Source organism: Elaeis guineensis, chromosome 4 (genome assembly GCF_000442705.2).
Source record: "Elaeis guineensis isolate ETL-2024a chromosome 4, EG11, whole genome shotgun sequence".
In the NCBI taxonomy this organism is placed as follows: Eukaryota; Viridiplantae; Streptophyta; class Magnoliopsida; order Arecales; family Arecaceae; genus Elaeis; species Elaeis guineensis.
In genome coordinates, this window is record NC_025996.2 from 53510544 (window position 1) to 53654722 (window position 144179).

At 37.4% G+C, this 144179-nt stretch overlaps 4 protein-coding genes and 1 pseudogene across 8 annotated transcripts; 3 read left to right on the plus strand and 2 right to left on the minus strand.

Moving 5' to 3' along the window:
* Nucleotides 1–17844: 17844 nt before the first annotated feature.
* LOC105042829 (katanin p80 WD40 repeat-containing subunit B1 homolog KTN80.3) lies at nucleotides 17845–72711 on the plus strand. Of its 5 annotated transcripts, XM_073256561.1 has the most exons (18): nucleotides 17845–18404; nucleotides 18710–18840; nucleotides 18958–19075; nucleotides 19185–19411; nucleotides 19700–19802; nucleotides 35232–35302; nucleotides 45484–45558; nucleotides 45638–45808; nucleotides 45906–46122; nucleotides 47377–47970; nucleotides 49130–49186; nucleotides 49263–49381; nucleotides 51476–51601; nucleotides 70747–70821; nucleotides 70894–71006; nucleotides 71639–71755; nucleotides 71841–71909; nucleotides 72087–72711. In XM_073256561.1, exons 1-18 carry the CDS (start codon nucleotides 18374–18376, stop codon nucleotides 72148–72150), a joined length of 2478 nt encoding a protein of 825 aa, XP_073112662.1. In that variant the 5' UTR covers nucleotides 17845–18373; the 3' UTR covers nucleotides 72151–72711. The 5 variants fall into 5 exon arrangements, with proteins under 5 accessions (XP_073112662.1, XP_073112659.1, XP_073112658.1 ...); XM_073256558.1 differs by lacking the exons at nucleotides 45484–45558; nucleotides 45638–45808 and having other exon boundaries at nucleotides 17845–17988; nucleotides 18151–18404; nucleotides 45903–46122; XM_073256557.1 differs by lacking the exons at nucleotides 45484–45558; nucleotides 45638–45808 and having other exon boundaries at nucleotides 45903–46122.
* On the plus strand, nucleotides 25201–27658 carry LOC140857529 (uncharacterized). The gene has a single exon (XM_073256562.1). It carries the CDS (start codon nucleotides 25412–25414, stop codon nucleotides 26117–26119), a length of 708 nt encoding a protein of 235 aa, XP_073112663.1. The 5' UTR covers nucleotides 25201–25411; the 3' UTR covers nucleotides 26120–27658.
* LOC140856927 (uncharacterized) lies at nucleotides 27559–31038 on the plus strand (the record flags this gene model as incomplete). The annotated part of the gene is made up of 2 exons (XM_073255139.1): nucleotides 27559–28026; nucleotides 28174–31038. Coding segments are annotated over 2 exons (1152 nt in total), but the record flags the coding sequence as incomplete, so codon positions are not given.
* Nucleotides 72712–85681: 12970 nt separating the features above from the next.
* Nucleotides 85682–89711, minus strand: LOC114913724 (uncharacterized; annotated as a pseudogene).
* A 2358-nt stretch (nucleotides 89712–92069) lies between these two features.
* LOC105042830 (E3 ubiquitin-protein ligase HAKAI homolog) lies at nucleotides 92070–116907 on the minus strand. The gene is given in 5 exon segments (XM_010920169.3): nucleotides 92070–92428; nucleotides 92546–93228; nucleotides 93230–93373; nucleotides 108423–108481; nucleotides 116583–116907. Coding segments are annotated over 5 exon segments (1368 nt in total). The 5' UTR covers nucleotides 116850–116907; the 3' UTR covers nucleotides 92070–92213.
* Between the last annotated feature and the right edge of the window lie 27272 nt (nucleotides 116908–144179).

Consider the following 144179-nt stretch of genomic DNA (forward strand, 5'->3'; position numbering starts at 1 on the left):
CACATTCCAACATCAGATCTCATTCTCGTTGTGTGATTTCTTCATAGACTGCTGTTTGATTCGCAGGTTGGTTCTTCTTACGATCACCATCCGTCATCTGACTGTAGAAAAGAATTAGCACTTACGGATCTGAAGGACTCTGATACTAACTGACGCAGCCTATAGCACAGCGATCATTAGAGAAGAAGGATGGAAGACATATGAAACAATGAAAAATAGAGAAAAAAGAAGAAAAAACTCTCTTCTCATGAGTTTTAATTCAATAATGTCTAAAAAAACTGATTATAATGATAGCCAGAGATGCTATTTATAGTGTAAAAATTTTAAGTCAACTAAAAGAAAGAATTTGAAAGAAAATAAAATACTAAATAAATCAAAAAATAGATTTCATGACATACTAGGACTCTTGCGCGCTCCCGTAGGACTGTCAAACGATTGAATTAAGCTTCAAAATTTATAGTGACGGTGAAGTAGCCAGCCTCATAGAGCTTAAAAGAGCTTTTCGAAATGAGGTCAACTTAAGGATTCTGATATCGGATAGCAAAGTTATGGTCATTTTACTGTGACAGTGCCAGAACTTTGCAGGAATCGGTAGAACTTCGGATACCTCAGTAAATATACCTCGGATACCTCAACAGATATCTCAAATACCTCAGTAGATACCTCAGTAGATATCTCGACGGCACCATGGATACCTTGAATCAGTCAGTATCCTAGTACATGCAATAGTTGTCAAGTCGAATCGAATCGCATCCTTTTGAATTTGATCCCTCAATTCCATGTATCTGTGAGCTATGACGTCTGCATCATGGTTGCATGGCATAGTGCTAGATTTATCATAAGAGACAAATTTGGTCACATCTTGTATGTCAATTCTTGAGTGTTTCAAGCATCCTCTATCCCATTATTTGAGCTCTGAGTTACTTAGAATGAACTAAAGTTTGCCATCTAACACCTAAATACTTGTTAGGTTTGGCCTAAAAGGGACTCCTTAATTCTTATTGGATTGTCAATGAGCCTTGTCATAGCTCTTCTTCTAGGCATTTGGGAGATGAAAGTATTCTTCAAGCTCTTTCATGTCTATCTTGTTTACCATCGAGCTAACCGGACTACGAATTGGCTTGTATGTCTTAGATCCCATCTTGATCTCCAATTAGGATTTTTTCCTTTTGATAGAGTGGCTACATTATACATCCATTAGAGTACAATAGATCACAAATTTGAGAGATGGAGTTCCAAAGAACCGAGTCACATGATTTGCTACATATGAGGCTACCAACTTGCAACATAATTAGCTTCTAGAGGGCGGCTTCAAAGATTGTAAGGGAGTGCTCTTGAATCTTCTAGTAAGAGAAAGTGCGATGAGTGAGCAAGGAAAAATAAAGGTTTGGTTTCCTTGGAAACCCTCTTTGGGAGGGAAAGAGGGAGCTGTAGGAGCTCAGATGGAGGTTGAGAGGTAGTATTTTATAGGGGGTTCTTCTTCATGAGCTTCCCTGAGGCCAGATCTAGAGGGTGAGAATGGGTCTCGAGCTCCTCTAGGTGGTTTGACAAGCAAAGGAGGACCAATGTCAAAAGTTGGTAGATCATGGACTCAAGTCATCCAGGGCTCTCGCCAGTTCTGATGGGAGTCATTGAGGGCGATAGTGGATGACATTATGTAATTTAGGAATGGTTCACACATGTCATTGTCTTCTCTAAGGAGGACATAAGCTAGGCTTGCTTACGATTATAGTCAGCACACTTGGATAAGTTTTTGGGGAAAGGTTTTTCCTTTAATTTTGTTCAGAAAGAGCTCAAGCTCCATTGAAATATGAGTAAGCTTCGGGTTTCACATATGTCTGAAGATATTTTATACTCATATTACGTACAAAGGTGGAGAAGGACAAAATACTTGCATGGGAACCTTAGTCCTTAGTTGGCCAACTCTTGGCTCTTGAGAATTGGATACCAAATTTCAAACTTGGTTGGGATGGTATTCCACAAGCTAGGGTTTGGGTTAGATTGCCCGATTTATCTTTGGAGCTCTAGGAGAAAGATAAGATCTTGAGGATGTGGTTGTAGTTGAAAAACCATTGTTCTTGGCTGAGTGTATAGAGTTTTTCATGAGGATGAGTTTCGCTAGAGCCTGCATGCTTGATGCTTCTCAAATCATCTACCCAGGTGTCAACATGATGGTCAATGATGAAATAATATAGCAAGAGTTCATATATGAGGATTTATCTAATATATGCTATATATGTGAACAACTTGTCTATGAAACTAAGACCTGTGGGTGTTCAAATCTACCAAAGGCACTAGTAGGCTAAGCCGGTGTATGGTTTATAGATTTGAGCTTTCAGGATGCTGGTGGCAAGTTAGACACTAAGAGGTTTTAGGAGGTCTCCAACTCTACCACAATCGAAGGGGTAGACTTCTAGATCTTGGATGCAATAAAAGAGGCAATCCAAGCGATCATAACTGGCTCAACCCAAATCTCCTTAACAAGTCCTTGGATAAGAAATGGGTTCTTGTTTTGCACCACTGATGCATTATGAAGAGAAATCCATTGTGCAACTAATGAATTTGGGTTCTTCATCATCAGTGAAGGTAGAGTCATCAACAGCGTGAACTATGTAGGAAAAGTGCAATGAGATCTCCAACTAAGGTCCTGTCAAAAGCAAGCTCGCCAAGATCAGAGTCTCCCCCATAAACCAATAAGGTTCTGGTGAGATAGGAGAGCTCGATCATCAATGAACCAAGGAGGCAATTGGTCCTCTACTGATCAATGCAATCTCATAACAAGAATTCACATCTTGTTAGGAAAGTATGGAGACTAGTAATTGAAAAATTTATCAGTTCAAGAGTGGTACAACCAGAGGCATAACAACAAGTAGGTGGTCAAATAAGGACCGCTTTAGTTCGGGATCAACATTCTACTAATGGTCAACTAGGTACTCATGATGCTTATGTTTCTACATTAAAATTTGCCCTAGAAAATTCTGGGAGCAAAGAACATTGTTCACAACTACATCATAAGGGTGGTGATCAATCCTCTGTATTCATGGTTATTCTTCCTAACACCCGCTTGTTCATGGGTCTAATGCCTCGAGGATGGCTATTCAATCATTTAATTTTTAACACAAATATTGGCTTGAAATTGTAGGAGAGCCGCTAAGAGCCCCTTTGTCAATTACTCCAAAAATACGATGAGATAGTATAACCTGGACATTTGTTGTTTTCTTGAGACTTGCTTGTCTAACGAGGTATTAGGCCAAATCCAAATGATGATGGATCCTCGATGGGATGTATATATGATTCCTTTTAGGAGACTATCTGGAGGGATTGTGATTGCTTGGAAGCTTGGGTTGGGGCAAGTTAATTTTCTCCAAGTCAACCGACAAATTGCTTTTCGTATTATTACTCCGACCTCTAGGCCACAATGGATGTTAGCGGTAGTATATTTCAGTATTTGTAAAGTGGAGCGTAGGCAGTTGGTAGGATCATATTTTATCAATCAGGACCTTAGGTTTGCCCTTGATTATTATTGGTGATTTTAACTGCATATTAAATGTTGAAAACAAAAAAGATGGCAAGCCTTTCCATGTGGATAGAGAGATTAAGGAGTTTTGCTCCTTCTTCTGATAACCAGATCTTATGGATATCAGCTATCAGGGACCAGCATTTACTTGGTGCAATAATTGTCTAAGAGCAACTAGAGGCTGGGAAAGGTTAGACTGAGCCTTTGCTTCAGACAGTTGGATAAACTTATTTTTAAAGTTTAAAATTCAACACTTGACCAAATTTGCTTCAGATTGTTATCCCTTGTTGCTTACAATATCAGCTAACTGGCGAAGGAAACAAGTCGCATTCTATTTTGCAAAAAATGTGGCTTTATTGTGATGCTATACAGGATAAGATCCATCGAGCTTGAAAATGTCAAGGACACCATTCTCTTAGAATTAGATTATTTAAGCTCGTTCAATAGACTAATGAAGCTCTTTGAAGGTGGAAGCAATTCTTTGGCAACATTTGTAATAGAAGGTAGGATGAATTAATTTTGAAGCTTTAAGAATGGAGGAACAACTGAAGGACCTTACCCATAGGAGCACATGTACTTGTTAGCACTGGTAAGGCAATATCATAAGAATTTATACATTCAAGAAGTTTTTGGAGATAAAAATTAAGGCTTTCTTAGCTCAAAGATGGCGATACAAATATCATGTTCTTTCACTACTCAATAATTCTAAAAAGAAGGCACAATCGAATTATACAAATCACTGATTCTTAAGGGACATAGCTCATGGGGGAGGAAAGCACGAGGAGACCATTTTTTACTCAGTTCCAGCAACTTTGGCAAGCCCAAGCTGATGTAGATGAAATCAAATTTTCATCTACTTTAGATATTGTAATGGTGGAGTAGAATGAAGCTTTAATTAAAGCCATCACAGAGGATGAGATTAAAGAAGTTATTAGGAAAATACATTCAGATAAAGCATTAGGGCCTGATGATTTTCAAGCCTTTTTCTTTCAGCATTTTTATCATATTGTTTGTCTTGATGTGATAAATACTATCAAGTATGTCTTCTAATATGCTTGCATGCCACAATCCTAGAAGAGGACCTTCATTGCATTGAATCCCAAGAAAAATAATCTGATAGGAGTTAATAATTATAGGCCAATCAACCTATGTAGTATAATTTAAAAGCTGATAGCCAAGATATTGTTCAATAGAATGAAGCTTATACTCTCATCACTAGTGTCTATTAAGCAGGGGGTATTTGTGCTAGATTAGAGCATTATCAAAATTATTTTAATAGGCCAGGAAGTTATGCACTCCTTGATGCAAGCCTTGACGACTCGGAGTCTTATGGCCTTAAAAATTAATATGGAAAAAATCTATGATAGAATGCATTGATCCTTCTTAATTCGGGTGTTGAAGCATTTTGGTTTTCATGATTGACTTATTAGTTGGATCCTCTCTTGCATCACAGAAGTTCTATTTGCTATCCTTGTTAATGATTCTCCTATGAAGTGAATCTACCCAACTAGAGGATTGAGGTAAGGGTGTCCAATATCTTCCTATTTATATATTCTTTGTTTGAATTTCTCCTCCAAACTATTTAAACAAGTAGTGGATTTGCACTTGCTGAGAGCTTATAGCTAGGTAGGGGTGGGCCTTATATGTCACATGCGCTTTATGCCAATGCCAATGATATATTAGTGGTGTCTAGATCCATACTATAAGGGATAGTATTTATATTAAAGCAATTCTGGATGCATATTGCTCCATGTCAGGTCAAGCAATGGATGCAACAAAGTCATATCTATCATTTAGTTCCTTTACATTAATAAGGATCGAGTGCAGTATTTGTGAAGCTCTGCACATGCTAGAAAAGAGAGAGAGTTGAGATATTTGGGAGTGCCTTTATTAGGAAATCAACTGGTTGCATTGGATTTCAATTATCTGAGGGAAGCTATAACAAACAAAATAGATACTTGGAAATGGAATGCCCTTTACTTTGCTGGAAAAATGATGTTTCTTCAATCAGTTTTGACATATCAATCTATCTATTGTATGTCTTCAATATATATACCAGTTGTTGCCCTACAGAATATGGAGAAAAATTGTAGAGCATTCCTCTAGGGAGATCCTTTGGAATGTAGAGGCTTTCATCTAGTTTCTTGGCAACAAGCTTGTTCTCTCAAACATAGTGGTGGCCTTGGTCAACATCCTTGCTAAAGAGAAAAGAATTGTTCCTTTGCAAGGTGGCACACAACTAATTCTAAAATCTCAATCTTTATGGCCCAAGTGGTTGCTACTAAGTATAAATTCATAGGATCCTTGTATAATTACAAGAAGTTGGCTCGATGCTATGCATCTAGGCCAAGATCTTGGCTCGGGGATCAAAAGATTAGTTTAATTCCTTTGGTCAATTGGCTCTGGAGACTCCATTAGATTGTTGTAGGATCCTTGACTTACCTCTATTCTTTTACTCATGAGACCAACCTTTATCAACATGGATTTGGACTACGATGAGTGGAGAGTCCATAATCTTATCACTTTGGACAGGCAATGGGATGGGAATACTATGGCCTCATTGTTTTCAATTGATATGATGACCTAAATATGTGCCACTCCAATTGCTTGTGACAGTTGGCCAATCAACTTTGCAGGGGCAATATTAGAATACAAAGTATCAGGCTCAAACAATATGCTTTATTTGTCATAAAAATTATAGGCCTACAATGAATTGCTCAAGGGAGTCTAAAAATTAGAGGTACTAATGAGAGTGAGTTTTTTGATGGAGGTTACTGTGGAGAAGACTCTCCTGCAAGAAGCTGTTGTGCTAGTCAAATATTCTCCTTATCATCCAATAATATTGTGATTTATGTCTCTACAATGGAGGATTGTCATCATGCATTGGTAGGCTGCTCATTTACAAAAGATTGCTAGTTGGTTTGTACTGACATGTTAGGGGTGTGCTTTCAACCTCAAATTTTTTGCCAAAATTGGAGCAATGGATATTCAGTTCCTAGGTATAGAATAGGTTGAGGTACCTTATGGCTTATACTACTTGGTCAATTTGGATGCATGCAATGGGAGGATATTTCAGCATAAATATATTACTTCTCCACAACTGATTAGGAGAGCAATGTATACAACACCTTCTAGTACTTGGTCTAACACTTCACTATAGCTTAAGAATTGCCCATTGAAATAGGGAGCATTGAGTTCTAATCAATTAAAATCTAGAGAACTCAAGTTGGTTGTTGGCTTCCCTTTCCAATGGGAGTTCTTAAAGTAAATTTTGATGCTTCGGTGACATCCAGTGAAGTTGCTGTTGCTTTCATCATTAGGGATCATCAGGGAATCTTATTCAGAGCTAGAGGCAAGGCTTTACCATCCTCTTTAGTCCTTTTGTTAAATTGGTAGCCACTTGGATGGGGATTAGAGTGGCTATCTATGAGTTGCATGTAATAAAACTTTGGATGGAGGGTGATTCTCTTATGGTAATTCAATGGCTCTTAAAATAATTAGAGAATATTAGGTCATCCTAGCCTCTGTTGTGGGACTTGCACTCATAGAAGCATATATTCCAGACCTTTCAAATCCCTCATGTCTTTCATACGAGTAATCGAGCTGATGATTAAATCTAGCTAATAAAGCAAAAGAAGCTAATTTCGATATTGGGCAAAATAACTCGCTGATCCTCACTTGGCCGATATCTTTTAGATAAGCTCTAGGGGGATTTACTTAGAACAATGATGATGCTAATACAAAGTAGATCTTGTCCCTTAATACTTCTTCTAGTACAAATGTGATTCTTTCTCCAGATCAAAATTTATAGTTTAGTCATAGGCTAAAATGTTGGGAGATTGGTTAATTGCACTATGTCCGTATTTTTTACCAATTCTTTTTATTATTTTTGTAGTGGTAGCTATTTGGCTTTTACTCTGCCAGCTAATAGTCGGTATGCTAATATACCTCCAAAATTGTTACCCGATAATGGAGATTAGGCAACTAGGCTATAGCTGAAGATCCTTTTGGCACAATTAACATTTTTCTTGATCGATAATGGACAAGATGTTGTAGAAAGGGGATGAGTTTTGGGGTAACTTCCCTAACAAGATGTTGTTTCTTTTTGGTTTCATGGCCAATGAGTTATTAGGTATCTTGGATTTGGGTGTCTTTTCAATATTTGTTTATATCACAATCGAAGATTAAATCAAATGGGACTATGATCAATTGGTTCACCCTTAAGGAAGATTTAGTTGTTTTCTGTCATGGGTTCACTCTTGGAAGGAAGTTTCAAGCGGCTGCTAAGTTAAGCATAGTCAGGGGGGTCTATTTTTCACTTGGGTTCTTATCTCATATTGTAAATAGCCATCTGGAGGGTGCTCCTTTATTATTTTGTCTATCTCCTTAGGCGGTTGTATTCTTTAGATATTGTATCTTTTTTATGTTTCTACTTTTAAGGAAGTTGTTGTTCCATTTTTTATCCCACCAAAAAAAAAAGATTGCATGCGATAAAGAAATCCTCTAGTAGTCCAAAAGAAGTGGATGAGTGTAATCACTGTAGGTTGCCAAATTGGATACCAATTGATCATAGTTTTTGAGCCCCTTTTTAATACCACATTGGTTGCCTTAATAATAGTGCTTTCATAGATTAACCCTTCCATGCTTCTCTTAATTCTATGATTAGAACAACAATATTATAGAGATGACATCCACTCACTGCCATTGAAATTGATTCTAAGATGTATGGGCTCCCAAGTTATGTGAATCACATGAGAATGCACGAGGATTACAAGGATGGAGTCCCAATTTTCTTCGGCTATCAAGGACCATTAGAAAGCATTTGGGTGGATGAATTTTGATGCTAGCAATGGGCTCTTATCAGTCACTAGAAGGGTTTTGAATAATATTCTTGAATATATGACTATTTCTAGCCAACCAAATTTAGTAAGCAATATAGCTAATCACAATCATATTGTGAACCCACTTACCTCTTCTTTTTTTATTCTTTTAAGTGGTCGAGAAATATTTGCAATGAAAGAAGGATGAAATTGATTTAGGTGGTCCTATCTTACAACTGCAACATATGATGAATGATGAGACAAAGATATGAATTAAAGTTCTAAACTCTTTTCCCTTCACAACTATTTTGTGTTTGGTATTTATTCCTCTTTAAATTAGATTTTACTGGAGTTTTATTTATTGTGGAGGTTGAATTTTCTTTTCGTCCTATACTTCCACACTCACTTTGCTATACAATCGGATATATGTCAGTTGATTACTAGATTATGAATTATGATATCCATCAAAGCCACTTAGCTCTTCACATCATATTTTTTTTAAATTTTTTTTATTTTTTATGTGACTTTCCATCGAACAAAAATCATATGGGGCGGGCATGATAGTGGAACATGTGGGATGGGGCTCTTTTTATGCCACATTTCCTCTTTCTCCCATTTTAAAGAGGAAACTTAAAGTCAAATAGGGATAAAACCCTTACTAATAGAGTCTATCAATCTTGTAAGTTAAAAAAAAAAAAATTCATGCGTCAAGAAAGAATGTCTATAAACATAAACTATCCATATCTTTTCTTCTTCCTTAAGTCTTTCTCATCCGTTGTCCCTTTCTCCTCCTACGAATATGAAAGCATCCATCTCTTTTCTAATAATAAATTGATCAATTCATACTTATAAACTTATATATATCAAAGAAGCTTATAGTATATATCAATAAGCCATTTACTATGCATTATTTGGCCATGTACCATTATTGGTGACTGTTATATTTTACAAACTGTGTATTAATTTATCTAGAGATGTGTAGTAGGACGTTGGATGAATATTTTACTAAGTATATATTAATTAGTCATATATTGTATATTAGTTAACACCATATTTGAAAAATTATATACTGATCGTTATATAGATATGTATTGTATCATTACTGAGTATATATTGAAAAGCTTATAGTATATATCAGTAAGGATCAAATGTGTATTATTTTGCTATATACTGTGTACTAGTGAACGTCATGTTCTAAAACTTGTATATTGATTTATCTAAAGGTATGTATTGAGATGTCAGATGGATATTTTGCTAGACGTATATCAACTAGTCATATATTGTATACTAGTGAACATCATATTTGAAAAACTATATATCGACTTATTTATAGGTATGTATTGGGTGTGTATAAAAAAACTTATAGTATATATCAGTAAGCTATCAAGTATGTATCATTTGGTTATATATTATATACTAATGAGTACTATATTCTAAAAATTATATATCGATTTATCTAGAGATATGTATTGAGATGTTAGATAAATATTTTTTTATGTATATTCAACTAGTCATATACTATGTACGGATGAACATCATATTCAAGAAACAATATATCGCTTTATCTATAGGTATGTATTGGATTATTGTTGAGTGTGCTTTTAAAAAGCTTATAGTATATAACAATAAGCCATCAAATGTGCATCATTTGGTCATATATTATATACTGATGAGTACTATATATTAGAAATAGTGTATCGATTTATCTACAAATATGTATTGAGACATTATATGAATATTTTGCTAGATGTATATTAACTGACTATATACTGTATATTGAAGAACATCATATTCGAAAAACTATATATTGCCTTTAGATATTTATTGGATCCAATTATTAGAAAATGGATCGATGGTTTTACATTCGTAGAAGGAGAAATGGATCTAGGGACAAGAAAGACTCCAAGAAGAAAATGATATGAATGATCTCTCTTCCAAAATGTTATTTTTTAGTGCATAAAGTTTTTTCTTTTTTCTTTTATAATTTATGAGATTAGTGGGCCCTATTAGTAGGAAGACTTCAATCTCTATTTGTTTTTTAAAGTTTCTCTAAGTTGAGAGAGAGAATGTGGCATAAAAAGAGTCCTGCCCTATATGATATTTGTTTCTTCCTATCACACAAGAAATCCTTTCGGGTTCACTTAAAACAAGAACAGACAAGCACAAACTGTAGATAAATATGCAGTACAATGAAGGATGGAATTGAGTCCTTTCCGTACTAATGCAATTTAAATTTTTTTTACCAATTTAACATAGGTTCCAACTTATTTACAAGAGTAATGCAAAAGTTAAAAAACATCATTTAAAATAAAATTTTTCTTAGAAAAGTCATTCCAAATGACGTTTCTTTGATCCAGTCACCACACCCCCCATCTATGTGGAATCCCGCCAAAAAAAAAAAATCTAAAAAGCCATTGTGAATGATGCTTTTAAAAGCACCATTCTGAATGACCTTTCGAAAGTGCCATTCCACATGACGTTTCTAAAAACGCCATTCAACCTAGCATTTCTAAGTTGGTTTATTTTTTTCACCTTAACCTTTGATGCATGATATGTTTTATTTATATTTTTTAAACCAATTTTTTTGGATGCATGATATATTTTCTCATTATTATTTATACTTTTTTGGTGCGTGATATTATATTTTAAACTAATTTAGATAGTTCTTGTAACATGATATTTTCTTCCTAACTTTTTTTGAGATACATCTGAAGATCATGACAAACCATATAGCATCCTAACACTTAAAATTAAATAAGTAAAATATTTAAAACTTTGATAAAAATATAATTAAAAATATAAGATAGAACAAAAATATTCAGTTTACAAAAAAAATCCTATAGTGCTATAAATTAAAAAATAATAAGTCCCATAAGGCGTCGTGCTGCCCGTGACCGTTGGACCTTCTCAGAAGGTCTTCAACGGTGCTCTTACTCCTGTATCACCTGTGATGGCCCTCTCCTGCATCAGTGATGTCTCCTAGCATGCATATCAAGAATAACAGATGCTGCTGGAGCATCTATGAGCTAAGTGACCCCATACCCTCTCATCTAGATCTAATGATGGGCCTGTAACAAAAAGATCAGACTACTCAGATAAAGAGTCATGATGCCAACTCGGATCCAGTGTTGTATTTGGGGCATGTAAGAAGATGAAGGCCTGGCATCTGTGGATCAAAAAGTGATGGCATATGTCTAAATGATGTTTCTAAGGTAATTTTTTTCTTCACCTTAACCTTCGGTGTGTGATATATTTTATTTATATTTTTTAAATCAATTTTTTTGAATATGTGATATATTTTATCATTATTATTTATAATTTTTTGGTGCATGATATTATTTTTTAAACTAATTTAGATAGCTCTTTTAACATGATATTTTCTTTTCTAATTTTTTTGAGACACATTTGAAGATTATGACAAACCATATAGCATCCTAACACTTGAAATTAAATAAACAAAATATTTAAAACTCTCATAGAAATAATAATTAATAATATAAGATAGAATAAAAATATAAAGTTTAAAAAAAAATTCACAGTACTATAAATCTAAAAAATACTAAGTCCCACAAGGATGTCGTGGTGCCCATGGCCGCTTGGACTTTTCACGAAAGTCCTCAACGGTCGCTCCTACTTTTGTATCACCTATGATGGCCTCTCTCCTATATCAGTGGACGTCTCTTGAGCATGCATATCAGGAATAATAGATGCTGCTGGAGCATCTACGAGCTGAATGACCCCTTCAACCCCCTCATATGGATCCAATGATGGTTTGCAACAAAAAAATCAGACCACTCAGATGAAGAGTCATGATGCCAACTCAGACCTGGTGTTGTCATCTAGGGCATTAGAAAAATGAAGGCTCTGGCATCTATGGATCAAAAAGTAGGGCATATGTACAGCATGTGGCGATGACATCTGCAGAATACATGGTACTAGCATATCTAAATATGTGATGATAGTGTATATCTCATATCTGACGTATAGGATGCTCCAATCACCGTCAATGTCCCTAAATATGATCTCTCCATCTCTCGCAGTATCTGGATCCGCTCATCCTCATCAATTGTAGATAGAGCACATGAGTGTCCAACATAAGACCCGACAAACAATCAGTCTACATAACTAAAAAAATTAAAAATACATTATAGATCATAAAATAAAGATATAATGTAATTATATAAAATATTTTACATTAACGATAAGAAGTAAAATAAAGACTTAATGAATTGAAATTGAATATGAGATTGACATAAAACATAATTTTCGAGGCTTTACCAACATATATATAATAGAACTCTCATCTCATATCCTGAAACTGCATACTGAGGCTGCCCAATGACCAATACTGTAATGCTAAGCAACCAAACCATGTAGTACTCAATATATGGATGACCTCCCAATATGTCATCACCATGAACTATATGATCTCGTCGTGCATTCCAAATGGTGATACACTATGTATATCTGATATGCTGTCAATATAAGCTCTCCCTCATCGATCAATACGATGAAGTCGCTGGCGATATCAAATTGCTCTGGGATGCTCTGAATCCGGCCAAACTACCGTAGCATATGATCTCGAAGGTACCACTCCACCACATCAAAATAAATAAATGGTACCCTAGCAGTCCATATATCATGTCCATCTGTACAAATCTATGACAATATGGATAATATCTGATCTGTATATAGCTCCCACAAAAATTGATAGAGTTAAAAATAAAGTTGGATTAGTAAGCTCATTTTTTAATAGATTATGAATACTATAAAATAATATTTGTACATAAATTAAAATTATCCATCTACGTGTATCAATCAATGTATCCAACTGATATTTATAAACTCATGCCACCTTTGTCGACACATGGTGAATGTTGAATGCAACGTTCCATCTGCTTGATAGTATGTTTACATTAATTGAATTTCATCGGATTAAAAATAGTAGTAAGTTGCAAGTAATAAAATTAATATTTGTATACCTATATCTCTAAAATGCGTCTAATCTGAATGGAACATCGGGGTCGTACTGCTCTGATGGTATTTCAAGCAACTATCTCCGTAATGGACTAATAGTCGGCATCCTCTCCCATGCCCACATCTGCCAATTCTAAAAAAATCATATATGATATGCCTAATCAGAGCTATAAGAGAATGTAGAAAATTAAAATTTGTATATCACATATCTGCAATAATATAAGATAACCTATGATCTCTGACTGGTCTGCCGCAGAACCCTGACACATAACCCTATACAGGCAAGCTAGTACTGTACTGTCTTAACTGAGCCTACGAATAAAATCTAAATCATCTAATAATGGTAAAAACATCAACTTCATCTTGTTAGATGAAGTATTAGGCAAAAGGACACCCCTTAGTAATTGCAGTACATAGCCCCTGACATACTATCGCACCATCTTCTCTGATGCATCATCTCTAATGTGCAAATATCAATAATGATCATCTAAACACTCTATCCTCAATCATGAATGATCAAAAAATTGCATCTCGAGCTGAAATTCTAGTAATCGGTAGCATATATCCTGGCATTCTGAAATACTAAGAGTGGGATTAGCTCCTATAACTGCCTTACCATCAACTGATAGTCCGATAAGGACACTAACATCCTGTAATGTGATGGTCACCTCACCGAATGAAATATGAAATGTGTGTCTCTTGATGCTATCTCTCAAGTAAGGTAGTAATAAGACCAACTATTACAGGACGGTAAAATATCATTTGAACACAAACTATAATTAGCACATTTCTAGCTCTTCGTAAGATACTGTTAAAAAACCTCTGACAAATTTATAGTTAAAACACCATAGCGCATGCTGGCATCATGTGCCACTGTCCACTTCTTTGATTCTAACTTAGATAGCCAACTCCAAGCCTCTACATTTACTATTTTAATCCTATCAATAATAAAGTCAAGTTTGCGAACTTGATGAGTGCTCTCTACTTTCCATATTGCTCTTTTGAGCTGTGCATTTTTAAAGTGAGTATTAAAATTACTGCAGATATGTCTTAAGCAGTATCGGTGATGGGTCCATGGCGGACTACATCCAATAGACTCATCTGTAATGGCATTTAATATATCTGGATGTCTATCAAAAGTTAGACATATTCCATTTCTATCTTGTGCGATATGTGTCCGGAGTCAGAAATAAAACTAACTCCAACTAGCAGTCGTCTCCTCATCTACAATTGCATATGCTAAGAAATAACTACATTAACTCCTGTTGCAATTAGTATCTTACCTTTAAACTTTCTATACAAGTGCATGCTATTGATGCTGATCACATGACGGCAGTGTCTCCAACCCTAGATAGATAGTTGGAAAGCTCAGAAAATATAATTTAAAATCCGCACATCAAAATTTTTAGTTGGAAAGAAATCCCATGAAACAACAGTGCCAGGGTTTGCATTTTGGAGTGCAGCCATATAATAGGATAATTTTATATAAGATGACTCTCATTCTCCATAAATATCAATTAATATTTTTGTTTTCCATACTATACTTTCTTGTATAACACTGTGTATTAAAATTGCTCATTAACTACTGCCACAATAGCTTCAACTTTAACACCTAAATCTTTTTCAATCAAATGTCAGACTGGTGTGTCAATCACCCTTCCATTGACATGTTTGTAGTCTCGACTCAATCCCGTAAATAAACAAGTGTGAGAACTTTCATATCTTGTGATGTAAAAATATCCGTGCTTTTTAAAAATTACAGTACGAAGCCTTCATTTCCATTCTTGTTCAGTATATGATGATGCACATCGTATGGACCATAACTTTGAATGTGACTGAACTATATTGTATCTCAATGCTTCGAATATGATAAAGATCAATAGTTCTCTTTAGCTCATTTTTACTTTGAAACATCAGATTGATAGAAAATTCAGTCATCGAGGAGTTTCAAAATGAAGAGTTAGAGTTCAATCTTCGACCAGCACTAACACCACCATCATGATCTAAATTTAAGTTGCTAAAAAATTATAGAGGTTCATGCAAACAAAGTTCAGATTCTCTACATTATCATCTTCATACCAACGAGGTTCAAGTTCTCCTACAATATCGGACTGATTATCTTCATCACCATCATTTTCATTATTGTTACTGTCCTCATCAAGCCATGCTTCATCAGTCTCATTCTCATCTGATTCAAAACCTCGGTTATTAGAATTTATTCCAGTGCTGACCTAATCATCGTCTCCTATTTGAGTGTCGTATCCCACACTTATTGCTACTTCCAATATAGGAGAAGTCATCATAGGCAAAATCACCATAGGAGAAGTCACATAGGACTTTGAATAATTGGATAATTAGGGCCAATAATATTAGAATACTGTTCTACAAACATGACCTTAATACTAATAGTTCGCACCATTGGACTTACGAAAGGTGAAGAAGGTCTAGGAGTATTGTTCCCTTGGGTTAAAAGCCTACTAAAGTACCCAAACCTCGGTACCATCATTTGAGTAGTATTTTTAGCAGAGGATATATTTTTTTTAATATATAATTAAATATATCAGTATTTTGAAAATTTCAAAGAAATATCAGTATTTCTTGGACATCTTTATCATCATCAATTGGAACTAAAATATACTTGCTCTGCATTAACTATCTCGATAAATTAGAAGATCTCCACCTCAATTTGATTTCATATTTTTCTTTGTCTATAGAAATACCACTATATAGATGGTCCAATACTTTTTGACGTGATAATGATGAAAACAGTCTAACCATCTGACTTGCAGGTTGACTGTACTGCACGCCATCTTCACTATTTTCTATTGTACCATCATAATATAATAGTAGACGAATCCGAGCATTGGCCATTTTCTCAAAAAATTCTGACAATACTAAAATCAAAATATTTAATATTAATAATTATTTTAATAAAATAGTTTACATAATAAATACATCCTATCATCAACTAATAAATAAAGATAAATCCTATCCCATTTAGAAATTACATTAATTTTATAGGTAATTACAGTAATCAAACGATACGTAATAGGATTCGAGAAAAATTTTGACAGTATTTCTCCTTAGTTCTCTCCATACGACTAAAGATATTGAGGAGAACTAAAGAAAAATGCTATCCAAAATTTTTTTCGAATATTCTATGTATCGTTTGATTACTATAATTACCTATAGAATTAATTGCAATTCCCAAACTGTCTAAACTGGACAGTCAATTAACTAATATACATAATTCTTCCATCCGTATAAAAATATATAAATGTATAGATGGCATAGAATATGTATGTTAATCAAAAGATGGATCTACGGTTCTATACAATGCAATATATTTAAATTTTTAATCAGATTTTAGAAAAAATCATATTCAGATCTATTTTCAATAATATAACAAACAACATTAATATATTAATAGATACATTAAATTAACGAATACATTAACAAAAAAAAATAAAATGACTGAAAGAGTTCGGAAGGAGAGAGAGAAGGAAGAGGAAGGGGGATAAGGTGTGGGTGGGGAGGGGCTGTCAATGGGGGAAGGAGGGGGCGTCGGGCAGCCGGACAAAGGGAGAGAGAAGTTGGATGGGGCGTCGGACAGGTGGCCAGGCAAAGGGAGAGAAAAGAGAGGGCTGACAAGGAGGGGGGAGGGGCAGTCGGTGGGATCGGGGGGGGGGGATGTCAGATGGGGGGAGGAGGGGGCAACCAGCGGGGGTGTGTCGGATGGGGGGAGGAGGGGGCACTTGGTTGGGGGGAGGGGGCAACCGACGGGGGGCTTGGATGGGGGGAGAAGGGGGTAGCCAATCGGGGGGGGGGGGGGTCGGATGGAGGGAGAAGGGGCAGCCGACAGGGGCAGGGGGTGTCGGATGGGGGGAGGAGGGAGCAGCTGGTGAGGGGGGGTGGTCGGGGGGGTGTCGGATGGGGGGAGGAGGGGGCCAGGGGAGGAAGAGGGAGAGAGAAGAAAGAGGAGAAGAGGGAGAGAGAAGGAAGAGGGGCGGGGGGAAGAAAGAGGGGGAGGGGGTGGTGGCTTATCGGAAGGGATCGGGGAGGGGCATCATCGGAGAAGAATGAGGCGACGTGGGATGTCATCGGAGAAGAAGGAGGCGTGTGTGAATGATGTTTAATTTTTTTTTTATAGAAATATATAAATGTCATTGTGAATGGCGTTTTTATAAACACCATTTACAATGGCGTTTTTCTTTGGTCTTTATCATCTCCTTTGGCTGGCGGTTAGATTGATTGGATCAAATAAATGTCATTTGGAATGATATTTTATTATAAAAAATATCATTCTAAATATTTTTTTTTTATTTTACATTACTCTGATAAATAAATTTGAATATATATTAAATTATTAATTTTTTTTTTATTTATATTAATACAGTAAGGACTCGGATGGAATTAGTTAAAACATAGTAAAAGATAACGGACGGAATTAGTTAAAAAAAATTAAAAAAAACGGAGGGCGAAATTATATTACAAGGCGGCGGCAAGTCCGCTCGTGTTCGCACGGTTAAACCCCACTCCCGTCAAAGATACAGGAGGGAAAGGAAGGAACCACGCGGAGAAGAAAGGAAGAGAAGATAGGGAAATTTCAGAAGACAAGAATCTTCCTTGGAAAAAGCAAAGAAGCGGAGAAAGGTCCGGCCTTTTCAAGCCCAAGTAATACTCGATAAAGAACATTAACTCGACCCCTGATTGCAATTTGGAACTCTTCGTTTCCTTGCGGCTTCTTTTTCTCTCTGATATCTTGAATAAAGAAGGGCAGAAGCCCACAAATCTTTGCTCTTCTACCGAAGATTCGACCCTTGTGCCTTTGGTTAGGAGTTTAGGCGGGCTGGAGCTGTGGACGGAGAGCAGCTGGTGGAGCGGCGCTGCAATGGAATCGGGGAGTTGAGAGAGAAATAGATATGCGCGGTTTGGCTTCTTGAGATCCGTCATGAGCTGAGGAAGCGGAATTTGAGATCAAATTTGGACCTTTTGGCTATATTTTTGGGAGAAAGGAGAAGAAGAGGAGGCTCTGCTTTGTTTGTTCCCTGCCAGCTTCATGATGACCACCAAGCGTGCCTATAAGCTACGTATCCTATTCTTCCGCCCCCCCCCAATTTTTTCTTAAATCTGGGTTTGTCTGAAGTCAATCACAAAGCCTCTTTTTGTGTTTGAGATGGAGATTTATGATTGTTTGACGGATCTATTTGTCTTTGCTCACACGTTTTTAAGAAAAGCAAGTTCTTGAATTATTTGTGGCTCATTAGATGATTTTTGATTTTTACAAAAGTTCTTTAATTTTGTATGAATTGTCATTGATATTTAAGAGTATCTGTGGTTTCGCTCATTCGGGAATTCTGGTTCGACTTGGGTATCTTAACTTCATTAAATCCAGAGGAGTTTGTAGCACATGCTTCCAATGTGAATTGCCTCAAGATTGGGAGGAAGACTTCAAGGGTTCTTGTCACCGGTGGAGAAGATCGCAAGGTCAATCTCTGGGCTATCGGCAAACCCAATGCCATACTGGTAGGATACGCTTTGTTTGCTGCACCAGATTCCCTACTTTCTTTGCAACTATATCTGCTTACTTAGCTGGGCAATATGGTTTTGCCTATGTTAAATGATTCAGCTGACAATGTGCAGAGACTGTCAGGCCATACAAGTGCAGTCGAGTCGGTAAATTTTGATTCATCAGAAGCTTTAGTGGCTGCTGGGGCTGCCAATGGCACGATAAAGTTGTGGGATTTAGTGGAGGCAAAAGGTAAGAAGCAGAATTGATCCCCGTAGTGTGTACAGGTTGTTATTTATGATATACAAAGTAAAACATGGGGAATTACTTTTTCACAGTCGGTCGTTTTCTTGGTCTGCAGTTGTTTGCACTCTAACAGGGCACAGGTCCAACTGCATATCTGTTGATTTTCATCCATTTGGAGAATTCATTGCATCTGGGTCTTTGGATACAAACCTAAAGATATGGGATGTCCGAAGGAAGGGATGCATCGACACATACAAAGGGCACAGTGGAGGAATCAATGCAATTAGATTCACCCCAGATGGCCGATGGGTTGTTTCAGGTGGAGAAGATAACATTGTGAAGGTATTGCTTTCGATCTCACGTTTTGGTCAATCTCTTATCTGTGAAGTTTCAAAACCAAGAGTGGGACTTTTTGGCATTTTTATGTTATTATATATTTTTCTTTTCTCCCACTCTTTTTTTTTTTAATAAGGTGAATACCATAAAAAATGATTTGGTAAGAATTGCGGGCCATGTTTAGTAATTATGTTTCTTTTTTCTTTCAATAAACCCTTGATGTCATTATGAAAATTCTATAAATAAGCCTTCATTTGATCTACCACATTTTTGTTCTGAAATCTGTCTGAACAGCTCTGGGATCTGACAGCTGGGAAGCTCTTGCATGATTTTAAATGTCATGAAGGTCAAATTCAGTGCGTAGATTTCCATCCTCATGAGTTTCTTCTGGCAACAGGTTAGATTTATACTACTTTTATACAATATTTTTTTTCATTCTTTTTTGGTTTCATTTTCTTGTTTTAAGTTCATAATACTGTTCAAATGATAGCCAGAAGCAACAAACATGTCAGTAGCTTTGCTTTTACAATTTGCATTGTAGCTTGTCTTTTACAATTTGCAGTTATGTCAGTGATTAGGAAGACTTAGAAAGTAAATGAAACCAAATGGAAAGCAAATCTGACATGTGATGAGAATTTCTGATCTACATTTAATTGAATTGCCATTTGGAGTTGGCATTGGAAATGATTTTAGTGCCATGATATGGATGGAGAGAATGGCTAGAGCAATATCACACCTAAAGGCATTTGTGTAGTTGAGACTTTGACCTGATGGATCTTCCTTTATAAATTTCTTGTATCCTGACTTCCAAGACCATCCTCTTATTTTCTTATTATCTAGAATTCTAGGTTTTTTCATATTGATCTCTCAGGCTTGGGCAATTTGCTTGCTTGGTTCTATTTTCTTTCTTGGATTACTTTGGACCATGTTCATATTCTCGATTATTTAGTGATGACGAGGGGTTCAAGATAGTTAAAATCAGTAAATATCAGATGTTCCAGAAAAAATAATTGCATTTGTCCATTCCCTGCAGGTGGTTGGAATGTGAAGGGTGAATAATAAGGGAAATTAAGATAACCTCAAAAAAATATTGTGCAGGGATAAATTCATCAGTGGAGTGGAAGAAAAGCAACACTTAGTTGGACAACAAGATAACTCAAAGTCAATGATCATAAGAAGGTTGATAAAGAATCATAAAAACATATCCATATTGGTATGCTGGCTATGCATAGACATGATGATTTCTAAAATCTCATGAAAAATAATACTTGTAGGATGTTGGGCATTATTTAAGACTAAAAGTTTAATAAAGTTTGGTTGTATGGTGAAGAGGATATGCAAAATTTCAAAAAGGATCATCAATGAAAATCTACACCAAGGAATCCCTACTATTTTGATTTATTAAATGCAAAAATAGAAGGTGGCAAATGAACAGCTTATTTTTAATTTATCTACCCTATTTGTTCCAAATTTGAGGGATATATTGAATACAAGACTGTAAATTCACATTTTTCTGATTTTTTATAAGTAAATAGAACTATTAAAAATCTCATTTCTGTATGTGTTTTAGAACACAATGTCTTCAAATTTGGCAATTCTATGAAACACAATGTGGTCATGCATATTCACGTATTGAATTATTTCATGGAAGCATGTGAGATAAGAAAATATGTAATTTTTATCATTTTATGCTAATTTATGCCCCCTAAGCATGGGGATTTTGTGAAAACTGATATATAATAATCTCATAAATTTTGAACAAAAATGTAGTAGTTGGTTGCGAAAGTATATATTTACTAAGTAAAGTTGCATATTGGAGTTTCGATTTATAATTTGAAGACCTAAGTAGACTTTTTTTTTTTTTTTTTTGAGAATAGTTAAATCGTCAAGGTCCAATTAAAATTTATTAAAGAAAGTTAGATACAAAATGAGAGCAATATTATTCTCGTTATTGGTTAAATGTGACTTGAGTGAAGTACTATTGATGGCAAGCTGATTGAAATAGGATAGCTATTTAAGTAGATTTTGGGATGGAACATTATTATGTTAGGAGAAACTTTTGAGGAAGGGTCGAGACTTGAGAAAGAATTGGATGGGCAAGTAGTGAAAGAGTGTATTTCAACTTATTCTCATATGGTTCTTAGCAAAGGCCTGGCTATGGATTTAGGGTCTTATGTTCAAAAGACCCTATTGTAAGGAAAAACCTGAGACATTCAATCACTTTCTCATGTTGGATGTGGGTAACATTTTGCTTGAAAATAGAGGTGGAAAAGGCAGTAAGTGCTGTTGTTTATTTCTAGTAAAATAGAGATACCTTCATAATGATGAATTTAGAAAGTCGACATCTTTTCATGTTGTTTTCAGGTTTCATTTGGTTAGGAAATTTGGAGATACTAAAAATTAGTGTGGAAAAGATTATGATCGCCAGCTTGCTCTAATTGCTAATGCCGAGTATTACAAGAGAATGTAGATCTTGATATCTACAGATATCAAGATTCAAGCCTTCAGATGGCTAACATGATTAACTATTTATGAGGGTGGGAGTCATAGGTTTGAAACATGGAAACAACATATTCACACTAGGAGTAAGCTGCATATATTCGACCCTTCCTAGATACTGCAGTGGCAGGAGCCTCATGTACTAAGACACACTTTTAGAGGGTGAGCATCGGTGTAATAATAAGGTTTCTCCATTATGACCTGAAGGTCATTGGTTCAAAACAAGGAAAATAGCCTCTCTGCATGCAGGGGTAAGGCTGTGAACTTCTAACCCTTTATAGACCTTGCAATTGTAGGAGCCTCATGCATTGGGCTGCCCTTCTAGTTGCTGCCAAAGGGATCAATGTTGACAAGAAATGACTCGTCTTGTTGATGAAGTAACCTCTGGGCCTTTGCTACTCCAATATGACTTCATTTGGTCAGTTTTTAAGCACTGTTTTGCTAGAGCTAATTTTGTACCTAGGTAACTAGTGATGTGGAAGCTTGGCTTTTAATGTATATTTGACATTAAAAGCATGGTGCCTTTTTCGTGAAACGATTTGGTGGGAAGTATGGTAATAGAGGCAAGAGTTTAGGCAAAGATTGTGTATTGATGGTGCTTGCAAAATGTATTTGAACAATCCATTACTTGGAAGAACTTTTCCAAACTTGAAATTGATGCCTTAAGATGAACCTTTTTCTTATATGATATTTACATTGTTCTTCTTTGGTATTCCATGTCCTTGATGAAGTTGGTCTGTTTCTTTTTTTGAATATTGTAATTCATAAGATGATTTTAGTACTTAATACATGGTTGCTCTAATAAGGATGATCGTACCACTTAAGTTAATATTTAGCTATGATAATGTAGAGATAATTGGTGAATGTTTACATATGTAAATGAATAAGATCTTAATATTTAGCTACTATAATGTCTACATATGTAAGTAGAAAATGCAAAAGAAAATGGAGATATGCAAGCCAAATCCATTTGAGCCCCCAAACACGGGAAATCTGAGAGATCAAGAGCCCCATTTCCTTAAATGCGGAACTAGAAGTTCTAATGATTTAACATTCATTTAAAATTTTGTTGCCACAATGATGTAATGGTTTTCCCCTTTTCCCTATAGCAAACTTTAATCTAGATAGTTCAGTCATTCTAACAAGAATTAATTTAGGGTACATTTGGTTACATTTTTTGATTTTTGATTTTTAAAAAATATTTTTTATTTTTTTTGATTTTTGTTTTTGAGTAAAAGCAAAAGAGCAAAAAGTATGTTTGGTAACTATGTTGCCATAAAGCAAAAAGCAACGTTGGGGGATGGCAAGTGAAGAGCTCGACAAGGGAGAAGAGTTCGAGAAGGGAGGAAGAAGGGGTGGGGAGGTGAAGAGCTCGACGAGGGAGAAATGTTCGGGCTCTTTACTTTTTGGTTTGGCGTTTTAGACGTGGGGAAGCAAAAAAAGCAGAAAAGCAAGTTTTGGAAAGCAAAAAATTTTTGCTTTGCATATAAAGCAATTATTTTGATTTTTGATTTTTTGCTTTTCATGGTGTTACCAAACATTGCTTTTTAAAAATCAAAAAGCACTTTTTTAATGGTTAACCAAACGCACCCTTAATGTTTATTTGTGGATATTGATAGCTCAATGTTTATTGTTTAATGTGGTTTTTGAGCGAAATGGTGGGAAGCCACTTCGCATTTCTTCAATGATCTTGTATTGTGAAACTCCATGACATGAGTTGCTGTCGGAGGGAGAAAGCTGCCATCTCTATATTGCCTATGCTTGGCTTCATCACCATTTCCTTTCAACTCTATATATCACCTAGCCATTCTCCCCAGTCTCTTTCACCACAACATCACCAGCATCATGAAATGCTGGATCTCCCCTCACTTCAGCTCCAGACCTCCTAGCCCATTTGGCTCAAGTTTTAACTGCCACTATCCACATTGTGTCTCATTAAGTGTTTCAATTACACCCAACCAAGTTTGAAATTTCCATCGTACTAGATGCAATGGTTTCTAAAAGAAGCTTAGAGTTGTTTTCATTCTTGAGGGTCTATCTTCACATGATGGGTTTAAGCCAAGGTCCACTTCAAGGGGCCCCAAGCCTGGCCAGACTGCAAAATATCCAAACTCTCGTTGAAGTCAAAGTTCAAAATCTGTTGGAGGTTTGTGGTCTGGTTGTCCCACTATCTCGATAGTCTGAGCCCACAATTCCTAGCTACCAGGGTTCGCCGTATCGGGCCGAACCGCTCGGTACGAGGCGTATCGAGCCGGACCGGTAGTTTACCGGTCCGGTTCGGACCTTTTTTTCGAAATATTCCTCGAACCGCTCGGTTTGGTCCGGTTCGTATCCATACCGTCCAAAATCGGACGGTATGAATCGGTTCGGTCCGATTCGGCGTGAACCGAACCGTACCGACATGCCCACATAAATAAAGTGGGGACGGGGGAGGGGGGTGGGGTCGGAGACTTTTTAAATCATTGTGGCTGTTAAGAGTTCTCTGAGAAGTCTCAGAGAACTCCCGAGGACCCGAAGCTTATGAAGGTCTCAATGAAACCGTTGAGATCTCCAAAAAATTAGAAAAAAAGAAAAAAACTCCGTCAAATTGTAGGAGTGGTTCGAGGAGAGGCTAATATTTGGTTGGAGGTAAGATAATATGTTATTTTCGTAGTAAATATTTATTTTTATTTTTGTTGTTAAAAATAGGATAAGAATGAGAAAGAATAAAAATAAGAGAAAATCATGTCAAAATCTTATGATTTTGATATGATTTAATTATATGTGATAGATCTTTGGAAGATCTACATGATGACACCAAAATTATTAATTTTTATTAATTATATATATTTTAAATATTTTTAAATATTTATTTATTTAAAAATTTAAAAAAAATTAAATTTTAAGGAAAAAAATCAGAGTTTGGGAATCATGTTTAGAATGATTCAAGCTACTTAAATCTAATTTCAAATTTTTTTTAAATATTTGAAATAAAAAAATTATTTTTTTAATTATTTAAATTAAAAAATTTAATTATAAAATAAAAAATATATAAAAATAGTGTTATATTTTAGTTAATTAAAAAATATTTTTTGAAGTATATAACATATTTATTTTGAATTTATAAGTTTTAAAATAATTATTAAAATTATTTTAAAATTATATATAATTATTTTAATTATCGTTAAACTATCGTGCTTTATTGTACTTGCATATATTTATAAGAAAAAAATTTAGAGCATGACGTTCGTTTACTTTAATTAATCAGCTATTTTATAGTATATACTTATTTATATAAAAATTATTAAAAAATTAAAAAAATAAAAAATCAGTGTTAGTTTTGAAATTGAGAATAATATTTAGAATGATTCAAAATAATTGAAATATTTGAATCTAACTTGAGATTTTTTTGAAATTCTTTTTGTAAATATTTAAATAGTAAAAAATATTATCAAATAAAAAATATATGTAATTAGTGTTATATTACAGGTAATTCAAAATAATTAGTATTTTGTTATACCTGCAGAAATGAGTAAGAAGAAAGATCCAGAGCGTGACATCGGTTGGGATCATGGCGAGATGCTCTCGGTTCGGCATCATTGGAGATGCAAATGGTGCAACATAGAGTTCAAGGGAGGAGGGATGACTAGGTTGAAGCAGCATCTGGCTCGTGGTTATCCTGATGTGTCCATGTGTCGGAAATGTCCGCAAGAGGTCCGACAATTGATGAAAAAGCACTTTGCTGATTCAAAAGCAGCGAAAGAAAGGGCAAAGCAGAAAAAGACCGAAATAGACCGTCGAGCTGCAGAGCTACTTTCTTATCACTCTAGAGAGTCAGAGGAGGCTTCTGCTCCAGATGATGAGGCACAGATTGAGGCTGCCATTCAGACGAGCTTGGCGGATCAGTACCAGCAGGAGGAGATGGCCCGATACAGAGAGCGATTCGGACCATCATACTACGAATCAAGATCTGGATCAGCGACTAGTAGGGGAGAATTCGAGTTAAGAAGGACTACCTCAGTCAGAGAGCCTGGTGGTAGAGGGAGTAGACGCAGCATGTTTTCTTTGTTGGGAGCTTTTGGCAGGAGGAGGTCCTCCAGAGATATTCCAGCAGGAGCCAGCATTCAGGATTTGGATCCACATGCTTTGTCTTGCAAGGATTCAAAGCAGCAAAGAATTGACAGTATGCTGAAAAAAGATAAGAAGAAGGATATGTGGCGAGCTATTGGATCATGATTTCATTTCAGCCATATTCCAGCAAATGCAGCAGCCAATCCTTACTACCGATCTGCTATTTCAGCCATAGAGATTGCCGGCCAGGGTGTAGATCCTCCAGGACCTAAGGACATCTATGGTCAGCTTCTTGACAGCAATAAGGAAGATCTGCAGAGATGGATTGCTTCTTACAAAAATAAATGGCCTACATACAGTCTGACAGTGATGTGTGATGGTTGGACAGGTTCTACTAGGCGGAGCATCATTAATTTTTTGACATACTGTGATGAAAAAATATTTTTTCACAAATCAATCGATGCTTCAGATAAGATGCACGATGCCACATATATCCTTGGTTTGATGGAGGAGGTGATTGATTCAGTGGGTGAGCAGCATGTCGTGCAGGTCATCACAGATAACGGACCACAATATAAGACTGTCGGAGAGTTGCTGATGGAGCAGCGACTGCAGATATACTGGATCCCATGTGCTGCACATTGCATTGATCTTATATTGATGGATATCGGAAAGATTCGCAGGGTGCAGCAGGTAGTGGAGATTGCCCAGATCATTACTAGATTCATCTACAACCACACATGGGTTCTTTCATTGATGCGGACGTATATTGGAGGGAGATCTTACGATCGGGTATCACACGGTTTGCTACCAACTACATAGCACTTGATAGTCTTCTTCAGAAGAAAACAGTCCTACGTCAGATGTTTGTCAGTGTCGAGTGGCGGGAGAGCAGATATGCGAGGGCCGGCACTGATGGAAGTCATGTGGAGAACTTGATGACAAGTCAGTCATTTTGATAGCAGACTGAAAAGATAGTGAAGGCTATCAAGCCTTTATATGAGGTGCTTTACGTCGTGGACAGCGAGAGATACCCCCAGATGGACTTCCTATATTACATGATGGAGAGGGCAAAGAAACATATTAGTGAGAATGATCCCAAGCATTCTCAAAAATTCATTAACATTATTGAGCGCCGTTGGGACTATCAGATGGGTAGAGATTTGCATCTAGCTGGTAAGTTTGGATTTAAGAATGTTTTAAAATATTTTTTCGAAGCATGAAAATAAAATTGTGCTTAATCAATCTTAAAATTTATCTGCAGCTTATTACTTGAATTCGAAATTTCAGTATACTATTCCGGAGATAGATATGGATAGCGAGCTTCTTGCTCTCTTCGCAATGTCATATATAAGATGGTGTCCGATCCAGAAATCGCGTCGTTGTGTCTGCAAGAGGTATGCTAGTTTAAAATAGATGTAATTATTCAACTGAATTCGATCTGATATATTTATAAATAATAAATATATTTTATTTCAGACGAAATAGTTTAGAGAGGGATCAGATAGTTTTGGAGTCCCATCAGCTGTCGTAAGCAAAAAACAGATGAATCCAGGTAAATTACATATCAATAATGAGCAATGTAGATTGATATGTAATTTTGCTTAATAATATCATCAAATTTGATATATAATTTTGCTTTTGTAGCTGAATGGTGGATTCATTTTGGAACGTCAGTAAAAAATTTGAGACATATGGCTGTCCGTATTCTTTCTCAGACGGTCTCTGCTAGTAGCTGTGAGCGTAATTGGTCCACTTTTGCCCTTATCCATAGCAAACAGAAAAATCGTCTGACACAAAAATGCCTCGACGATCTTGTATATGTTCACTACAATCTGAGGTTGAGGCTAAAATGTATTCAGGAGGAAGTTCAGTTGAAGTACACTGATCCGACGCTGGATGATTATGCCGACGAGGATGACGATCCGATCATCGGATGGCTTACAGGTCAGCAGCAGGAGCCAGAGCTTGATGAGCCAGGATCCCCTCCACGACCAGCCAGTGTGGTGGCGAGGGAGATCAGGGTGGATCCAGGGCAATGGGCAGAAAAAAATATTCCACATAGGCTTTCAGCTGATTAGCCATAGTCTGAGAGGATACAAGGGACTCATTCATCACATGACTCACTATCCGATACATCTTTCCAGAGATTCGAGCGAGAGATGTATAGACGATCCTCCCGGCAGTCAGCAAGAAGGCATCCATCCTCTCAATCATAGGAAACTCAGTCACAGAGGGGCACAAGGGGAGAAAAGAAAAGACAGTTGTACGTGCACCACTCTCGAGAGTACAGGAGCTATCTGGTTCAGATACGGACATCAGAGAGAGTGATGATGATACTGGTAGTAGTAGCTATGGATCTGATGATCAGGGAGAAACTGAAGGATAGGAGTCCACCATTTATGAGACAGTCACAGGGTGATATTCGATTCACCGATGAGTCTCAGTTTACGCATGTCACACAGGATAGGGATCATGGTGGACGAGTCGGTAGAGATCGTGGGGAACCGATTTTATATAGACGACGGGCTCCTAAAGGTCGTCCAGCACATGATGCAGCTGCGGACGATCTTGCACGTGGAGTAGGATCCATGGATGTATCTGGATCATCCTCACATTATGGATCCTATTATCTACAGCCACCTTATGATCCATATGCATATGGTGCATCCGAGGTATCATCTTTTAGTGGTTACTACCCTATGCAGCCTGGAGCATCTTACGGATCAGATTTTGCTACTGGCATATTTGGATGGACTCCTTCACAACTGTACCATCATCTCGAGGATACTTCTCAGAGTCAGAATTTTAGCGAGAGGTCTGAGATGTCTTACAATCCAGAGAGGATGTCTTATGGGATGATGAATATTCGAGAGTACGGTGCAGCTTGGCTAGAAGGTTAGACTGATGTCCCTTCAGACTATGTTGATGATCCAGACATCTACGAGCGTCACAGACACTCGATAAGAAATTAAATGTAGAGTACATCTTAAGATTCGTATATCAGTTATTGCGCTTTGTACTTAAATATTTAGAGACATTTTAATGCGTATTTTATATATATTTTTTTTAGTTTTAAGATGACATAGTTGAAATATAATGGAAATAAATATATGTTTGAAATTTGGATCAAGAGTCTTTGTACCGCAACCTAACTCCAAATTGAACCCAAATATGTCAATAATATGCAATATAATGCCATATTGAGGTTGTATTTATCAATTATTAACTTTAAAAATCCAAAAAAAAATTTAAAAATTGAAAAAAATTGTGTACTGGTACCAGACCGGTACGTCTGGGCATACCATGTGTCGGTATGGTACGGTACCGGTACCATACCGTACCAGTCCGGCACCGGCACGCCGTCCGGTACCGGTACAGCGAACCTTGCTGGCTACTGCCTGCTAGTTTTGTTAACTAATAATCACTTCCTAACAACATTGAAAGGAGGTGAGGTAGGTTCGGGTGGGGTGGGAAGAGAGTGTTAGGATATATTTAGTATTGCATATTTCTTTCCATATACAGTGAAAGTTCTTATGATATTATTGCTGTATTATTAGTGGAGGTTCTTATGGTATCATTGCTGTATTATTAATGGCATATGTTGCCATAAAACACTGGCATATGTTGCCATATATGAAAATCCTGTACTCTATATATTTTGGTCAATGAAATCCTAGAGGGTAGGCTCTTTTGCCTCTCTTTCATGATATCAGAGCAGGAACCCTAACTAGGGATGTTGATCCATAGCCACCAACCACCAAAACTCTCTTGTTGTTCACCTTCCTCCCATCTTTATTGCCGTTCAGTCTTCCCTGGTGCTGCAGGCCTTCTCCTGCTGCCGCTCGGTTCTCTTGCTACTGTTTGGTTTTTCCTGTTCTTCCCTGGTTCTACTTGGCCGACCTTGCTGCTGCTTGGTCTCTCCTTGAGTCGTTGATTTTTCTTGATCTTCCCTGGTTCCGCCTAGCCTTCCCTGCTGCTGCTTGGTTCTCTTGCTGCTGCTCTGTTTTTCCTATTCTTCCCTAGTTCCACTTGGCCATCCCTGCTGCTGCCTGGTTTCTCCTTGAGCCGCTAGTGCTGCTGGCCTTCTCCTAGTGCTGCTCAGGGTTTCTTAGGAAGTGATCTTTGTTGGTAACTTCTGTTCTCATCTCCTTTTCTTTTGGTGGTGATTTCTTTTAGTCGCAAACATGTCTTCTTTTACCGCAACTCTATCTATTGTTAACATCAAAACTCTCGTACCATTAGAACTCATTGATTCTATATATTTGATGTAGAAACAAATTTTTCTAAATGTCTTAGAGAGTTTTGGTGTTACTTTGCATGTGAATAGAATCAGTATTATCCCTCTTTAGATTATTGAAACAGCAGATAAGAAGACAATTGTGAATCCAGAGTATTTATTATGGAAGAAGGTAGATACCACCATACTTTTCTGGATTAATGCTACTCTGTCTCTTAGCATACTACAGATGGTCATATCTGGTTCACCCAAAATAGCTCATGATGCATGAAAAATTATTGAGGCATACTTTCTTGACAAGATTGCCTCTACGGCTTTTTCTCTGAAATCTGAGTTACGAAGCATCAAGAAAGGATCAATGAGTATGAGTGAATATATGCAAAAGGTTAAATCCATAGGGGATGCCCTCTAGGTGATTGATGAAGCTGAGTCGGATCATAATTTGGTCATGATTGTTCTTCTGGGACTATCGGAGGAATATAGAGGATTTGTTAATGCATTAAATATATATAGAATGAAACCTACTTTTGAGCAACTTCGACCACTTCCAATGCAAGAAGAAACTGAAGTTCAGCACCGTGCCGGATTGACGACACCACCTGCTCCTTTCACTACTAAAGGAGGAGCCCTTTATGCAAATCGTGGTCGAGGTCATCGTGGTGGACGCAGGGTTAGTTTTCACAGAGGTCGAGGACAGTGTGGTAGACATAATTCAAATCTCGGTCATGGATTCAGTAAAGCATACACATCCTTAACCCTTTCCTTATCCTAATCAACCTAACAAATAACCCCATGTTCCACGATCTAGCACACAATGCTAGATATGTGGAAAATTTAATCATTCTGCTCTTTAGTGCAGGCAACATTTCAACCATGCTTTCATCGCTGCTATGAGCCTTCAGGAGTCTGATGAGGAAGTTTGGTATCCAGATACTGGAGCTTCTAATCATATGACTGCTAATTCTGGTATTCTCTCTTTCTCTAAACCTTATAATGGGCATGAAAAAATTTTAGTTGGTAATGAAAATTTACTTAATATTACTCAGATTGATGAAACACAGTTGAATACTCCTTCCAACTCCTTTGCTTTCAAAAATGTTCTCGTTGTTCCTTTTATTAAACGAAATTTACTTTCTGTTCATCAATTTTACCATGATAATAATTCTCGTTTTGAATTTGACTCTTTTGGTTTTTCTATAAAGGATTTGGAAATGGGGAAGGAGCTTCTCCGATGCCGTAGTTCGGAAACTTCACTCTATCCAATTTCTTTTAGAGTTGCAAGTATATGGAATAAGCAGTGGTCGGTCTTTGTTGCATTTAGATTTAGTGAAGATATTTGACATAGATGGTTAGGTCATCCCAGTCTTACAGTTCTTTCTAAATTTATTACAAAAAATAAAGTTGTTTTTGATAGTCATTCTGAACTCAAATTATCTGTTTGCAATGCATGCAATATGGAAAAACATGTCAAACTTTTTTTTCTTGATTCTGAATTAAAATCTATTTTTCCTTTTCAACTTATGCATTCTGATGTATGGCAGGCACCTGTTTCCTCTATTTTTTGATATAAATATTGTGTCATATTTGTGGATGATTACTCCCGTTATTTTTGGATTTACCTCTTAAAATTTAAACACGAGGTTTTTAGAAAATTTTTAGAGTTTAAAGCAATGATTGAAAATATTTATCATCGCAACATTAAAATTTTTCAATCTGACAACGATAAGGAGTATGTAAATGAAAAATTCTCTATTCTGTGTTCACAGAGTGGGATTATTCAGAGATTCTCGTGTCCTCATACACCACAACAAAATGATGTTGCTAAGAGGAAACATAGTCATTTATCCAATGTTATTCGGAGTCTTCTTTTTCAAGCTTGCATATCTTCTCGCTTTTGGGCAGAGGACCTACAAACTGTCGTTTTTCTTGTAAATCGTACTCCTTCGCTTGTTGTTTTGAATGAAAAATTGCCATATAATGCTTTGCATGATTGTCCCTTCTGACTTACAACTAGTAAAAGTTTTTGGATGCTTGTGTTATCCTGATCTACAGGATATTGTCAAATATAAGCTCTCTCCCTGATCACTCCCTTGTGTATTCTTGGGACTCTCAGATAAGTATAAAGGGTTTCGTTGCCATATCCAAGCACTGGAAAATTCTCATTTCTAGTCATGTTACCTTTGTTGAAATAGTTTTTCCATATCCTTCTCTCCAAATTTTCTATATCTTCCGCAACTGATTCTACTATTTCAGATTTTTCACATGTTTCAAAATTTTCTTTCTAATCTTTCTTTATTGGGTGAGAGTCCTACTATTGATGCACTTTCTCATATCAATTTTATCTATATTTTTACTATTGATGATCCTAGCACTTCTTGTACCAATTGGTCCACTTTGTTTGTTTCACCAACCTCTGAGTCGTTAACTTAGTTTACGACCAACTTGAATCATGATGCCATATAGGTTAGAGATGAGAACCATACCATTGCAGCTGGTCAGAAAGAGCTCCGAATCTATACTAGACGAACAACCTCTAGGGCTGTTGCACCCACCACTACAACCAACCTTGCTCCTACACCTTCTGAACCTCTCCTTTCCACTCCACCTACTGTAGACCTATCAGTTTCAGCATCTTTTTTATTTATCTCACCTATTGTTTCCCCTCCACCTTCTCATACACACTCTATGCTCACCTAGTCCATGACAAAAGATATGACTGAGTCTACCTCCTTCCTCACTTCTAAGAGTTCTTCTCTTCCCATCGAGCCTAATTCTTTTGCCGAGGCTTTTCAAGATGCAGGTTGGCATGTAGCTATGACCGAGGAATTTGATGCCATATTGACTAACTCTACTTGGGATCTTGTTCCTCTATCATCAATCTCATTGGCTGCAAATGGGTGTACAAGGTTAAATAGAAGGTAGATGGTTCTCTTGAGCTTCTCAAGGCTTCGCTTGTGGCTCAGGGCTACAAACAGCAATAGGATATTGATTTTGCAAAAATTTTTTCATCGATCGTCAAGCCGACTACTATTCACATTGTTATTTCTATAGCTTTCTCTTCTAGGTGGCCGCTTCGGCAACTTGATGTGAAGAATGCCTTTCTTCATGGTGTTCTTTCTAAAGAAGTCTATATGAAACAACCACCTGATTTTGTGGACTCTTCTCTTCCTCATCATGTTGCCACCTATGGAAAGCCATCTATGGACTCAAGCAGGCACCTTGGGCTTGATTTCAGTACTTTACTTCCTTTCTTTCTGAGATTGGTTTTATTGGAAGTATTGCAGATCCCTCCATGTTTATTTGTTACTCCTCTTCTGGCACTCTCATTCTTCTTCTGTATGTCGATAATATCATTATTACTGGAAGCTCCTTATCTCTTTTAGAAGCTTTTACAGACATTTTACAATGAGAGTTTGCGATGAAGGACTTGGGGTCTCTACATTATTTTTTAGGCATTGAAGTCACTAGCTCACCATCTGATCTTCATCTGACTCAACAGAAATACATGCGTCAACTACTTGAACATCATGGTTTTCTCACAAGTAAGCCGGTTGCTACTCTCTCTCTCTCCCAGTGTTCGTCTCTCGACTCATGAAGGGCATCTTCTTGAAGATCCCTTTACCTATCGTCAAATAGTTGGTGCTTTGCAATATCTTACTTTCACAAGACCTAATATCTCATATGCTATTAATACGGTTGCTCAATATCTCCATGCTCCTCGCGAGACACATATACAAGCTATTAAACTTCTTCTCCGGTACATTCGTGGGACACTATCCTATGGCATTTTCATCTCCCGTTGTCTGAATCCATCACTCATTGCTTTTTCAGATGCTGATTGGGCTAATTGTCTAGATACACAATGGTCCACTTCGAGTATTGCATATTTTTTGGACCTAATTTTATCTCGTGGTCGTTAAGAAGCAGCCTACTATTTCTCACTCTAGTTCTGAAGTGGAGTATTGATTTGAAGCCGACACACTAGCCAAGACTGTTTGGATTCGTCGTCTACTTCGTGATCTTTGCATCTCCTTATGGCACTCTATTCGCATCTATTATGATAATCTTAGCACAACATACCTTACTGCAAATCCTGTTTTACATGCCTGTATGAAGCACATTGAACTTGATCATCACTTCTTGCAGGAGAAAGTTCAATCGGGTCATTTGGATGTGGTCCATATTTTTTTTTGACAAACAACTTGCTGACATCTTCACCAAACCTTTGTCTACTTCTTGGTTTTCAATTTTGCGCACCAATCTTCGCCTCCATGCCAAGGATGCTCAGCTTGCGGGGGGATGTTAGGATATATTTAGTATTGCATATTTCTTTCTATATATAGTGGAAGTTCTTATGGTATTATTGCTGTATTATTAGTGGAGGTTCTTATGGTATTATTGCTATATTATTAGTGGCATATGTTGCCATAAAACATTGGCCTATGTTGCCATATGTGTACATCTTGTACTCTATACATTTTGGTCAATGAAATCCTAGAGGGTAGGCTCTTTTGCCTCTCTTTCAGAGAGGAGAGAGGGGGAAGGGGGAGATATTAGAAAAGGAAGGCAGGAGGGAGAGAGGAGGGTGTTGCGTGTTTTGTTTACTAATTTCTTAGCATAATAACATTAATCTTTATTTGCTTAGTTGGATTTGTTGGGTAGTTTAGTATGTTTATTCATTACTGCCCAAATTTGACTTGTGAAATCACCATTGCTATATAGTTGATACTCTGCATGCACTGTTGTTTGGCATTATATACTTGTAATCTTATATACAGAGCATTATTCGTATCATCGTTTGTCAGATGCATACCCACTGCACTTTGAGTTGGTCTTTTGGTGTGTTTTTTCAGTACAAGAGCTGTAGTTTGTTCACAAATCAAACTTCCAATGATACACTAAAGTCGTTACAAAACTAGGTCTTATTATACTCAAGAATAAAATTCTTACCTATAGATATTCGTTTCTCAGATTATTTATGCTTTTACTTTTGCAACTAATAATTTTTTCTATTATGTATTTTGAAAAACTTTACAGGTTCAGCTGACAAAACTGTTAAATTTTGGGATCTTGAAACTTTTGAGATGATTGGGTCATCAGGACCTGAGGTAGCACTTATCTTTAAAGCAGAATTTTGTGCATCAATTTTTGAAAATTTCTGTTTGGACTCTGAGTGAAGATTATTGTTCTTTAGTGTTTTATTCTTGTTGTTATCTTATCATCAATTTCAGCAACCATAAAGTTGCTTTGTCTACCATCAAACTGATTTCTACAGATTGTGGTTTGCTTCATGGGTTTTACTTTATTGTAATATCATTATTTATTAATATTTTAATTGTATATCAAAGTACAAAGTCCTTATAAAATACAATGTTATCATATTGCTATAATACTACACAAATATTATGATAGTGTGCTATTATAATGTTATATAAATCAATGTGATATATCTTTTTTTATTTTATGTTGCTACAGGTTATTAGTGAAAAAGGCTATACCTAGTTATGGTCCAACAGTCCAGGGTCCTGGAGGGATGGGATAGACTGGGGACAGATCTAACCTTTGGCATTTTTTTGCACAAAAAGGCTGCCCTAGGACTTGAACCTGCACCATTGCACTTGTCAACCCAAGTCTTTTTCTATGGCACCAAGCAATGGCCTCTTTTATAAGTTATTAATAATGCCAAATATTATCATAACATATTTAAACTGTTATTAATGTAGGTGTTATATTGATAACATCATAATTGTATTATCACAGTATTAAATTATTAATTAGCTTAATAATATCAATGTACTGTACAAGTACCACATTTCATAATTGTATACTACAATATTATCATAGCATTGTCCTATTTTAATTCAGGATATAATTTTATTAAATAAATAATATAAGAATTTAATTATAATATAGGTGTAAAGTTATGTATTATGACTTGTATGTCATTTCATAATATCATATTACAATATGAAGCTTACTCTCAATGCTCTGATGCACACCCATATTACAATAAGTCATTCTTGAAAGTTCTTCGACCATGAAAGTAAAATTTACCAATACTTTAATTAGGACTTGGATAATTTGAATAATATGAAATGAAAGCTACAAGCTGATACCATTTCCTTCATCAAAATAATTAATATCTATTATCACAACTATAGGCAATATTATGGAAAAATAAGTGAAATGTTTGATTCTATTCTTTTTCCACCTTGATATGAATGGGTTTCTAAAAAAAAAAATGATAACACAATCCTAAAAATTGGATATAAGTACCAACATTTGCTGCTTTTTAATTCCTGAGATATCCCTAGCTAACCTCTTCCTACACCCATGGCCCCAATGCTCCGAAACTCGACCAGGACACTGACCCATTTTATTGTCCAATCCTTGGGGCAGCAATTCAACTGCACTCATGTGAATTTAGATTCTTATGTTATTTTTTATTTTAATTTCAAGTGACCCAAGAAGTTTTAATTAAAACATGCTACAACATGATGGTTCTAAATGAGAAAAAAAATATGTTGGTTCTTGAAAGCAATTGCTAAACATATGACCTTAAACAAGAGAACTCCATAACAAAAATAACAATAGCTACTTGGAGTTACTACATCTAAATCAAATTTTCACATCCACATGTCTTAAATGTAAGCTTGTAGACTCTCAATCAACAACAATAACAAATAAAGTCACAGTTATAGTAATCCAGCTTTTGTATTTGACCTGTCTTTAAATATACACTTTGAGATCTTAAATCTTAAATGTCTGTTTCTTTATAGCTAGCAATTAATGGAAACTAGTTATTAATTTATACAGCCATTTTTTTACGTAATTGAATTCGTACAGCCCAAGGATTGCCGACTTAGAATTGGACCCTATGTCAATCGGCTGACGGTACAATCGGTATGCCCCTATATCAGACCATACTAGATCCGAATCGACATGGAAATGAAGGATGAACCGGGGAGGAAAATAGAGAGAAAGAGAGAGGGAGGGAAGGAAAGAGAGGTTGGCAGAGATGCAGGCAGTGGCTAGTAGAGGGCCATAGAGGCCGCGGAGGCCTATTGAGCTTTGCAGTCCTCTTGAGAGAAAATGAGAGCAAAGAGAGATAGAGAGAGCGGAAGGGAGGGAAGAGGAGGGAGGGGATGGCGGCAAGGAGGTAGCCGTGGATGCCGGACCACTAAAATCTTCTCGTGGTTGCCACGAGTTCGAAACAGGAGCAATGCCCCTATTTCATCGACTTTTTTAAAAGTCGATAAATCGTGAAGCTGACAATGGGTTTGCCAGCTTCACTTAGCTCTTGTTTCATCAGCTTTTTTTAAAAAGACTGATAAATAGTGAAGGCAAACCGCGATGAAAAGGGGCGTCGCCCCCTGTTTCGAACCTGCGCGACCATGGGGAGTTTTTGGGCCATTTGGTGGCCATGGCGGCCACCTGGCAGCTCTTCGATGGTCTCTCGCCACCCTTTGGTGGCCGTCCTGCTGCCTTCCCTTCCCTTCTCTCCCTCCCTTCCCCTCTCTCTCTTTTCGCATCTTGCGCAGGATTGCGGAGCCCCTTGGGCCTTGATGGCCCTCTGATAGCCTCGTGGGCACTGCTGGCCACCTTTGGCCTTTTCTCTTCTTCCCTCCTCCCTCCCTCTCTTTTCCTCTCTTTCCTTCTCGCTCACTTCGTTTTTGCCGGTGTTCTAAATCGAATGTCCGAACTACATGGTTAGCTGTTACTATGGTTCGGCATGCCCCAAACCGCCTTGTTTGGATTGATTCGGCAAACCTTGGTACAGCTGTTGTTCGCATGTATCTTAGAACTTATTTCGGATATTCATGGCATGATGTTTATGAACTCATGCATATAAGAACTAGTGGTATTTGCGGTGGTGTCACTAGCATCCAGTTACATGGTTCTTAGGATTGACAAAAATTCAGGTTCACTAACATGAACTCATTTAGTGCAACTAATCTTTGATAAATCTGTTGACTGGAATTATTTAGTACCTTATATTTTACTTAGCCATTCTATGAAACATCCCTTGCTGTTAGATTGATGCACCAGTAGTCCAAGATTATCCAAACCAACAATTTATCCAACAGAAGATTTGCTCCCATTGCTGTGTTACATTCAGACCCAAATATTTGTGAGGGCTGTTTGTTGATTTAAGACTACTCTATTATACGAGTAGACAGAGGGAGGAATTTGATCGTCAGATGTCCATCGCTGGAGCAAACTCATGACTGAAAGAGGGGGTGGAGAAAGAGAGAGAGAAAGTAACCAGACTCTTCTTTTTTTTTTTGGTACAACCAGACTCTTCTTTAGTGGTGCCTTAAATACTCTATCCTGAACTCACTAAGCAGTTGCAGAAATCCCAGTGTAAGTTTTTTGTATTTGGAAGACTCCACCAAGGCTAGAAGTGAAAAAAACCCTCACAAATGCACGAACCTATCTGTAAATCGAGCTTGTAAAGTGATAAGGTTTCCAAAGTTGGTGTTGGAGGAGGGTTGCAACACTTGTTGATGGGGGCTATGCTATTGTATTCATTCAAGGACCGAGAGGTGGTAGGACACGCAAGAGGTTCCCAAAGATGGTGTTAGAAGAAGGTTCCAACACCGGTTTGCAGGGCCATGCTATTATTGACCTCCAGCTGTTGGGAGGTGAAGGGCATAGGGAGTCATCGTGATTGTTGGTGTTGACTCTGAGCATATCTTAAGGATGCAATAAGGCACTCAATAATGAGACCGACTATGATTAGTTTATGGAGTTAATGGTCACAGTGTTTTGAGATTAGGATAGGATGAACATGTCATGATGTTTGGAGCTAAATTTAAGGGCTGTGGTTGCCTCTTGGCAGAAATTATTGGCACTTTATATTTTATGTATGCATAGATATATGCATCTACCATACCATAGCCCCATACCAGGCGGTACAGCAAACACTACGTCTATATATGTGCATATATGTGTGTATATATGTGTATGCATATTTAGTGGCACATCTATGAGTTTGCAAGTCATTTAATTGATTCACTAGATTTACTTAGAGTTACTTAAGATGTATTTAGATACTTTGATAACTAACCTTGAGACTAAATTAAGCACAATGACATTTCGCTTAAAGTCTACATATAACCATGATGCCTTCATATCAAAAACATAATGATACTTGAAGTGTCCATATACTTGATAACTTTATATTAAAAAAATATAAGGGGCCTCCATTGAACTTTCATGATGCTCCATTGAAAGTGTCCAACACACAAAATTAAGAGTCCCTTGCATGATAGTCAAGAAAATAGTGCCAAGTGTCAAAGGTTCACTAGATCAGTACCGAGGTCCATATGGATGTGCTACCACTTCAGTGCAGTACCAGTATATACCATGCTGAGTCGAGGTTTGCTAGAGAGGAATGATTGGGAGAGGAGGGGTGAGAGGGAGAAAACCTAACCCCAACCCTAGGAGAACCAGGGGACAGAGAACACAAAGGGGAGAAAGAGGGAGAGAGGCGTACTGATTCGAATGCTTGAAGGAGGATGACATCATTGTCGGCATTGGCATTGCTCGAGGGTAAGAACATTGGCTGGGGTTCGAAGAAGAGGGAGAGAGATCCGAACGCAGTTGGAGGGTCGAGGTTGGGTGGATTTTAATTTATAATGGGTTGAACCATTTTGATTGGCCAAACCATTCCTATTCTTTGCTGATTCGGTTCGGTACATCCTAAACCAGCAGGTTTGGAATGGTTTGGCACAAGGTTTCAGAAATCGTATTGAGATCCATACGATTTCTGATCGATATGGTATGGTATCGGGTATCATACCGTATCGAGTGTCGATATGGTGTGGTGTATCGATTTTATATCGATACACCATAATTTTTTTTTAAATTTTTTTAGTTGATTTTGATTTCAAATAATTTTAATTAATTTTTAAATAATTTTATATCCAAAGTAATGTTTATTTATGTTATATAACAATTTTATCATCAAAAAAATAAAAGAAGTCTAAAATAACGCATTAAATACATCTAAAGTATAAATTATAAGGAATAATATACTAACCTCAAGATCTCTATTGATTAATCTCTCATCGAGTGTCTATGACGCTCGTAGATATCATGATCATCCGCATACTCCGAAAGAACATCAGTCCATCCCTCTAATCAAGTAGCATCATACTCCTGAATATTCATCTCATAAGGTATCCTCTCTGATTGTAAGACATCTCAGATCTCTCGCTTAAATTCTGACTCAAAGAGGTATCTTCGGGATGATGATATAGCTGTGGAGGGTCCATCCAAATATGTCAATAGCAAAATTCGATCCGTAAGATGTTTGGACTGCATAGGATAGTAGCCACTGGAAGACGATATTTCGGATACACCATATCCATATGGATCATAAGCTGTCTGCGGGTGATAGGATCTATAATGCAAGGATGATCCAGATACATCTATAGATCCTACTCCATGTGCAAGATCATCTGCAGTTGTATCATGTGCTGGATGACCTCTGGAAGACCGTCACCTATATAAATCGTATCCTTGCAAGGTCTATTAACTTGTGCACCGTGGTCCCTATCTTGTGTGGCATGGATAAATTGGGACTTATCGGTGAATCGAATACTAGCCTGCAGCAGCATCTTATGAATAGTAGTCTCGTGTCCTTCAGTTCTTCCTTATCATCAGATCCATAACTACTATCATCGCTCTCACTGTCGTTGGTCTTCGAATCTGAGTCAGCTGACTCCTGCACTTTCGAAGATACTGCAACTATCTTTTCGAGCTCCCACAGTGTCCCTTATGACTGATTTTGCTGTATCTGGGATGTCTTCCTGCTTGAGATGACCGATCTCGTTTCAATATTTCTCACTCAAACAGCTGGGAGGATGTCTCGACATGGAGTCACGTGATAAATGACTCTCCTGTGATCCCTCAGACTATGGCTGATCAGCAGGAATCTATATGGAATATTTGTATCTGCCCATTGCCCTGGATCCATCCTTATCTCTCGAGCTATCACACTGGTTGGTCATGGAGGGGATCCGGCTCATCAAGTTCTAGCTCTTGCTACTGGCCTGCAAGCCATCCAATCATTAGATTCTTGTTATCAATGGCATAATCATTTATCATCAGATCCATGTACTTCAGCTGTACTTCATCTTGGATGCATTTTAGTCTCAATCTCAAATTATAGTGTGCATATACAAGATTATTGAGGTGCTTCTGTGTCAGACGGTTTCTCTATTTGCTGTAGATAAGGATGATAGTCGATCAATTGCGCTCACACCTACTAGAGAAGACTGTTTAAAAGAATGCGAATGGCCACACTTTTCAAATTTTGTGCGGATTGTCCAAAATGAATCCATCATTTAACTGCAAAAATATTAAAAAAAATTACATATTAGATTTCATGAAATTGTAGGCATGTAATGTCAATAAATCCTCAGTATTGATATATAATTTATCTGATTTATCTTTATTTTTTGCTTATGAAGTAGATGAGACTTTAAAGCTATCTATCCCCTCTCTAAACTATTTCATCTATAAAAATATATTTATTAAATTAATAAATATATTATTGATTACAAACTGAATTAAGTTAAATGCTCGCATTTTAATTGGCCTAACATATCTCTTGCAAACATATAGATGCAATTTTTGGATCGGCACCATCTTATATATCATATTATGGAGAGTAGTGAGAAGCTCATTATCCATATCTATCTCAGATATGGTGTACTGAAATCTCGAATTCAAATAGTAAGTTGAAAATAAATTCCACAAATGATTAAGTAGACTTATACAAGTACAAGAAAAGAAAAATTTTCAGATGATTTTGAATTCGTGCTTACCAATTAATGCAAATCTCTATCCATCTGATATCCCAACGGCGCTCAATGATGTTGATGTATTTCTGGGCATGTTTCGGATCTATCTCACTAATCTGTTTCTTTACCCTCTCCATCATGTGAAGCAAGAAGCCCATCTAGAGATATCTTTACTGTCCATGTTATGAAGCACCTTATATAATGGTTGGATAACCTTCACCATCCTATCAGTCTATTGCAGAATGACTGGCTGATCACCAAGTTCTCCACATGACTTTCATTAGTGCTGGCCCTCACATATCTGCGCTCCTATCACTCGACACTGACAAATATCTGACGTAAGACTGCTTTCTTCTGTAGAAGCTATCAAATGCTATGTAGTTTGTAGTAAACTGTGTGACATCCGATCTCAAGATCTCTCCTCCAGTATTTTTCAGATCAATGATAGGACCCATGTATGATTGTAAATAAATCTAGTAATAGACTGGACTGAGTCCACTGCTCGCTGCACTCTACGAAGCTTCCCAATAACCATCAACATAAGGTCAATGCAATATGCAGCACATGGTGTCCAGTAAAATGCGATCGTCGCTCCAACAACTCATCGGTGGCCTTATATTGCGGCTCATTATCTGTGATGACCATCACGACATTCTACTCTCCTATTGAATCAACCACCACCTCCATCAGTCCAAAGATGTATGCGCATCGTGCACCCTATCTGAACATCAATTGATTTATAAAAAAATATTTTTTCATCACAAGATATCAAAAAATTGATGATATTTCATCTAGTAGGACTGGTCCAACCATTTATATCACCGTCAGTCTGTATACGTGCCATTTATTCTTGTAAGAAGAAATCCATCTTTCTAAATCTTCCTTATTACTATTAAGAAGCTGACCATAGATATCTCTAAGTGCTGAGGGATCTACATCGGAGTCGGCATCCTGTATGGTTGAAATGGCAGACCGATAATAAGTATTATCCACTGCATTCGCTGGAATGTAGCTGAAATGAAATCATGATCCAATAGCTTGCGATATATCCTTCTTATCTTTCTTCAACATAGTGTCAACCTCTACTGTTTTGAATCCTTACTAAAAAAATCGGATCCAAATCATGGATGGTGGCTCCTACTGGAATGTTCTGAAGGACTTTCTCCTACCATCGAAAGCCTCCAGCATCGATGAAATACTATGCCTATCTTTACTGACTGGCTCCCTGATAGAGGTGGTCCCTAAACTCGGACTCTCCCCCAATGGTTGAAGAGCGGATCTCGATTCATAGAATGACGGTCCAAATTGCTCTCTATATTTGATCATCTCCTTTAGCTGGTACTGATCATCCAGACTCGTTTGAATGATAGTCAATTTGTCTCCTCATCATCTGGAGTGGAGGCCTCTGACTCTTTGGAATGATAGAAAGGTGGCTCTCCAACTCGACGTCCACTTCTGCCCTCTTCTGCTTTGTCCTCTCCTTCGTTGCTTTAGAATCAATGAAGTACTTCATAAGCTGTCGGACCTCTTGTGGGTATTTTCGACGCATGGCTACTCAGGATAACCACCAGCCAAATGCTGCTTCAACCTAGTCACCCCTCATTCCTTGAATGTGCTGTACCATTTGCTCTCCAATGATGTCGAGCCGAAAGCATCTTGTCATGCTCCCGGTCAATGTCATGCTCTGGCTCCTTACTCATTTCTGCAAATTTCACAAAACACGACAGTTAATAATTATAAAAAAAAGTTATATTTTTTCATCATAAAAAAAATTATTTTTTAAACTTCAAAAAATACATCTGATTAATATGTTTCATATTTTAATCTCTCATAATTTTTATTTATATATAAATTTTTAAATTTTTAATGATAATTTTAAATCTCATAAATTCAAAAAAATGTTATGTTCTTCAAATAATATTTCTGAATTAGCTAAAATATATTACTAATTTTATATTTTTTAATTGGTTACATACATATTTTTATTATTTAAATAATTAAAAATTATTTTTAAATTTTAAAAATTTAAAAAAATATTTGAGGTAGATCCAAGTAAAAACATGTCATGGATGCTACATATATTTTTCTAAGTCCATTAACATGCATTAGATGCTATTTATTTTTTTTATTTTGTTCAAAATTAAGCATAAGCATAGGCTACTATGCATAACATGCATCAAAATCTTCACAATCAAACATAAAATTTATACTAAAATAGCTTGAATTGTCCTAAACAATATTTTGAGGTTACAGTTTTTTTTTGGATTTAAGTTTTTAAAATAATTTTTATTGCAAAAAATATATATATTAAAAAAAATAATTAACAAAAATTAATGATTTTAGTGTCATCATGTAGATCATCAATGATCTAACAATATGTAATGAAATCATACCAAAATCATAAATTTTGGCATAATTTTCTCTTATTTTTCTACTTATCATTTTTTAGCCAAAAAAATGAAAAATAAAATATTTTGTGACAGAATGATGGATTAGCTTACTTCTGGTCGAAATATGTCGTCTCTTCAAAGAAGTTGTAGAAAATTTTTGGAAATCTTTCTTTTTTTTTTGGACTTTGTTCGCATCTGTCGTTAGAGTCTAGGAGCTTCTGGCTCTTTGCGTCTCTACCTTTCATTCGAAAGGCAGAGCCAAGCCACCAAGGCACCAATAATTGATGGCCGTAGCCCCCCTACCCAACAGGACTCTCACACCCCCACGTGGTCGGTACGGCTCGGTTCGGATGTGAACCGAGCCGAATCGAGTCATACCGTCTGGTCTCGACAGTTTGCATGTGAACCATACTGAACTGACTGATTTGGTGCGGTTCGGATCATTTCCTAAATTTTAGGCCTGAACCGGACCGATTCCCCGCCAGTTCGGTTCGGTACGGGGTGTACCGGCCAGTTTAGGCAGGCAAGGAATACCTTGGTTTAGTATATCCTATGTCAGACATTTCTTGTTGACATCAGTAGAACAGTCGTATCATGTTGTATACTGTATAGTGCCAGGTCCAAGTGCTAAATGTGTCTACACTTCCAAACAGCTTAAAAATGGAGTATCTGGGACCCAAGACCGTGGATCCAATCTCTCTTAGACTAGTAAGGTATTGCCTATGAAGACCACAATAGACCGAATCCACTATTTTTCTTCAAATTATCTGAAAATTAATACTGAATAAATTATCAAAATTTCATCAATAGATTAGCATCCTCCTTTTGCTTTGTTTTTTGTTATTGGTCATATCTAATTGTGATGTTTTGATAGTTCTTCCATTATTCTTTTTCAGTTGGACCATTTTATAACAGCCATGGACATGGCACTGCTAGTTTAGTGTTTTGATAGAAAACACTGAATGTAAATTGGGCTAGAACATTATTCATGATGTCTCTATCAGGATCTCAGCTTGTTGCTTAGACATTGTGATTTCTAATTAGTTTGAACTTCACAGATTATTGACCTTCTTGCTTCAATTACAGACCAGCAGTGTGCATTCCATGACTTTTAACCCTGATGGGGAAACTCTATTTTGTGGATTGCATGAAAGCCTGAAGGTGAGTTTCCTTGCATCGAGCTTGCTATTAAGTAGAATATTCTACTCTTTGTCAAATAGGGAAACTAATTTTGCTCCAGGTTTTATCTTGGGAGCCAATAAGATGTCATGATGTAGTGGAGGTGGGATGGTCTAGATTGTCAGATCTGAATGTCCATGAGAGGAAACTTCTTGGATGCTCTTATAACCAATATTATGTTGGAGTATGGGTTGCTGACCTTCGGTATGGTCCAAATATTTTCTTTATAAAAGTATATACATGTTCTAGATTTTGTCATGCTGAAGAATATATGTTTAATCTTTAAAAGTAACTTATGATGTATGATGCTGCATTATGAATTGCAGCAGGTTGAGCCTTATGCAGGGTCCGGTGTTGTTAGATTAAATGGCCATTCAGAATCAAACTCCGATACCACCAGTAATCAGTCGCTGAAGATTGACAGCAATATAAAGACCAGTATGGGAAGGTTATCCATTTCACAAGATTCAGTAAACAGTATCAAGACTACCATGGGAAGGTTATTGGTTTCAGAAACTGTAGTTAAGGGGACCAAACCTTTAATTTGTATGTTCTGTTCTTTGTTCTTTCACTTGGGGTGCAAACAAGTCGAGTTGCTCGAGAGCTACTTGAGCTCGACCCGAGTCCAAGCTCAACTTGACTCATTTATTATTGAGCTCAAGTAGTGGGATATTGGCTCGAAAGCTTGCAGACCTATTTGAATTTATATATATTTTGAATAATATTATTTTTATTTATAACATATATATATATTAATATATATATTATTAGTAAGCTTAGTCTCGATTTCAAGCTCGGACTTGGCTCAAGTATGGCTTAGTTAATATTCGAGTTGAGTCGAGTCGATTTCGAGCAAGGTCTGTGGAACCAGTACCGGTGGCCGGATCGGCTGGCCGGCGGTATGGTTCGGCATGCCTCCGTTCCATTCCGAACCGAGGCAAACCGACGAAGAAAAACGGAGCCGAATTGGAGAAGAAAAAGAGAGAGAGAGAGAGAGAGGGAGGAAGAAAGAAAAAGAGGGAGGGGGGTCCGTCGGAGGGGCCGTCGGAGGGCCTCCGACGGGCCGCCGTAGCCCGCAGACGGCATTTACGGCCCCTGCGGCTCCGCGGCGTGAAACAGGGGCGATCCGCCCTATTTTCGTATTTTTTTTAAAAAAATATTTTTTAAAATGAAGCCGGCACTGGGTTTGCCGGCATCACTTAAGTGAAGCCGGCAAACCCTATGTTGGCTTCATTTAAAAAAATATTTTTTTTAAAAAAATGAGAAACAGGGGCGGATCGTCCCTGTTTCACGCCACGGAGCCGCAGGAGGCGTTTACGCCACCGACGGCCACGACGGCCCGTCGGAGGCCCTCCGATGGCCCCTCTGGCAGACCTCCCTCCCTCTTTTTCTTCCTCTCTCTTTCTCTTCCTCTCGTTTTCTTGTTTTCTCTCTTTTCTTCTCCGGCACCGGCATGTGCTGTTTTCTATGCCGGAACCATCTCGGTTCTCCGCCGAGACGGTTCGACCCTGTACGGCATTCCTTGATTTCGAGTTTAGCCTATTTTTCATTGAGTAAAGCTCGAGCTTGGGATATTAAGGCTCGATCGATCTCGAGATGAGTTTCGAGTCTGAGTATTTTGAATCGAGTCGAATTGGAGCTTCTAGCTATTCAGCTCGGCTAGGCTCGATTGCACGTCTATCTTTCACTTTGGTTTGTTTTAAAGTTTATTTAAATCCTTTAAGCATGATGTTTTTTTTGGTAGCTAAGCATGATGTTTTTTAATGATTCTTTTTTTTTAATAATTCTCTGAACTTGTAGCTCCAGGAATTCCCCCTGGTATTCCCCAAAGAACTGGATTAAGCTCTGCGCTGAAAATGGCTGCAACAAATTCAGCTACAGCACCAGGCACTGCAGTGTTAAAGACAAGTTCATCAAAGTTCGATGGAACAACCAATTTTCAGAACATTAACAAGTCTGATGTGGTGCCTGTCATTGTCCCCAGAACTAGCTTAAGAGCTGATGTGGCTGCTGACTCTAGAAAAGAAATGGATGATGTGGTACATGTCCCCAAAACCAACTCAAGCATAGGATTGACTCTTGATCGTCGAAAACATGTCAGCAATGTGTTTGTCATCACCAGAACTACTCAGTCAAAGGTGACTGATTTACACAAATTTTCAAATAACAGATTTGATTCAGAGAGAGCAAATGTACGATTTCGATATAGATCCATGGGCAATAAGAGCACTGAATCAAATGAAAATGTAGACTGCAATCTCCATCCTCCTATCAATGGCTTTGATCACACATCTGCTGGAAAAAGGAACCTGGAAAATGTTCAAATAACTAAGGCTGGGAAGGCTGAAGAAAACCTATCAGTGGATCCTCAACCGAGTTACTTGTTTCAAAATAGTGAGTTAAGATCCTCAGAATTACCAAAATATGTTATCTGATTGTAAATATTTCTTTCAATAGATTCTTGCTTGACTATTTGCCTGTCCTCCTATCACAACACCTGCTTTCTTTTTAGTTTGTGCTTCTATTGATGGGTCTAGGGCCACAAACTGGAGTTGCAAATGTTATCTTAACAAATTTTTCAGGATGCTCATAGACTACCTTTTTCGGTCTTTATATATGTCTCATACATCCCTCATGAAAAAGTCCTTTTAATGTTGCATCAAGGTTGACTTTCTTACAGCTAGGGGTTAAATAATTTTTGCCTATGTTGTGGTTTTAACATGTCATTCCTAACTGTGGCTTTTGTCAATTTTTGTTCTATTTGATGCCATGCTCATGGACGCTATATTGTCGAATCTGTTCTTGGCAGAACTCTGTTTTGATCTTTGAAATAGTACATTCTTGAATTTCATTCATTCTACTGAACTATTTTTTTTAATTGTATGCTAGAAATCCTCATCTGATTACTGTCATGTCTTTTTTTTCTTAAATCACTTTTTGAACCCTTCAACAAAGCTCTCAACCTCTGCTTATAACACCATCTGTACTTTGTTTGTGCATGATGTGACCATTCTAGTATTTTCTGCTTTCAGCAACTCATATATTGTTCACAGTAATAATGCCATCACTTTCACTGATTTATTTGTACTTGGTTGAAAACATGTACTTCTTACCATATATTTTGGTTTCCAGAGTTTCTCTTCACCTATTTAATATTTTCAACGCAAGTGCCATATATCGACTTATTAATAGATCATGACAAGTTTTCTTATTGTGTTGGTGCTGTGTTGTGCTACTGCTTGGCATTCACTGGCCCAGATGGATGTGTGCTGGCAAACATGCATTTGCGTGCTGCCTGCAATGTGTTGGTCTAGGCCTGCACAGTATGGTCAAGTCTGTGCCAGCCTGCATTTTGGTCCTTGTATGACATATGCTGCATGGTCTTGTAGTAGAAAATCCCTCTACTATGGGGTCCTGCAATTGCATGTAGGAATATTGAGTTCTTTAAGGAAGAGAGTTGACATTTAAGTCATAATTTGCTCCACATTTTTTAGATTGTCTTTAACAACTACATAATTGAATAAAAAAGACTAATTTTCTTTTCTTGTAATAGATGATCCTAGATTAATTAAACCAAGGGAAGCAAACTCCATGGAAGTTCTGGAAGGAGGTAAATTTATGTTCGTATTAATTAAAATGTGGAAGATACGTTTTGGCACTGTACATTAATTCCGAAAACTGTACAGGAAGAACACAATCACTAGTCATGACTTGGGAAAGGAGGGAAAAATCTCCTAGTTATGAAGGTCCCACAAGCAGTAATTCTTCTCAAAATATATCTACTGGTAGCATTAATTTGACTTCGGTATGGCATTCATCCTCAATGTTTTGATTTTTCAATGTAATGATCCTTCTAACATCCTCTCTACATAATAAGATTTTGAATCTTGTTTACTAAACATCTGGTGGAACATCTTAAGTTTTATACAATTAATTCAAGTTTTACTTCAATTTTCAAATATAAATCCTTTCAAGGTTTTCATTCTTTTCTTTTTTGGTTTTTGTGACATTATTTATTCATGTGTATTTTTTTCAAGACTAAAATATTGTTATAGATTGTCTTCATTTCTGTACTAATAAATTTTTGCCTTGGATTGTATCTTTCAATCTTCAGTTTTCTATTATTTGGTAAAACGTATATGCATAGAAGGAAAAGAGCATCTTTCCAAAAGAAAAAGGAGAAATTTTAGTCATTTACTTGGTTAAAAACAATTGTGATGTAGAAAACTAAAATTAGGTCTGTTACTGGTTTCCCTCCTTTCTTTAGATATGGATATTGTTCACTATTGCTGCAGTTCAAGAAGCATTGCGTGTCCCCACCCTTCCATAAAAAAGAATAAGATAGTTGGCATCATATACCTTGTTACTAGGGGAAGACGTTTACTTTGTTATGGAGTTGGAGAGCCCAACTTAGGACGACTTAATATTCATTGTCAGAATTGACATAAAATCTTACACCACTCGGGTTCCTGCCCAAAGACATATTGGTCCATCCTACTCACACTATTTGCTTGATGTGGGATTAATCATGACATGCGATTTTCTTAAACCTCCCCTTTGCATTTGCTGTTATCATGTTGACTTCTGCTCGACTTTTTTCCACAACTAACAAGCCTTGCACCTTATTACCCTTTTTGAGTGCACATGTTACTGCTCTAGCCTATGCTTCATCACTTGACTCACTCTTGCAGGTGCCATGCGATGCTACTCTTGAAGAGCCATGCTTCACTACATTCTTGCAAGATTCTGTTCTTCTTTCATGAGTCACCACATTACCACACCATTGAGAGCTTGCCCTCTAACCTAGCACCTTGCTCTATTGGGAGTCCATTGAGCTGTGGCCACAATGATACCATGCCTCCAATCTAAGAGCCCACATGTTACCATTCTTCATAAGAGCTGCCAATACGATGCTTTTGCCAGTTGGAGAATTGCCAAAGATTTTAACATCTAATGCACCATTCTTTTGTTGTTTCTATAGTCATACTTATTTGATGTGACTATAGTCCTATGACAATAACATCATCTTGCTCTCATATCTAGATTTGGATCTTGATTATGTAATGCCAGGTCCTTTCTCTTGTGATCTTCCTCTAACCACCATCACATTAATAGTACCCCCTTGAATGGTTTTTCCACATGCATCTACATAGAGCAATATTGGCACCATCGAGTCCCTATTTGAGCATTGTTGCACCTTTGAAGTTCATAATTAGACCATCCCATGATACATGTAATTGAACTAAGAAATATGGCGACTTTCTCCTCATCACTGATCACGGCCTCAACTCACAGTTACTAGCTAATGAAACTGATTCAGGTGCTCTTGCAGTGAAGCAGCCTCCTGGTTTGCTTGCTATCATTTTTCTATTATTTATTAGCTATTCATGGGATTATAAAGTCATATCCTGTTATATTTTGATCTATATGTTCCCTAAACAGTGGATGGGGGTTGAGTGAGATGTGGCAGCATGACATAATAAGATACACTAGTGCTTTCGGATCTCATTCCATGCCTCCCATCCTCTGCAACCCCGCCATCCTGCAGCATATTTTGGTTGCAATATGTGGTGATATAAACCGGTTCCTACCATGATGAGGTTAGGCATCCATGTAGCTGTCTCAAGCTTTATATTTTGTATTTTGCTCAATGTGTCTTTGGGATCGATGTTGCTAGTGCAATTAACTCTCTCAAAATATGAATCCAAAAATTTACTTTCTGTTGTTTTATGAGGAATACTGATTCTTCTTTGTATATATCCAATGCCTATCCCCTTTTCTTGTTTTGTAGATGGATGTGCTTTTAAGGTCTCTTTGGCTATTATCTTCAAAGAGCACGTGCTGACTGCTGCATTCTTATGTGTAATGTTTTGTTCATTTATTTCGATGTTGTAAACAGAGGGGCCACATTTCATCAGCTGGGCAGGAAATCTTATCTGTTAGTGATGAGGATGCTATTGCTGATTTGATGGAACAGCATAAACAATTCCTAACTTCTTCTCAGTCTCGGTTAACAAAATTGCAGGTGATTTATATGTTGAATCAATTGATAATTTTCAGTTCATTGGCGAACTTGATAACAAACACCATAATTGTAACCTGCCCTACAAGCTTCTTCCCATCTATATGGAGCTGGCTTCTGAGAATTCAACACAATTATTCTTGACTAGAGGGCTTTAGAATTGACTCCCAACTTATGCCATGAAGCAATGACCAAGGCAACTGTGCCAAGGGAGAGGCCTCCCATAAAATCTAGAAGGTCTGATGGTAGGAAGGAAATTAGCTTATTGATTATGCAATACAATCTCTTTAACCAAGGAATAGTCCTTCTAAAACAAAGTATGCTGAACTGGTACCCTTGGCCGTATCGACCGATCGGCGGTATAGTTCGGTACGGTTTCGTACTGTACAGAACCAACGAAGGCAGGTGGACCCGAACCGGAAGAAGAAAAAGAGAGAAAGAGAGAGAAATAGAGAGAGAGGAGGAAGAAAGGAGGGGAAGGAGCCGGCGGGGCCACCGGACAGCACAGTCCAAGCGTGCGGCGCCGCGGGCGCGAAACAGAGGCGTTGCCCCTATTTCGCGAGTTTTTTTAAAAAACATAGTTTTAAGTGAAGCCGGCAAATAGTTTGCAGGCTTTACGATTTGTTTTTTTTTAAAAAAATTCTTAAGTCCACAACTGCATTGCCGACTTCTTGAGTTTAAAACAAAAAAAAAAAAAAATCGAAACAGACGACCGTCTGTTTCGAAAAAAGAGGCGGAGCCCCACTCGACCGCCCTCAGACCGTCGGCTCGCCAGCCACCGGAGGCCTCGCGATGGAGGCGCCGTCCGTCCGGTAGGTCCCTCCCCCTCCGAGCGCTCTCTCTCTTTCTCACTTTCTTGAAAGCCCTATCGGGCGATACGGGGCTCAAAAGCCCTCCGACGGCCGCAGCCGACCACCATCGGCCTCTGGCGGCTCCCTCCCTCCCTCTCCTCCTCTCTCTCTCTTTCTCACTCTCTCTTTTTTCTTTCCATACCACCGGTGTACTGAATTTACCGGCCGAATCATGCCGGTTTTCTATCGGTCCGGTACGATCTGGGTATACCGGCCGGTTTGGCATGGTATGACAAACCTTGTTCTAAAACAGTCTTGATGATGAGAGAAGAAGGCAGTTTTTGATGTACAGTATCATATTCCTTTTTGGAGCTGGTTTATAGAATCACATTCAATTCTAGGGAAAATATTATGAGCTTAAAAATTAGATTCAAATATGATTCAGTAAAGAAGGAAATAATCAGTTTTTATGTGACAAAAAATGTAGCCAACAGAACTTGTTCCATATTTTTCAACTTCACCTTTATAAACCATTTAGTTTTCTATGTTTGCTAAGGGATGTGCACATGGAGATATTAATATAATCATCTATTAATGAACTTTTCGATGTTCAAACTACTGTCATTTGATTTCTGAAAATAAAGTGATATCTTCCTTAAATGCAGTAGTACGGGTTCTAATTTTAGATTACTTGTTAATACCACAATTTTTTATGAAATTTAGAGTTGAGATAATTTTTCTGTTCCCTAGGTCGATTATTCATCACAAAACATTCTTTAATTGTCAAATGTTTATTAGATTATAGGTCCGTTATTAAACGAATAACACTTTTGGAATCACATAGCTTGTGATAGTTTTTTCTCCACTTTCTAGATATTTAACTTGCTGTTTTGCTTGAAGCAAGTTGATTTGGGAATTCTTCTTGAATTCTTCCTTACAACTTGGTATGAAGGTTTTGAATATCGGTGCCAAACCCCGCATCATTTTTCCATTGGAACATTGCAGTATTGGTATGGTGTTGGTACTTACCGTATGCATCAAGACTGAAAACATTAAAAAGAATAAAAAAAATACTGATTGGTATGGTATGTTGTTATGCACCCATCCACACCAGAACAGGCTGATACAACCGGTACATACTGGTGCAGATTATTTGGGTGTCTTGATATTGGTTGCTGATTTGGCACTGTAATGTACAATACTGACAATATTATCCCATTTTGGAAGTTTTTGCATCCATGGTTTGAAGTGAGAACCTAAGAGGTCATTGGCAACTAGGGTGGAGCCAGGATTAATTCTCGGGGGGGCAAGGTACATTTTAAAGCAAGCTGTCATCATTATACTAGTTCATTGTTCTACACAGAGAGAGCTATGGTGTTGTTTTAACAGTCAATTGAAAGTTTCAAAATTTCAGTCTTTTTTCTCTTTTTCCTTCATTGTCTCAATATCCCTTTCATTTGAAGTGCTTTTCATTCTATTAAAGATATTAGACTGACATCTTGAAAATTCTAGATATAATAAAGGAGTACGCATTGATATTACACTTGTGTGACATATATGGACACAATCTACAATCATGATCAAAATCATATGTATATATATATAGTTGGAGCACTTACTTTCCTTGACAACTATCAGGAAAGTTTTGAGATTTATGTCCAGTGGAACCTTAAGGCAAATGCTTCATAAGCAGGGCATATGATCCACGATGGATAGTCTGCAAAAATGTGATCCCCCCACCTGCATGTGGGAAAAAAAAAGGGTGGCTCCACTCCTATGTGTACCGAATATCAGCAACTTTGTCAACAAGGCATTTATTCACTTAATCTTGCCAATAGCCAAGATTATGTCATCTTTAATCTTAACATAGTTAGCCTGCATAGACAGGAACTGACAGAACTAACATTGTTGATGGTATGCAAGCTGTCACAGCCATCATTTTAGTGACAGGAAGAACTCAGATTTTTAGTTGGATGTTTGATCAGCTTCCTGTAGTGCTCTTTCAGGATTAATTTAGTTTCTGATTTCAAAGAAGAGGATCTGTGTCTAAGAAACTTGTCACCGAGTACGGGTGAGCATGGTCCGGTTTAGACCGGTTTCATGCTCAAACCTAAGCCAAACCAGTCCTAAACGGTTTGACATTTCTAGAAACGAAATCAGATCAATAGAAGATTGAAACCAAACCAAACCAACATGATTTAAACATCTGATTTGGTTTGGTTTATCGATTTATATTATTATTATTATTATTTTTTGTGATTCATGAAGACTTGTTTTCTTTTCACATAAGAGTACCACCAAAAGAATTTATCAAGTAAAATGATTTAAATTGACATAAGATATTGTCACTCAACAAAATGAATTCTTAAACAAACACCATCATTAAGGATTAAGATAAATATCTCCAACACATTACAAAAAAAATAAACAATCTAGTAAGTCACTAGGGTTTAAGGCTAATCAACACAAAACCAAATTCATAAACAACATCATAAATCCAGAATTATTTTCTAATATATTAATACTCCAATATAAATAACACCCTAATCAAAATGATGTCATTTTATTAAAGCTGGTCCGGTTCGATTTGAGAATGGTTTTATTTACTGACAAACCTGAACCAATCCAAATCTGTTTTTTATATGTCAAAAACCAACCAAACCAAATCGAATAAAATTTTAAACCCAACCAAACCTGCGGTTTGGTTCGGTTTCACCGGTTTGATTGGTTCAGGTTCGGTTTTTGCTCACCCTACACCTAAGTACGAAAGCCATTTTGGGAACTACAAGAAAATATATGAATACTGCCATGAGTTTGTGATTAAAATCAACTGAAGCTGAACTAGTCCATCACATCAGGTTGTAACTTTATTTTGCCATGACATTTTCATGTCTTTCTAAGTCAACTATCAACCATTATTGTCAAAAAGACATCTCTAAACATAACGTTTGTTAATATATCAGATGACTACTGGAGTGATGATGGCAAGTGAACTTGAAGGCTATTATTTTCCTGCAGAGTTGCTGTTGCAGGAAGGTGGTGGTCCTGCAACTATATATGCAACTTCATGGAGACACCAAACCTATCAATCTCCTTGATATTGGTGGCTTGCTAGCTTGAATTATGTCCCAAGTTTGAATGTCATATTTGGATATTGGATATTGCCTTCTCTTCATACACCTTGGGCACATAAGTGCAATATCGTTTTATGCTTACATAGTCAAGTTAACCCTGTTTTCCCTTGGAGTACTTGTGTCAGCGCAACACGATACAAGAAGGGCTGGAACTGGGATCTTTGGGCTGGCCGACTTTGGGTTAGACTTCGGGTTAGGCCAGAAATAGTTCAGATCGGGCTTGGGCCTAATTATGGAGCCCGTTTGTCTTTGAGCCGGACTTGATTATATCTTTGGCCCAGGCTTGAGCCCAGTCCGACCCAAGCCTGAATTTCAACCGGATCAATAGCTCAAATATCCGGCCCGAGCCCAAGGATTTAGCCATTTTGGATGGGTCTGAGTCATGACTCATGAGTTGTTGAAGGTCATGAGGAGGTAATCGGTGCCCCACTTGATGATCTCCTTGACATGGTTGAGCTAGCCTGTGGCTTCATACTTGGCACTGTAGTCAATCACGCTCCAGCTTAGCATGGTCATGGCGAAGTAGGTTGGGAAGTTGAACTTGATAGCATCTCCGACGTCGTAGAAGCCTTCGACGAGGCTTCTCCTGTAGGACGTGTTGGAGATGCCGTCCTTCCCAAGACATGTGTGCTTGGGAAGCCATCTAGCTATAGGAAAAACACTAAAAATCACATCAAAGTCCGATCTTTATCTCATTTGACCTATCAAAATCCAATCTTGATAAATTTTGTAAAGGGGACTGCATGCATTAGGAGAAGGGAAGGTTTTTAGGGCAGATCGGAGAAGGTTCGGCTTACATCACTGGGTGTTGAAGAACATGAGGGCCTTGTGGAGGGAGACGGTGTAGTGGTCCGACAGCGGCTTGGGGTGGTTGGGGGGGGATAGTGAATGAGAGTGATGAACCTGGCGAGTGCAATGGTGGTGATAATGGTGCCCACGGTCTTGATGAAGAGCTTCCGACTGACGATGAGACATCCAAGGTCGACATACTTCATCTTCTTCCCCTAATCCCCTGGCCTGGCTAGGAGCTAGCTTTGTTGCGTCTCATCTAGCGGTTGCGATGACGTCGATAGCGCTGCCCGGTCCAAATCTAGATTTTGGCTCTGGTCGTCATCCGTCATCGAGTCTGCATTTGATATCTCTAGTGGCCCGTCCTGTGGATCTCTCCCATACGTACTCATCTCTAGGGAGGGAGATGGCCAGATGGGTTAGGGTTAGGGTTAGGGTTAGGACTTAGATATATTTTTTTAAATTTTTTTAAAATGGAAAAGAGCCGGTGTTGCTGAAAATTAGAATGGGTTGGCCTAATCGGGTTCGGGCTGGGCTCGGGCTTGGGCATGAGTTTTTCAAAAACTTTCGAGCCTAAGCTAGCTTGAAGCTTGAAAAAAGTTTGGGGCTGGGCTCGGGCATGGGTGTGGCCTGGCCCAGCCCGGCCCACTTCCAACCCTAGATACAAGAATACAAGTTATAAACATGGAATGTAAAAGAAGAAATAGAGGGGGGAAGAAAAGATAGAAAGCAAGGATCATATAATTTTTTAGGAATTAAGGTGATCCAATACATAACAGAATGACCCAATCCATATTCTAAGTATTTGGGATTAACATGATCTAACAGTTAGATACTGGCATCCAATTCTATTGCTTGAGTCATCTAGCTTAATCATTGCTAATAATAACTGCTATCTGGATATTTTTTGTTGCCCAGTAGAAACAACCCAAGAAGGGGGTGAATTGGGTTTTTCAAAATTTAGACAAATAATATGCTGTTTTGAAAAATTAGTGAAGTGATGATGAGTGCAGAAATATAAGTGTAAGGAGAATAAGAGAGAAGAATAGAATCACAAACACAACCGATGTATAGTGGCTCGGTGCCTCTTGCACCTACGTCCACTCTCCAAGACCCACTTGAGAATTTCATTATAATCTTTCCAAGATTACAGTCGGATAGTTTTCTAGGCTCACTATCCAAACATGGTTTTACACTGGATCACCAACCATAACCAACAAACAAACCAACCCTTGGCTTACACTCCAATTCTTAGGCTTGGATGGGCCTATCTCCTGGCTACAAAATTCTATTGAAACTAGTTACAATAAGAACAAAAGTAGAAAGCAAATGAAAACAAAAAGCTCCTTTAATGAGCAATAAAGTCGATGAAGCTCTTGGCTCTTCTTTTGTGAAAGCTTTTGAATAGATGAGCTTATCTTCTTGCTGGAGGAAATCTCTTGATTTGATGTTTCAAGTGGTTGGAAAGTGAATGCTCTTTTTTCAATATTTTTTGAACTTTTGCTCTTGATTTTTTCTTCATTTCTTTGATTCTCTTATCTTGTCCCTTCAAAAAGTTGTTGGAGGCTTTAAACTCGTGTTTGGAATCTCAAAAAGTCATTTCTAGCCGTTGGGATCCAAAAAATAGCTGTTGGAAGCATTTCTGGACTGTTTTGAATTTTCTACAGAACTAGCCGTTGGAACTTGAGTCGACTCAGATTGAGCTTGAGTCTACTCAACTTGAGCCTTGAGTCGACTCAGCTGTGCCTTGAGTTGACTCAACGACTTGTGAGTCTTTTATTTCAAAAATCAACTCTTTGTTGGCACCCTGTGGCTTCGACTCGAGAAACTTGAGTCGACTCAACTCCTTAGCTCGTCTTTGAGTCGACTCATGTCAGACTTGAGTCGACTCGAGAATGTGCAAAATGCTTTTGCGTGCCCCTTGCACCTACATCCACTGTATAGTGATTCGGTGCCCCTTGCACCTACATCCACTTTTCAAAATCCACTTAGGAATTTCACTATAATCTTTCCAAAATTACAGTCGGATAGTTTTCTAGACTCACTATCCAAAATCTAGTTGGTTTTACATCGGATCACCAACTACAACTAACAAATAAGCCAACCCTTGGCTTACACTCCAATTCTTAGGCTTGGATGGGCCTATCCCCTAGCTTCAAAACTCTATTGAAGCTAGTTACAGCAAGAATAAAAGTAGGACAAATGAAAATAAAAAGCTCCTTTAATGAGTAATAAAGTCGATGAAGCTCTTGACTCTTCTTTTGTGAAAGCTTTTGAACAAATGAGCTTGTCTTCTTGCTAGAGAGAATCTCTTGATTTGATGTTTCAAGTGGTTGGAAAGTGAATGCTCTCTTTTCAATATTTTTTGGACTTTTGCTCTTGATTTTTGCTTCCTTTCCTTGATTCTCTTATCTTGTCACTTCAAAAAGTTGTTGGAGGCTTTAAACCTCTGTTTGGAACCTAAAAAACTTGTTTCTAGCCGTTGGGATCCGAAAAATAGCCGTTGGAAGCATTTCTGAACCGTTCTAAATTTTCTGTAGAACTAACCGTTGGAGCTTGAGTCGACTCAGATTGAGCTTGAGTCGACTCAACTTGAGCTTTGAGTCGACTCAGCTGTGCCTTGAGTCCACTCAACAATCTGTGAGTCTTTTGTCCCAAAAATCAGCTCTCTATTGGCACCCTGTCGCTTCGACTCGAAAAACTTGAGTCGACTCGACTCCTCAGCTTGCCTTTGAGTCGACTCACGTCAGACTTGAGTCGACTCGAGAATATGCTACAATGCTTTTGCATGCTGCTCCGATTAAGTCGACTCGGGAACATCTTGAGTCGACTCGAGGTGCCCTCCACTGAATTTTTTTTTGTGATGTTTTTTAATTTGAATTCTTCTTCAATTCCAACCTTCAAATATCTTCTTCCAGTCTTGTTTGAGATATACAATGCCCTTCAAAAGCTTTAGATTTCTCCTTTTTGTTCTCAAATGCATTATTGAGCTTTTTTTTTGGTACTCTATAATTTTTCCTGAAACATGATCTTAAGGAGCTTATTAGTTCAATCAAGGTATGCTGAACCGGTACTGTCAGCCGTTTCGATCGGCCGATGGTACGGTTCGGTATAGTTTCATACCATACCAAACCGATGATCCGAACCGGAAGAAAAAGAGAGAAATAGAGAAAATAGAGAGAGAGAAAGAGGAAGAAAAAAAAAGAGGGAGGGAAGGAGCCGGCCACGGCCTCCTCCGACTGGCCGCCGTGGCCGTTGGAGGGTGCAGTCCACCCGCGCGGCGCCGCAGGCGTGAAACAGGGCGATGCCCCTGTTTCGCAAATTTTTTTAAAAAATATGGTTTTAAGTGAAGTCGGCAAACGATTTGTCGGCTTCACGATTTTTATTTTTTTTAAAAAAATTCTTAAGTCAGCAATCCAGTTGCCGACTCATAAGTTTAAAATAAAAAAAAATTGAAACAGACGTTGTCTGTTTCGAAAAAGAAGAAGGGGCGGAGCCCCAGCCCGCCCGCTCGACCGCCCTCAAGCCGTCGACGTCGGCTCGCCGACCATCGGGAGCCTCACAACGCAGGCACCGTCCGTCCGGTAGGTTCTCCGCCCCCCTCCGAGCGCTCTCTCTCTTTTTTGCTCTCTTGAAAGCCCTATCGGACGATACGGGGTTCTGAAGCCCTCCAACGGCCGCAGCCGGCCACTGCTGGCCTCCGACGGCTCCCACCTTCCTCCCTCCCCTCCCCTCTCTCTCTCTTTCTCACTTTCCGTTCTTTTTTCTTCGGTACCGCCGGTGTACCGATTTTACCGGCCGAATCGTGCCGATTCCCCGTCGGTCCGGTACGAGATGGGGTGTATCGGCCGGTTCGGCACGGTATGGCAAATCTTGGTTCAAATATATACTCAAACGTTTTGTTATTCATCAAAATCAATCCTTGGGGTTAACAATCTCCCCTTTTTTATGATGACAAAACTTTTGGGTATTTGAGCAACTGGCAAGATAGATGCATAATTTTTAAGAAATATACTTGAGTCAATAAAGATATAGGCTTTTCATAAATTTTGGCTTTGCTCTCCCTTAGTGTGTGCCCATATTTACTTCAAGCTCAATGCTCATTCATTGATTGTGCTATATTTGCAAAGTTCTTTATTCATATAGTTGAACATGAGGTATCAGCACATACACATGATACACATTAAGGCTCATTGCTATATTTATATGTTAGGGATGAAATTTACATTCATAAGACACATAGATGCATTCATAGGGTACTTGACAAAGCAAACAATGCTAACAATGCTCATACGCTCATACATTGTGTTCATACATTCTTTTCATACATGCTAACATTTCTCATATGTTCTTTTCATACATGCTAACATTGCTCATACATTCTGGACATGCTAACATTGCTCATACATTCTGTTCTATTACATCCTTTTGCTCATATGCTTCTCTCATATGTTCTTTTCTACTCCTTTTTGTCATTAATCAAGAGGGCAATGTATAAGCAAGGTAGAACATCCCATAACACAGCAAGAATAAGGAAGAGTAAAAGTATAGCATTGTATTCATCAAAATGAATGTGGTAGATCATAGCACACCAAAATACAATGTGAGGTAAGTCAGTCAATAATACCAAGATACACACTAAGTAGGTACACATCAAAATGAGTAGATACACACTAAGACAAGATAAGTCACATATAAGTCCACAAGACAGGTAAATACAACCATACGTTCAAAAGAAAGCCTAATATAGCATATGATTAAACAAATGTCTCCTAAGCTACTAATCCTCATGAGAAGGAATCTTAGGATCTCGGATGAGGAAGCGCAATATGATGAAGGTCCAGCTCTCTGGCTCCTGGTCTTGCCCGATGGACTAACCCTCGGAGATGTGGAAAATCCAACTCCAGCTCTGGTGTATACTCTAAAAGGTGGTCTGCTCTAACTAGCAGATAGTTGGGTGGACTGTGCAGCAAACTGGAGCTGGACAGGAGGACGTGGCTAAGTAGACATTGGTGGCTGTGGCTGAGCTGATGGAGTACATGGCTGAGGCGAGCAGGTAGAGGTCGAGGTATGGATTGAGGCTGGGGCTGAGTAGGAACAGAATGAGCCATGAAAGCTCTGGCGGCTGTATCTGCTGCGGCTGCTGTTGGTACTGTACTCGGAGCAAGTCTCTCAAGTTTTCCAATCAGACTATCCATGGCTCCAAGTACAGACATAATGCCCTGCTGCTGGGACTATCCAAGTCTGCTAATAGCCCCAAGCACCTCAGTGCCAGTCTATTTGAATCCTCTAATGGTAGTAAATATCTCAGTGCTTGTAGACTTAAAACTCCCCCTGAGTCATGCAATCTCCCCTGCCACATCAGAAACATCAGTTGGTGTCTCTGTCCTCAACTCTCGCTGCTCCAAGATAGTGAGCCTATCTGCCATACATCTCATCTCAACTTGAATGCTCTTGACCTTCTTAGATAATCCTGCTATCTGGGCACTGAGTCGGGTCGAGATAAGATCAGCCAGCCTCTCCAGTGTGGTAGAGTCAGTAACTGCTGGTTGAAATCCGAAGGCAGGAGGAGATCTAGCTCGTGGTGTGGCTGGTGAAGGAAGATCAGGTGCAGCTCTAAACGATGAAGGATAATCAGATGGATCTCTAAAGGCAATAGGTGTAGATGGCTCTTTTGTCTCCTCTATCTGGGCTCTCTTCTCTCCTGATCTGACTCATTTCTCACCCATCTCCTAGCCTCAACATGAAAGTGCATACGAGTCAGTGCCTTTTCATCATAAACATCAAAATGAGACAAATTCTTAAATCCTTCATTTTCTAATAAATTCCTACTGTCTCAAATACTCTGGTCAACGCCATCCCATAGGGTAGACAAATCTTGTTCTTGGCTATTGCCTCTCTAATCTGATGCATCATAAGTCTAGGAAGGTTTAGAGATACCCTAAATAATATGATACATGACACAACTCCTCCGACACAGTTATGCCTCCCTAATTTCGGAATAAAGATCCCTCCCATAATGTGATGCAGCACTCGCATCTCTACAGAAAGTATGGGGGCTTTTATATCTTCAATAATATCCTTTCTACCAACAATAATCCTCAATGCTTCCTTCTGTCAGACACTCTCTCGGGGACAGCTCCTTCTAGGGGCAAACCAAAGACTCCCGCTAGGCTTTCTTCAGAAACATCAAATTGAACCCTCTTCATGGTAGTGGTTACCTCAGTTGCTCCTCTTCTAGATTTGCATAAAATTCCCTAATCAACTTAGGGTACATAGGGATATTTAAGCACAAAAATTCTTCCACCCCATTCTGTCAAGCCACGGACCAATTGAGAAATGATATTTCTCAAAGAATGTAAAATCTTCTATCCTTCCCATTGCAATGGCCCTTGTTGCCATTCTCTTGGATGGAGAGGCAACGGCTTTAGTTCTTGTTCTTCGGATGAAGAGGGATGTGGAGGAGGGGAAGTCTTTGTACCTTATTCCTCAAATTGATTTAGCTAAAAAACTTCTGATGGAACAGTGGGTTGGGGTGATTCGATCACTTAAGATAGGAATCTAGTCGAGCCTTTTTTCTTTGCTCCCGCTATTCAGCACTTCAACTCAAGAGAGGTCTCTGCCCCATGTGCCTTGTCCGCACCATTTCTCTCAAATCTATCAAGGATCAAGGATTGATTGGGGGATAGAGGGCTGGAATTGTGACGAGAATGTAGAGAGGGGTTTTGGAGAAAGGGCATCGGGTTTCAAATGGTTTTGGTGTGACGCGAAGAGTCACGGGCCCGTTTAAAAACTTGTGTCCCTGACAGTTGAGTCGACTCAAGGTTTTTTGTTTGTGAGTCGACTCAAGTTATTTTTGAGTCGACTCAAGCATAAGTCTGAAACTTTTTACAGTTTCAAAAAAATTCAGCACATAAAAAGTATTAGGGGATTTTTAATGACATCAATCAATGGTTATGCACATAAAATTGATTATTTTAGATTTGATTCAACTTGTTTTGGGATTTAGAGAATAAAATTTATTTCGATTGGTAGCAAATCCCTAAATCTCTTCTAATGATGCTAAATTTTTTTTCACTAAGGGGTTTGATGAATATATCAGCAAGTTGTTTATCAGTACAAATAAATTCAAGCATCACATCATTATTTTATACATGGTCTCTTATGAAATAGTGTCTTATTTCAATATGTTTAAATCTTGAGTGTTGAATTGAATTTTTAGTTAAATTAATTACACTGATGTTATCACATCTTATTGGAATCTTATTAAGTTTGATGCCAAAATCTTCAAATTATTGTTTGATCCACAAGATTTGAGCATAACTTCCTGCAGCAATATACTCGACCTCGATCGTAGATAGTGCTATCGAGTTTTATTTCTTGCTAAACCATGAGATCAAATTAACTCCTAGAAATTGCAGATGCCATTTGTACTTTTTCTATCTAATTTGCACCCAGCAAAATCAGCATCCGAATATTCAATTAATTCAAATGCGATAATCTATCATACCATAAACCTACATTAAGTATGCCAGACAAGTATCTAAAAATTTTTTAACTGCTGATAAATGAGATTCTCTAAGATCTGATTGATATCTAGCACACATGCATACACTGATATAATATCTGGTCTACTTGCGATAAGATAAAGTAATGATCTTATCATACCTCTATACAGTTTAGCATCTTCCTTCTTATCCTTTTCATCTTTGTCAAGCTTACATGAGGGGCTCATGGGTGTGCCAATGGGTCTTGAAGTCTCCATCCCAAACTTCTTAAGCATTTTCTTTGTATACTTTGTTTGGTTGATGAAGATCCCTTCTTTACTTTGTTTGATTTGGAATCCGAGAAAGAAGTTTAGCTCTTCCATTATGCTTATCTCGAACTCACCTTATATAAGCTTGACAAACTCTTGACAAAGAGATTCATTAATAGCACCAAAGATAATATCATCTACGTAGATTTGTACCACTAACAAGTCATTGTCTTTTCTTTTTAAGAATAATGTTTTATCAACATTACCTCGAGTAAATTTATTATCTAACAAAAATTTACTCAATCTTTCATATCATGCACGTGGAGTTTGTTTTAATCCATACAAAATCTTATGTAATTTGAAGACATGATTTGAAAATGTATGATTTTCAAAATCAGATGATTATTCAATATATAATTTTTCTCTATGTATCCATTTAAAACTGCACTTTTAATATCCATTTGATATAATTTAAAATTTATGAAGCATGCAAATGCAAGTGAGCCTAATTACCTCTAATCTAGCTACTGGAGCAAAGGTTTCATCAAAATCAATACCTTCTTCTTGATTATATCTTTTAGCGACTAACCTAGCTTTATTTCTAACAATGGTATCATGCTCATCTAGTTTATTCCTATACACCCATTTTGTTTCAATTATAGGATAGTTATTATGTCTATCAACTAGTGTGCATACCTTATTTCTTTCAAATTAGTTTTATTCTTCTTGCATAGCATTTATCCAATAAGAATTATTTTCAGCTTCTTCTATGATTTTAGGCTCGATTTGTGATACAAAAGCTAAGTAATTATTAATATTTCTAAGAAAAGATCGAGTTCTTACCCTTTGTGATGGATCATCGATAATTAGATCTTTAGGGTGTCCATGTGCATACATACCTCCACTCTTTTGGTAGCTCTTCTCTTTGGTTTGGAGTGGGTTCTTTCTTCTTTTCTTCTTCATCCTCCTTCCTTGAATATTCTTCATTGTTTTGTGGGAAATCATCCTTCAACATGAGGCTATTCATCTTCTTGTTGAGAATTCCTGCATCTTCATCTAAAACATTTCTTTTCTAGAAGTTTTGTCATTAGATTCATCAAATACTACATGGATAGATTCTTCAATAATAAGAGTTCTCTTTTGAAGACTCTATATGCCTTGCTTCATGTGCTAAGAAGATATCCTCATTCGATTTGGCATCAAATTTTTTAAATTTTCTTTTCCATTGTTTAGTATGAAGCATCTACAATCAAAAATATGAAAATAGTTTATGTTTGGTTTCTTTCTTTCCAAAGTTCATATGCTGTTTTCTTTAGAATAGGTCTAATTAATATGCGATTTAAAATATAGCATGCGGTATTAATGACTTCCGTCCAAAAATATCTAGGTAAATCACCTTCACATAACATTGTGCGTGCCATTTCTTATAATGTGTGATTTTTTTCTACCATCCCATTTTGTTGAGGTGTCCTAGGTGCAGAAAAATTATGATCAATTCCTTTTTCATGACAAAAATTTTCAAAATATTGATTTTCAAATTCGGTGCCATGATCACTATGAATGCCTACAATGGATGTGTTTTTTTCGTTTGAAATTTTTTGATAAAATTTTGTAAAAGCTTTAAATGCTTCATCTTTTTGTGCTAAAAATATTACCCAAGTGAATCTCGAAAAATCATCTACAATCACAAACCCATATTTCTTGCCTCCTAAACTTATGGTCCTAATAGGTGCAAATAAATTCATGTGAAGCAATTCTAGAGGTCTAGATGTTGAAACCATGCCTTTAGGTTTAAAAGAATTCTTAGTTTGTTTTCCTAATTTACAAGTATCACAAATCCGATCCTTTTTAAAATTTAATTTTGGTAGGCCTTTGACAAGATTTTTCTTAATGAGTTTTGAAAGCAAATGCATGCTAGCATGACCTAATCTATGATGCTACAACCAACTAGTCTCACTAACCTTGGCTTCCATTTCTACAAGATTTGACCATTCTTCATGTGTAGATCATCCAGATCCACCATGTAGACATTGTCATATCTATGTCCAATGAACATAAAGTCATTGTCATTGAGACCAGATACTATGCATGCTAGAGACTTAAAAGTTATTTAAATCTTTTATCACAAAATTGGCTAATACTAAGTTATGTTTCAATCCATCAACTAATAAAATATTTTGAATAGAAGTGAAGGAGTGATATGAATGTTACCAACACCAATGATACGTCCTTTTCCATTATCTTCAAATGTAACCACTCCATTTTTAGGTTCAAAAGTGATAAATTGAGATTTATCATCCGTCATGTGCCTTGAACAGCCACTATCAAGATACCAAAGCCTTTTCTTTTCTTGGGCTGCAAGACACTCCACAAAAAATCAAGTAGAGAATTTAGGTACCCAAGTCATCTTGGGTCCTTTAAGATTAGTGTTCATGGTTCTTTTTGAAATCAAACCATGTTAATCATTTTTTCATTTAATTTTTTGAAATTACATGCATAGGCTTTATGATCAATTTTACCACGATAATGACATGAAACATTTGAAATAGGAGTTGATGAAGCTTTAACAAACAGATTTTTTAGAAATTTTTGCTTCTTTTGTGATTTAAATCCTAATCCAGCCTTATTGAATATAGCTCTTTGTTCATTTAATAACATATGCAATTTTTTGGAGTTGTAAGTAAATTTTTCTACAAATGGTTTAATTTTTCTGAGCTCATCATTTAATTTTTGATTTTCACAAGCTAATGAATTAAGTTTTTCAGAAATCTTTTCCTTTTCATGACTTAAATTAAGGTTTTGCTTCTTTAGTTTCTTGTTTGTCAATCTCACTTTATTAAATTCAGTTAAAAGATCTATAAATGCCTCTTGTAACTCATCAAAAGTAAAATCTAAGCAAGTTTCAGCATTTACCTTCTCTTGATGAGCCATCAAGCAAAGGTTGGCAACTTCTTGTGCTTTTTTATTGGAGCTAGAGTCCTCACTATCGCTCTATTGTACCATCATTGCCTTCTTCTTAACCTTCTTGCTTGATTTCTTGAGAAGAGGGCAGTCCATTTTGAAGTGATTGGACTTCTTGCATTAAAGTATATGGGAATTTCTGTCTTTCTCCTTCTCTCTATCCTTGCTTGATTCTCTTTTAAATGGCTTTCTCTTGAAATTTTGCTTCTTCCTTTTCATGATCTTTTGAACTTCCTTGCCATTAGTGCCAAGTCATCTTCTTCCTCTTCTTCTTCATCGATTCTTCACTATCATCATCCTTGGAGGTTGTAGTCTTGAGAGCTATCGTCTTTTTCTTTTTGGTTTCCTCCATATTTTGCCTCATGGTTAACTCATGAGTCATTAAAGACCCAAGGAGTTCTTCCAATGGTAGCTTGTTGAGGTCCTTGGCTTCTTGAATCACGGTGACCTTCACTTCTCAAGCCTTCGGAAGTGACCTAAGAATTTTACGAACAAGCTCACTGTTAGAATAAGATTTTCTAAGCTTTTCAAACCATTAATAATATTAGTGAAATTCAATTTTAAACAATTCATGTCTATGAACAAGCATATTAATCTTTGACTCTTTGACTTGGTTGGTGCCCTCATGGGTAACCTCCAACCTAGCCTAAAACTCCTTAGCAGAAATGCAAGTAGAAATTCTATTGATTTTGTTAGTATCTAATGCACAATATAGAACATTTATAGTTTTGCATTCAATTCAATTAATTTCATATCATGCTCATTCCAATCCTCTTCGGGTTGGAAACATCATTACCATCTACTTTTATTGTGGACGTGTGTGGATCTTTGACTATAACTCTTCAAAGTTGATAGTCGAGTGCTTGAATGTAAATGCGCATGTGCGCTTTTTAATACGTGTAGTTTATTCCATTGAACAAAGTGGACGGTTAGTCGATTGCCTTCGGCAAGAGATGCACTCATTTGGATTGCCATTTGATCTTAACTCTTGATTATTAAATCAAATGCAAGTGAGTACCGGGCTCTGATACCACTTGTTGCCAGTAGAACAACCCAAGAGGGGGGGTGAATTGGGTTTTTCAAAATTTAAGCAAATAATGTGCTGTTTTGAAAAACTAGTGAAGTGATGATGAGTGTAGAAATAGGATATGCAGAAATATAAGTGCAAGAAGAATAAGAGAGAACACAATCACAAATACAACCAATGTATAGTGATTCGGTGCCTCTTACACTTACATCCACTTTTCAAAATCCACTTAGGAATTTCACTATAATCTTTCCAAAATTACAGTCGGATAGTTTTTTAGACTCACTATCCAAAATCTAGTTGGTTTTACATCGGATCACCAACCACAACTAACAAATAAGCCAACCCTTGGCTTACACTCCAATTCTTAGGCTTGGATGGGCCTATCCCCTAGCTTCAAAACTCTATTGAAGCGAGTTACAACAAGAATAAAAGTAAAGAACAAATGAAAATAAAAAGCTCCTTTAATGAGTAATAAAGTCGATGAAGCTCTTGGCTCTTCTTTTGTGAAAGCTTTTGAACAGATGAGCTTATCTTCTTGCTAGAGAGAATCTCTTGATTTAATGTTTCAAGTGGTTGGGAAGTGAATGCTCTCTTTTCAATATTTTTTGGACTTTTGCTCTTGATTTTTGCTTCCTTTCTTTGATTCTCTTGTCTTGTCACTTTAAAAAATTGTTGGAGGCTTTAAACCTCTGTTTGGAACCTCAAAAAACTCATTCTAGCCGTTGGGATCCGAAAAATAGCCGTTGGAAGTATTTCTGGACCGTTCTAAATTTTCTGCAGAACTAGCCGTTGGAACTTGAATCGACTCAGATTGAGCTTGAGTCGACTCAACTTGAGCTTTGAGTCGACTCAGCTGTGCTTTGAGTCAACTCAACAATCTGTAAGTCTTTTGTCTCAAAAATCAGCTCTCTGTTGGCACCCTGTGGCTTCACTTGAGAAACTTGAGTCGACTCGACTCCTCAGCTTGCCTTTGAGTCGACTCACGTCGGACTTGAGTCGACTCGAGAATGTGCTACAATGCTTTTGCATGCCGCTCCGGTTAAGTCAACTCGGGACCATCTTGAGTCGACTCGAGATGCCTCCATTGAATTTTTTTTCATGATGTTTTTTAATTTGAATTCCTCTTCAATTCCAACCTTCAATATCTTCCTTCAGTCTTGTTTGAGATGTGCAATGCCCTTCAAAAGTTTTAGATTCCTCCTTTTTGTTCTCAAATGCATTATTGAGCTTTTTCTTTTGATACTCTATAATTTTTTTTAAAACATGATCTTAATGAGTTTATTAGTTCAAATATATACTCAAATGTTTTGTTATTCATCAAAATCAATCCTTGGGGTCAACATTTTTCATACTCCAGTTTGCTCCTCTTTTTTTGTGTGCGCGATAGATATCTTATATCTTCTTGACTGTTGACTCTCCATCTTTTGGGACACTTGCATGCAATGTTCTTTTTATTTTCTTTGTTTCATCATCATTGAAATCCAGACCTTATGAATAAGGTTTTAAATCTTGTGGGATGGGGGTGTCCCGATTTCTCCTTGGAATGGGATGCCCTGCTGTCTCACCCCATCTCGGTGGTGGTCCTAGTCATCTCTGTCTCCCCTTTTTCTTTCTTTCTTTCTTTTTCTTATTTCTTTCCTTCCTTCTTTTTTTCTTCTACCTTCCTTTCTTTCCTTTTCTTTTTCTTTCTTTTTGTTATCCCTTTATTTTTTTTTTTTCTTTTTCTTCTTCTCTTTTCCTTTCTTCCTTTTTTCTCTTCTCCCTTCTTTCTTTCTTATGTTTTCTTCTTCTTCTTTCCTTTCATTTTTTCCTATTCTTCATCTTTCTTTCCTTTCTTTCTCTCCTCCTTTTTCTTCTCTCTCCATGTGTATAGGTTTTGGAATCCCTACCCTATCCCAGTCCTATTTTCTATAGGAATGAGATGGGATGGTTGAGACGGCCCATTCCCGCAGGGACTTAAAACCTTGCTTATGAGCTTAACTATCTTGGAATTTGCCATTGCTTTACTATTTCACATGTTTCTATCATCACTTCTAGACTACTTGGTACTGGGCATCATTTCCGATCTTCAAATTTGCATTTTTGATGCCTAATATAGTGAAGAAATATCCATTTGAGTGGATATATGTCCTGGCATGGAAAAGTACAATAACTGCATGCCAGCTGCCAGTATATTGGCTGGCTTCTCTGTCATGTGTTCGGTAGTACTAACCAGTATTTACATAATCAGGGCTTTCTAAAGTTACATGGTTCTGTTATAGCTTGTCATTCACATAGATTCAGATAATGCAGTCTAAGATCTTCCATAGAATATGATGGAGATGAAGCTTTGCATTTGATTTCTACCGCACAGTTGATAGCTTGTTCTATAAGCTGACAAAGTTGATAGATTACCTCTATGAATCTTTTTAGTAATCAAGAACGTCAGTTATAATCTATTTGCCATTCCTTTTTTTATATCTGGGGATTGCTTCTAAATCCATGCTAATGGTTTCAAAATGTACAAATAAGAACCGTTAATTTACTGTGCAAACTTCAAATATATAGAGAAAACCCTAGTTTTAATGAATTTGTGCCTTAGTAACCATCTTTATGAGAAGCACTATCTTCTTTGCTCTCATTCTCATTCTGTTATCTTTCATATCCCCACTAGTATTTCAGTCACCCACCCTGTGTATAACTGGCAGGTAGTTCGCCAGCTTTGGGACAGGAATGATCTCAAAGGTGTCATTAGGGCAATGGAGAAGATATCTGATTATGCTGTAGGTATTCTATTGAGGTTTCAGCTTTGTTGGTTCAATTGGAGCCTATACTAACATTCAATCATACTGCAGGTCTCTGCTGACATACTCAGCATTCTGATGGAAAAAGGTCATGCTATTACACTGGATCTTTATACTTGTCTCTTACCACTCCTTGCAAGCCTTTTGGAGAGCAAAATTGATAGGTAATTTTGTGGTGGATTTTTTGTAGAGACTAATTAATTTTTCCTTTCATCTGCTGGGAGGCTTCATGACATGATTTACATTGAAGAAAATGGCATGCTCCTGCTTTGATCCAAAAAATTCCAATAACAATCCCATCCCCTTCTCCCTGCACCGCCTTTACTTTTCATGTTTTTTTCAGTGAAGATTTCCAAATTTATTCTTGAATTTTGAATCTTGCCTCTCCAGTTATCCAATGATCAGGACCCTGTTAATCTATATGCCATCATAAAAAATAAAAACTGATAGATACCAACCGACGCATTTCTTCCTGTCTCAAATTTCATTTTCTTGTTTCTGCTTGCCATACTTCTTTGATGTTTGATGTTGCTTACTGTACGGAACCCATATTTGGCTGCAAGAAGAATAGATATGTATGGTGTCAGTTCTCATCTTGTTTTATAAACCTCGGCTGTTTCAAGTTTTAGCATATAACTTCCATATTTTCTCCTTTCACATATTCAGCTCAATATAAAATTATAAACTTATATCTCTGTTGATTATATTTCAATATAGTTAAGGTGGTTTGGCAAGTCATGTCCATTTCACATGAAGCGTGTACCAATCCTGCATGCTTGCTATCTTAAATTAACAGATATACAAGTATTTCTTTGGAGATGCTGCTGAAGCTTATCAAAATATTCGGTCCTGTAATCCACTCAGCTCTCTCAGCTGTTCCATCTGTTGGGGTTGACCTTCAAGCAGAGGAGAGGTACTTCTCTAACTGAATATTTTTACTTGTTGCAATTAATCTGCTGCTAGTAAATTTTTCTAATCCAACTTCTGCTCCATGCCAGGCTGGAAAAATGTAATTTATGTTTTATTGAGCTTGAAAAGATCAAACATATTTTCCCTTCTCTCACAAGGTGAGCCATCATTGTGGCTGTTAAATACTTATCTTGATTCTTTTTCCATGACAGCCTGGAAAATATATATATTCCTATAGAAATTCAGTGCTTCTTATGCAGAAGTACATGCTAATCAGTAGCAAAACGTAGTAATGGATGAGTTATGGTTCATGATTTTCTTTTTCCTTTTCACAGAAGAGGAGGGTCTATCGCAGAGTCTGTGCAGGAGCTGAACCTCACCCTTCAAGAAGTGCTGTGAGTAACTGACTGATATATAATCATACATAGATGGTTATGATGCACAATTCTTTTGCTTCTCCTGTATAGCACACTGTACATATAATTACTGCCAGAGAAGCATGTTCTTGAAGGAGGGGTACAGTTCCCTGCATGTTACTGTCAACTTCAACCATGACTCCAAATACTTCAGCCATGGTGGTCGTGATATCTTACATACTGCATTATACCAGAACAAATGAAGTACAAACCAGAAAAGGACACGTCATGCAATAACATGTGAAATGCTGACCACAAGATGGAGAGGCCCCTTTAGATGTCCTTTTTAATTGTTAGCTACATGTCTGATGCTTTGTTATCTCAAGCATATATTTTACAGAGGTTTGTAATTATTTATCTGCATTAGCGCATGTGCTTGGTCCATTCAATATTGAATTATTTATTTCTCCTCAGAATGGGCATGTGTTGCTCCATCCATGTCACCACACCCAAACTTGGGTGATAGATGCTGAGAGGACATGTTCTTCATTTTGCTGTTTGACAAGTATCATTCTTTAATTATTATGAAGAGGAAAGTTACACACTTTGCCAATCACTTCCATCTTCATAGGAATCAAATATTGATGTATTCCTAGAAGTCAGATTGGCTGATACTTGTAAAATATTTTAGGATATAATTTGTAATTTAACTTTGATATTAATAAAAATTAGATTATTTTTATTCACATTATGTTTAAAGTGCCTGTGAATTTCCATTGGGTTAATGGATAAGATAATACATATTCTCAAGAGTTGAGAATTTGAGATATGTATTAATCTTAATCAATTCATAAATTACTTTCGATCATAGGATCATTACGGGATGGTGATCGATCCGAAAGATTGGTATATGATCGCTTCTTCGGATAGATAAGTCTTGAATCTACGTGTGGAGATATTGAGTGAAAGTACAAATGCTTGTTAAGAATAAGGTACTGAGCATGATCAATCACGAACTGTCACAAAGATTTTACTTTCTCATCAGTGACTTGTTCATAGCTGCAGTTGTGTAATTAGTTCTTGATTGAGATGCATCGGTAGTTCACCTTAAGGGTGCTTAGTTTGATTATATCATAACTCAGTCTCTTAGTCTTATGGAGCCTTGAGGTGAATGTTGGTTACAGTATGTTCATTGCAGAAATTAGATTGTATCAAGATGGGATCTATCGACCTCGTAGAGAGTAGTCCTATGTAGATCATGAGATTGAGTCCATAAGCTTATGGTCATGGCAATGGAAAGATAGAAAGTTGTTTCTATTAGATTTCATATTAGATTCGAATTGAATGATTTTATCATATGATAAATATGAGATTTGATAAGTTTATCTTAATCTTGACTGTGTCGGGATTCATGATAGAAAAATCAAATCACACGGTAACTGCATCTAGAGGTTCTTATTCAGTTTTGATGGGTTGTCACTACATACTGCTAAATGTCACTGATAAATTATGGGACTAATTAAAATTATTCAATAATCGATAATTCTAATTGGCTGAATTGGAAAGAGTTTCGATCCATCGAAAGAGTTTCGATGATGTTGATGATAGAGATTACAACATATTATTACTATGTAGAATTGAACTTATGGGATCACACAATAGAGACTTTGATCTAAGATTGTTTTATTGGAGTCATTGATCCAATTGGATCTAAGGTATTCATGCTAGCATATGATTTGACCAAGGTTTCTCCTGATTGAGTTTTTCTATGAGATAGAGTTAAGCCTAATCCAATCGGGCTTTTAATTGGCACTAATAGTTGGTCCTGCAATTGAATTTGAATTAGATTCAAATTCAAAGGGTGGTTTCTAGACATGGAAGTTGCTTGGACATGGATGTCACCCATTCAATTTTGAATGGGTTGTTATTATTATCCTAAAGAAAGGATATAGACACTTGGCACCTCATATTTTTTATCGGTGATTTCTCCCGAGAGAATAAAGGGGTTCACGTCCCATTTAAATGTCAAATAGGGGCACGCCCTAGTGGATGAGGGATGAGGATAAGCGGTTGTTCCATTTAAATTTAAGTTTGAAGTGTTTAAATTTAAATTAAGTTGTTAGGGGTTATCCATTTAAAGCTAAACTTTGAATTTGAAAGGTTCAAATTCAAAATAAGTGTTAGGATGAGATCCTATCCAAATTCAACCAAATAACTCCCAATCCCTATCTGTTTTCTCTCGTGCAAAATATTGTACAAAGAAAATCATCGGAGAAATGAAGAGAGGGTTTCCACCCCTCCTTTTCTATGTGGAGAACTTTAAGGGCCGACACTCTTATGGATTAGGTCGTTGGGACGGCACCATTTGAATTGGAATTCAAATGGGAGCCATTCCATGGATTAGGATTTAAGGGTTTATAAAAGCCCCCCCTTGTAAAGGGTTCGGTCTTTTTTATTTTTAGACCTGAAACCCTGTTAGTTCTCCACCTTCTCTCTTCCATATCCACACATCTAGAGTAGGCTTCCTCCATACCTCACCACAAAGGTGTTGGGCTGATTCCTTGTTCGCTTGAAGGAGTTCATGCGTTGTCCCATCGAAGGAAGAAGAAAAGCTGCATCAAAGGGTGATCCGATAGCCATCTCGAAGATCAGATCGTTGCTGATCAAGGCCCTTGATCCATCTTGGAATAGGCGGATCAGATATGGAAAAAGCATCCTAGACGAAGTTCGAGTGAATACCCATAGAGGTCGGACACGTGTGCAGCTCAACAACAAATCTCAATCATACTACGATCATCAGACCGTGGAGATCGTCTTCGCACACAAGGTGATAAGTGTTGCCCCAATTATTTTAATATATACTGAATATTGAATAATGATCTATCTTTTTGATCTATGTTTCAAGTGCTGGGTCGTGAAAAAAATTTAAAATTCTACTGTGCCAAATTTGATCGATCCGGAGTGCGATCCTCAACCTTTAACTGATATCAGAGCTAGGTTGAAGTCTGAAAATAGATCAAAATCAGATCTGATCAGATGAGATCTAATGTAGTCAATAGCTCTAAAGGAGTTTAGATTTTTTTCAGCATGTGTTAGCTAGATCTAATATAGTTCTCATATATGTGATATGTATAGAACTAGATTTTACCTATGTGATATGTAGTAGATTAGATCTAGTTAATTTTCAAATAGCCAAGTACTCCAATTGGGTTTATCACCGGACCTGTTGGTCATAAGAGGAAGTAGGGATTAAGTTCCTCTCTTACCCATTCAAAAGGGTTCTCTTATGGCATGTAGGAGTGCCATATGGTTACATCCCATGAGGAAGAAAAATGAAAGGAAAGAACTTAATTTTCTACTAAACCCTAGATTCAAAACCCTAGGTTTGATTGATCGTGATGCATAAATAGTTGTTTAGATATGAAAAAGGTTTTCAAATCTAAATTAGAACTATTTTTTATAATGCATGCGTGATCTAAAAACATCAAACATAAGAAAGAGTTTTTGTCTGACCTGCAAGAGTCGACTCGGTTCTTGTTCAAGTCGACTCCAATCCCTAACGAGTCGACTCCTTTTTCATTGGAGTCAACTCGAGATCTTGTCGAGTTGGCTCGGGTTGTAGATGAGCTGACTCGAGTTCTGCAAGCTAGAAATAGAGTTTTTGTTCATTACAGGGAGCCGGCTCGGTCTCTGATCTGAGCCGACTCATTGCACGAGTCGACTCTAACCCAAGGCGAGTCGACTTGAGGGTGAGCAAAAAATTTTGAAATTTTGTATGAGATGTAAAACTTAATTAATTTGGATTCAAAAATATTTTGACATCTAAATTAGATCCATGAACTTAATTAGGAATTAAAGGTGAAATTAAAAGATCTAATTGAGAATTCAGATCTGATACAATTTATAAATCATGGGTCAAGGGTATAGGTAGCTCAATTAGGTCTAGTGGAGCGGTTGATCAAACTGACTCAAGAGTTGACTAGGTTTAGGTTAAGAGTACTCTGTGACCAACCCAATGGTTGTAAGTTTGGTCAGATCGATTGACAGCCATATGTTGTCAATCAACTTAAAACCTAATTCGGCTAAGTGGTTCGAGCTCGGGTCAATAGGTTAACTTGATCAATTCTAATCAACCAATTTATTGTCTAAGGTAAGTGTATAGATGGTAGTTCTTTAATTGGTTTCGTTGTCTTCATAGCAACGGGGGACCCCCACACATCTTAACTTACCTGATCATTTTGAAAAATTAGTTTTTATATTAGGATGACTTGTTGAACTCGAGCCAGTCTATACTACTAGGTTAGTCATAACATTATGACTAATTAAGGAAGAGACTTAAACTAAATTTTTTTAATAAAATATTAAATCTAGCGATCTTTCACCATTGCAGTTGGCGGATCCTTTCTGAGGTTGATTGTTCTCATCGGATCAGTGGTTCAGTTGCACCAAAAGACGCAACCATGACTATTAGGTATGAGATGCTGTGAATTGGAGATGGGTTAGGCTTAATATTTGGATATGGTGAGAGTCTTAATGATGGATCATTTCGCACAAATGATGGGTCTGACTTAACAAAGGAGTGGGCCAATATTTCAGACACGATGAAGCTCATGAATTAGAACCAAAGTTGGCTGCAATGTGTTTGGAGAAATACTGGACAAGAGTTGTCCAATTATTAATTGATCCAACACCAATAACTGTTAGATAAGGTGGTGAGTCAATTGGTGAGACCATAGCACCCACTTAAGACTCTTAATCGTAGAGATCTTCACTTCTCTTCCAAGAGAGTGTGGGGAACCGAAAAAATAGTGAGAGCTTTAATTTATTTTACAAATAAAATTTTTAAATAAATTGGTTAATTACAAAATCTAATTAAAATTTTTGACTCTCTGCAGGAACAATGTCTGCTTCTAATCTCCTATCTAGAATCCTAAAACCAATAGGTTGATCGGATCGAATTTTAAGGATTGGTTTCGAAACATGAAAATCATTTTGAGTTCTGAAAAATTGACCTATGTCCTTGACCAAGATCTTCTCCCTCTCCCAAACCGTTCGACCACTGTCAGAGAGCATCTCATGAGAAGTGTTTGCACGATGACAATAAGGTTAGGTGCTATGTGTTGGCATCAATGTCTAATGAATTACAACACCAACATAAGGATATGAGGACCATCAGATAAATGCTGGCTCACCTGTAAGAGTTGTACGGTGAACAGAGCCATGCAGCTCGCTATGAAGTGTCCAAGTGACTCTTTAAAGTGAAGATACATGATGGACAGTCGGTCCATGATCATTGTTTGACAATGATCAAGGACCTCGAGGAGCTTAAGAAGCTCGGGTTGTCCATGGATAAGGACTTGCAGGTTGATCTCATTCTGCAGTCCTTGACTGATTATATGGACAGTTTATAATAAACTTCCATACGAATAAGATCCAGTGCATCAGCTATGAGTTGGTCAACATGCTAGTTACAACCGAGGAAATCTTGAAGAGTTCAAGGGGCTCTGTACTTGCTGTGGAGCAAATTTTTTCAAGAAAAAGTCTATTGAAAAAAAAAAAATCTGCAAAAAACAGAAGATGAAGAGAAAGAAGGAGAAGAAGGCAGTCCCGAAGAAGAAGGCCATCGAAAAAGGAAAGTGTTTCCATGGTGACAAAGATGCCATTGGAAGCGGAAACTTTCCGCTTGACAACATTGAAAAAGAAAAAAGGTAGACCTTCTGAAGGTATGCTCATCATAGAAACAAACTTGACAGTTTCTTCTACATCCAATTGGATGCTTGACTCTGGATCTAGTGCTCATTTGTTCACTTCTTTATAGGGTCTTGAGGATAGTAGGAGGTTGAGGGACGGCGAAATGATCCTATACGTCGAAAATGGAGCAAAAGTTACTGCTGTAGTTTGAAAATCTACCCTCTACATTACCATCGAAGAATATTTTGATTTTGACAAACTATTACTTTGTACTTGTCGCAATTAGAAATCTGATTTCTGTATCTTGTTTAACGTAGGAAGACTATGTAATTAGTTTCTTTAAGGATCATTGTATTATTTATTGAAAATAATAAAGTTAGAAATATTTTCTTATCAATGATCTTTTTCAGTTACATGTTGATATTTCTATTCATTGTGTCGAGCTAAATGTGAATGCTATAGGCTCCAAATGTCCTAGAGATAATGTGAATGAAAAATATTGTGGCATCTTAGGCTAGGTCACATTGTAGAAGACAAGATTAACAGATTGGAGAAAATTAGATTGTTGAGTCCGTTGACTTTCGAGTCATATCCATCTGTGAATCATACCTTCAAGGCAAAATGACCAAGCTATCCTTTGTGGAACATGGAGAAAGGATCATAGAGTTACTTGCTCTGGTGCATTCTGATGTTTGCGGTCCATTCGATGTGCTAATTAGAGGAGATTTTGTCTACTTATTATCTTTATGGATGATTTTTCATAGTATGGGTATGATCTGTGAATCATACCTTCAAGGCAAAATGATCAAGCTATCCTTTGTGGAACATGGAGAAAGGACCATAGAGTTACTTGCTCTGGTGCATTTTGATGTTTGCGGTCCATTTGATGTGCTGGTCAGAGAAGATTTTACCTACTTCATTATCTTTATGGATGATTTTTTACGTATGGGCATGTGTATCTTATGCGTCACAAGTCTGATGTCTTTGAAAAGTTCAAAGAATTCAAATATGAAGTAAAAAAAAAACCAAAAAGCTCTTAAGGCTCTTCGATCAGATCAAGGAGGTGAATACCTTAGTGGAGATTTTTGGATTATCTTAAGGAATATAAAATTATCTCACAGTGGACTCCGTCTGGAATGCCTCAAGTCAACAGGATTTCAGAATGGAGAAATCGGGTCTTATTAGATATGGTCCGTTTCATGATGAGTTTCACAGACCTTCCTGATTTTATTTGGAGATATTATATTTTGACTGCATATATATATGGAATAGGGTTCCATCTAAAACCGTTCCTACTACATCATATGAGATATGGCATGGTAAAAATTGAGTCTAAGTCATCTCAAGATTTAGGATTGTTTAGTCCATGTCAAATGACAACAGACGGACAAGATAGAAATCAAGTTGCTTGGAGCTCATTTTATTGGATATCCCAAAGAATTATTGAGATATTATTTCTATTTTTCAGAAGATCACAATATGATTGTGAGTCGACATGTAGTTTTTCTTGAAAAATAATTTATTCAAGCATGGGAAAATAGATTAGACTCGAAGAGAAAGTCTCTAAAGAGCAACGAGCCTTGGAACCTAAAGAATCTATTCAGTCAGAGCCGATCCACACACTTCCTCTTCCACCTTATAAGTCTAGTAGGGTTTTCCGTCCTTCTGAAAGGTACTTCGGTATTATTTCAGAGGATGTAGAAAAAATATTTCTCATAGAAAATGGGTACATGGATATGACCCCAAGATCTACAATAAAATGATATCAGATATTGACTCTGAAAAATGATTAGAGACAACGAAGTCAGAAATTGACTCAATACACTCAAATCAAGTCTAGATCTTAGTAGATCCACTTGAAAGTATTGTACCTATTGGGTGTAAATAGATCTTCAAAAAAAAGATAGATGTAGATGAAAAGGTAGAGACGTTTAAGGTTAGGCTCGTGGTGAAAGGGTATAGTCAGTGTGAAGGATTGACTATCAGAAAATCTTCTCATCCGTTGCCATGCTTAAGTCCATCCGCACACTGCTTGCCGTTGCAGCATATTTCGATTATGAAATATGACAAATCGATGTGAAAATGACTTTTCTGAATGGATATCTTGAGGAAGATATCTATATAGAATAGCCGCTTGGTTTCACTTTTAGTGATAGCGATCACAAGGTTTGCAAACTGTAAAGATCCATTTATGGACTAAAGTAAGCATCTTGAAGCTGGAATGCTCATTTCAATGATGTAATCAAATCATTTGATTTCATCAAGAACAAGGAGGGGTCGTGTGTCTTCAAGAAGATCAGTGGGAGTGCTATTACTTTTCTCGTATTGTATGTGGACGATATCCTCTAATTGAGAATGATATTCTCATGTTGACCTCGATCAAGGTTTGATTGTCTAAAGAGTTTTTATGAAAGATCTAGGAGAGGCATCCTTCATTTTGGGGATCAAGGTCTATAGAGATAGGTCTAGGAGGATGCTAAAATTGCCACAGAAGATGTACATTGAGGAGGTGCTGAAAAGGTTCAGCATAGAGAATTCAAGAGGGATCTTGTACCCTTCATGCATAATATTCATCTCTCCAAAACGATGTGCCTCAACACATGAAAGAGGTTGAACACATGAGCAAGATTTTTTATGCTTCGGCTATAGGGAGTCTCATGTACGTTATGTTTTGTGTACGATCTAATATCATTTATGCTGTGAGTGTCACAAGCAGATATCAGTCGAATCCAGACGAAAAGTACTGGACTTCTATAAAATATATCCTTAAGTACTTGAGAATGACTAAGGATATGTTTTTGATCTTTGAAAATGGAGAACTCAAAGTGCAGGAGTATACAGATTCAGACTTCATGTCTGATATCGATGACTGAAAGTCGACATTGGAAAGTATTTTCTTATACAATAGTGACGCTGTCAGTTGGAAGAGTTTTAAGTAGACTCTGATTGCAGACTCCAGCATGGAAGTAGAATATATCGCCGCATTGAAGGCTGCGAAGGAGGCATGTTGGTTTAAGAAATTTGTTGGAGAACTTGGAGTGATGGCATCAAATGCCGTCTCTCTCTACTGTAACAACAATGGCACCATAACCCTTGCTAAGGAGTCGAGGTCTCACCAGAAATTCAAACACATCGAGCGGCAATTTCATCTCATCTACGATTACCTCGAAAAAGGATACGTCGAGGTCAAGAGAGTTGATACTGCGGACAACGTGGTTGACCCACTGATGAAGTAATTGAGTCAGCAAAAGATTGAAGCCCACCTTAAGAAGATGGGACTTAGATTTGTATCCAATTGGCTTTAGGTCAAGTGGGAGTTTGTTGGATGTATGCCCTAAAAGTCAATTGGTTGACACTTATAAAATACTTTTAGGACATAATTTGTAATTTGACTTTGATACTAATAAAAATTAGATTATTTTCATTCACATTATATTTAAAGTATCTGTGAATCGTCCATTGGGTTAATGGGTAAGATAATACATATTCTCAAGAGTTGAAAATTTAAGACATATGCTAATCTTAGTTAACTCATAAATTACTTTCGATCATAGGATCATTATGGAGACGGTGATTGACCTGGAAGATTGGTGCATGATTGCTTCTTTTGGGTAGATGAGTCTTAAATCTATGGTATGGAGATACTGAAGCGAAAGTACAAGTGCTTGTTAAGAACAAGGATACTGAGCGTGACCAATCACGAACAGTCACAAGAATTTTATCTTTTCATCGTTGACTTGTTCATAGCTGCGGTTGTGTGAATTAGTTCTCTGACTTGAGGTGCATCGGCAATTCATCTTGAGGGTGCTGTAGTTTGACTATACTATAACTCGATCTTCTAGTCATATGGTGCCTTGAAGTGTATGTTGGCTGTAGTATCTTCATTGTAAAAATTGGATTACACTAAGATGAAATCTATCAACTTCATAGAGTAGTCTTATATAGATCATGAGATTGAGTCCATAAGCCCATGGCCATGGCAATGTAAAAGATAGAAAGGTGTTTCTATTGGATTTCACATCGGACTCGAATTGAATGATTCTATCATATGACGGATATGAGGTTTGACGAGTTTGCCTTAATCTCGATTTTGTCGAGACTCATGATAGAAGAACCAAATCACATGGTAACTGCATCTAGAGATTTTTATTCAGTTCTGATGGATTATCACTACATACTACTAGATATCATTGATGGATTGTGAGATCAATTAGAATTATTTCAATGATCGATAATTCTAATTGGCTGAATTGAAAAGAGTTCCTATATATCTAAAAGAGTTTTAATGATGTTAATGATAGAGATCACAACATATCCCATTACCATACAGAATTGAACCTATGGGATCACACAACAAAGGATTTTGGTCTAGGATTGTTTTATTGAACTCAATTGGTCCAATTGGGTCTAAGGTATTCATGCTAGCATATGATTTGACCCAGATTTCTTCTGATTGGGTTTCCTTATGAGATTGGGTTAAGCCTAATCCAATTGGGCTCTTAATTTGGCATCAATAGTTGGTCCTGCAATTGAATTTAAATTTGATTCAAATTCAAAAGGTGGTTTCTGGACATGGAAGTTACTTGGACATGATGTTACCCATTCAATTTTGAATGGGTAATTGTTATTGTCCTAAAGGAAGGATATGGAGGAGGTGCACCAAGTGTTGGTGCCCCACTTTTTTATCGGTTATTTCTCCCGAGAGAATGAAGGGGTGCACGTCCCATTTGAATGTCAAATGGGGGCACGCCCTAGTGGATAAGGGATGAGGATAAGAGGTTGTTCCATTTAAATTTAAGTTTGAAGTGTTCAAATTTAAATTAAGTTGTTAGGGAGTTATCCATTTAAAGCTAAATTTTGAATTTGAAAAGTTCAAATTCAAAACAGTGGTTAGGATGAGATCCTATCTAAATTCAATCGAATAACTCCCAACCCCTATCTATTTTTCTCGTGCAAAATGTTGTACGAAGAAATCCCGAAGAAATGAAGAGAGAGTTTCCGCCCCTCCTTTTCTACATGGAGAACTTTAAGGGCCGACACCTTATGGATTAGGTTGTTGGGACGGCACCATTTGAAATGGGAATTCAAATGGGAGCCGTTCCATGGATTAGAGTTTAAGGGTTTATAAAAACCCCCCTTGTAAAGGGTTTGGTATTTTTTATTTTTAGACCCTAAAATCCTGCTAGTTCTCCACCTCTTCCTCTCTTCCATATCACATGCCTAGAGTACACTCCTCCATACCTCACGCCCAAAGGTGTTGGGCTGATTCCTTGTTCGCTTGAAGGAGTTCATGCACTGTCCTATCGAAGAAAGGAGAAAGGTTGCATCAAAGGTTGATCCGACAGCTACCTCAAATATCAGATCGTCGCTGATCGAGAGCTCCTGATCCATCTTGGAGTAGCAGATCAGATCTGGAGAAAGCGTCCTAGATGAAGTCCGAGTGGATATCCGTAGAGGTCGAGCACGTGCATGACTCAACAACGGACCTCAACCATACTACGATCATCGGATCGTGGAAATCATCGTCGCACACAAGGTGATGAGTATTGTTCCAATTATTTTAATATATGCTGAATATTGAATAATGATCTATTTTTTTGATCTATGTTTCAGGTGCCGGGTCGTAAAAAATTTTAAAATTCCGTTGTGCCAAGTTTGATCGACCCGGAGTGCGACCCTCAACCTTCAACAACGAAGAGATATATCTTCTTCCTTCACATCCTCAACCAGTTTCAGGTGTATATTTGTGTGTTCCATGCCTGCATTCCCACCCCAAAGTTCCCCATCTCTCTGAGAAAGGTACTCCCATGGAGTATGAGGGAGTAAAGGCAACACTTTAAAATAACCTTATGAGTGAGCACAACAGATATTGTCAGAAGTTGTCTTTCTTGGCGAGTTTCTATCTGGATGGTTAATTTTTGTTTTATCTGTATCCTTTCGAGCGTGGATCAGTGGTTCTGCTTTAAACACAACCAAACCGTTCACTTGGTAGAAGGTGACGGAAAAGGGGGAAGGGAGAGATGGAAAAGTAGCCTTGGGATGGAGTGTGTCATTTTTGTTTCGAAGGTAGGGGAAGCTAGTTTCAGTCAATAGCCATCCTTGCATTAGTCGATGCTGCAGGTGGGAAAGGGCATACGAGGCATTCCCAACTTTCCTGAACAGGGTATTGTCATCTTATATTTTATGGGAATTTAATTTTCGATCTCCTTTTTGACGTCACTCTAACAAAGAATCTCCATTGAATAAAACTATAACTTCTGGTTCCTCTTTTTAGTCTTATCATAATACAATGTTCTTTTGGTGCCATTTTACTTTAAAAAAAATGTCCAACGTATCCATTGATCGGGACTCCTTTTTTGGAAACATTCTCCATTCCATGGTTTTATATTTTTTTGGACGTCTTATTGTAGAATCCCATTGCCTAAGATTGGAAATCATAGTTGTTGAAGTTGCCCTGTTTAGGTGTTCTTCTGGGTCTTTTTAAAAAGTCAAAGTTACCCCATTCAGATATCCTTCTTGGCCTTTCCGAATTCCATTTGATTCAGGTGATATTATTGTGATACTAAAATTTAGGTGTGGCTAAATCCTTGATAGGTCATACTAAATCTCTCTTTCATAGGAAAAACCTTTCTTCCTATTTCGTTAACTTGTCCAAGTCCTAAACATCTTTCCTATTTGTGGAAGAGCTTCTTGTAACAAACTTTTGTTAATGATCTTTGAAAAGAAATCTAGCTTTTTAAAAGATTTCATCTAGATTTCTAACAGTTATAGATTGTAAGGATATTGAAAATCCTATTTTTATGACTGTATGCTCTTATGACTGTGAAATTCATATCATTTTATTTTCATGACATACAACTCTCAATTATATTTTCAATAAAATAGTCCAGAGATGGAAGCATTTATTTCTATAATGGTTGATATAAAATTCTATATTTCTAACAATTCAAGAATGCTCATTACGCTCACAGTGGATAAGGATATTAGGAATATATACAAAATATATCTAAAGTTAAAAGCTATAATTTTTGATATGGTTGTATATCATTTTGCATTGGTGACTGAATCACCTTATGTGATAATCAGCATGAGGTAATACAAAATTTATTTGTAGTTTATTTTAATATTTTTTTTTTTAATTAGATCGGATCGCCTAATGTGATAATCAACATGAGGTAATATATTAAAAGAATGATCTTTTGGTATAAAAAGGATAGTGGCCCATCCCAGAATGCTGAACATATACATTATTCTAAAAATTATCAGAAGAGTAATTCATCTCATTTTTTCTCATTTGTCTGCTCGAGTAATTTCATTTGAGTAGTCGAAGAAATAAGAGCTACTATTGAAGATGAACCAAATCCAAGAAATATATTGGATTCTTGAAAGAGCTCTATAGATAGTGTAGGTCAAGAATTCAAGGATGTTAAAATACTTCGAGATACAATTCATAATTTTTACATTGCAAATTACAGAGATTTTATGTTTGTGAAGGATGATCGTCAATGTGACCATCGAGTATTCACATAAAGGATGTGAATATCGAAATCCTTGTCATGGAGCATCTTTTCGATGCACAAAAGCCTTTTATCAAAGGCAAGAATCCATGCATCCTCCATTGCGACATCCTTGATGGGTTAGAGTCCTCTAAGTGGAAATCATTATAAATCAAGGACCTTTCAACCACTGCGATATGTGTCTCTAAAGCATGAATTGGATATCATCTTGGCTGGCTAGATGATGGAATCTAAATATCATAAAATATCTTAAAGATTGTATGCAATAAATAATATACAGTGAGGAGCTACATGTGTTTCTACATAGTAAAATTTAAAGTGTGCTGTTTAAATGTAGTATGCCAAACAGCATACTAGCATATAATAGCTGTATGCCAAACAAAAATAAGTGTATGCCACATGAAGACAATTACATACTACAAAGAATAAAAAAGAATGTAGTAAAATATCAATTGTGTGCAATGATATTATATGTGTGTGCAGGGTGAACTTTATTGTGTGCCAGCACATAGCATGTGTGTGCCAAATAAAAAAAAATACTATATGAGTTATATAACTAATATGAAATACAATAAATAAAAAAATCTAGATTATGTATGTGCCTGCCCTACATGGAAGCCAACCCCTGTGGCTTTCCTTGTGACAGAAGGTGCAACTCATCCTCCTTAGGCTCTATCCTCTTGATCACTTGACAATGACAAAAAAATTAAGTTAGACATCAATTAAAATATGTATGATAGATATCAAAGTTAATATCTCAATTTTTTTATTTTTTTATGGCTTTGGTGATCTCTCCACCTTGTGAGGGAACAGGATGTTGCTCCAATGTAAGAGATGGGGATAAATGAATGGTGGTTTATGATTTTCAAGTAGACTATTGGCATGCTTAATAGCCATGCCTGCATAAATAAAGCAATATAAGCATTATATTTAAAAAAATCTAATTATATACTGTTAGAAAATCGGGTAGGATGCATGCATAGATTTCAAAAATTTTTTTAATCATAGTGGAAAAATAAACGGGTTAATCTTTTAATCCTACATGCATTAGATCATATCTAATCCTACCCAAGTCCCAGAGTAAAGACAAGCATATAACTTGAAAATAAAATTAAAGATGAGATCAAATCTCAATACTTTTATGCGGATAGAAATTCACCGCTATCATGATCTCTGATTCGAAAGTCTCGAGCAGCACACGTGTCCGACCTCTACAGGTATCCATCGGGATCAACTTTGAATCAATCTTCTTGTAGTAGATCCTTCTTCTCCAAGTAGGATCTCAGCCTTTAAAATCTTGATCAACTCTTTGATCTAGAATGTGAAATCAACTCTTTAATTTGCAGCCTTTTCTCTTCATTTCTTGCTGTAGATGAACAACTCCTCAACTCTTGCATGTAGAAAGGTGGGACGGCCAATCTTTGGGTGTGGAAAAGACAAGAGGGAGAGGGTGTGGCATGGAGAAGGGAGAGAGAAATTCTTGTTTCACAAAATTCTACTAAAATCCTAAGAGACCTTTTTAAATAGATTCTACCTTGACCCAAAAGAGCACATCCTTATCTCATAAGGATTTCTACCTTTTTAATCTATTTTTTTTCATTAAAATCAGACTTAATTGGTAGGTTATCAACCCTTTTTGGTAAGCACATGGGGTGCCCTAGTCAGATAAGGTAATCTGAGTGGGCGCCTTATGTTATATAGGGCAGGTAGATGGGGCGCCAACTTTGGCACCCCCTTAGGGTTTCATTGCTCAAAAGAGAGGGCGTGGCCTCTCTCTCTCTTCTTCCACATCCATCCACAAGAGGGGGTGGGCCCTGTTGCATTATTCAGGGGATTGGCACCTTTTGGTCCTGCCCAAAAGAGAGGTAGGTGCACCCTCCTTTTCAATTATTCCACACACACATAGGAGATAATGAGGAGATAATGAGATAATGAGGAGATAATTTAGTTAACTAATTGACTTAATCTAATCCTCTTGGGCTCATAATTAGGCATCTAATAAAATCTCAATGGATTTAGGTTAGGTTCAAGGCAATAGACTTGATCCAATCGAAGTTCGAGAAGAATTAGGTTTTACCATATGTTAGCATAATTTTCTTAAACCCATTAAGATTTTAATAAACCCTAATCCAATTAGAACTTCATAAGTTTAATTGATTAATTTAAGATTAAATCTTTAATGTGTGACCCCATATGTTCCATTCTATCTGATAATGAGATATATTATGATTTTCATCACAATATCATCGAAACTCTTTTCGATGGATTGAAAATCACAATATCATTGAAACTCTTTTCGATGGATTGAAATATTTTCAATTCTATCCTTCGAGGGTCATCGATCATCAAGATGATGCCCGATGAGTCCCACAATCCATCAATGATACCTAGCAGTATGTAGTGGCAATTCAGTAGAATGAAAATATGAATCCTTTGTGCAGTTATCGTATGATTCAGTCTTTCTATCATGAGTTCCAACTTGATGGAGGTCATGGAGAACTCGTCAGACCCCATTGTCAATCATATGCAAGATTGGCTTGACTCGAGTTTATTTGTGAATCCCATGAAATTTTTTTCAGTATGCATACTTGCTTTGGCCAAAGACTTTCTGAACTTAGTCTTGCAAATCGCATAGGATTTCTTCTTTTCTATCAAGTTCGATAGATTCCATCTAGAACATCCTACTCCAAACAGCAAATCTGAACCTATTGTAGCCAACATACACAGTAAAGATCCGAATGGCTAGGGACCAAGAAATATGCAGTCAAACTCAGTAGCCCCACTGTGAATAGCCAATGAACCGCAGGTCAAAGGACCACTCACACCACAACAGCATTGAAAAAATTACTGATGAGTGAGTAGACATCTATATGGTTTCTCATATTGGTCATGCTCAGTGCAAGTTATTTCTAACAACCATCCGCACCTTCACACCAGTGTCTCTATACTGCAGATCCGAGACTCATTGCCCATAAGGAAGGTGAATTATGCATCGATCTTGAATGGATTGATCACTGTCCTCCGTAACGATCTTTTGATCGGGAGTATTTAGAAATTAACTACTAATTAATGTATATTTCAAATTTTCAACACTTTAAGAATATACAAAAATTTCTTTGTTAATTTTTAGAATAAATCATGACACATAAACATGATTGTAATAAAAAATCTTTATTGATAAAAAATATTATAAATATAAGTTTAAGCTCTAAAATTACATAATGTGTCAGCTAATAATTGACTTTTAGGACACAAATCTAACATATATCATATCAAAATAATGTTAGATTAATTATGTATTATAATAGATTAACTGTATACCATAATAGATTAACTATATATCATAATAAATTAACTATGTACCATAATAAATTAACTGTACTGTAATAGATTAACTGTATACCATATCAAAATAATATTAGATTAACTATGTACCATGATAGATTAATTATGTACCATATCAAAATAATGTTAGATTAACTATATATCATAATAAATTAACTGTGTACCATAATAAATTAACTATGTATCATAATGGATTAACTATGTACCATAATAAATTAACTATATACTATAATAGATTAACTGCGTACTATAATAAATTAACTGTGTACCATTCTATATTAACTATGTACTATACTAGACTATGTATCATGCTAAATTAACTGTATATCATATTAAATCAACTCTTAGATAATTAAATTGAAAGTAAACATAGATAAGCTTACCACTAAGCCACCATACATCCGTCCATGTACCCAGTAGAGCTTCTTCAAATCGTCTTCCTTATGCATATACTCTCTGTTAGGCTAGAGATTTACTGTCGAAGAAAGAAAAAACTATAAGATCCCAACTATATGATTCTACATGGTCAAATCATCAAGATATAGACATAATGCTTTAGGAACATGATAGTGTATAGTTGGGAAGAGGATAGTTACAAAAACATAAAGAATCCAACATTTAATAAAGTCCTCCACATCTTGCAATCCGGACTTCCCAACAAGATACATCAATTTATTTTTAACTAAATTTCTAATGGTCTTTTTGTGGTCACCATCAAAAAATCAGATGATGAGGTCTGACTGAACCCTCCCCTCCCTATACAACTCAACCTTATCATCCATGGCCCTCAAATCAAAGATGAGGACAATATCGATCCTCATAAAAGGAACATAACCTTACCAAATCTAAAGCCCTCCTTCTCATCATCCCAGAAGTAGAGCAATGCATCCAATAATGGCCTTCTCTGCTTGGTGTATGGAAACCAAAGCAAATGGCCAAATGGAGTAGCAGCCACTCTTACCTTCTGCTCTTTAGATATAAACTCCATAAGTCTATCCATAACCTCGACATAGTGGTGGAAGTTGGCGGAAGTAGCACTTCCATTCGTCATATTCATTGGGCCAATACAAATTTTTTACCTCTTCTTGAACTAGCCATTGTAACATTACATTATAAATCAAATTCAAACAATATATATAGAAACATCATCGTAATATTACAAATATATATCAATCAAAATTAACTTAAAAGATCTTGAAAGAAAATTGTGAATGCAAAGCCATTGCTAGAGAAGCACAATTCTATTTTAGAAATAATAATTCTAAAATAAAGTATGAAGTGGACAATATACAATAAGTTATACACATCCTAACAATGTTCCTTTAAAAAATTCATGCTTTCATGCCATCAAAATCATCATTGACTAACCACAGTCCATCCATTGATGGTCAGCCATATCAAATGATAATTATTTGTAGCCACATTTCAGACTAAGTCATTAAACAAAGTGAGCATTCAAAACATTTTCTCACAACTAACATCCAAATTCTCCAGAAGCCTCCTCTCTAAACTTTGAGCCTTTCTCCTAATTAAAACACACCAGTCTACGATGGCAATACTTTAATTGAGATAAAAAAGATTTGTGTAACATTGTCACACATCTGGACTGAAATAATGCATTTGCAAATCCACATTTTTTTACGTTTTATGCAAAAATTCAGTAAGATGGGTTGAACCCACAACCAAAGGGTGAATATTCAGCATATGAATCAAATAATTTTTCAAAAAAATACATATGGAGAAAAATATGACTTTTGTTTTGAAAAGAATATTTCATTACCATAGAGGCCTTCCTACTTTTAAAACCTACATAAAATCCTTCATAAATAAAAAATTTTAATAATAAAAGAGTTCTCTGACAAGTGTTTATTAAAAAAATCCCAACACTACATAAAAGTAGGAATATTCTCAACTTTTTAACTCTCATAATTCTCCTAATAATATTTTTCTGTTAAATGGTTTCCTCACTCTTAACCTTGGCAGCGTCTTCCTAATCCTAGGTTGTTACAATTAGGATTATTTCCCAATCCCGAAAACACTTGAGCTGTACCAGTAAGCAAGCCACAATCCTCTCTTGTAAAAACCATTTTCCTAGAACTAGTAGATAATCAATTTTGAATATTTAGTATCCAAAATTCAGTTAAATAGCCTTTTATCCAAAATCTTTAGCAGCCATGTGTATTTCAGGTGCATTATAATTGGTCTAAAAAAGAAAGAATTATAGAAAACAATCTAATAAGTCCGATGACCGTAAGGAGAGAGAAAAAAGAGAAAAAAAAGAGAAAAGAAAGAGAAAAAAATTATCACTGGCCTTGCCTCCACCTGCATCCACCCCTCCATCATCGTTGCGATCGAAGAGAAGGTCAGAGAATAGCGCTAAAGCCGTTGCCCGCCAAAGCAAACTCGTCGGGGAGGAGGGAACTAGGGAGATGGAAAATCTTTTTTTAGGAAGAAAGTATTGTATTGAATTGGGGACACTTTTGTCTCATGAGGGCTGAAAGTTAAAACCCCTATTAAAAATGGACTGAAAGTTATAAAATTAGTCAGCGAGGCTTAAAATTTAAGCGTGGTTCACTAATGGGCCGAGTGTTAAAATCCCTTTATTTTATTTATTCTATTAGAGGAATCAGCTTTCCTCTTTGTTTAGGCCTTTTGTTACATACTAGAAAATTATGAAGAATTGCACTCCCTAGTTGGAGCTAAATCTCAACCAATTAGATAAGCTTTATAGCCACCCACAGCCTTGTAAATCTATTAACCCTTCAAAATTTTGGCATCAGCCATTGATGTTAGATTCACACGCAACGAAAAAAATTCGTTTGTTAGATTCACATACAATGAAAAAAATTCCTCTGATCCTTCATACAATATGTCCTCCACAAAATTTGTTTGTTAGATTCACATACAACGCAACAAGTTCGTTTAATCCTTCATACAATATGTCCTCTATAAGCAGCTTGTATGATGACATTTGACAATCTTCTATAAGACGTAAGCACTTATCCATGAATGTTTTGATACGTGACCGTTAGACACAGGCCTCCATTATATGCTACTTGAAAACTGTATGCCCCTTGGGTTCATATCATCAATTATATTCACGAATTTTCCATTGTATGACGCACCTTTAAATCTTAGCCACCTATGAAAACTGTCTAATACTATTGCATGTAGCCTGCACTGCGAAGACCCCCTTAAATGTTTAATCCATTTTCCTCTGCAGTCCACAATCCCCCTATAGCTCTGTGATGCTGCAAGGTTTAAGCAGAGAGAAATTTTGGACCTACACAGGAAACAAGTTTATGACAGCACCACACAACATGGTAAGGAAGCTTGTGCATCCCCAAGGGAGCCAAAGATACTGCCCATCCGATGAAACTCAGCATGGAAGCAACTAAGACCCTCAAGAGAGACAAAATATAGACCAGAGCACTTAACCGAGCATAAATAAAGTGCTAACATGTGAGCAAAATGGAAGTCCTCAAGGACAACATGTATTAGATGACAGCACACACAAGCCTTGGCCATTTCCAAATCCACGTTTATTGTTCTGCTATTTATAGCCTCGACCATCTCGGCTAGAATCATTAGGACTGGAGAACTTGGGTCTATTAGCAGGTTGTTGTGATGGATGTGGGCCCAGTGGGGGTGGTGGCGGAAGAGACATTGCGTGCAGTGGCACCGAAACTCCCTTTCCATCACTGTGATCAGCATAACCTCCTTGCAGCTGCGATTCTTTACTGGGAAGAGGTGGGTACAGTGGCAAACCTAGCAATGGACCAAAATCACCTGGTTGGTATAATGGGACTCCTCCCTGAGGATCTGTAGGGTTTGTAAAGCCTTCAGGAACTCCCTTATTGACTGGCAGATGTTGAAAAGGCATACCTGTAAGACCCATGCTCCACGGGGGAGGACAATTGTCTGGAAAGCTTATTGTCCCTGTCGGGACTGGTAGAACCCCTAAGACTGACCCTTGTTCTGATCCACTCTCCAGCCGCTGCACCTCATAAGGAGCATTGTAGTATGGCTGAGCTATCTCTGTTGGAAGTGAAGGATAGCTAATTGACTGTCTTTGCCCTGGGGCTTGGTTGGCATTCATGGGCATTGGATAATTTGCCAGGTGCTGAGGCAGAGGTGGGTGATTGGAGAGTGATGTTTCAAGGGGTACTACTGCTTGTTTGTCTGGAGGAAACTGGTCAGAACCTCGCTGGTATTGAGGACCAACAGTCTGGCTCCCAAAGTTCTCAGGGTGATGGTACCAGTTGGAGAGCCTATCAGAGCTCTGAGGGTGATTGTTTTCTGCCTGCATGTCATTTGGCTGGTGCTGTTGCCAGCTGTGAAATGGGGCAGGGTTTGGCTGCAGTGGTGGCCTTGGGGGTGGGTGGCGCCGAGTTCTTTCTTCATGATCCTCAAGCTGGGAACTTGAATTTGGTGAAAAGTCTGGCCTCAGTGGAGCATTGGCAGAGGAAGACTCCGGCAGCAAGGATACTTTCTGAGGATCAGCAGAAGACTCACTGCCATGTTGAAAGCTTCAGAAGTCTCATTGCCTCCTTCCTTGTTTACTTTGGCTGAAGAAGGTCAGCATGGATTTCATGGATATGAGATTCAAATTCAGTTCTCTTGAGGAATGACTTAAGACAGTGAGCAGCAGCACATGTGAAGATTCCTTCCATCATTTTGATGCTTTGAATCTTCTGGATACGCTCATCACAACTGCAGAGATGACAGGAGAAAGAACAATACATAACTCCTTAGAATGTGAATCATAAATCGACAGCAGAGGATGTCATTATCCATCGCAATATCATGACAAGCTCAAGCATAAATGCAATAAAAAGTTTTTGCCGGATTTCTTTTACTTTTTTCCCTTCTTGCAAAGCTCTATATGCAGTTGGCTAGGCAACATTGGTTCAATACCGATGAACCAACCAACAGAAACAAGAAGCTGGACAGCTGCACAGCCATGTGCTAGACATCAAAATTTTATGTCTGAAACCAATATGAGAGGAGGAAAAAAAGAACATAAAGCCTCCCTTCTCCATTAAAAACAAATACACAGCTATCAGAAAATGGAAAGGCCCTCTTCCAGAAACATGCATAGAAATTTACAAGCATGTGCCCATTCTGCCATTGGCAATGCTGCCAGACACGTTTCTACCCATGCATGGCATCCATCGTTCAGCATGCCTGATACATGAGAAGATGAATGGTAATGCATCGGCTGTAAATGAGTAGGTCGGGTGCCATTTCTATGCTCACTTGCAGAAAAGAGATTTTTCTAGTGACGGGAAAGGAAAAAGGGCTGTAAGTTTATGTACAAGCTCAGTTTCATTCATCACAAATAACTATGAAATTCAAAAGGGTCTATTACAAATTTGGCAACCTTTGGATGTTGCTAATCATTTAACAAGCCAATCAGCTAGCCATTCTGGGACTATTCTATATAACATTTCACTGTTTCTTTTATTACTTTATCAGCAAAATCTGGAAGCCTCAAGTCTTACAGCCAGAATTTGGTAATCAATAAGAAACACAAAGGATAACAACCACATTTCTTTAGCTGCCTTCAGGCTGCAAAAATGTTGGACTGAGCCAATGCCAATCTGGAACTACCCTAGAAATGACCAGGTCCAATCCTAACTAAATTTATTTGGGTCAGTCTTGGAAAGAAACAAGCAAAAGATGACCCACTACTTTGTAAGACAAACATCAACATTGAATATCCAAAAAAGCACCAAAGTCCAAAATAAGTCGACTTCAAAATAGTATTTGCAGAGCATTACCTAGACTTTGAAGCAAGGTTTGCCGTCTCAGTACATCATCCGCACCATACCATGCTGGTATAGTGCGGTATGCCTAGTATGGGTTCAGTTCGGCGTACTGATACTCAATGCGCTCTCCAAACTAAGTCTCAGTTCGGTACCAATATGGCATAATATGTGATAGTATGCATTGGTATGACAACCATGCTTTGAAGTACTGTAGATTAAACAATTGTAATTTTCCTTTAAGCATTTGATCATCCCTACATCATAGATTTGGCTTCTTAGAAGAATTATTAAACACTAATATTAGGACACTTTTCGAATTTTACAAGCAACACAAGCTATTTTTGCAAAATTCTTCCAGTTTCTTTCTGTAACTACTTCCCCTTAACCAGCAGTTTGAAGTGTTGGAACATCCAAGATACTCCAAACAAAACATGCAAGCAGCTTTCTTATGCCTTTCTATGCTATGTGAGTCAAGGTCTTTATGACTTACTCCCATCGTTTATGCCGGAAAACATGTCTTTTCATCAGCAATCCTTTGGTCAACCCTGCTTCATATAGTTTTAGCTTCTTAGAAGAGTAGTCGACCGGTAAAGCTGGCACCTCTAATTTTTTTGCCAATAACACTAGCTGTTTCTACAATGTTCTACCACTTCCTTTCTGCAACTACTTTTCCATGACCATCAGTTTGCTCCCAAGTTATGGAACATTGAATGTATTCCTAAAAAATGTGCTAGTGGTTAGCCTTCTTATGTGTTTCTATGCCATGTGCATCAAAAGCTTTATGACTTCCTCTCTTGATTTATCTCATGACAGACATCTTCATCAGAAATCCACAAGACAACAAATAATCATCACATATAGGGCTCCGCCATGGTCGCAAGCATACAGATGACAAATATCCACAATATTACTGACGCATGTAAAAGAAGCTTCAAATTTCAAAATGCCAAAACATTCAAGAAACCAATAATGGGATCACACCATCTCATTTTACGTAGAAATATCTCCAAAAATAATATGGATCGTATATTATTTATCAACATTAACTACAGCCCACTAATTCATGACAGACTAACGCTGTTGCAGGACAATGATGATTAAAATTAGCTCAGATTCTTTTCAAACTGAAGACTTCTAGCCAAAATGTGTCAGAATCTATAAAAAAATAGGAAAATATCTACTTTTACAGAAAGAGGCAAGAGAATTCACCACTGAACATGGCATGGAGTCACAGCCAACAACCAATGGTAAATTATTGAACGAAGAGAGCATAATCGTTCCATTAATTGGAAAAACAATTGTGTGACAAAAGTTAAGCATAATGTGGCCCATTTGAGCTCAGAGATAGCAAAACAAAATCAACTATGGATGGACAATGTTGAAAGCTAAGAATAGGTCATTTACAAACCTAAAATAAATTCTTGTAAAGTATCTTATACATCCATCAAATGAACTGGCCAACCACTACTTGTATAGCATCATTTATAGAATTAGCGCAATGTTAAACATTAAAACACAGGCAGATGTCTTGTATTATTCTGTTGAGTAAAGCTACAAGTAAAAAAGGGCGAGCATTAGTGAAATGGTAAGGTTAATCAAGAAACTAAATCATTTTTTATTCATAAACCAAATTTTCATTTACTGAAAAATGATATAAAATCTAATCTCCGTTAATAAAGAGCTTAAAGTTGACTCATGGAAACATGCCAATAGACATTTTGTTCTCTCATGATAATGCTCGACTCTTGATGAGTTAGTGCCTCTAAGAAAAAGACGTGAAACATCAAAAGAAAACAATATACTAGATGCTCTATATGATTACTAATTAGGATAGCAAGCATGTTAGACTGGAGTGGTGGCATCCCCACCATCATAGAATTTCATACCAAGCGAACCATCTGGTACACTCCATACCGAACCAGATCGGTATGGAATCGGTCCGATTTGAGCCTGTAATTCAAGAAATTGCCAAAAACCAACCCATATCACACCGAACCACTCGGTTCGGTGCGATACCACTCTGAATTGCACGGTTTGGCATGGTTTTGGCTGGTTCGAGTCGGTTCGTAAGCGAACCTACAGGCACTGTGGGGTGGGGTGGGGGGTGGGGTGTGGGGGTAGGTAGCTTTTATATATCGAAGAGGCAGAGAAGCATTACTTCTCTATCTCTTCATTTGTTTACTTTTAAACAGGACAAAAAAAAAAAGAAATGCTCCAAATCACTAGATTCTCTACGATTTCATCGAAAAATCAAGATATTTCAACCGGATTCAAGATAATCCAACTTTCACTCTTATTTTTTGTATTTTTGGCCGACAATCGGCAATAAATAGAAAAATAGGAAGACATCATGCCAAAATATTTAATTTTGGTATGATTTCATTATATGTTGTAGATTTTTGGACGATCTATACAATGACGCTAAAATCATTAATTTTCATTAACTAATATATTTTTTAATATTAAAAAATATATTTTAAATAAAAAATTATAAAAAATTAAAATTCATAAAATAACCGTAAAATCAAAGTATTGTTTAGGATAATTCAAGCTACTTTCAGCATAAAATTGATGTCTATTTGTATTCACTGGAATATGGCTGAAATGAAACTATGATCTAATAGCTCATCACATATTCTTTTTCTTATCCTTCTTCAATATACTATTAATCCTCTGCTGCTTTGAGTCCTTACTGGAGAAATTCTGTGGATCCAAATCATGGATGGTGGCTCATGCTAGAATCTCTATAGAGGACTTTCTTCTACCATCAAAAGCCTCCAGCATAGATGATATACTGTGCCGCCTCTATTGACGGTCTTCCTAACTGAGGACGTCCTCCTGAACTCGAACTCTCATCTAACGGTCACAGAGCCAAATGTTGATTTATAGCATGATAGTTCAAATCATCCTTTATACCTGACCATCTCCTCTAACTGATATTGATCATCCAAACTTATCTGAATGGTAGTCTCAATCTATACCTCATCATCTGGAGCGGAGGCCTCTGACTCTTTGGAGTGATAGAAGATGGTTTTGCGGCTCACGGTCCACCTCCGCTCTCTTCTGCTGTCCTTTTCTTCGCTGCTTTGAAATCAGTGAAGTACTTCATTAGTGCCAGACCTCCTAGGAGTATTTCCAGCACATGGCTATATTGGGGTAACCACCAATCAAGTGTTGTTTCAACCTCGTCACTCCTCTTTTGAACTGTTTACATTATTTGCATTTCCAATGATGCCGAGCCGAGAGCATCTCGCCATAGTTCCAATCAATATCATGATCTAGACCCTTTTTCTTACTCGATGGATTCATTTCTGCATGTTTAATAATACTTCAAATAATACTTCTGAATTAACTAAAATATACTACTAATTTTATATTTTTAAATTAATTATATTTTTTATTATTTAAATAATTAAATTTAATTCAAAAAATATTTTTTAATTTCAAAAATTTGAAAAATCATTTGAGCTTAGATCCAAATAGAAACATATTATGGATACTACATATATTTTTTTAAGCCCACGAACATACATTAGATGTTATTTATTTTTTAATTTTATTCAAAATTAAGAACTATCACTCTATCATTTCAGCCATATAGGTTGCCAACCCAAGTATAGATCCTTCGGGATCTAAGAACATCTATAATGAGCTTCTTGACAATAACAAGAGGATCTATAGAGATGAATTTTTTTTTATGAGAATAAATGACCCACATACGAACTAACGGTGATGTATGATGGTTGGACTAGTCCTATCAGATAAAGCATTATCAACTTCTTGACATATTGTGATGAAAAAATATTTTTTCATAAGTCAATTAATACTTTAGATAAGGTGCACGATGTCATGTACATCCTCGGACTAATATAGAGGTGGCCAACAGGCCATGCCTGAGCCTAGAACTAAACAGGCCGTGCCATGGCGCGAGCCTAGAACTAAACAAGCCGTGCTTGGTCCGACCCATTAAGCAAACCCCCCCGGCACAACCCAAGGTACGTATATACACAGGCCGTGCTAGGCACGTTGAGGCACGCACGTGCTTGGGCCGTGCCGAGCCCATCAGGCCCATTTTTTATTTTTTTATTTAATGTTAAATTTTAAAAATAAGATTTTTTAGGTTAATGTTTATTTTTTTAGGTTTCAGAATTTGTTATTAATTAATTGAAATATTAAAGACTAAGTAGTAAGTGACATGAAACATATTGTGAATTAAAAAAAATCAATAATTGAAAAGAAGAAATAATATAAGTTATTCAAGTTAGTTATTTAAGTTTCATAACTTATTGTTGTTTTAATTAAAATATACACATAGAAAAGATTATGAAAAAATACCTCAAAATTTTTATTGATAATTGAATTGCTTGTTGTTCAAATAATAAGAATACAAAAATTCAAAAAAGAATAATTAAAAAAAATACAAGCCATCATGCTGGGCTAGGCACAGCATAGGCACAGCCCATAGGCCATGCTGTGCCTAATCCTAAATGGGCTCATGCTGTGCTCGAGCCTGGGCTTGTGAACCTCAGGCCCAGCATGGCACGACGGTATGGGCTGTGCCTAGCATGGCCCATTACTGTTTATTGGTACGGACCATTTTGGACCGGCACCAGCCGCCCAGCCTGTAGCTACCTCTAGACTAATGGAGTAGATGATGTGGTAGGAGAGTAGAATATCATGTAGGTCATTACAGATAATGGACCGCAGTATAAGACCATCAGAGAGTTGCTAATGGAGCAGTGACCGCATATTTACTAGACCTCATGTGCTGTACATTGCATCGACCTCATGTTGATGGATATTGAAAAATTTCGTAAACTATAGCAGGCAGCGGATTTAGCCCAGACTATTAATAAATTCATCTACTATCAGAATGGGTCCTGTTACTGATGCAAACATACATTAAGAGAGAGATCTTGAGATCGGATGTCATATGATTTGCTATAAATTATATAGCACTTGATAGCCTTCTGGACAAGAAAGCAGCCTTGCATCAGATGTTTGTTAGTACCAGTAGCAAGAGAGCAGATATACGACGGCCATCACTGAAGAAGTCATGTGAAGAACTTGATGATGAGTCAGTCATTCTGAATGGACCGATAAGATAGTGAAGACTAGTAAGCCGTTATATACGGTGCTTCGAACTATAGATAGCGAAAGATACTTCCAGATGGACTTCTTATATTACATGATGGAGAGACAAAAAAAATAGATCAGTAAGATAGATCCGAACATGCCCAGAAATACATCAGCATTATCGAGCGACGATGGGACTATCAAATGGGTAGGGACTTGCATCTAGAGGTAAGCAAGAAATCAAGAATGCTCTAAAATTTTTTTGCTCTTGTACTTGTATGAGTTTACTTAATCATTTATAAAATTTATTTGTAGCTTACTATCTAAATCTGAAGTTCTAGTATACCATACCTAAGATGATATGGATAACGAGTTTTTGAGTGCTCTCTGTAACTGATATATAAGATGGCGTCTGATCTAGAATTGCGTTATGTGTTTGCAAGAGATATATTAGGTTAATTGAGGTGTGATCATTTAACTAAATCTGATCTTCAATCAATAACATATTTATTAACTTAACAAATATATTTTTCATAGATGAAATAGTTTAAAAAGAAGATAGACAACTTTGGACTCTCATCAATTGTCGTAAGCAAAAAATGATGAATCCAGATAAATTAGATATCAATAATGATAAGAGTTTTTTGACATTACATATCTACTAATTTCATGCAATTTGATATATAATTTTGCTTAATATTTTTATAGCTGAATGGTGGATTTATTTTGGACAGCCCACAAATAATTTGAAAGATGTGGTTATCCATATTCTTTCTTGACAATCTTCTTTAGTGGCTGTGAGCGCAATTGGTCAATTTTCGTTCTCATCCATAGCAAGCAGAGAAACTATTTGATATAGAAGCACCTCAACATCTTGTATATGTTTACTATAATTTGAAATTGAGGCTAAATGTATCCAAAGGAAGTATAGCTGAAGTACATGGATCCGACAATAGTTGATTATGCTCTTGATGAAATGATCCGATGATTGAATGGCCTGTAGGCCAGCAAGAGCCGAAGCTTGATGACTAGGATGCCCTCTATAACCAGTCAGTTTGATAGCTAAGGAGATTAGGATGGATCCAGAAGAACAGGCAGATAGAAATACTATGTAAGATTCCAGCTGATTAGCCACAGCCTGAGGGCCTATAGGAGAGTATTCATCATGTAATTCCATGTCTGAGACATCCTTCCAAACATAATTTTAGAACTGTCCCGAATCGGATGGTTTGGCACGTGCCGAATCGGACCAACGGAGAACTAAAATGGTTCTGATAGGAAAAAAAGCACACGCTAGTGTCAGAGAAGAAAGAGAGAAAAACAGAGGAAGAGAGAGGAGAGGAAAGGCCGACGGTGGCCCTCTGTGGTCGTCGGAGAGCCATAGAAGCCTTCGCGGCTCGGTTCGTCCGATACGACTGCCACAATGAGCGAGAGAGAGGAGAGGCCGCTGGAGATGGGAGGATGGGATGGTGGAGGGCGATCGGAGGTCTCCAAATGGCCGTTGTGGTCACTGAATGACAAAAGCAGCGCGGACAGAGATGTGGCCACGGAACAAGGGCGATCGTCCCTATTCACGCATCGATCTTTTTTAAAAAAAACAGTGAAGCCAGTACTTGGTTTGTCGCTTTCATTTTTTAAAAACTTTTTTAAAAAATTTAAAAATAGTGAAGTCAGCAATCGGTTGCTGGCTTCACTATTTCAATGCTTTTTTAAAAAAGCTTAGAAATAGTGAAGCTGGCAAATCTGTTGTCGGAATTTTTTAAAAAAGCCCTTGAAACAGGAGGCTTTCCCCTATTTCACGACCGTGGAGCTGACGGTGGTGTTTATGCGTCCGATGGCCAGTCGAAGGCCCTCTGACGGCCTCTCCATGGGACCCCTCCGGTCCGATTCTTCTCCCCTCTCTCCTCTCTTTTCTCCCATGGACGACACTGAGCCATGGTGGCCACTGCGGCCCTTTCCCACGGTCCAGTTCTTCCCCCTCTCTTCTTCTTTTCTCCCACGCACCCTCAAGTGGCTACTGATGGTGTCTCTGCCGCCTCAATCTCCTTCCCTCCCCTCCTCTCTCTCTCTTCCCATCTTTTCCCCTCTTTCTCTCTTTTCCTCCTACCCGGTTCATCCCTTCCTTCGTTGGTTCGCGCGGTCCAGTCCGTATGGGACCATGCCAATCATGCCGATGGCCAGCCAGAACGGCCACCAGTATCGGTATTCAAAATCTTGCTCCTAAAGATTTGAAAAAAAAAATGTTGAAACGAGGTTGGTCATCTCAATCAAAAGAAGACATCCATCCTCCCAAGCACAGCAAAATCATCATAGAGGGACATAAAGGGAGGTCAGGCAACTGCTCAGTGAAAAGACAAAAAAGAAAAGACAATTACCGAGAGTGAAGAAGTCAGCTCACTCAGATTCAAAGATCAGGAAGAGTGATGACAATTCTAATGGTCATGGATCTGATGGCCAGAGAGGGAGTGGAGGATAAGAGACTATAATTCATGAGGTGCAGCCACAGGATAGTTTTTGATTCACCGATAAATCCCAGTATGCAGATGCTACAGAATAGGGATCACAGTACTGAGCTGATAGAGTCTGTGAAAATATAATTTCATATAGGCGACAGACTTCTAGAGATCGTTCACCATAGGATGCAGCTACAGATGGCCTCGCACGTGTAGGATCCACGGATGTATTAGGTTCATCGTATTATGAATTCTATGATCCGCAGGCAGCTTATGATCTATATGGATATGGTGCATCCGAGATATCGTCTTTTAGTGGCTACTATCCTATGTAGCCCGAAGCATCTTATGGATTGAATTTTACTGTCGGTATATTTGGATGGACCTCTCCACAATCGTACCATCAACCTAAGGATAAAAAAATAAAAAAATTGATTGGATTGAAAACAAACTAAAAAAATGAAAAAAAAAGTATGCCAGTATGGAACCGACATGCTTCACCATATCGAGTGTCGGTACGATACGGAATCGATCAGAAATCGATTTGGGTCCCAATACCGGTTTCGAAAAACTTGCCCATCATACTGAAAGAGAGAGAGGGGGAGGGAGGGAGGGAGATTAGAAGAGCTAGAACCAATAGAGGAGAGGACCTTACAAAAGGAATTTAGCATAAAGAGTTCTTTGGATTTCGGAGGTACCCAGCAAAAAACAAGTTGAATTGATCCATCATGAGTTGCTTGAGAGGCAAAACACATAATGGATGAGCATGTGAACTTGGTGAAGTGGGCAACATAGTAATTGGCAAAATGGAGTGGAAAAATAAGCGAGAATCAAAAAACAATGGGAAATCAGGAAGATTAGTGACAGAAAATAATTCAAGTCACTTATATGGCAAACTCCCAATGAAGGGGACATTATTTAATACTACACAATAATTTTGATCCAAGGCTGAAAATGTCACCAAATATATCTCTTGATGATGCCAGAACCACACTCTTTGCCTCGATCCCTGCAATGGCTCTTATTTACTTCATATACCATCAAAGTATATGAATACTGAAACTTGCCCATTTAAATAACGTCTCCAGATTTAACTGGCTTCTCAGCACTATTCCAGTAATATGTCTAAATATCCAGGGAGACCACCATTGCACTCCATTTTAATCTTCTTGAATTTTATTGAGGCACTTGAAAACAACATTTTCTTTTCTCTGATTATGTTGGTATTCTGCTTTGCTTTTCATCATCTGCTAATATTCCAGAAAGAACTAAGGCTGTCTTGACATATGGGAAACTTAAGAACCAACAAATTCCACAAAATGAGCAAACTTCACTCACAAGCCATTTTATATTATTAATAATCATCTTGCAGTTCAAAATCTCCATGATTACAAAGTGATCATAGCTAATTAGGAGTGTAACCAACCTAAGCTTGATCTAGCATAGGTCAGATTTTTTCAAGCTTGGTTTGAAATTATTACTTTTGAGCCTGAGTTTTAAGATCAGACTTGATTTGTTTATTATTTGATCAAGCCTTTGATTCAAGCTTAATTTTGAACCAAACTGCTCATGAACCTAGTTGATCAGCTTGATAACCTCAAATCAAACTGAAACTAATTAGAACTTGTATCAAGCTTGAACTAAGCTCAGTTCAAGCCCAAATTAACATTTAAGTGGTTCAAAGACCTGAATTTAGAACAAAAACAACATTTTTTACAAAACATAAATCTAGAAAAATTACCATTGTACTATGAAATATATTATCATGCCATAAAACATAATAATTTAACTATGCTATCAATTAAAAAATCTTTGTGGCAGCACTTACATAATATGTACTGCCATATATATGTGTGTATAATACTTTTGAGCCTTATTAAGCTGAGCCTGATCAAGCCGGTTTATTTTAAAGCTTGTTTGAGATTAACTAGGTTTAAATTTGGTCCAATTAAATTCTAATTGACCTTGATTCTTAGATCATTGAATGCCTTACAACTAGCCGCCAATGTTGTTAATCTCAGGATTGAGTAGTAGATTTTATACTGGGTGAAATAAGAATGCATCATGGATCATATACAAATCGTAAATTTTTTTTCCTCTGGTTTCTTTCATAATTTCAAAAATCAAAACAAGTAAGAATTGAAACAAGAAGTTAAATGTAAAGTAGATTAATGAAGAATTCAAAACCATCACATATAAAAAAAGGAAGTCTGGTTTTAACCAAGGGCTCAAATCTTGAGGATTGCTGTTATATTTGATGGCAGGCCAGTAAAGTATGATCCTTGATATGGGGACAGCACAAAGATGGTAAACCTTGGTTTTCAGAACCATCTCAAACTGGGTGGTTCGGGGTGTGCCGAACCAGACCAGTGGAAAACCGGGACAGTTTCGGCTTGAAAAGCGGCACACACCAGCGTCGAGGAAGAAAAAGAGATAAAGAGAGGAAGAGAGAGAGAGGAGAGGGAGAGATATCATGACGCCATCGGAGGCCGGCGGTGGCCCACTGTGGCCGCCAGAGGGCAGCAGAAGCCTTCGCGGCTCGGTTCGTTTGATAGGACTTCTAAACGAGAGAGAAAGGGAGAGGAGGAGAGCGACTTATCGAAGGGAGGTGCAGCCAATGGAGGGCCCATCGGAGCTTGCTGGGTGGCCACCGGCCAGCGGAAACCGTGCGGGCGGATCCACAACTGTGGAACAGGGGCTACCGCCCCTATTTTTTCATCGTGTTTTTTTAAAAATGCGATGAATAGTGAAGCCGGCAAACCCATTGCCGGCTTCATCTTTTGATTTTTTTTTTTAAAGACAAAAAAGTGAAGCTGGCAAATAGTTTGCGGGGTTGCCAGCTTCATTTTTTGATTTTTTTTAAAAAAGACAAATAGTGAAGCTGGCAAATAGTTTGCGGGTTCACTTAAGTGAAGCCAGCAAACTAATTGCCGGCTTTCTATTTTTTTTGGCTTTTTTTAAAAAAAAAGCCTCATGAAATAAAGACATCACTCTTGTTTCATGCCCACGGTGCCGCATGCATGGACTGCACCGTCCAGCGGCCACGATGACTAGCTGGAGGCCGTCCGATGGCCCCTCCAACTCCTTCCCCTCCCTACTTTTCTTTCTTCCCCCCTCTCTCTCTACTTCTCTCTCTTTCTCTCTTTTTCTCCTCTCGGTTTGGCTTCCTTTTCTTGTGCCGATTCACGCCGGTCCGATCTGGTATAGATCCGTATCGATCTGTACCACCGGCCGACTGGCATGGGCTCTAGTACCGAATCCGCAAACCTTGTTCTAGACAGTTGATCTAAGAAAAATAAGTGCACCAAGTGGTACGGAGTTGACACACCTTGATATGGGCTGATAAGGGCCTGGTTTGCCCAATACAAGTGCACGCTAGTTGCCATCTTATTAGCTCATGGCCAGTGACCAGTACGAGGCTGATAATACACAGGATTTCAACCCGTGCAAATTATTATACAAAGATTTGCCATTTGCCTTTCCTCCATGAACTCCAAAAGTTCTTTTCTTTACTTTCTAGGTGTCAAAAACCCCAATGATTTGATAATTTCATGTGCTTGAGGCTCATTAGAGATATATCGGTATTTTGAAAGCGACATTCAGACAAATTACACATAATGAACTTTCCGCATGGTTTAATATGTAAATAACATGATCCAGTTGGATTTCATGATCCAAGGGGTTATATAATCCATAATGCAGATCTGTGTCTTATGATCCTAATTGTTCACAAATCAAGAAAAGATTCAAATCAAGTAAGGACTTTTTTTCTGACATTAAGATCTAGATTGTTGATTTAAAATATCACAACAGGACTGAATATTGCCACATTCAGACTCCAATACTAGCATGAAGACTCTTTGCATACACAATGCCTCTCGACTGCAAAGGTACTTTGTGTCATCAAGTGATCTTTTATCAAATTAATACAAAGTAGGCTTCTTGCTTCACTATTACTTACATTGCTTCATTATCCCAAAACCTTTCTCTGAAAGATCTAGATTTATAGCAGTTTTTGAGAAGCAAATTTTGATACCTTGATTGCCTGACATTCAATAAGATCTCTTTGTTCCTTATTTTCCACATTCCCCATGTCATATTCAACAAAAGTTCCTGAGATGTTGTGTTTTAGGTTTTAGGAGAAGAAAAATTTAGTCACCATCTAACACTATATACACAAGCTTAAATGAAATAATACTTTAGATTAGAGATAGTAGTGATTAAGGTTTTAAATCCCGTGAAATGGAGGTGTCTCGGTTTCCCATGGAATGGGACACCCCACGTCCCGCCTCATCCTAGCGGCCATCCCGATCAAGTGTTCCGATACTTGCTTGGGATGCTCTTTTTTATATTTTTTTATTTCTTTCTTAATTTATCAGTGAAATTTGATTGTTTTAAATGAATTTAGGGGTGGGTATGTGTTTTTCGAATTTAAAAGTAATATATTTAAGATAGAATGACCCTGGTTAGTAAACTCTAAGTCTAAGGTCAGAAGCTATACAAATGGAAATATAATTATCTGAATACCACCTATTAGTGTTTCTTTGCTGATCAAACAATACCAGCTATATTATTGTGCCACATTAGAACAATGCTGACTAGGTTGTATTAAGACTTTCTACTATTAGATTTCATGAGAGCAAATGTTTGTAAGCTTAGGAAGTTCATTTATATTGGTCTATCATATGCTGAAACTTTTTGATTAAATATTCTAATATTTCAGATCAGATTGTCTTGTTCATATATTTAAAACTAACACTCTGATTTCTCGTGGCTTTCTAGGTTATTGGAGATCATTGATTAACCAGTAATGATATTGCATGAGACCTTGACAAGGCAAAAATTATATGATTTGATGAAAAACATGGCAATTTTTACTGCAAAAAGCTCAGTTGCATAGCCAGTCACTTTTATCTTTAGTACACTAGTATCAAAATTCACAAATTAATGCTTAGGTGCCACATGGGCGACAATGAATAATCAAGACTGTCATATTGTATAACAAAATAAGCTTAAGCGTATATACATAATTTTTTATTATTGCTTAATTTTCTTAAATTATTTCTCTCAGCAATTAACATGATGACCCATTCTTTTGAGTTTGAAAATATCGCTGTTAAAAGAAGCAGGATGAGCAATTTTTTGATTTTCATATAATGTTGTTTTTGAGAATATAATATTTTATGCTTTTGATTTTTTTTAAAATAATGCTATTCGAGGAAAATAGATTTAACATCTTTTCCAATATTTTTTGATTATTTTTATATTTTTTTATATAGCATTATTTTGAGGAAAAGTTTATACTAATTCTATGGTTCAAGCTCATGCACATAGGCACGTGCATGGTAGTAGGTCTCAACCCCTAACTACTCAAGCCAACTACCAATCACAACAATAAACAATATTTACTTAAAGCATTGGATTGAATTACTTGAAAAAAGAAAAAAAGTCACTCGTCCTATCCAAAAGCTTACGTTCTCCCTCCTTTTTCATTCTTTGCTGCTCCTCCTCATGGATCACTTTCATCTTCCATTCTCTAGCCCTCCTACGCTCATGGACGATGTCAGTGACCGGATCTGCTTGTTTGCCATCAACTTCTAATGCTTCCTTGATGGTGCCCTCAGTTGTGAGGCAGACAGGTTGTTGGTGGCGGTGATGGTTGTGCACCTCCCATGACGGAGGTCGTGGGTGCTGCTCAACAACAATGATTGGGATTTTTAATATAGAAAAAAGTATGATTATCAATTGGAGGAAGATTTATTTTACTTTTTTTTTTTTTTTTTCCATCGGGATATACTGTCAAATCATCTATTTTGGTGCGATAGTGACTTGGAAGGGATAGAGGCAGAATGGGTGGGACAGCCTACGGATGAGGGTTTTGGGGTTCCGCACCCATCCCAAGTCTAGTTATCTCATGGGAATGGGGCGGGACAGCCAGGATGCTGCCCCATCCCGCTAGGACTTCAAACCTTGGTAATGATAAGTCGAGATGCAACAACCAATTCATCCAGTGCTTTTCAAAGCATAAAGCAAAAGGAAAAAAGAGATCACACTTGAATGGCAAACTTAGGTGGCTAGAAAGTTAAATGACAGCAATTATATAAGAAACAACCAATATTAACAGTCTACCAGAATTGAACTATTTTCAGACCTTTAGCGTACCTAAAATGCATTTAAATCAAGATGCTCATTTATCCTGTCATACATTGTACAAAACAGATTGTATGATTTGGAACAATTGCCATCAGATATTTATAATGAGTAATTCATTGTAATGACTTGATTGAGTGATATTGTTTAGCAATAGCACAGGCTATAAAGTGATATCGCACAAACTATTTCAACATCTTCATATATGCACGATAAGTTAAAGTGAAGCCTAATTTAGTAGGAATTACAAATAACAAGGCAGGTCAGAGTAATTTGTGATTCATAATGAGCTAAAAATGAAAGAAAGCTTACATATAGCAGCTTGAATCACTCCTTGCACATGTCAAACAGAAGGCATGCTCACAAGGGAACTGCAAACAAAAATACAATAAGAATAAAATTCAGTACATTTCAATGACCAGATCATGCATAGAAAACATGCCAAATGCATATTAAATCTTAAACTCCATCTATCAGGGTATCCAATAAACATGAAATCTCGCAGAAAAAGAAAAGAACTTGAAAAATATTTTCAGTTGTCTGAGTTATTGTTGGCATGTTGATAGGGAACATATAAAAAAAAAAAGTAGTGGTTCTTTAAAAAAAGAAAGTTGAACGTGTAGATTGCATGAAAGACTCATGATGACCCAAGACTGGTTCCAGGTTTCCAGAAGAGGTCACATATGAAACAAATCAAGGAAAGATAGTGAACAGAGCAATTATCATCCAAAATAAGCCAAATAAATGCACACCACTCAAGCATTAGAACATGTGACAGCGCACCTGATGAAATCCAAGCAATATGTTGAAGAAAAAATAAATCAAAAAGATCTTGTGAGGTTTGACGGAAGTACAACATGGAATGCAAGGGATATATCAAGCTAATAGTAGATATAGAAGAATAAGGAAAATCTAAGGAACTGAGGCTGATTTATCAGAAGATATTCCAGTCCTAGTTACAAATGATTTGCCGTATAACACCAGGCTTGATGCATGATGTAAGGATGTGGTTGCATTTGTATTTTGAATATCATGACATGGGTGGTGGCTTGCCTTAGCTTTTATAATGCACTTATCCAAACAAATATTTCAAAAGGAAGCTACCTTGGCAGCCTAGATAGTCTGCCCAAGCAGGGCCACCTAGTCATGAACATTAACATTTCACGCCATGTTCACACATGGACCATGAAGGATTGAGTTGACTTATCAATTAGCACTGATATTGCCAAACTGATGGTTCTCAACTTCTCATTGGCTTAATGCATCTTATTTGATAAATGAAGTTTCACTTATTAGATAGTAAATTTCTTTTCAGGTTTCTCATTAAATCTGTTATTTATTTTTCATTTATTATTTTTTGGGCAACTTTGATTTCTTCATAAACATCTCTAGGCAGGCCCTTGGCTTCCTTCCAGCCACCTAGTCTTTTAAAAAATTCATCCCAACTTCTTACTGAGTCTCAACAAGCATGAACCTTAAATTGGAAAAGATTCCCAAGTGCTTTCTGCCACATGGAAACACCAATCCTCCATCTGGACTTCATTTTATCCTTATGAACTCCAAAATCCTATGATTGGGCTATATCCTTATTATAAGCTGCCTCACATTCTCTAGACAAGGTCTGGTTTGTCATTCAAGAGAACTTCAACTTACGATGTGCCCATATATGATGATTTTAAGGAAGAATTGGTGGAAAGAAAAACTCCGCCGATAATTCGACATACATTTTTAGCTTATTTTTGTATTTTCGATTATGAATTTTTATGTTATTTTCCTTTGGATTATTTTTTATGTAATTGACTTTGTTCTTCCTTCTGAAAGCAAGCGAGCAAGAGAGCGCAGCCACACGAGAGAGAGAGACAGAGAAAGAGAGATAGATAGATAGAGAGAGAGAGAGAGAGAGAGATGACTTTATTCATTATTTACACAACCATCATGACTTAAACTCATTTTCATCTTGCATCTAGCAGGTTATTAACTTTTGAAAATGTCAAAATTATTGTAAATACAACCTATACAGGGCATGAGATGAGCATTAATTTGAAGTTGTTGACAAAGTTTGGAGCATTAAAGTTGCAAGCAACTCCTTTACAGGGACAATAAGTAACTCTCATAGGGCCTATTGAATTAGGTTACTTAGAAGCACCAGGGTTTGATATTTAAAAGTAGTTGTGAAGCACATAATCAAGGAAAAGAAAAGGCTATGGAGCACGCAGTATAGAAATACAGGTACAAGTATGACACAACATGGCTACATCAATACGACAAATGTTAAAATAATAGGATACATTATTATTGGGACACAATAGTAAACATATATTTATAAATGAAAATATATATTTAATTGTATCAAATATGTAAAAAGGCCTTCATAAAGCAGAATGAGTTACCACAATAACATCAAACTCCAAATGATAACATCATCATTCACAAACTCCATGATTCAATCACCATTCAAATCCACTAATCACAATCCATACTACAAACGATAACATAAACATCACAAACTCCTTCTATCATTAAGGGATCAACATTCATGTAGAAGAAGAAAGAAAGAAATATTTCCCCTTCATCCTTAGAGGTATCCACAAAGTATCTTAGAGGTATCCAAGGCCATTCTCAAGATACCCAAAATAATTATCTAAAAGTAACCTAGCATATCTGACAAGTATCGGCATCCAATATGTATCATATATTGACAAGACATGCTTAAAATATCCATGCTTGCTAGATAATGGGGGGACCTCAAGAGATCAATTGGAGAAGTCATTTCCTATAGAATGGCTCTCATAGGGCCTATTGAATTAGGTTACTTAGAAGCACCAGGTTTTGATATTTAAAAGTAGTTGTGAAGCACATAATCAAGGAAAAGAAAAGGCTATGGAGCACGCAGTATGGAAATACAGGTACAAGTATGACACAACATGGCTACATCAATACAACAAATCTTAAAATAATAGGATACATTATTATTGGGACACAATAGTAAACATATATTTATAAATGAAAATATATATTTAATTGTATCAAATATGTAAAAAGGCCTTCATAAAGCAGAATGAGTTACCACAATAACATCATACTCCAAATGATAACATCATCATCCACAAACTCCATGATTCAATCACCATTCAAATCCACTAATAACAATCCATACTACAAATGATAAAATAAACATCACAAACTCCTTCTATCATTAAGGGATCAACATTCATGTAGAAGAAGAAAGAAAGAAAGATTTCCCCTTCATCCTCAGAGGTATTCACAAAGTATCTTAGAGGTATCCAAAGCCATTCTCAAGATACCTAAAATAAGCATCTAAAAGTAACCTAGCATATCTGACAAGTATCGGCATCCAATATGTATCGTACATTGACAAGACATGCTTAAAATATCCATGCTTGCTAGATAATGGGGGGACCTCAAGAGATCAATTGGAGAAGTCATTTCCTATAGAATGGCTATCATAACTTTAGTATATCTAATCATTTTCACAAATCCAAATTAACCTAGTTTTGAATATTAGAAGATTTGATACTCATAGATCCAATAAAGAGTGAAAGACCACTAAACCTTTATCCCATCTTCCATTTCACCTCTTTTCTATTTTTCTCTTCTGATAATAAACATACAAATGAAGATGGTACCGCATCAATAAGACAAACATTTCTTCATCTCCTCCTCCCTCCTATCTCTCTGTTCCCCCACCCCCTAGTCCTACCATTTCTCCAAACTTGCTGATCCATCCTGACCAAGACAATAAGAAGTTAACCCTTGAGCTCATTGAAGTTGTGCAGTGAACAATATTGTTCATTGTAAGAAAGGATATCATCAAAATAGACAACCATGAATTTTCCAATGTAAGGTCAAAAAGCACTTTGTTCATCACATGCATGAAGGTGCTAAGCACATTGGATGGCATGACCAGCCAATCATATAGACCCTGTAGAGTCCTGAAGGCACATTAGATTCACTCTCGAGATCTGTCTTGGATAAAACTTTACCACCACTTAACATGTGCAGCACATAGTCAAGCCTAGGTATCAGAAACCTATACTTGATAGTTGTTTTCTTGATGGTGTGATTGTCAACACACATTCTCTATGTCCTATTTTTCTTAGGAGCATGGAGTACAAGGGCAGAAAAAGAGAATATTCTGATGAATATATCCTTTCAGCAACAGATCTACTACTCTGTGCAGCAACTCATACTTAGCAGGGTCTAATGTGATAATGAGGAAGTTGTAGTAATGTGGCCCCAGCATGACTGGTGTCCCACTAATGGCTGGATCACTGGAGGAGCCAAAGGACTCTCAACCTCTACCTCAGCAAGAAGGAGAAATACTAATTGTGTTGCTGTATAGGAGCCAAACTACCAGGGACAAGAGAAATGAAGCCTGTTTCAGTTTTCCCAGAGCAACTTTTGTGTCAGCGACAGTTGGATTCACCAACTTTGAAGGCCTAAGTGGATACTTATTTGGATCAAAAGTGACTTTGACACCATCCTTGATGAAGATGTAAGTGTTTTCCTTTCCATTATGGGTGGTCTTGCAATTGTATTCCCATGATCAATCTAAAGAAATATGAGACACCCAACGAAGCAATATCAAACATATTGCGTTTTTGTAAATGTTTGCAATAAGGAAATCCATGAGATGATTCCAGCTAGGAACCTTAGACCCTTCTTGGAACCAAGACAGACTAAAGGTTCAATCAAGTTTCTCGGTCTATAAATTCAATTTCCTGACCACTTTTAAGAGCAAAACTTTCTGTACTTCAATGTTGATAACAATCACACACTTCTTACAACCATTCATACAAGCGGAATGGAAGATAAGGCATCTTAACCACCTATTAGATTAAGAAATGGAGCTTGCAACGTCATCAATCAAAAAAGTCTCTTGCACAGCATCACTTGTGACTGTGGATTTAGGAATTTCAACCTCAGAGTCAACTACAACATTGTCATCAGCATGCAAGTCCTCCAAAAGGTGTATCATCTTTTTCATCAACACGCAAGTCCTCCAAAAGGTTTATCATCTTCACCTGTATGTTAACATCATCCTTCTCATTATGCTGCTCCACCAAATATGGCTAGGGAGAAAATGCTTTAGATGGACACTTAAAAGACCTATGCCCAGTCTCCTAATGTGTAACACCTAAAAGTAGTATTTTGGGGCTTGAGGTCCAAAACTCCATGATCTTTCTGTGCATGTCCTGCTTGAGGCCTACCAGTTTTTGTTTGCTGGAGTTAGGTTAGGCCATGCTTGCCTTGGGCTTGGACCATGCCCAACAGGCAATATGGACCATTTAATAATGGTGTGTTTCCTAAGGGATCTTGTGTTAGCTACTCAACATTCAATGCTTGTCAATAGGCTTTATCTATTGTTTGTATGGACAGCTTAATTCTGGACTGGGAGATGCAATCTTGTAATCTAACTAACAATCTATTGTTCCTCATCCTCAAATAGTTCATTATTCAAGGTTAATAAATCAAATTCTTCAGTGTAACCCCGCATAGACTAATGATCTGTTTCAATCCAAGAAGCTTTTAATAAAAGGTAATTATGTAATCAAACGTCAAGTACTTTCTCCATATTTCACCTCTCATTTTCATCCAAGTGGAGAGTGTTTCATTACGTCTTTGAACATATTGGTTTTAAGTTCTTTTCACAACACAAATGCAACACTTTTCAATTTGGCGATGACCAATTTCATTCTCTTACCTTCATGAGTTCTCTCCACTCAATGAAATGCTATACTTTCAAACCAATCATGGAACTCATCCTGGTTTAAGTGACCTCTAAAATCTTCAACCTTAACTCAAATCCCATAATCCTGAGATCGCTAGGTGCCTTGACCATCCTATCGTCAAAACCTAGAGGTGTCTTCCTAAACAATGACCTAAATGTGGCTCCCTAGATCTAATGCTTCCAGGCAGGTACCGGCATGGAATTATTTTACGTGGCTCTTAATGACCATCAATTATATCAGCAAAATCCAAGTGCAAGTCCATAGGATTATCATCATTTGGTCCAGTCATTATCTTCATGAGTATTAACTTGAGGATCAGGTGGCTCTCTTGGTGCTGTAGGGTCCTCAATAGTGCCTACACCATTGTGTTGAAGAAAAAGATTTTAATTGCTTGGCGACAGTCCTAATCATCTGCGCATGCTCATCTAAGATATTTTGAGATCCTTGTTGCTTGGCGACAGTCATGCCTAGTTCCAATTCTGATTCTCTCCCCTTTCAGCCACAGGAGAGGATCCCGAATGAACCAAACTTCAAATTTTATCCAAGGACTGCATATGATGTAGAAACCTTAGGCAGCAAAACTAAAACAGCGCATAGTGACTTAGTCACTAATAGGACTAGGGCAAGAACAAGGGAACTTGTCTAGCCCTAATGTGTATTTGGTATCTATTCAATGAAACTTCAACATGATGAATACCGTTGGCCAGCATCTAGTGATGCAAATCTAGATGCAAAGACTTTGACGAAAACCTTAATGCCCAAGATTGACTTGCTATGATGCTAATTTATGATGCACCCTAGAGCTAATGACTGGAAGAACTTTCTGATGCAGAAATCAATGTCAAACTTCAGCAAAACAGTGAAATAGCATTCACAAACTGAAAAACTAAGATGATAGCAACCAACAATCTAAAGTAAATACTATGTCACCATAGAAAAATCCAGTCAATGGCACACAATTATAGAAAAATTCAGCAAATAATAAATTTAAAAGAAGAAACTAAAACTAAAAATATGGGAGGCACCAAATCAAGGACTAGCAAACTAGAACTAACAGAATAGATTTTGAATCTATAATTAGACAACAAGGGAAATGACCAAATCTGAATTTTTGCAATTGATAGCAACTTTGATCCACATGGAAAAAGAACCAACTATGGCTATCTTAGGCTTTTAGTCAATGGTACTCAAGAGCATGGAGAAGCGCATGAAGGGTAGCAGCAACCTCAGAGAAGTAAACAACATCAATCTACTCCACCCTAAGACTCCTTAAATAGTTTTCTAGGGTTCCTAGAACATTCAAGATACCCTAATATGGTAAGGGAATGGGTGGCATGAGAATTACTAAAGAAGTGATTGATGAGTCATCAGCTGATGAGAAGAAAGGTGAGGGCCCATAGTCCATATGGATAAAGAAAGCAGAGGAGGCATTTGGACAGTCAAAAAGAAAAGAGAGGGCTATATGCTTGACAGGGGGGGTGTAAGACTGGCCAGCTTAGGAATTCTTCCATCTTAATCACTCTCTTTGATCCTAGTCATCTAATCCTGATTTCCCTCTTTAAATCTAGATCATCCAATTCCAGGTTTGGTGCTTTACTGATTATATTAAGGATGAGCAATCAAATTGTGATCTTAACAACAATGGTGAGTATGCCCCTAACACATAGGTGCCTTCAAAGGCACTGAGGTAGAAATGTTAATGCAAGTTTGTTAAGGATAGGGAACTAAGTGTGGTTTATGTCCCTTACAACCAACACATGCAGTAAAACATTCAAAAGCTAGCTTGGCAATGATCAATTAATGTTATAATATTCAGAGCTAAAAAGCAAAATATAAACCATATCAAAAAATTTAAAAATTCAAGGAAGAAGCTTGATGAGCTGAGTAAATATGCACACCAAAACCTTGCATGCACACATGGAAAATTTCATGTGCTACTTGCAATACTCTGTAAACTCATACTGTAAGGTAGGTTGATGCAACCAAGACATTTAGATATGCTGTGCATCATATAAGATGCCCATGCATGTCTCACCTGTCATAATAAGCTTAACTAATTTTGCAATCAAGGTATTTCATGAGGCAAACATATAAATCAGGCCATATTCTGATATTTAAGGGGCAGCAATATTTTTTATAATGAAAAATTTTACATAGATAGACTCCACAGAAATTGATTGCTTTGAAGTAACATAATCACAAAAATCGTAATGGGCTAGCATCTTTCCCAGCTATTTGGGATTTGCTTAAAGCAACATCAAACCTAATTTTTCCACTGCAATGTATGAAGTACAATAAACGATTTCATATTTCTAATATCGTAGTCTAAGCAATTTTAAATTGTAACACTCCCATTAGTTGGTTAGTGGAGTAATTCACAGGCTACAGCATCAATTTTGCACCATGAAACGAGCCTAATTAGTGGCAAAAAGTATAGCATGATCCTTAGTTTTCCTGATCATAACTACCCTCGAAGTCTTGATGAAGCTGGTTTCCACTTAGAACCCCAAGAAAACAGTCGTCCATAATGACCACAAATCACTCAGTATGCACAGCAGTTGAATCAGTGGCATCCACGAGAGCAAAATCCTAATCGACAAATCATGTGTCCCAATTGAAGACTGATAAAAGGCATCAACTGCTTGAATCACAAGAAGCAAACGAATAAGGAATGAGAGGAGACGGAACAACAAATAATAGATGAATGGAGAGCTCTCACGAGGCGGCCGTAAATAGCGATGGGGAAGTCGCAGCGGACGCAGAAGTGGACCCTCTCGCCGAGATGGCGGCGCGAGCGGTGGCCGACGGAGCGGGTGGCAGCGACGGCGGAGGCGGTGACGGCACCGATACCCTTGGCGACGGGGAGGTTGGCGATGACGAGGTGGTCGGGGCACGCCACCGTCACCGTCTCCGCCGGCGCTGGAGGTTTCGCCGCACCTCCTCCGCTGTCCCCCGGCGACTCCTTTCTCAGCCTAATTTGAAGCATCCTCTCCCTTCTCCGTTCTCCAGCCGGCGGTCAGCATTGTAGGACCATTAGAAGAGGAAAGCATCGTCTCCGTCGTTAACTGGGCGGGTTGGGCTGGGCCGGGCCCAGCTCCGCTATTGATGATGGGTCTTGGGCCCTAGCCCAAAAATGAAAGAGCATCTGATGGATGAGAAAGTCTTTGTGCACCGCATGTGGTGCACTAAAAATGCACCCACCCCATCTTATTGGGCACGTAGTCATTGCTTTTCAACATCTATTTAAAAATTATTTATTTATTTATTATTAAATTTAAAATAACTTATCGAAATAATGTTCTTAAAAAGTATTTACCAAACTACTGTCCACAAGAAAGTCGCTCTATGATAAGATGACTTTAGGTGCCAATCTGGACCATCTTCCACACTATATGGGAGGTGAGTAAGCCAAGAGAAAACCGCCCTTTGGAAGGGCGACTTTCATAGACGCCTTATGGAAGGGTGACTATATGAGTCGCCCTTTGTTCCAAAGGACGACTATTAAGGAATTTAAGCAAAAAAAAAAAATCGCTCTCTCCATGACTTAGGGAAAAACACTCGGTCCCCCCTCCTCCTCGCATGATCTCTCCCTCTCGGTCCTCCCTCCTTCCCGTGTGATCTCTCCCTCTTGGTCGCTCCCTCCTCCCCGTGCGATCTCTCCCTCTTGGTCACCCCCTCCTTCCCGTGCGACCCCCACGCTCGATCCCCCTCCTCCCCATGCGATCTCTCCCTCTTGGTCTCCCCTCCTCTCCGTGCGAACCCCGCCGCTCCCTCTCGGTCCCCAGTACAGACGTCCCCACCGCTCCTCTCGGTCCCCGATGCAAACACCCCTACCTCAGTCTCCTGCAGCCGTCTGTCCCTCTTCTCTCCAACGGCCCTCCCTCCTCTCAATGCGAGAACCCCGACCCCTCCCCGCTCAGTCTTCGATCCCCGGCTCTTCTTCTTCTCTCAGCCCACCCCCTCATCCTACCCGATGTACTGCCGTCGGCATTCCTCGGTGCACCGTCCCACCCCCATCCAGAGACTCAAGGATAATTTTTTTTTATATTTTATTTTTTTAATTTGAATTATAAATTTATTTTTATAATATTTATTTATAATTTTATAATTAAAGGTAATTTGTACAGAAGGAAGGCAATTTAACGTAAATATTAAAAGAATAATGCTCTACAAGCTAATCGCATGGGGATACGATAGGATATTTTTTTATTATCTTCCTGCTCATTTGCATGATATTAGTTATTTTATTTATATGAGATATTATGTTTTATCATTTGCTGCATCATATTTATATGATTATGATAAACTCATAGGTTAGAGCAATAATTTTAGAACTATGATAAGATCATGCCAGTGAGATCTAAAATCTTGATAGCTCCAATCTAAAATATTTTCAGTCGTTGGATCATTGAGTCAGGGATCGATGACTCCGGTAAGATTGGTACATCCTATGTATGCTCGATGGAGAGGGTGGTTGATCTTACAATCATTTATGTGGTGACACTAATACGAAGATGTAGGTGCTCATTAGAGAATGAGTTTACAGAACAGACCCGCAAAAAGAACATCTGATGGAGCCTTACAACATGTCAACAGATGGTTCTTCAGTGGGAGTGATGTATGTAATCTTTTGATCTGAGATCACCATGGTACCTTTGTATATGGACCCTTACTTTAGTTTATTTCTAAGCACATCATTTGAGATATGTGTGGGATATTCTGGGTATGGTAAAGTGTGCATGGAGGTTGTGAGTGGTCAACAAGAAATCGATCACTCTTGTAAGAGGAGAGAACATTCTATGTGATCTCATAGGATGGTGACTCTGAGAGTCTTTGACTAGAGTAGGGATGAACAGTAAAAATAGTTTCTACTGATTCATCAACCGAGTCATCATCATCTGATCGAGATACATATGGTTAGGTATTTGGGTTTGAATATTTTCACACCCATAGCTTTTTCGGAATGTTGTGTGATCGAAGGATTGAATTGTACGGTAATTCACCATGGAAGGATAATTTTGATATTTTCATCAAATTTTAAATCTTTGAGTAGTCATGACATGTTGCTAGACATCAATCTTGACTTATGGACTCACCGAAATTAAAAGAGTTTAATTCTAGAATCAATTAGGAAGAGTTCTAATTGATTGGGACTCTGAGCTGACCTAATCCAATCGAATTAGGGTTACGTCGAGAGTTTGAATCCACTGCTGGCTAGATTTGGAACCCAATGGTCACACACAATAAAGATTTGGTCTTGGTCCAATCAATTTGAATTTATTGTAAATTCAATGGGTTAATTGAATTGCTAACACATGAATTAACCCAAGTTTCCAATTGGGTTCAGTGCAAAGATGTTTGTGCTAACCTAATCTTGTTGTCTTGATCTAATGTGATTGGGTTTGAACCATCTAATTATTTAGTTGGTTTTATCTGGTTTTATGAAAGTGTTCCACTGGAACCAGCCTCCTCCATGTCAAAACCACACACATAAAAATAGTTGGCGTCATATTTATTTTGGGTTTAAGGAAGGAGAGTCCTTCTTTAATGCTTATCTTAAAATTCTTACATGTTTCACTCATTCCTTAAATTTGTGCGCCATCTGATGGCACCTTGGGATGTGAGACGTGGAAGAAGAAGTAGAGTCCTCTTGGAAGGAACTCCATGCCAAAATAAGTATTGGACGTCCCATTTTTTTGGCGTTGAATTGGAAGAGTCCAATTCACTTAAAACTCTTCATTCCTTCCATTTATTTCCATGCATTTGTTTTAATTCATCATGTCATCAGATGACCTTTGGAATTATGGGTGCAGAAGAGAAGGAAGAGTCATTCTCTAGCAAGAAAACCACATACCAAAAATAATTTGGATGCCCCCCTTTGTGCGTTGAATTTTTGGTAGAGTCCTTAATGGCATGGACTCTTGGTTTCACGCATTCTCTCCTTATCCCATGTGCCAAGAGTTGGTGTATTAATTTTTTTTCTAGGTAGAGGAAGAGTCTTTCTGCTAGTTAACCTCTTTAGTTTTCATGCAAACTCTTTGGATTACACAAAAAAATTAATTGGAGCGTGTAATAGTTAAGGGACGCCAAGAGTTGGCGTCCCATGGAGTTGCCCCATGTTTTTTATTTAAAGGGGGCGCTACTTTTTGCTTTGGCATGCCATTTTTAGCTGAGGTTGGGCATGGAAATGAGAGGAAATAATGAGAAAAATTTGAAAAAAAGACAAAGAAAAGAAGGAGAGAAAAATAGAAAGGAAGGGAGAAGAGAAATTGGAAAGCATGTGATGCTTGTCCAAAAATCAGGTTGTTCAAGTGTTGAACATCTGATTTATTTTTGTATAGTATGATACTTTGGAAAAGGTTCCTAGAGTGATCCTAGTAAAGATCATGAAGGTATACGAGTGTTGGTGCAATCTATTTTTGCAAAGAACTATCGCAGCGCATTTAGGAAGAAGGCTGCAGCACCATGACGAGTTAGAAAGGGTCCTGATCAATCCTGTGTGGATCATCATTGGAGGGTTTCTGCTTTGGAGTCTCATGGAGATCTCAAAATTACTAGTTCGTGATCTTCATGGTGGTATATGACTTCTGGTCTTCTCCTTATATGCATGTTTTTGTAGTTTGATTGTAATCATCAAAGGGTTCTTAGGGTTTAGTGTTCCGATGGTCTTGTTTAAATGTTAAATTTTGTTTTCAATATTGAATACATGTTAAAAATTTTAAAATCTATATTTCGTTGTATCATCGAAACTCAACAATGGTATCAGAGTCATCCTTGATTGATTCAGTCAAATTTTATGTTATTTTTTGATATGTATTTGATCCAGTTCAAACTATGTCAAAATTAATTTTTTTTATTGATGTTTAGTTGATGATTTTGATGCATTTTTATTAATGACAAAGTATTATCGATCCATGATCGAACCTTAGATATGAAGTTCCATGGTTTATAGACTTGTGTGACAAGTTTAATTTAGATCCTATGATCTATTTTTTGATGGAATTGAAATCTAGTGTCTGTGATGTGCGAGAGTCTTGAAATGCTATATATGGATGTACATTGCCAAGATTTAAGATTTTTGCGTTTGATGCATTTACTTAAGATTTAAGGGCCAACCACCATGTCATCGGCACTCACCATTGTGGATTACTATTTTGGTTGTTGCCCGAGGTGTAAGTGGGGTCGAAAAATTTTTGATCATGGATAGGATGCATCAGACAATGGATTAGGATTTTTATGCTGATAGTTTGGTTTAACTATAATTCATTATTCTAATGTGATTAGAATTAATATTTATAGATTAAAACCAAAATCATGGTTCTAATTTGATTAGAAGCCATGTTTAATTTTGGTTAAGCAAATTTGTCATTTACCTAATTTGATTAGGGTTTGAGTTATGGATACTGAATCTGTATTAACCTAATTGAATTAGGTTTGACCTAAGAATTGATCAACTCAACTTAAATGAATGATAAATGATTAACTTAAAGTTAATTTTGGGTCAAGGGTTGAATCCGAATTAAAAATCCTTGATGGGTCTAATACCTATATATTTTTGAACATCTTTATTGACATGTGTTTGAATGATATCGTAATTGAAATAACATGAGTTGTTTATTATAATATTTTATAATTATTATGAAATATTATGTTGATTTGTTATGGACTTTGAAATATCCATGTGATGGATATTTGCATGAATGCTTACATGCTAGTTGATTATATTAATGCATTTGCAAGAGTTGCAATAAGGGCTGGGTGTCCCTGATACATTATATTATCAGCTAAACCTCTCCTTTCTATATTCTCAACTGTTGATTGAGATTTTTACATAATGATATAAAATTATAGAAAAAAATTTATTTGAGAACAGATTGAAATTATTTCATTCTATTTTCAAATAAAGATCAAGCATTCATGATAGTCTTCATGGTGATGATGACTGGACTACCAGGTTTTTAGAGAGCAAAGACGTATTAAGATTGACCATAAGATGGTTCAATCTATAATGCACCTAGAGTTAGACCCTTAGATCATCCTATGGCTCAGATGATTTTTCAAAGTCCATAACTTTTGTTTTCCTTGATATGCTGATATATGCTAGTAGTTAAAAAATTAGTATTTAAATTGCATATGATGCGTGATTAAATATTTAGGATGTACATGAGACCTAAGTCCCTCGATTAAATTATATTAAATCATAATGGTGAAGTGTTAAGAACACTATCCATGCCTTCCTTCATGCTAAGTCACTATTATGTCAAGAACTATAGTAGGCTTGTTGTGTCATCATAAGGTTTGCTGTGGGGATTGACTTAATACTATTTTGATGCATAATGAAGCTAATTATACTTAGCTTATACTAGGTCAATAGAGTATATTAAAAACTGTAGTGAGTTTGTTGTGCTATCCACAAGGCTTGCTATGGTGATTGGTATGATGTTGACTTAGTGATGCTTATAGCATATTCTGGTAGTATTGCCTTATTGTGCTATCCACAAGAATAGTATTATCCAGATATGATCATAAAAGTTTGAAGGGTCGACTTAATTAAAATACTATAATTTGTTGTGCTATCCACAAGGCTATAAGTATTTTAGAGGCAAAAGTTATGTTGAGAGTTGCATGGGATGCAATTAGTAAAGAGTTACTTACCCTTGAACTCATAGGAGCTTGTTGTGCTATCCACAAGGCTTTTTATGAGGAATTGAAATCTCAACCCTACTAAAAAACTTCATGATAAGGTTCTTCGATTTCATACTTGAGGGCTATGAAATTTGTTAAAATAGTGGAAGACGCAATTAGATAAAATTCTCATCTAACTTATGCATGTCATCATGAGTAGTCTTTTTTATGTTCTTATATACACATTTGCATCTTCACATTCATTACTTAGGATATTTTTTAAAATTGATCGAACTTAAACGGATGGTTAAGGAATAGAAGATGAAGAATGTCTTCACTATAGGTATCTAATATCGTTACAGCATTGATGAGTAATAAATTGTAAGAATTATCTTGCAAGTGTGAAGCTATAGCAGGATACAAAAGTTGCATCTGCTAATAGTTCGTATGTGATATAAACTAATAATCATTGAAGATTTCAACTTCAAAATTTTTAGGTATGTGATACCTAATATAGGTTCCTCATATGCAAAGTGTTGCAGGACCTATAAAATTGAAGTGAGGTGACTACTTGCCTTTTGGCACTGATGGATAGTCCATTCATGCTAAAGCTATAGAAACCTACTTATTTAGAAATTAGTAGACCGTTGTTTATCAGAAACATTTTTCAATCCCTATGTTATTGTAACATAGATTTGAAATTAATATTAAGAGTAAAAGTTACTCTCCTTCTGATAAATTTTATGGCTATGGTCTTATGTTTCTGTCACTCAATGATGTTGTTCTTCATCTTGATGAGAATAAGAAATAAATATGTGATGGTCACATATCTCAGGACAATAAGGTATTAGGTCTTGAATATATGGATGTTCGAAGACTAATAATATCTCAACCTAGAGATAGACACTTCATATATGATATGATGTATTTTCTAAAATGCATCACAAATATTATTGGCTCATTCTAAAAAATATCTTAGAAATTACTATATGAATTAGATACTATAAAAATCTGTTACGAGCATTCCATATGAGATATGAAAAAAAAAGAGGCAGGTTGTCCGCTTATGTGAAAAGTATTGATGTACATAAATTTGTACTAGAACATATTTTTATAAGTATATAGGTTATCCTAAAAGAGTAGTATGTGATACTATTTCTATCACTCTACTTGACGAAAGGTGTTTTGTCAGTAGGTATACCACCTTTTAGAAAAAAAAATTTTTCTAAAAGGGGACAGTGGGAGGATAATTGAACTTGAAAAGTTCAAGACCTATAAATTATCCTATCTTAACCTGTGGAGTGTCCACAAGTTAATCCTCAATCTGATGTGCCCAGTGATGAGACACGACCATGATACACACCTCCTTACCAAAAGGTCAATCCAAGTGTGTAATATACCACTCAAATATGAGTTTGTCATTGTGAATGATGATACACCATACATTATTGTGAATGATATTTTTCTTGACCTATTCGAAAATCGTCATGAGTAGAGACTCTGACAGTAGGCTTGAAATCATGACATCCGAAATAGACTTTCTGTACATCAACCAAGTGTAGAATATGGTTGAAGCACCTATGGGTATGACCCAACTTGTTGCTATCAGGGATGCCTATTCAGATTTTTACTATTGCCACACAGGATCTAAAGAAGTTGTCTCTAGTCAGAGGGCAAATGCTTTTATGAATTTAGACAGTTTTTTAGGAGATGGTATTTCTATTTTTTATGGGATAGTCAACATATTTGATTTTATCAAATATAGATGAACCATATGCATGTGCAAGAAGATAAGTGGGAGTTCCACTAACTTTTTGGTTATGTATGTGGGTGACATGTAGCATATTAGGAAGGAGTCCCGATATTGCACTCAATAATGGCTTGCTTATCATAGAAGTTTTCATGGAATAGACTTGGGTTAAGCATCCAATATACTTGACATCTATAGGGATAGATATAAGTAGATACAGGGCTTGTCCCAGTCTAGGTACATAGAATTTAATATTGAAAAGGTTCAATATGAATGGGTGTAAAGGAGTTTACTTACCCATACATTCAATATATCAAGCCTGATGTGAATTATGCCTTGTGCATAATCATTGATTTCGGGCCGATCCATAATAGGATCTTATGAAAATTGTGAAAAGCATTCTCATAGTACTTGAGAAGTACTAGAGGAATAGTGAATTAGAAGATTTTCAAGCAGCAAACTGTATTTGACTCAGTTAATTACTGTTAGTAAAGATTACTTAAGAAAGTTGCCTGATAAAAGGTTTATCATTAAGTTGGGTGTTATCTCACCGACTACCCACGCACATCTTAGGCACTTTGTGATTTGATCATTTTTGTGATTTGATCATAAAATAAGTTAATATTAAGAACATCATAATGGACCAGTTCACTAAGTCATACACAACAGCAGTGTAATTGCCATCCTGATTGCATGGGCATCAGGTACAGGGGTGATTGACTTTAGTGCAAGTGGGAGATTGAAAGAATAGTGCCCTACAAGTCAATCGTAGGAGGATGTGATGGGATATTTCTTTATTATCTTCCTACTTATTTGCATGACATTAGTTATTTTATTTATATGAGGTATTATGTTTTATTATTTGCTGCATCATATTTATATGATTATGATAAATTTCATAGATTAGGATAATGATTTTAGGACCATGATAAGATCATGTCAGTGAGACTTAAAATCTTGATAGCTTCAATCTAAAATATTTTCAATCGTTAAATCATCAAGTCGGGGATCGATGACTCCGATAAGATTGGTACATCCTATGTATGCTCGATGGAGAGGGTGGTTGATCTCACAACCATTTATGTGGTGACACTAATACAAAGATGTAGGTGCTCATTAGAGAATGAGTTCACAGAATAAACCTACAGAAAGAACATCTGATGGAGCCTTACAGCATGTCAATAGATGGTTCTTCAGTGGGAGTGATGCATGTGATCCTTTGATCCGAAATCACCATGGTACCTTATGTGCATGGATCCTTACTTTAGTTTATTTCCTAAGCACACCACTTTGAGATATGTGTGGGATATTCTGGGTATGACAAAATATTCATGGAGGTTGTGAGTAGTCAATAAGAAATCGGTCACTCCTTGTAAGAGGAGAGAACATCCTATGTGATCTCATAGGATGGTGACTCTGAGAGTCTCTAACCAAAGTAGGGATGAATAGTAGAAATGGTTTCTACTGGTTTATCAATTGAGTCATCATCATCTAATCGAGATACATATGGTTAGGTATTTGGGTTCGACATATTTTCATACCTATAGCCTTTTCGAGATGTTGTGTGATCGAAGGATTGAATTGCATAGTAACTCACTGATAAGTGGTATATTTTTATATTTATTTTAGATATTTTTGATAATTTATGGTGTTAACATCTTCTTAAAAACTTAATTTCATGAATAAATTAGATTTTCTTATAAAAATAAATAATTTTAAAAAAATATAAAATCAAAATATATTAATAAAAAATAGATATTGATTTAATTAAGAATTTAAGCACCAAAATATTAAAAAATTAATGAAAAATTTAATGCATATTTTTTCTTATTTTTTAGACAAAAATCAGATAAAAAATCAAGCAAAAATATCCTAAAAAATATTAAATTTTTTTTTTATGCACGGTGGATCGGTCGGTCGGTCCATAGATTCAGGGGCACGGTCCACAGGAACAGTTCATGATCCATGATGTGGCTCATGTTGCCCAGCTATGCAACCCAAAGGGGGGGTGAATTGGGTTTCTAAAAGATTTAAGCTTAACTTATGACTTATGAAAAATGTTTGACAAAAGCTAAATAAATAGGGAGAGTAAAGTTAATTCACGGCTAATGGCTAAAAGTAAGAATGCAAGAGAATAATGAAGAGTTAAAGAAGAGCAATTAGGCACACCACAAACAAAAGGATTTATAGTGGTTCAGTGCCAACCTTGCACCTACATCCACTCCCCAAGCTCCTACTTGGGAATTTCAATCCACTAACTTGTATTCAACCCGAATACAAATGTCGAAAATTCTGACTCTAGCTATCCCAAGCTAGTCCACTTGTTTTTCGGGTACAAGCCAACCCAATACACTCCGATTCAAGGTTCGGATCAACCTTCTCTTATTTTGGAACCCTTCCAAAACAAAAACAATAACTCAAACGAAGTATAACAATGAATAGCACAAGTAAGTACAAAGAAAGCTTCTTTAATGAGCGAATGAGACTTTAAATACACTTTACTCAAAGAGAAGAAGACTCTTTTTGATTTCCTCAAGGTGGTTGGTGACTTGAATGTGCACTTGAGGAGTTGGTGAGCTTGGATTAAAGGCTTCTTGAATGCTTTGAGTGAGCTCTTACTTAGGGCTGAAAAGTTTGCTTGAAATCTCTTTTTCAAAATCTCTCTTCTTATTCTTCTATTTGATTCCCACCTTTTTGTCCCTTTTATAGATTTAAGAAATGGTGAAAATATTCTGGGCTGAAATAGAGCCGTTAGACCACATTAAATGAGCATTAAAAGTACTTAAAATGGGTTAAAAATTAGCCGTTACAGAATAATCCTGTCACAGGGGTCGACTTATGGGTCGACTCATGCCTGGGGTCGACTCATGGGTCGACCTCTGTGGAAGAACATCAGAAAATCAAACGGGAAGCAAGGTTTGTAAAATTGGCCTAAAACCCGTAGAGGTCGACTCATGGGTCGACTCATGCCTTGGGGGTCGACTCATGGGTCGACTCACAGGGTGTGCCAAGTTTGTGCCGGCCAAGAATTCAGCGTGCCAATCATCTCATGTGCCATGAGTCGACTCATGGGTCGACTCATATTTTTCAAATATGCATATCTTTCAAAATACAAGTCCAAAAATAATAAAATTTTCATCATGGATCACAAATCTTTTGTTCTATCATTTGATGCTTTCAAATCAGAGTTTGTAAAATTATGATTTTGCCCCTGAAGAGCAATAAGTCTTTTTAAGCGAAAATCATTAGTATCTCTTCAAATGCTTTGTAATCATCAAAATCAATCCAAGGAGCAACAATCTCTTCCTTTTTGATGATGACAAAATACTTGAACAAAAGCATATATATGAATCAATGAGCATGAATTTCAAAGAATGAAATGCATTATAGGTAGTTTGAAGATAAATAGAAATTTACTATCAACTTGAAAATTACTTATAAATGCATTTGCTTGAAAAGAAGATTGATTCTTTTGGCATGTGATACATGTGCCCATTTGCTTGTGTTGCTCATTTGCATAAACAATTTGCCATTGCTTAATGATTTGAAATTTTCTCATTTGATTATATGATTTTGGTATCGGAGCAAAATTTGTTTTTATATCAGAGCAAAGCAGAATTTGCCTAAGAATTTGAAATTACGTATTTGAAAATATCTCATTTGCTCATTTGCTTGTTTTTCAAATTCTTAGCATCTTGAAAATTTACTCATTCTCATTTGATTATTTAATTTTGGTATCAGAGCATGTTAAAATAATTTAAAGTGTATCAGAGCATGTCTAAGAATTAATTTTAAAGTGTATCAGAGCATGTCTAAGAATTAATTTTAAAGTTTGCTCATTTGCTTTTGCTTACAATTTACTCATTTTGTTTTTAAGTCTTTTATTAATCTTGCTTTTGATTCTTTAATTTCTCCCCTTTTTGACATCATCAAACATTGTTTACTCCCCCTTTTTCTTTGATACATTTTCTCTTTTTGTTTCTTGACTTCTTGTACTAATAATTAATTTTACTAACATTAATGTTTACTCCCCCTGAATACAGCAATCATAAAAAATATACCATTGAGATCATAGATATGAAATAGCAATTCATAGTATTTTAGGCACGCACATAATTGAAAGGAACTCAATTTAAAGGACATACATTAAAAGTCAAAGAGTAGATATATAATCAAAAAGTGATTGATACCATAGTTGTTCCAATACATATACCATAATATAAAAGTCAACCAGTTAATATCATTACATGGCCCAAAAGATAGATCCTAGAAAGAAACAAAGACAAGACTAACAACAAGGATCTAGTAGAGCTCATGACTGGATGGATCAGATCAGATGTATCGGAGATGGGGTGGGGAGATGAAGGATCACGACCAAGGACTCGTCCTCTACCCCGTCTGCCTCTGCCACGAGTGGAGGTGCTGGCACGAGTAGGTGGGCGAGATGATCCTGAAGGCTGAGAAGCAATAGACTGAACTGCAAGAGAGAGCCTGATGGTGTCAAGAAGGTTCAGAGCTCTCGAAACAGACTGAAGCAGTGCAGTGAACTGTGTAGATGCATGCTCACTAGAGCCTCTGATCTCTCTCCTCAGGAAATCAAATCCACTCTCCAATACTCCTCTAAGTCTGGCTGCCTCCGTAGATAGGTCTGAGACCTCAGTAGTGCACTCCTGTGGCTGTGGATGTGCCAGAGCTAACACTTGCCCCTGCAAGTCAAGTACCCTCCCAGTCAGTCTCAAAATGTAACCCTCGAGCTGCTGAATCCGAATAGACTGATCTGAGATCATCTGAAATACAGTGGAGATGTGGGGATCAAAGTCTGATCAGATGCATCAATGATGTGGATCCCGATGCAAAAGCTGAAGTGCTCCACTGTCGAGAAAGCAAGGAAGCCACACGCTGAGAAATCATCTCAATCTGATCATCAGCCAATCTGATCTCTGAGGGAGGTGCTCTGCTGTCTGGCTGCTGAACTGGAGTGTGCCTCTGGTGGACTCTGAAGGGCCAGCCTCTGGATCTGAAACAAACTGGATGTCTGGAGATGCTGCCCTGATGTCATGGAGAGGTGATGAAGGACCTTCTTCCTCAGCTCTGTCCTCAACTCTTCTTCTGCACCCTTAATCCAACCACCATCAGTCCTAGTGAATCCCATGCGGTGCAAAGTATGTTGGTTGATGGTGTCAGAGTGAGAAAGCCTAGCTGATGCCTCCCCCTCAAAACTAACTCCAAACCTCCTGAATACCAGTGTGAGGGCCATACCAAAAGGCAGATGTGCCTTGGATCTATTCAGGTTTCTCTCATGGCCTCAATCATTAAAGCTGGAGGTTTAGGGGGTTTGGGTGATCACATGAAACATGATGCATATGTCTCGGCCTGAAAGGAGGTCATGTCTACCACTTCTTGGAAGAAAAGCTTTGTTACCAATTGATGTAGAATTCTCATTTCAATGGACAGGATCTTGGCTTCTAATTTATTTAGGCTTCCCGAGTAGTTCCTCCTAAAATACATTAATCCTTCTTCCTTCACTGGGAGTTCCATGTTTGAATATCCCTCACAGGGCAAATGAAGAATCTCTCCCAAAATAATAGGATCTAAGCAGATATCAATTCCCTTAACAGTAGATGTTACTGTTCCATTGCCATAGGCAGATTCAGATAAAACTCTCTAACCAAATCTACATATGTAACTTCTTTAAGTGAACAGTAAAATCCCAACCCTGATTTTTGATCTTTGAACCAATGGAGAACCCTCTTTTTCAAAAAATCTGAAGTCAACATTTTTTCGTTTCTACCTTTCTGACAGAGAGAGAAATTTTACTAGGGCTGAGAGGAGACTGAGAGGAACCTGGAGCAGATGCTGAAGCAGGAATGGAGCAGAAGAGGTCTGAGAAGCTTGTCTTTTCCTGCGCACGCCTCTTCCAACTCACGGACCGATTTTCTTCTTTGAGGGAGTTTCATTTTTGGAGCCATTCTCACCACAAGAGCAAGCAAGGAGACTTGGAAGATCAAATGGGTGAGGAGAAGAGGGTTATTAGGGGATGGAAAGGGATTTTTGGAGGAGAGAAATCCGATTTGGAGAGAATGGTGGAAGCTAGGGCACGCTCCAACCGCTCCAATCAAGGGAGAAAAATGGAATAGTCCTTTCCCAAGGGGCGATTTGAGGTGGAGAGGTGATGGAGAAGATCTTGGGCTTAGACCTTGGATTTGGAGAGAAAGAAGAGAGGACTATGGGTTTTGGAGGGAGGAAGATGAAGATGGAGAGGGTCGGCTCATGAACGGGTTTTTAACAAAAAGAGAGAATCCGTGGGTGTTGGCCGAAAATTGCAAGTATGCCATTGGGTCGACCCTAGGGGTCGACTCATGATTCACAAAATTTCAGAAAAATTATGAATAAATTCTAAAAAAATTCAAAATCTGGAGAAGAATTTTTGCTCTATGAAAGTTGTGAGAATGATAATCTTGAGCTTTTAGGTCCAAGAGAATGATGAAATTGAGCTCAAAGAAATTTTGACATTGATTCCTTGGAATTAGAGAGATATTTAAGCAATGGATCAAGAATTCCTAGATCTCTCCTAATTTCACAGAATCTATCTTCACTTAGGGCCTTTGTAAAGATATCGGCTAATTATTTTCAGTACAAACATAGTCAAGAATTATATCTTTGTTTTGAACATGTTCTCTTATAAAATGATGTCTGATTTCAATATGTTTAGACCTAGAATGTTGAATTGATTTTTAGTAAGATTTATGGCACTAGTGTTATCACATCTTATGGGTGTTTCATTAAGTTTGATACCAAAGTCTTCGAGTTGTTGCTTAATCCACAAGATTTGAGCACAACAACTTTCGGCTGCAATGTATTCGGCCTCAGCGTAGACAGTGCTACCGAATTTTATTTCTTGCTAAACCAGGAGATTAGGTTAACTCCAAGAAATTGGCAAGTTCCACTAGTGCTTTTTCTATCTAATCTACATCCAGCAAAATCAGCATCTGAATATCCTATTAAGTCAATTAATGAGTCCTTAGAGTACCATAATCCTAGAGTTTGAGTACCATTTAAATATCTAAGGATTCTTTTAACAGCATTCAAGTGAGACTCTTTAGGATTAGATTGAAATCTAGCACACAGACAAACACTAAACATGATATCAGGCCTACTTGCAGTTAAATATAATAGAGAGCCAATCATACCTCTATAATATTTTAAGTCTACACATTTACCTTCTTCATCCTTGTCAAGCTTACATGAAGGGCTCATGGGTGTGCCAATTGCTTTGGAGTTCTCCATTCCAAATCTTTTGAGTAATTTCTTGGTGTACTTGCTTTGGGTGATGGAGATTCCTTCCTTTGTTTGTTTGATTTGGAGTCCGAGGAAGAATGTAAGTTCTCCCATCATGCTCATCTCGAACTCCCCCTGCATGAGCTTAGCAAAGTCTTGACAAAGAGATTCATTAGTAGACCCAAAAATAATGTCATCAACATATATTTGTATAATTAATATATCATTTTGATTTCTTTTAATGAAAAGGGTTGTGTCTACATTACCTCTTGAAAAACTATTATTTAGTAAAAATTTGCTTAGCCTATCATACCAAGCCCTAGGTGCTTGTTTCAAACCATATAGAGCTTTATTTAATTTAAAAATATGATTAGGAAAAGCATGATTTTCAAAACTGGGGTTGTTCTACATAGACTTCTTCAGCAATATATCCATTCAAAAATATACTTTTGACATCCATTTGAAATAATTTAAATTTCATAAAGCAAGCATATGCAAGTAGAAGTCTAATGGCCTCTAATCTAGCAACAGGTGCAAAGGTCTCATCAAAATCAATTCTTCTTCTTGATTATAACCTTTAGCAACCAATCTTGCTTTATTTCTTATTACATTTCATGTTCATCTAATTTGTTCCTAAAGACCATTTTGTGCCAATTATTGAATAATTTTTAGGTCTTGATACTAAAGTCCATACATTATTTCTTTCAAATTGATTAAGTTCCTCTTGCATTGCATTAATCCAATTATAATCATTTTCAGCTTCTTCAATAGTTTTTGGTTCAAGATGAGAGACAAAAGCACAATGATTAAATACATCTTTAAGTGAAGAACGAGTTTTTACCCCATGCATAGGATCACCAATAATTAGCTCCTTAGGGTGATTGTGAACATACCTCCATTCTTTGGGTAGGTCATTTGTACCTTGAGTTGTTCTTGATGTTCTTCACCTCCTCATCCTGTTTGTCTTCATGTTCCTCATCATCTTGAAATGTTGAATCTTTCAGAGTGATCTCCTTCATTCCTTCTATAAGAGGATCTGCATCATCAACACCTTCATTCTTCCTTGAAGGAAGATCGTTAGATTCATCAAAGACAACATGTATCGACTCCTCTACTACTAAAGTTCTTTTGTTAAAAACTCTAAAAGCTTTACTAGTGGAGGAGTAACCAAGAAAGATTGCTTCATCTGATTTTGCATCAAATTTTCAAGTCTTTCTTTACCATTATTTAATACAAAACATCGGCAACCAAAAATATGAAAATATGCAATATTAGGTTTTCTTTCTTTCCAAAGCTCATAGGGGTTTTCTTTAAAATTTGTCTAATCAAAGCACGATTTAAAATGTAACATGCTGTGTTAATAGCTTCCGCCCAAAAGTATCTTGGAAGGTTGCTTTCACATAGCATGGTACGGGCCATTTCTTCTAGGGTTCTATTTTTTCTTTCTACTATCCCATTTTGTTGGGGTGTCCTAGGTGCAGAGAAGTTATGGCCAATTCTTTTTCATCAAAAATTTTTCAAAGTCTTGATTTTCAAATTCAGTTCCATGATCACTTCGAATATTTTGAATTGAAAATCCTTTCTCATTAGTGACTTTTCGATAAAATTTAGTGAAAACTTGAAAATTTCATCTTTGTGTGCCAAAAAGAAAATCCAAGTAAAATGAGAGTAATCATCTATAATTACAAAACCATATCATTTTCCTCCTAGACTAGTAGTTCTAGTAGGTCCAAATAAGTCCATATGCAAAAGCTCTAAAGGTCTAGAGGTTGAAACAATATTTTTGGATTTAAATGAAACTCTTGTTTGTTTACCTAGTTGGCATGCATCACAAATTCTATCATTTTCAAAGTTCAATTTTGGCAAACCAAGAACTAATTCTTTCTTAATTAATTTTGAAAGTGAATGCATGCTAATATGTGCAAGCCTACGATGCCAAAGCCAACTAGTCTCATTAATTTTAGCGTTCAAGGATACTAGGCATTGCATGTTTATTTTGGATAGATCATTTAAATCTACCATATAAATATTACCATGTCTATGTCTAATAAATTTAATGCCATCATTAATAGGACTAGTTACAATGCAAACAGAAGATTCAAAAATAACTTTATATCCTTTATCATAAAATTGACTAATGCTTAGTAAATTATGCTTTAAACCATCTACTAACAAAATATTTTCAATGTATTTGGAGGGAGTGATACCAATTTACCTATACCGATGATCTTTCCTTTGTCATTATCTCCAAAGGTGACCATCCCTCCATTCTTAGCATCAAGAGTGATGAATTGGGATTCATCACCAGTCATGTGTCTCGAGCATCCCTGTCAAGATACCATTTTCTGTTTCCTCATTGGGATGCTAGACACACCTGCAAGCAAAAGTCAAGTTTTTGTTTTAGGTACCCAAGCTTTCTTGGATCTTTTTGGTTAGTCATAATGGTTCTTTTAGAACCCATATTTTCTTTATATTTGATTTGCAGATTTGTTAGAGAAGCAAGTGTATGACTTTGTCCTATCTACTACATTTGAAGCAAGTATATTAGAGACTTGTTACTTAAAGAGTTTACATAGATATTTTTCAGATACTTTTATTTCTTCAAGGGGTTATAGCCAAGTCCAGCCTTATCATACACGGCTTTTGATTTTCAAGAATCATATTAAGTTTATTTGAACTCAAGGTGAATTTTTCAACTATTGGTTTTAACTTGGCAATTTCATTCTTTAAACTTTGATTTTCTTGAAGCAGGTGGATTTTTAATTGAAATGCTTTCATTTTGTTTCAATAAAGATTGATTTTTCGATTTTAGATCTTTGTTCTTTATCCCTAGTTTCTTTAGTTCATCAACTAAATCATAAAAAGCTTCATGTAGTTCTTCAAATTAAAGTCACTAGGAGTTTCGAAAATTACCTCATTTTCATGTGCCATAAGGCACAGGTTGGCTTGTTCAGTCGAGTCTTCCTCTTCAGAGCTTGAGTCATCACTCGCACTCCAAGTGGCCATCATGGCCTTCTTCTTGTACTTCTTGGGATCCCTTCTTCAGTTGTGGGTATTCGGACTTGAAGTGTCCGATTTCTTGCATTCGTAGCAGATAAGGGGTTGGTCTTTCTCTTTTCTTTGCTCTATTCTCCTTTTGTGAATGGCCTCTTCCTCATCCCTTGTTTCTTTTTTCAAAAATTTTTGAATCTTCGGGTAATGAGTGCCATCTCTTCATCCTGCTCTTCATCTTCAGTGTCATCAGTTTCTTCATCTGGTGGAGCTGTGGATTTGAGGGCATTATTCTCTTCTTTTTGACTTCTTCCTCTTGATGTTGTTCATGCTCAGCTCATGTGTCATCAATGATCCAAGAAGCTCTTCCAAGGGTAGAATGTTCAAGTCCTTGGCTTCTTGGATGGCGGTCACTTTGGCTTCCCAAGTTTTGGTAAGGATCTGAGAATCTTTCTTACAAGCTCACTGTTAGTATAGGACTTACCAAGACTCTTTAAACATTTATAATATCAGTAAAGTGAGTAAACATTTAGTTATGGACTCATCATGCTCCATTTTAAACAATTCATATTTATGCACAAGCATGTTGATTTTAGACTCCTTTACTTGATTGGTTCCTTCATGGGTTACTTCTAACCTATCCCATATTTCTTTAGCAGACGAGCAAGTAGAAATCGATTAAATTCGTTAGCATTAAGAGCACAATAAAGAACATTCATTGCTTTAGCATTTAATTGGGCATTTTTTATCAACCCATCCCATTCTTTCTTGAGTTTGGCTGATTCACACCATCTATAATTTTAGTGGGTGTGTGAGGACCGTTCACTATGATACTCCACATATCATAGTCGAGTGCTTGAATGAATATTTTCATCCGAGCTTTCCAATAGGTGTAATTAGATCCATTGAAAAGTGGAGGTCGGTTAGTGGATTGCCCCTCGGCTAGAGAAGTGCCGACTTGAGTTGCCATAGATCTTTGGCTCTTTGATTGTTTAGATCAAAGTAGGGCTAGAGCACCGGGCTCTGATACCACTTGTTGCCCAGCTATGCAACCCAAGAGGGGGGGTGAATTGGGTTTCTAAAAATTTTAAGCTTAACTTATGACTTATGAAAAATATTTGACAATAGCTAAATAAATAGGGAGAGTAAAATTAATTCAAGACTAATGGCTAAAAGAAGAATGCAAGAAAATAATGAAGAGTTAAAGAAGAGCAATTAGGCACACCACAAAAAAAGAATTTATAGTGTTCGTGCCAACCTTGCACCTACATCCACTCCCCAAGCTCCTACTTGAGAATTTCAATCCACTAACTTGTATTCAACATGAATACAAACGTCGAAAACTCTGACTCTAGCTATCCCAAGCTAGTCCACTTATTTTTCGGTACAAGCCAACCCAATACACTCCGATTCAAGGTTCGGATCAACCTTCCCTTGTTTTGGAACCCTTCCAAAACAAAAACAATAACTCAAACAAAGTATAACAATGAATAGCATAAGTAAGTACAAAGAAAGCTCCTTTAATGAGCGTATGATGCTTTAAATACACTTTACTCAAAGGAAGAAGACTCTTTTTGATTTCCTCAAGGTGGTTGGAGACTTGAATGTGCACTTGAGGAGTTGGTGAGCTTGGATTAAAGGCTTCTTGAATGCTTTGAGTGAGCTCTTACTTAGGGCTGAAAAGTTTGCTTGAAATCCTTTTTTCAAAATCTCTCTTCTTTTTTTTTTATTCCCACTTTTTGTCCCTTTTATAGCTTCAAGAAATAGTGAAAAATATTCTAGGCTGAAATAGAGCCGTTAGACCACATTAAATGAGCATTAAAATATTTAAAATGGGTTAAAAACTAGCCATTGCGAAAAATCCGTCATAGGGGTCGACTCATGGGTCGACTCATACCTGGGGGTCGACTCATGGGTCGACCTCTGTGGAAGAACATCAGAGAATCAAACGGGATGCAAGGTTCTGTAAAATTGGCTTAAAACCCACAGAGTGACTCATGGGTCGACTCATGCCTTGGGGTCGACTCATGGGTCGACTCACAGGGTGTGCCAAGTTTGTGCCGCCAAGAATTCAGTGTGCCAATCATCTCATGTGCCATGAGTCGACTCATGGATCGACTCATATTTTTCAAACATGCATATCTTTCAAAATATAAGTCCAAAAATAATAAAATTTTTATCCATGGATCACAAATCTTTTGTTCTATCACTTGATGCTTTCAAATCAAGGTTTTGGTAAAATTATGATTTTGCCTCTGAAGAGCAATAAGTCTTTTTCAAGTGAAAATCATTAGTACCCCTTCAAATGCTTTGTAATCATCAAAATCAATCCAAGGAGCAACACCCGTGACAACATGTTGGATGTGGGTAGGCTCTACAATATGGCCTGTGGATCACTCTACATGGCTTAATCAAAGGGGGTGCAATGAAAAGTCACAAGATTCAATGCTTTTGATGTCATCCAGGTAGCGTGATCTGATAATCCATCAATTGAATCTGCACCATCAATGATCTATATAAATAGGTTGCTGTCCACTATCTTCTTTTACTTTACCCTGCCAAGTTCTTTGTCCTTTTACTATTGGTCATTTCACCACCATTGTGGTCACTAGAGAAGAGCCTTCCTTCCCCAAGTATCATCTTCTCTAACAATGGTGGTCACCTTATTTTCTGATTGATTTTCTTGTTTCCTTTTATCCTGTTGCCTATTTTTCACCTTTTCTAGCTTGGCCCTCTTCTTTTTCCTTGCACCTTCCTTTATTTTCTTCTTGTCCTAGTTTTTTTCCCTTCTACCTATGTCTTCCAACAATGAGATTCAGGATGAAAGCCATCATGATAGCTGTAGTCACCGACTGTCACCTCCTCAGTTTGGGCTTGAGAGTGATTCTCGGCCATCATCATGTTCGATTCTTCATCTAGGAACCAAAACTCTAGGTCCCATCATGCAGATGATCCCATGCATGGGTTTGGAGACTTTTGGGGCTTGAGTAAAGAGGAACCATGCCTCATTGAGGATGACCTAAGAAGCTTTCGTTCTTCGTTTTCCATTGCCTTGAATTTCTGACTCAAGATTCTAAGTTAGGATGGTTGTGTAACCAACATCCTGAAAGGCCGAGTTGCATTATATGAGAAGTCTCTTCAGTTTAGTCTTTGACTCTCATTTCATCTTTTTATCAGCATTGTCCTTGATTTCTACAGGATTCCTACTTCGACAACATCGATGGGGATGATAAAATTGAAGAATCTCAAATAAAAATAATAAACACTCTTTTCTTATGGTGGAAAGATGACAAGAAGAATACTTGCTTCACACACCACAATGGACAAATCACCTTCCTATTTATAGATGCCTAGATGCCTTTTTATATTCCATAGCATTTAATTCATGCATGGAATACTAAGAAGCATTTACAGAATTCTATGTATTCTTCATCTATCAAGAAGCCTATTCCTTTTTACAAGAAGGCTTTTCAGATTTCCAAGAGACCATTTAGTTTTTCAAGAGGCCTTTTAGTTTTCCAAAGTCATTTAATGATAAGTTTAAAATAATCCAACAATTCCCCCTTAAACTTGTTCATCTTGGTGCTATGACTCCAAGCATCTTCCTCAGCCTTTGATAGTCTTCACTTTTGAGTGATTTTGTGAATATATCAGCAACTTGTTCCTTTGATTTGCAATACACAACCTCCACAATTCCTTTTTTGACTTGATCACGAAGAAAATGGAATCTAGTGTCGATATGTTTGCTTCTTCCATGTTGGACTGGATTCTTGGCTAGCTCAATAGCAGATTTGTTATCAACATTGATCTTTATAGGCTCTTTTTGTGGATGACCCAATTCTTCTAGCAAATTTTGCAACCATATAGCCTCACATACACATGATGCCGCTGCAACATACTCCGCCTCACATGTAGATAGTGCCACAATAGATTGCTTCTTTGAGCTCCAAGAGAAAGCATTAGCACCAAAATAAAAAACATAACCGGAAGTGCTCTTTCGTTCATCAGATCTCCACCCCAATCACTATCAGAAAAACCAATTAAACTTGCATCATTGGAATGAGCATAAAACATACCATGATCAAGAGTTCCTTTAAGATATCTAAGAATCCTCTTTGCCGCCATCCAATGTGACTCCTTTGGATGCTCCATATATCTACTAATCAAACCAACTCCATAAACAATATCGGGCCGACTTATAGTGAGATAGCGAAGACTTCCAACAAGACTTTTGAAGAGAGTCGAGTTCACCTCCTTGCCTTCTCCTTCTTTACTAAGTTTTTCTCCATAAGCCACCGGGGTGTTTACTTCCTTACAACTCTCCATTTTGAATTTTTTTAGAATGTTTCTTGCATATCTCCCTTGAGAAATGAAGATGCCATCTTCTCTGTGCTTTACCTCGATGCCAAGAAAATAGGACATCAAGTCTCCACCCATCATTTCGAACTCCTTGCCCATAGCTGCTTTGAATTCATAAATCATTTCCTTGCTGCTACCTGTCACAAGAAGGTCATCTACATATAAACATATTATCAAAATATCATCTCCTTTTTTCTTCACATAGGTGGCATATTCATAGGGGCACTTGACAAAGCCGTATCCTTGGAGATAATGATCGATCCGTGTATTCCATGCTCGGGTGCTTGCTTCAACCCATACAAAGCTTTTCGTAACTTATACACTTTATCTTCCATGCCTTTAAGGATATAACCCTCCGGTTGCTCAATATAAACTTCTTCTTCAAGGTAGCCATTGAGAAATGCTGACTTCACATCCATATGGTATATCTTCCACTTGTGATGAGATGCAAGTGAGAAGATAAGCTTCACGGTGTCAAGTCGAGCAACTGGTGCAAAGACTTCATCATAGTCGAATCCCTTCTTTTGCTTGTAGCCTTTGGCAACAAGACGAGCTTTGTATCTTTCTACTTCTCCATTAGCAGTGTGCTTCACTTTGTACACCCACTTAACGTCTATCACCTTTTGTCCTTTTGGAAGTGTAGTTAACTCCCACGTATTATTTTTCTCTAGGGCATGGATCTCCTCCTTCATTGCCTTTCTCCATTCAGCTTTCTGCACTGCTTCATCAAATGTTAGAGATTCAACATCAGCAAATAAACAATATAAATCAACTTGTTCAACTGCTTCTGTTTCATCATAAAGATCATTAAGACTTCTAAATTTTCTTTCATGACTTCTTGTTGATATAGAATGACTTGAAGAAGTCAGTGTAGCTTGTGGTGGTGGAGATGATCTTGCTGGTGATAATATTGGTTGGACAGCCTCCACTTCTATGTTCTCCTCAGCTTCATTATGAAGTGGTACATATTTGGTATGAGAATCTGTGCCACTCCAATCCCATACATCATCTTCCTTGAAGACCACATCTCGACTGATGATTACTTATTTGCCGTTGGATCATACAACTTGTAGGCTTTGGATTACTCACTGTATCCTATGAAGATGCACTTTTGGCTTCGATTATCAAGCTTTTTTCTCTTCTCTTGTGGCACTTGGGCATAAGCAATGCTCCCAAAAATCTTCAAGTGGCTCACTCCTGGCTTGTAGCCACTCCAAGCTTCCTTTGGTGTCATTCCTTTGATGAACTTTGTCGGACTTCGGTTGATGAGATAGGCTGCACATGCCACCGCTTCAGCCCAAAATTGCTCGGGAAGGTTCTTCTCTTTCAACATACTTCTTATCATGTCAAGGATGGTCCGATTTTTCCTTTCGGTTACTCCATTTTGTTGTGGAGAGTACGGAGCAGTGAATTGATGTCGAATTCCTTCTTCATCACAATAGTTTCTGAAAGCATTTGACATGTATTCTCCACCTCTATCGGATCTCAAAATTTGTACTTTATAGTTACATTCTTTTTCAACTAAAGATTTAAAATTTTTAAATGTAGAGAGTGCAGCCGACTTTCTTTAAGAAAATAAACCCACAACATTCTACTAAAATCATCAACAAATGTTATAAAATATTTGTTACCACCATGAGATTCTGGAAGAGGGTCGCATATATCAGTATGCACCAACTGCAATGGTCTCATTGCTTTCCAAGACTTTCCACCTTTGAAGGGAGCTCTTGTATGCTTTGCTAGTGTGCACTTTTCACAAACTTCATTTGGATAATATATATGCGGAAGACCTTTCACCATACCATCTTTAGATAGCAATTTCAAACTTCCAAAATTTAAATGTCCAAGCCTGAGATGCCAAAGCCAAGAAGGGTTCTTGATATCCACTTGCAAGCAATTTTGCGAATCTGTCTTCAAGAGAAGAGGAAACATCCTGTTCTTCGCCATCTGGACACAAGCAATCAGCTTCCCATTCCAATCTCTTAAGGTTAGTGATGACCCTTTCATATGAATTATATAACCCTTCTCCAAAAGTTGGCCAATACTTAGAATATTACTCTTCAAGTCTGGCACATAATATACATTGGAAATAAAATCAGACGTACCATTCTTTTGTTGAATCATGATCTTGCCTCTTCCTTTGACGGAAACTTTAGAGAAATCCCCAAACTTCACATCACCATGCACCCCTTCTTGCAACTCCATGAATAGGTCTTTTCTTCCACACATGTGGTTTGTGGCTCCTGAGTCAAGAAACCACACATTCTTCAAGTCTCCATTTTGTTGGCATGCCAAAAGAAGAGTTGGCTCTTCTTCTTGGTTTTTGGATTCGGAGTAGTTGCTTTGCTCATTGTTCCAACACTCATAGCTATAATGCCCATATTTGTGGTAATTATAGCATTGAACATTGGATCTTGCTTGGTCACGACCTCCATTTAATCTTCTACCTCGACCATGTTCACCTCTTCTACCACCTCTTCCATTGTTGAAATTTGGAGTTCGGCCTCTTCCACCATTGTAGCCTCCTCGACCATGACTACGGCCTCGACCACGACCACGGTAGTTGTTGCCACCACCTCTTATGTTGCTACTAGCATCTCGAAATGCTTGAGATTGCCCTTGATCCTTTCCTTTTTGATCTTTGGCCTCCACCTTTGATTGAAGTATTTGCTCTGTATTAGCTGCTTCAATTTTATTTTGCTTCTTTTGTTCATGGACTTGAAGTTTACCCATCAACGCATTGATGGATAGAGTATCCACATCATTAGCTTCTTCAATAGCGACAACAATATGCTCAAACCTCGGTGTCAAAGACCGAAGTATCTTCTCTACCACTCGAACATCATCTATCTTCTCTCCATTCCTCTTCAATTGGTTTACGATAACCAATATTCGAGAAAAGTAGTTGAAGATATTCTCCGTCTCCTTCATGGTGGCGACTTCAAATTCTCCCCGTAATTGTTGTAGTCGAATTCGCTTCACTTTTTCTTCTCCTTTAAATATGATGGAAAGAGTATCCCATGCTTGCTTTGCAGAAGTTGCCTCAGCAATTCTTTCAAATGTCACCTCATCCAAGGCTTGATACAATTGAAACAAAGCTTTCTTGTCTCTCTTCCTTGTAACTCTCAAAGCCTCCTTTTGATTTTGATTGTACCCTCTCTCTTGATCTGGTGTAGGCTCGGTGTAGCCATCATTAACGATCTCCCATAGATCTTGTGAGCCAAACAATGACTTCATCTAGATACACCAATTCCCAAAGTTCTCCTTAGTAAGCTTTGGGATTTGCATTTGCACACCATCACTAGCCATTTCTCTTAGGATCAGTCTTCTCAACAAGACAAGGCTCTGATACCAAATGATAAAATTGAAGAATCTCAAATAAAAATAATAAACACTCTTTTCTTATGGTGGAAAGATGACAAGAAGAATACTTGCTTCACACACCACAATGGACAAATCACCTTCCTATTTATAGATGCCTAGATGCCTTTTTATATTCTATAGCATTTAATTCATGCATGGAATACTAAGAAGCATTTACAGAATTCTATGCATTCTTCATCTATTAAGAAGCCTATTCCTTTTTACAAGAAGGCCTTTCAGATTTCCAAGAGACCCTTTAGTTTTCCAAGAGGCCTTTTAGTTTTCCAAAGTCATTTAATGATAAGTTTAAAATAATCCAACAGGGGATGTTGAGTGCCAACCCAATGAAAATTAAGGATGAGCCAGTGGCAGACGAGCGGCCACAGCTCTCAGCACCAATGGCATTGGTGTGACCAGTAGCTCCCCCTCCATTGAGTCGGTCCTTGACCCCACCAGAGGAGGATAGGCAATCAACATCTTCATTCCACACTGCTCCATTGCCACCACCCTCCACCATTCCGATTGGGCTTACAAGGTCCAAGGCCGGCCCTTTCTCATCCAAGAGAGGTGGAGGATTCTTACCATCACAGGGAGGGTATCGAGGGATGAGTCTGCTCTTCGGAGCTACCATCTTACCTGCGAGCTAATGAAAATGATCCTACTATCGATTGAAGTCGAAGGGGAGGTCTCATCCTATTGATGAGATCATTGGATCTTCTTATGTTAGCCTCCTTGGGGTAAGTCTTCATCCTTCACATTTGCTTTTAGTTAATTTTTAGTAATGATCTAACTCTGATCTTCTTTTTCATATAGCTAGTGCATGATATCACCGCTCTCAATGAGGGCTTGAACGGTTGCAACTGAGTAAAGCTCTCCATGTTGGAGAGGCTTTGGGCCACCAAAGTCCAAGCCAAGGCAGTCGAGAAGGTGAAGGAGGCTACTGAACAGGCAAAGTGAGTTACCAAGGAGACCAAGAGGGCTGTGGGGGAGGAGGCTTCTAGGGCCAAGTTTGAGTTTGGAGCTGCCCGGGAGAAAGTTGGGACCATAGAGGGCCTTGTAGCAATCAAGTGCGGCACTAGAAGGGTTCTACATCAAAAGGTGGCCAAGTAGGAGGAGGTCTTGATGCTCGAGGAGGTAGCAATCAAGGCCACCAAAGATAGGGTAGAGCTCATCAATGCCACGATTGAGGAGGAGAAGACAAAGGCTGTCGCTGAGGCCAAGCTCAAAGGTATCGAAGAATACAAGGCCTCATGGGAGTTCAAGCTCAAAGTCACTGACGGTTCCTTGGTCGCTTATGTGTACGGCTTCAAGACTTACAAGAGGTGACTGAGTCGGATGGTTCCGAAGCTTGATCTAATTCACCTCCACCCTAGATATAGCAATGATAAGAGCGAAGGGTATTCATTGGATGAAGACGAACCCGAGGTGGATGAGGGCGGGACTACTCAAGCTAAAGCCAAAGCCCCATCCTCCAAGCCTACTCCTATCGAGGTCCTAGCCCTTGAGCCCGCTCCAACCAAAGATGAGACCCAGGACCCAGCTCCTGAACTTGCTCCCATCGAAGTTGAGGTTGAGACCCTAGCTTCTAATACCACTCCAGCTGAAGCTCAAGCCAATGTCATCATGCCTATGCCTGAGGACTGATCTTCTTTCCTTTTTGTACTTTGTTAAGTTTTTGTGTCAAAAGACTCATGTAACAAACTTTTTTGAGTTCAGGATCTGTATAATAGTCCTTTGTTCTGGTCCTTTATTGTGTTTCTTTGTTTCAGTTTGTATTGTCTACACTTTGCCCAGATCCTTTGTTCTGTCTCCAAGGCAACTTGTTTTCTGGGTCTATCTTGTAATATATATACTTAAAACTATATTTCTACCCAAAAAAAAACCTATATCATCAAAAAAAAAAATTAAAAATAATTATAAAAAACGAAAAAAAAAAAAAGACTTTGGCGT

Excerpts from the sequence above, each read along its gene's own strand:
- LOC105042829 (XM_073256561.1), top strand. The coding sequence starts at position 18,374 with ATGATGACCACCAAGCGTGCCTATAAGCTAC. Across the intron at positions 18,405-18,709 it reads CAAGCGTGCCTATAAGCTAC|AGGAGTTTGTAGCACATGCT; the intron begins GTATCCTATTCT and ends CATTAAATCCAG. Across the intron at positions 19,803-35,231 it reads TGAGTTTCTTCTGGCAACAG|GTTCAGCTGACAAAACTGTT; the intron begins GTTAGATTTATA and ends AAAACTTTACAG.
- LOC140857529 (XM_073256562.1), top strand. The coding sequence starts at position 25,412 with ATGAGTAAGAAGAAAGATCCAGAGCGTGACATCGGTTGGGATCATGGC.